General features: G+C 41.2%; 3 protein-coding genes and 1 pseudogene across 4 annotated transcripts; 1 reads left to right on the top strand and 3 right to left on the bottom strand.

Moving 5' to 3' along the window:
* Window positions 1-11189: 11189 nt before the first annotated feature.
* On the bottom strand, window positions 11190-65278 carry LOC311074584 (uncharacterized protein). Its single transcript, XM_084101290.1, is given in 31 exon segments — window positions 11190-12754; window positions 18958-19017; window positions 21092-21199; window positions 42184-42383; window positions 42480-42604; window positions 43935-44114; window positions 44264-44445; window positions 44678-44794; window positions 44981-45149; window positions 45277-45393; window positions 45583-45711; window positions 45824-45928; window positions 46038-46200; window positions 48885-48989; window positions 49168-49325; window positions 50859-50939; window positions 55711-55760; window positions 61111-61283; window positions 61354-61481; window positions 61713-61740; window positions 61742-61890; window positions 61986-62167; window positions 62436-62546; window positions 62624-62792; window positions 62980-63096; window positions 63182-63310; window positions 63414-63524; window positions 63603-63765; window positions 63851-63955; window positions 64134-64297; window positions 65131-65278. Coding segments are annotated over 31 exon segments (5406 nt in total). The 5' UTR covers window positions 65209-65278; the 3' UTR covers window positions 11190-11204.
* LOC311074442 (uncharacterized protein) lies at window positions 22902-23883 on the top strand. The gene is made up of 6 exons (XM_084101044.1): window positions 22902-23063; window positions 23133-23194; window positions 23274-23327; window positions 23412-23480; window positions 23607-23748; window positions 23855-23883. Exons 1-6 carry the CDS (start codon window positions 22910-22912, stop codon window positions 23860-23862), a joined length of 489 nt encoding a protein of 162 aa, XP_083957170.1. The 5' UTR covers window positions 22902-22909; the 3' UTR covers window positions 23863-23883.
* LOC311074443 (putative nuclease HARBI1) lies at window positions 23890-25304 on the bottom strand (the record flags this gene model as incomplete). Its single annotated transcript, XM_084101045.1, has 4 exons — window positions 23890-24285; window positions 24373-24484; window positions 24596-24711; window positions 24872-25304. The coding sequence occupies 4 exons, from the start codon at window positions 25302-25304 to the stop codon at window positions 23912-23914; spliced, it is 1035 nt and encodes a 344-aa protein (XP_083957171.1). The 3' UTR covers window positions 23890-23911.
* A 128-nt stretch (window positions 65279-65406) lies between the features above and the next one.
* LOC311074444 (inter-alpha-trypsin inhibitor heavy chain H3-like) lies at window positions 65407-107924 on the bottom strand (annotated as a pseudogene). The gene is made up of 18 exons (XR_014609548.1): window positions 107766-107924; window positions 104685-104842; window positions 104418-104522; window positions 103973-104135; window positions 103753-103863; window positions 103511-103639; window positions 103305-103421; window positions 102886-103067; window positions 102563-102742; window positions 86132-86256; window positions 85830-86035; window positions 69246-69323; window positions 68745-68771; window positions 68524-68622; window positions 68232-68403; window positions 66207-66352; window positions 65989-66073; window positions 65407-65908 (listed from the first exon to the last, which is right to left on the bottom strand). The product of XR_014609548.1 is annotated as an inter-alpha-trypsin inhibitor heavy chain H3-like (transcript).
* Window positions 107925-116199: the final 8275 nt, after the last annotated feature.

The raw sequence follows: 116199 nt of genomic DNA on the forward strand, positions 1-116199 counted from the left end.
CTGGACCCCGAATGTGTGAGACAGAGCGAGCACTGTGTAGGTGTGAGCACTGGGGCGTGGGCACGTGACCTACAACTAACACTCGAGCGGCCGTAGCGCGCTTTATGTGAGTGCACTCTGTGGGGTACACAGGGGAGATTGTGCTTGTGTGTAGCAATGAACACTGGGACGTGGGCATGTTTACTACACTCATAACACTGACGGCGTGAGCCGAATGACCAGATTTTACACCTCTTTATTTGATTTATCTGGGTCGCCGTAAAAACGGCGTTTGTGTGCAGGCGAGAGAGTTGAGAAACTGGCTCGTTGGCTGCGGTGGACACTACTGCAGTAGCCTTTATCAAGGGGACTGGCAGAGGGATACAAGTTAGCTTTGACGGCGTTCCGGCCGCGGCGGAACTCAACCGTCTTTTCCTCCCGACGAGTGCTAGGAGGACTTCAGCGAAACTCTAGGCCGGGGACCCCGCGGGGGTAGCGGCCTGTGCTGGCTGGTGGAGCGGGACCTGGGTCGGCCGCGCTGGCGCTGCTGCGAAGCTGGAGGTCGAGACGGGCGCTGCGTGGAGCTGCGTGCAGGAGGCTGAGTGTTAGAGCGGCCTGCAGCGGAGCTCGAGCGGCGGGGCAGAAAGAGGTTCATGGCCTGTGACGCCTTCTGTACTTCAGAGAAGCGGTCCACGAGGCCACTCACCGCAGGACCGAAGAGACCGGTGGGTGAGAGCGGGGCGTTGAGAAACACGGACCGCTCTTGTTCCCCCATGTCGGCTAGCGTTAGCCAGAGGTGGCGCTCTATGACGGTCAGCGAAGCCATGGAACGTCCGATAGCTTGGGCCACTGTCTTCGTCGTGCGAAGGGAGAGATCCGTTGCACTGCGCAGGTCGATCAAGGCAGACTTATCCAGTTCTCCCTCGTCGAGCTGGCGGAGGAGGTCGGCTTGGAGAACTTGAAGGACCGCCATTGTGTGCAGGGCTGAGGCGGACAAACGCCGGACAAACGCCGAAGTAGTCCTGCAGGCCTTAGACGGGAGGGCAGTCTTTGAGCGCCATCTCGAGGATGGGGGGCAAAGATGCGCTGCAACCGCCTGTTCGACCGGTGGGATCCGGTCATACCCCTTCTCCGTGGCTCCGTCCACGCGGGAAAGAGCTGATGAGGCCGGAGAGCGGAGTCTGGCCGAAACTGGAGCATTCCACGATTTAGCAAGCTCCTCGTGAAGCTCCGGTAGAAAAGGCGCTGGTCTGGACGCTGGAGCTTGTCGACTGGCGGGCAGGAAGCAACCGTCGAGCCTGTTGGGCGGTGGCACCGCTGGCGGAGACCATTCGAGGCCCAGGTGCTCGACTGCCAAAGTGAGGAGGCGGAGAAGCTCGGCGTCCACACTGGCGTGAGTCCTGCTGGACGCTCTGGTGGAGGAGGCGGAGCGGACAGAACCGGACCATCCCTCGCTGTCCGACGCCATTAATGAGCACGTGTCCAGTAGCGCGTTGTCATCCGCTTCATCCCCTGAGGCGACGGCATCGAGGGCGAGAGCCGTCGGCTGCGCGTCGGGAAGCGGGGGCGGAGAGGGAGAGAGCGAGGCTCGCGGGAGAGGCTCCGGCGAGGCCCTGGCTCGAGTCTCGGGCTCCGGTGGTCGTTGAGAGCGGCGTTTCTTCTTTCGCGGCCCAACGACGGTTGGAGCAGGCTCTGTGAAGAGGGCGAGTCGAGCCCGCAGGGTCGACATCAGCAGCTCTTCACAGAAGGTGCAGCCGCCCGTGGAAAGCGCGACGGCTGCGTGGTCCCGGCCCAGGCAGAGAGCGCAGATAAGATGGCGGTCTCTGTCGCTGAGCGTAGAGCGGCATGAGCCGCACGTGGTGCGAGGCATTTGCAACAACGCCTCCGCTCTTTTAGATAGTGCTGCGGAAGCAAAACACACAGAAAAGAGCTTTGCAAAGGATATGGCCAGATAGCTGAGCTGGCACGGCAGGCTGAAGGCGGCGAAGATTCGTCCGGCTTCCTCAGGCTGTCCTAAGCTGGCTCGTTAGCTGTTCCTTGCAGGACAACGGCGACGGCTTCCTCTCAGAGTTCAGCGATGCGAGTGCTTCGCTGAAAAGACAGAAATCAGAGAATATAGCCTACGAGCCTTCCTTATATACGCTCTGACGCCGCCCATTCTGGCGGGCTGTGACGCGCGAGGGCGCGCGCGCCCTCATTGGGCGTGACGTCACGCCAGGCTCACTGGTAGGCTTAAGCAGTTGCCGCGCGGCAGCCAATGAGCGTGCAGTATGCCACTCTAGCTTAGCTGCCCGCAGCTGCACTGCGTTGACAAAATATGAAATTAAGGATAATTTTTGGCTTCAGTATCTCGAGAAAAGAATACTTTTCCCGCAGCGTAAGCAAGCTTACGCAATACGAGAGAACCTCTCGTAAGAGAACTCAAGAGATCGTTTTATGCTGCCTTCACATGCTATCAGAATTACTGTAAATACGAGTTTCCCATTTTAAAAATTGGACATGAAAGCCCTCTCAAGTCATATTTACCAATGGGAAGCTCAGGATACCCAAGGTGCCGAGTTGGGCGTGCCATAAACTTTAAACATGACAGAGGGGAGAATGACTGCTGCAGTGACTGCTATTCTTCACACACTGGTATTCTTTTATTCTTTCCACAACAGCTACATCACCTTGTATTGTCATTTAAAGTAGTGCATTTATATGAATAATCATTTAAAGTGTACTGTATATTTTATACATGCAAGCTGACTATAGCGCAGTGAATGTTATATAGTTGCCAATGAATGGGACACTAAATATCAGTTTGGCTTTAATAAGATTTTCCCAATAAATAGGCAAGAATAAACCTGGTGTCCTCCATGATTCCTGTTCTTCCCGACAACATAGCACATGAATGCGACAAGCTCGTATAATCACAACTTCAGAAGTGGGAACTAGGAAATTTCTGATAGCACGTGAAGGCAGCATTATTAATATTCGAGTTCCCGAGTTAGACGGCAGGCCCGTCACCAAGGGGGCGCCCCTAATCATATGGTCATCGACGAACTTACTCTTGAGAGCAAATAACCTTAATTCTTTGGATTTGGCCATTCAGGTATTTCATAATGAACCGTCTTCAGCAGCATTTAGTTCACAGGTTTACGTGTATTTAGGGTGTTGTCCGGGGGGAGGGCTCAGAGCTCGGAATTTGGCCCGAACCCAGAGAACTCCCCCCGTGGTAGGAATAGTTCGAACTAAAAGTGTGGAGAAGGGGTAGTGGAGGGATGCTGATAAACTGTCTTATCGTCTTATTAAACCTCAAACTGAATGCTCTCCACTCGTGTTAATTATGTTTATTATCTGAACGTGCTCCTCCCGAAATTTGTTAATAAAACATCATTAAAAACGGCAGACGACAAAACTGCAGCGTGCTTATACAGAGTGTTCCAGTGCATGTGGTGTTGAAGCTAATATAGCAATCATTATAGTTATCGTTCTTGGTGTGACTGGGCCTTAACTGATGAATGCATTCTACTTCAATATCCCAAAAAACTATTAAAAGGAGCTATAGATAAATATTTTGTAACAACATTGTTAAATTCTGAACAACAAAAAAACATTTTAACACAATATACTTTAGTTTTTATATAGTTAAAAAATATATAAAATATTCTTGAAGATTTATTCAACAGAGTTTAAGCATTTACTGTTCATTCTTATGGTGGGTGTAGTCCTGATCCCATGAAAACTTCACAGTGTCCTGTCCATCAAAGTAGGTAATCTCACTAGTGCTGAGCAGCAGACGGTGATTAGTTTTGTAATGAACTGCAATCTGACTGAAGCCTTTCCCAGACTTAAGTTGGCCATTCATAGAAAACTCTGAAGAATATTGAAAAACATCACAGTGAGATTGTGCTTAAATAGAGATGAAAAATTAAAAGCAATGGAATAATAATGTTCATTTAACTAAACTGTACTAGATCATGTTGGACATCTGACCTGATATGTCATTTTGTAGGAGTCTGACTTTCTGAGGAGGAACATCATAACAAAGTGGCTTAGCATTACCAGAAGATTTCAAAATCCTAATGCGCTTCACTGAAGTATCAAAAGAGAAAGAAGAAATGAAAATGACGAAATATGATGTTAGATGAAAAGTAAATGCACTATACAAGATTAAAAAAAAAAAATTAAGACCTACGTACATGGAGGAGGGGATGCCACAGGTATTCTTTGGGCTCCTGTCAAAATGTGAGTAAAAACTTGCCATGGAAATTAGATCATAAAAGGAAATAAGGAAATATGATCATGAAAAAAAGAAGAAAAAAATATCACACTAGTATGCATACAAAATAGCAAAATATAAACATTTTCTAAACATCTTTTTCCAACATTATTCTCAAGATAAAAAAAATAGCCTGGAACCTAAAAATGGACTTGTATACTAAATAGAAATATTTAATATGAAAAACATTGTTTTGGTTAGTTATAGAGTCTTGTTTTCATTTTCTTATTAACATGTCATGGTGTCCTCTACATATCATAAAATATTAATGAATAAAATAGTTTTACTCAAGTAAAAGTACCACAATTTAATTAGAAAAAGTAGAAAAAATGAAAAATCTACTCAAGTACTGTAATTAAAGTATTTGTAATTAGTTACTTTCCTAATGGTAATAAAAAGGGAAGTTATACACAATACCTCCTTGCGCCCCCTTTCTATCGCCGACAGGACCGGCAGGACCGGCAGCACCGACAAGACCAACCCGGGCTGTAAGATTTTCAAATGTTTTTGAAAGAAGTATTTTATAATTATACTCACCAAAGCTGCATTTATTTGATCAAAAATACAGTAAAAAGAGCAATATTGTGAAATATCATTACAATTTAAAATAAAGTTACGTTTTAATATAGTTTTAAAATGTAATTTATTCCTGTGAAGGCAAAGCTGAATTTTCAGCATCATTACTCCAGTATTCAGTGTCACATGATCCTCAAGAAATCATAAAATGCTAATTTGCTGCTCAAGAAACATATTATCAATGTTGGAAACAGTTGTGCTGCTTAATATTTTAAAATTTTTATTTTTATTTTTTATTTTATTTTTAATTTTTTAATATTGTAAAACGCGTTGCGGCAGCACGCAGACATAGGCGAGACGGCTCGCGCGCCTATTGGCTGCCCTGCGGCAACTGCAGCAGCCTATAGATAAGGCCCTTCGTGCTTCGCGCCCAATACGTCACGTCCCGCCGAAACGGGCGTGGCCTTGGGCTATAAATATAGCTTTGAGAGGCTAGCTAACCGGTTTTTAATCGCCGGAGCGAACCAGAGCGTGTGCAGGCACGGCAAGATACGCAGTACTCGTTCCCTCTCTAGAGAGAACCGAGGTTACGTTAGTAACCGAGTACGTTCTCTTACGAGAGGTTCTCTCGTACTGCGTAATATCTTACGCTAGGGGAACACAGTGTAAAACGCCGTGCATGCTAAGATCCAGCACCAAAGTCCCAAGGGCAAGTGCCCGGGCTCATATAGTACATGATCATAAGGGACTCACAGAGAGTCCAGGAAAGAGTGGCTAGAATAACGTCATTCCTTAAACAATAACATCCTATAAGGAGCAGTTATATTAATTATGTTTCATACAGTCAGGGCGACATCCGGCCTGAACTGACGAATATAGTGGGTCTTACACACTGCCCATAGAGCTGCATGATCGATCAGCGAGCGTGGCTCAAGCAGTTTCAGTATTCTGGGCCGAAAGCATCGGAGCAGACAGTACCAATTTTAGACCGAAAACAGCTGTAACGGAAGGCAGATCACCAGGCCTGTGTGTTGACACCCAGCGAACTCAGCCTTGTGAACGGGGAATGACTTTACGCACACACACAAAACACAAAGACACTATCATACATGACCACGTGTGGTCAAAATTATCTTTTTAAATGTTTAAAATGTATTTCTTGTTATGTTTCATGGTCCCCATATACAAATTACTATAACTATAAGCTTTATGATATGTATTCAAATGTGAAAGGCTTATTATTATGAAGAATCATGTAACTCTGTGTTATTAACTGCCAGAACGACGATCCGTGGTATCGTCGTGTTCAGAAAAACCCAACGGTGTTGAATTTTTAACGCAGAGTATAAAATTATGCATTCTTTCATTAATACCAGTTTATAAATGTTTATGAACGAGTTTATTTCTTCAGTACATAGTCTGAAGAGGCGTGTACTTTTGCAAAATGAAAGGAGGTGGCCGCAACACGTCCTCCCAAATGATTGGGTCATGCACGTGAGGAGGCGTGGGTTTAGCTCCTTCAAAACACGGCGCCATCTCTCTCTTCCTTGCAGTTCGCCAGAGAGAGAGACACACCCCTTCCTCCACGGAACCTTCGTTTTGCTTTCTAATTTCGTTTTTATCTTAAGTCTTTTCTTTTCTTGATATTCTACCTCAGTTTGATATTTTCCTTGAAATACCAACGAAACCAACTTAAAACTAAATCATCTTTGGCAAAGTTTGCGCACGCTCTGAGTTACCATCGCAACAACTCCGCCTTGACGACGCATTCGACCACGTGGTTCCAGGCTCCTTTATCCACACAGACGCACACAAAGAGGGCTAATATCTCCAACGTAAAGTAAAGTACATCTTTAAATTTGCAATCTAGGAGGAACTGCTGTTTTAAGTTTGTCTAGCCATTACTAAAGCTTTTGGGGTCTCGTTGTGAAGTAACGGTTTAAACTGTGTTGCCTGAAAAGATCTATTCTTTTCTCTGCCTCTCTCTCACTCACTCCTCTCACCCACACTTACACTCTCTCACACACACCCACCCACGCTCTCACCCTTCTACACACACACACACACACACACACACACGCACGCGCTCCTGAACAAACACACGCACGTGCTCCCAAACCCACACATCCTCTTACACGCTACCATCTTACACACACACCAAAAACTCTCTCTCTCCCTCTCTCTCTCTCTCTCTCTCTCTCTCTCTCTTTTCATACTCTTTTTATTTTATTTCTTATTGCGATCGTTTATATTGTTTGTTTGTTATGCATATTTACTCCTGCGTGTTTGAAATAGTACATGTAATCGACTAGCTTGTTTTATTAAAATTCCATAATCTTTTGAATTGAATTTGTCTTTTTGTTTCATTACTGAAGTCCCTGAAAGTGCGATCTAAGTTACAGCTCTACTTTGATTTTACTATTAAAATATCTAAGTTGTCTAAAACACGCAAGTATCGCTCCTGGTGGCCACAGGAAGGTTATTTGTCGGTGTTAAAGACGATAGGTTTCTGTTCAGAAATTGTACATGCTGTCTGCCGGATGGACAGTTTGCATGATAAATGAACATTAACTTCTACCTAAATTTCCCCTAATTAAAATATAATTCTATCTACCTATATCAGTAGTTACTACGAGTAATTGTGTTAATTATTGATATAAGTTAAGGTTTGACCTATTCCCTATTTGGAATAATTTAATTTGTGTAAACGGCATATACATATTCATATCTTATGAATATTACCTCTCATTTGAGCTAATAAATTCCCTAAAATAGAGGCATTGTCGCTACACAGCTTAGCCTGCAAAGCGGGAACCTCTAGGTTATAAAACCTTATAAATGTAGACGGGGAGGCCCAGCCTGCCGCCGTACAGATATCTTGTAAGGCAATCCCACTAGACCAGGCCCACGATGAGGCCATGGCTCTCGTGGAGTGCGCTCTAACACCTAACAGGCACTGCAAGCCCTTAGAGGCGTAACACTATAGAGGCGTAGCGCTATAGCATCGACTATCCATCTGGATAGGCTCTGTTTTGACACGGCAAGTCCCTTAGAACGTCCGTAGAACGAAACAAAGAGCTGCACTGTCTGTCTGAAAACAGACGTGCGAGACACATAAGCCCTTAATGCCCTGACCAGGCAAAGGAAGCTGGCGTCCTTCTCCTCGTTAGAGACCGGCAGGGCTGACAGGGAAATCACCTGAGACCTGAACGGTGTGTTGAGGGACTTAGGAACATACCCGTGCCTCGGTTTGAGTATGACTTTCGAGTCATTTGGCCCAAACTCCATACATGTCGCGCTCACAGAGAGCGCTTGTAAGTCCCCTATATGCTTTACTGAAGCGAGAGCCAGAAGAAACGCTGTCTTGAAAGACAAGTGTTTGACATCTATCGATTGAATCGGCTCGAATGGGGCATCTTTCATGGCCTCCAAGACCGTAGAAAGGTCCCACATGGGAACTGAGGGAGGTCTGGGAGGATTTAACCTCTTAGCTCCTCTAAGGAAGCGAATGACCAGATCGTTCCTTCCCAGTGACTGGCCAAGCGTTGGTTTAGAAAACGCTGCTATAGCCGCCACGTAAACTTTGAGCGTGGATGGGGCTCTACCCTCATCCAGCAGCTCTTGTAGGAAGGAGAGAACCGCCGTCACTCCACAGTTCTGGGGCGAAAAGCCGCGTGCTGTGCACCAGCTAGAGAACACAGACCATTTTGAGGAATAGAGCCGTCTCGTAGAGGGGACTCTAGCCTGCGTGATCGTGTTTAACACTCCCTCTGGGAGATCAGTGGGTACCCGTTGATGGCCCACGCATGTAGGGACCAAAGCTCCGGGCGAGGATGCCAGATTGAGCCCTTGGCCTGAGAGAGGAGGTCCCTCCTCACTGGTATTGGCCATGGGGCAGTGCTCGTCAGCTGCATCAGGACTGGGAACCAAGCCTGGTTCTTCCAAAGCGGAGCCACTAGTAGCACTGAGCATCCGTTTTCCCTGATCCGCTCTAATACCTGAGGTAGGAGCGCGACGGGGGGGAAAGCATAGAGCGGGCAGCGGGGCCAGGCGTGGGCCAGCGAATCCCTGCTCTTGGAGAAAAACTCCGGGCAGTGAGCGTTTTCTTGAGACGCAAACAGGTCTATTTTTGCTCTGCCGAATGTCTCCCACAGCAGTTGGACTGTCTGCGGGTGTAGAGACCACTCGCCTGCCGGAACATTGTTCCTGGACAGTCTGTCTGGTCCCACGTTTAGGTGGCCAGGCACATGCGCTGCTCTGAGCGAGTGCAGATTGTGCTGATCCCATACCAGGAGGCGTTCTGTCAACCTGTAAAGGTTTCGGGACGTGATGCCTCCCTGGCGATTTATGGAGGCTATAACTGACATGTTGTCCGAGCGGACCAAGACGTGGTGTCCTGTTATCTGGGGATGAAAGCGCCTCAGCGCGTTGTCGACTGCCATCATTTCCAGGCAGTTTATGTGCAGAAGCTTTTCCCGTTCTGACCACTGGCCGAAGAACGGTCTGCCCTCGAGCAGCGCTCCCCATCCCGAGGTGGAGGCGTCCGTAGACACCACCTTCACACTTCACACATGGCCCCAGGAAGTCCCCTGGCTTACACCTGACTGGTACCAGTCGGTCGCTCTCCAAGGTTTCAGTGCTGAAATGCATTTCTGATCGACCTTGAGGCGAAAAAGACCAGAAGTCCACGCCCCTCGCGGTACTCGCGTTTTTAGCCAGAACTGCAGCGGGCGCATGCGAAGCAGACCCAGCTGAAGAACTGCTGATGCTGCGGCCATGAGACCCAGCATCCTTTGAAACTGTTTGAGCGGGACTATAGCGCCGCGGCGGAAGGTATCCGTCATGCGCTGAATATTCAGTCTGCGCTGTGGCGATAGTTGAGCTGTCATAAACAGCGAGTCCAGTTCTGTGCCCAGAAAAGATGTTCTCTGACTGGGAGACAGTGAACTTTTCGCCCAATTGACTTTGAGACCCAGATTCTCGAGATGCTCGAGTAAATTGGTCCTGTGTTCTATGAGCTCTGAGTGTGACTGAGCTAGAACCAGCCAATCGTCCAAGTAGTTCAAAACTCATATTCCCCGAAGTTTCAGGGGAGCGAGGGCTGCGTCCATGCACATCGTGAATGTACGGGGTGCTAGGGACAAGCCGAACGGTAGGACTGTGTATTGATACGCCTGGCCCTCGAAGGCGAATCTCAAAAATCGCCTGTGACGTGACGCTATTTGTATTTGGAAATACGCGTCCTTCAGATCTATTGACACAAACCAGTCCCCTTGGCGAATTTGCGAGAGGATTTTCTTGGTCGTGAGCATTCTGAACCGGCGTTTTGCAAGCGCTTTGTTCAGCTGTCTTAGATCTAGAATGGGTCTGAGACCCCCGTTTTTCTTCGGTACCAGAAAATATCTGCTGTATAGTCCCCCTTTGCTCTGAGCTTGAGATAAAGGCTCTATGGCCCCTTTGCTCAACAGTTTCGCAATTTCGGCACGAAGTAGATGTGCTACTTCTTTCTCTACCGTAGTTTCGATTCGCGCCGCGTAACGGCGGGGGCGTCGAGCGAACTGTAGCGAATAGCCTCTTTCTATAATGTTCAGCACCCATTCCGAAACCCCGGGAAGCTTTGCCCACGTATCTGCATGGATAGCTAGGGGTTGAATGAGATCTGGGCTCTGGCCGTGACATAGTGGCGGCAGGAGAGCTTCCGTATGCTGTAATATAGACACCGCACTTGCAGCGTTCGAGGCGGGGGGCGCGCTGATAACAGCGGGCAGTCTGCCCGCGCTCAACTCTCTCACGGTGGGTAGCCGAGAGACAGCGAGCGGGGGGGAACCCGTGGGATTCGTCATGTCTGTGAGTGAATGTGGGCGCGGGACAGTGAGCACATCTGCACTGTAAACACCGTCGGCCTGAGCTGACTGTGTGTGCGTTGGTTTCGTTTTTACAGAAACCAAGAGACATGCAGTGTGTAGTGTTTGTGGGCACTAGGTTGTGGGCACGTTCACTACATTTAGTGCGCAACCCACATGAGTCGGTTTTATGAGCGCGAGCCCTGTGGGGCGGGCTGTGTCTGTGTGTAGAAATGGGCACTGGGCAGTGGGCATTTTTACTACACTCATAACACCATCGGCCGTGGCCGGAACACCAGAAATTACACTCTTTATGGGATTTATCTGGGTCGCCGTAAAAACGGCGTTTGTGTGCAGGCAAGCGGGCAGTGTAACCGACTTGTTTACTGCAGAATACACTGGAACAATCGCATTTACTGGAACTGAACGAGCGAGAAGTTTCGGTGATAGTCTGGCCGCAGCGGGACTTGAACACTGTCGCTTTCCTAGGCGGGCTAGGAAGACTTTGAGGCCTCGGGCTTTATCTCAATCTTCGGCCGAGGCCCACGCGGAGGGGGGTGGCGGCCGGCAGAGCGAGAGATCGGTCTTGGGTCCCGGGCCTGTCAACGCTGTGAGGCGGCGGCGGGGGGCTGCGGCTGCGAGCTGCGAGCAGACGGCTGTTTAGAGCGGCCTGATGCGGAGCTAGAGCGCTTCGGCAGAAAATGCTTCATGGCCTGTGACGTCATTTGGACCTCGGCGAATCTGTCCACGAAATCCTTGACGGACGATCCAAAGAGGCCAGCGGGAGAGATGGGGGCGTCGAGGAACGCAGCGCGCTCCGAGTCTGGCATCTCAGAAAGCGTCAGCCATAGGTGTCTCTCGGCAATGGTGAGAGAGGCCATGTTCCGCCCTATGGCCTGTGCAGCGGACTTTGTAGCGCGGAGTGCGAGATCAGTAGCACTCCTCAGATCCGGCACACTGATAGCTTCCACGCCTTCCTCGTCCAGCTTTCGGAGAAGGTTGACTTGGAAGTTCTGGAGGGTGGCCATAGTGTGCAGTGCTGATGCAGCCTGTCCAGCGGCGGTATAAGCGCGACTGTGCAGGGCTGATGTCGAGCGGCAGGCTTTAGATGGCAGCGCCGTCTTAGCGCGCCGTCCAGCAGAGGGCGGGCAAAGATGGGCTGCTACTGCTTCTTCCACCAGAGGAAGAGAAAGGTATCCTCTGCCTTTAGCACCGTCCACCACGGAGAATGCTGCTGAGGCAGAAGTACGCAACCTGGCCGAGAAAGGGGCGCTCCAAGACTTTGCGAGTTCTTCGTGAAGCTCAGGAAGAAACGGGGCGGGTCTTGAAGGCGTCGAAACGCGGTCCCCCTGCAGGAAACAACCATCCAGCCGGTTGCGTGCAGGCTCGTCGGGCGCTGACCACTCGAGGCCGAGGCTCTCCATGGCCTGTGTGAGCAGACGCGTCAGCTCAGCCTCAATATTGGCCCTTTTTCCTGACGGCTCGCGGGCAGAAGAAGGGGCGAGATCCACAGAGCTCGACCAATCCTCACTGCCTGATGCCAGGATAGAGCAGCTGTCCTCCTCGATAACTGCCGCTTCTTCTTCGACGTCACCAGTGGAAGCGGCGGCAGACTGCGGCCACTGTCCGGGGCTGAGAGACTCAGGCGAAGCAGGCGGCGAAGCTGGCGGGCGAACCGGCAAGCTTTTCTCGGTGGGAGGAGGCTCAGGGACCCGCTGAGCACGGCGCTTCTTACGGCACGGCATCACAGCGGGGAGTGCAGTCTCGTGGAAGGATGCCAGGCGAGTCCTCAGAGTCACCATAGGCAGTAGCTCGCAGTGAGGGCATCCACGGTCGGCGAGCGCGAGAGCTGCATGTCCTTCACCCAGGCAGGAAACACAGATGACATGGCGGTCCCCGTCGCTGAGTGGGGCTCGGCACGAGCCACAGAAGGTACGAGACATCTTTAGAAAGACGCTCTGCTCTTTTAGAGAAGGAGTGTGAGTTGCAGCGGCGAACACACACTGAGTTTTTTTGAAAGGATATAACGCCGGATAGCGTAGCAGGAACGGCGGCTGAAGGCGGCGCGGCCAGCAACTCCAGATGCAAGGCTCGTCCCGCTGAAGGCTTTTTCTAACGGCGCGGCTTCGGATCCAGCGATGCGTATGCTCGGCTGAAGAGATAAAAAATCGGTTAGCTAGCCTCTCGAAGCTATATTTATAGCCCAAGGCCACGCCCGTTTCAGCGGGACGTGACTTATTGGGCGCGAAGCCCAATATAGCCCTATATATGTGTATATAGCCCTATATATGTGTATATAGCACATTTCATACACAGTCGCAATTCAAAGTGGTTTACATAGAAGAAATTAAACTAATAAAAAGAAATGAGAATAATTAAAACAGTTTAGAAAATAAAATAAAATACAGTACAGTATAAACAGTCGGACGAACAGCGGCACAGTGCTCATTCAGTAAATGCATAGCTAAACAGATGTGTTTTGAGTCTGGATTTGAATGTGACTACTGTAGGAGCACGTCTGATCTCCTCTGGAAGCTGGTTCCAGCTGCGGCTGGCATAATAGCTAAAAGCAGACTCACCATGCTTAGAGTGAACCCTTGATATTTCTAGCTGATATGATCCTAATGATCTGAGTGATCTGTTGGGTTTATATTCAGTGAGCATATCTGCAACGTATTGAAGTCCTAGGCCATTGAATGATTTATATACCAGTAATAATACTTTAAAATCAATCCTAAATCTAATTGGGAGCCAGTGTAAAGACCTGAGGACTGGTGTGATATGTTCATATTTTCTGGTTCTGCTCAGAATCCTGGCGGCAGCGTTCTGTATGAGCTGCAACTGTCTTATGGTCTTTTTGGGAAGGCCAGTGAGGAGTCCATTACAATAATCCACCCTGCTGGTGATGAAAGCATGTTTCTCTAAGTCTTGTCTGGAAACAAAGCATCTAATTCTTGCAATATTTTTCAGATGATAGTATGCTGATTTAGTTATTGCTTTGACATGACTACTGAAAGTAAGGTCTGACTCTAGTGTCACACCAAGATTCCTGACTTGATTTTTAGTTGTTTGACCCCTAGAGTGAAGGTATGCGTTCACCTGGAGAACTTCATATTTGTTTCCATCTTTGTTTTTCTTTGTTTAACTGAAGAAAGTTTTGGCACATCCAACTGTTGACTTCATCAATGCATTGGCACAGGGAGTCAATAGGGCTGTAATCGTGTTAGGCGATAGGGCTAAGTAGATCTGTGTGTCATCTCCATAGCTGTGGTAAGCAATTTGGTTCTTTCTCATTATTTGGCTCATTGGGAGCATATATAGGTTGAACAGGAGTGGCACAAGAATCGTGCCTTGAGGGACTCCGCATGTCATGGACGTCCACTCAGACTTATGGTCTCCTATACTCACATAATAACCTCTCCCATCTAAGTATGACCTGAACCATTTAAGGACTATCCCAGAAAGCCCCACCCAGTTTTCCAGCCTGTCAAGAAGTATGTTATGATCAACAGTGTCAAATGCAGCACTGAGGTCAAGTAGTACCAGCACTGATAATTTGCCTGAATCAGTTTTTAAGCGAATATCGTTTATTATCTTTATCAGCGCTGTCTCTGTGCTGTGATGTGGTCGGAAACCAGATTGAAAATCGTCAAAGTATCCATTCGAGCATAAGAATTTGTTCAGCTGATTTAAGACAACTTTTTCAATGATCTTGCCTATGAAAGGAAGATTTGAGATCGGTCTATAGTTGCTTAATATGGTCTTATCCAGATTGCTCTTTTTCAGGAGGGGCTTGACAACTGCAGTTTTCAGGGAGTTTGGAAAACTCCCAGAGAGAAGTGAGGCATTTACCACTTCTAGAAGATCTGCTTCTAAACTGTTTAACACACTTTTGAAAAAAGATGTGGGAAGTGTGTCAAGAGTGCAGGATGATGTTTTAAGGTGCTGTATGGTTTCTTCCAAAATTTTGCCATTAATTTCTTTGAAATCAGACATATTAACTACTCTCTCAGGTGGTTTGATCTGTCTGACCCCAGAGCAACTCAAGGATGTGCTGATCACCTTTTTGACATTATTGATTCTCCCAGAGAAGAAAGAAGCAAACTCACTGCATTTGTTGTCTGAGAGCATTTCACTGGGAATCTGGCTTGGGGGGTTTGTCAGTCTCTCTACAGTAGCAAAAAGAGTGTGTGTGTTGTTTAAATTACAGTTTATAATATTTGAGAAGAAAGTCTGTCTAGATTTGCCTAGTTCCATATTGAAAGCATGAAGGCTGTCTTTGTAGATGTTATAATGGACTACAAGTTTTGTCTTCCGCCACATGCGCTCTGCTTTTCTGCATTGTCTTTTCATATTTTGCACTGCTGTTGAGTTTCCCGAAGGTGCTTTTTGTCTGCCACTCTTCTTCCTGACTTTAACAGGAGTAATATAATCAATTACACTTTTAACCTTTGAGTTAAAAGAATCAAGGAGAAAATCAACAGAGTCAGCAGATATGCTTGGTGTTAAGGATATAGCCTTCATAAATAGTACACTAGTGTTCTCATTTAAGCATCTCTTCTTGACAGACACAGATCTAGCTTCAATGGCAGGAGAAATCAATATATCAAAGAAAATACAGAAATGATCAAACAGTGCTACATCCTTAATAACAATCGATGAAATGTTTAGACCCTTACTGATAAGTAAATCTAGAGTTGTCACATGCCTGTCCTGTCTTGTGCTGCACATAGGTGTTTTGTTATTTTGGGCCATGTGCTCGTGTCTATTGTCTAGCCCCTCCCATCTTGTTATCTGATTATTGGTTAATTTGTCCCACCCGTCTTTCTCGTTACCCTCCTTTGTTTGTTCCCCTATTTAGCCTCCTTGTGTTTGTAGTCTTGTGCTGGTTCGTTTGTCCGAGTTACCTGTTCCTGGTGTTTCCTTCCCGCTGGCTATCTGTGTCTTGAGTTTTGTACTTTGTCTGTTAGTGTCTAATAAATCTCCTCTGCATTTGAATCCTCGTCTCTCGTTCACTGTTCCGTGACAAGAGTGTGTCCACGATTGTGTGTGGATCCATGTACATGCTGAGTCAGATCAAAAGTTTTTAAAACAGTTTTGATTTCTTTTGCCATATTTGTTTCTGCATTATCTATGTGAATGTTAAAATCTCCAGCAATGGCAAAACAGTCAAACTTTGAGGTAATTGTTGATAACAGTTCTATTAATTCCTCAGCAAATGCTGGAGAGTATTTTGGAGGCCAGTAAATAATGATGAGTAAAATGCGTGGAGCACATTTTAACACAATACCCAGATATTCAAAAGACGGGTAATTCCCAAATGATATTTGCTTACATTGATAGCTATCTTTAAAAAGAGCAGCTAGACCCTCACCTCTCTTAACAGCTCTGCAGACACTCATAAAAGTAAAGTTAGGAGGGAATGTTTCATTTAGGATTGTTGCACTGCAGCTGTCTTCTAGCCAGGTTTCATTTAGAAGCATAAAATCCAGGTTGTTTGTGCTTATTACGTCGTTGACTAGAAGTGATTTATTTTTAAGTGAGCAGATGTTTAAAAGTGCTAACTTAACAGTCTTACTTTTTGTCTCCACAGCAATCTTAGTTTGACGTGTAATAGGCACCAGATTAGTTTGGTTTGCTGTACGGCTATTGAAGGCCTTAGACTTTCTAACTTATATAACGTAATAGAACAGCAATAGAGAAAGATACAGGAACACTGGGTTCCCGCTTGTTCTGTAAACATTTGAGAAAGTTACTGTTATCATAGCGGGGACCCGACACATATCACTGAGAGCTGGTATCAGTTGTTTTTGGTTCACCTCGAGCAGATGGAGGAGGGTGTGGGCCCTGGCGTTGTGGCAGAGGCCGAAGAGCTCTCACAGGAGATTCCTGCGTACTCCTGCTCAATTTTATTTCCCTTCAGTACTATGTCTGGGATTGTGGTGTATTCTTTGGTTTTCTCCGGCCAAATTTTTTGACGGCCCAATCAGCGAACAGAGGGAGTGGCTGAGAACGATTACGTTGATGTCGTGCGTTAGTTTGAATTTTAGGGTTACGTCACGACCAAAGGTTAGCGATTTGTTATGGCAGATCCAATAGTTTTGAACTTCAACAGAATACCCGCCTACAAGGAAGTTAACGCTTGTCAATGGAGAGAGGCCAGACTCTCTGTACAAATGAAATGTAGAACCAGGCTAGGTTGTTGTGGCTGAGTGGTGTTATCATTGTCCTTGTGTGATATGTCAACCGCATGTCCATTTTGCTGCTGAAGTGAAGTCCTGTGGTCATTCATACTGTGTCCAGGTGTGTGTGTGCCGTTCAGATTGAGTGGATTGGCACACACTGCAGAAGGATGATTGAGGGAGATGTAGATATTGTCCTTTAGCACTCTTGAACCAAGTTTGTTTGGGTGGTGGCCATCCTGATGAAACAGTTGTCTCTGACTCCAGAAAAGATTGAAGTTGTCAATAAAGTTCACTCCTTTTATATTGCAGGTTTTTTGCAGCCATGTATTAAGCCCAAGCAGCCGTGAAAACCTGTTTGTTCCTCTTGCTGGGAGTGGTCCACTGATGAATGTTTGAACTTTCAGTCTTTTAAGTGTTTCAAAAAGTTCATTGAAATCCTTCTTAAGGAGTTCTGACTGCTCTTTATGAATATCATTCTTAGCCACATGAATGATGAGTCGATTTGCAGTCTTATGTTTCATCAGAATGTTCTGAAGTTCCCTGTTTATATCAGAAGTTGTTGCTTGTGGAAGGCAGCACGTAGTTGTATCCCTGCTGCTAATGTTTCTGATTATGGAGTCCCCCACTATCAGAGTCCTGGGCTCGGCTGCGCTCTGAGCTGAGTGCCGCTGTCTGCTCAACCTTGATCGCCAGTTAGCATCAGTGTTAGCTACTGGCCCATTCAGTCTGTGTTCGATCACATTCATCATGTTTGGGGATTCCTCATTTACATTCATTAGTACTTCAAATCTGTTCTCAAGATGTATAGGCAGTGGTAGGAGACCAGTGTTTGCAATCCTTGTCAGAGCTGTATCTGGGGTAGAGGATGCTACTGCGGCAATATGTGATGCTCGTGACAATCTGATGTCTCGAGTGCCTTTGGGTCTCGCTCCCTGTTTGTGCCATCGATTTGTAAGACGATCGGCTTGTTTCTCTACCTGTCGAGGAGCACTAGTTTCATGGGACTCACCGGCTATATGCTGAGGGTGTCCATGACGAAGCTCTGTTGTGTGTTCCGTCTGGTTTGGTGGTCCCGTAAGTAACTTTGTTTCAAGAACTGCAATCCTTTGTAAAACTCTGTGGCAGTTAGAGCAGCAAGTAGATTCTTGAACCAGAAGAGGCATTTTCTCTCTTATCCTTATGAATGTAGACAGTTGTGTTTTCCTTTCCCCGGAATGTAAGCTGGTCGGGTAAAAGAATTCTGCGTTTTTGTAGTAATCCAAACTTTGTCGTTTGAGCACTGTGCTGTTTGCTGAAGTTAAAATTAGGTGATAAAAGGAGATAAAATATAAAAATATAGAAGATAAAATATAAAAGCGATAGAGCAAAACGCGGAGCAGTAAGCAAGAGCGTCCGAACAGTAGCTGACAGTAGCTATATAAAAAAATATTAAAAATATAAAAATAAATATTTGAAAATATGTTTATAATACATTTATAATACATTTTATAATACATTTATATTAACGTTACTTGTCTGTGCTGTGCCAGTCGTATTTTTCACACAAAGTGTAACAGCATGTCTTTTTCAGTGCAGCTACATTCAGTTTGACCAATCAGAGCCAAGCTTTTCAAGTCTAAGTTGGAGCAGATGCGAAGAGATGAAACTTCTGAGGGCAGAAGCTTCATCTCTTCGCATCTGCTCCAACTTAGACTTGAAAAGCTTGAAAAGCTTGGCTCTGATTGGTAAGTTTAAAACTGGTAAGTTTTATTTGCAGTTTACATAAATAAATAGCTCACTGTTTATTTTTTTCCTAGGTGGATGCTGCTATGTAATATGGCTAACACGTGGAATACTGACGTTAACCGCTGAAACATAATGCTGACACTAGCTAGATATCTTGCAACTTCACTAGGTAGGTAAACAGGTAACAGCACTAGGTATATAGTCAAAGTCTTCAAAGACTTTGATAAATCTGTTTAAAATCTATGTGGAAACATTTGTCTGTCTTAAGCAACTATAAAACATTGTCCATGTTTTGTGCATCAGCAGAAAACATAATTATTAGTCATTATAACATGTACAACATTACAATTATTAGTCATTATAACATGTACAACATACTGTAATCAAAGCATTTGTAATTAGTTACTTTCCTGATGGTAATAAAAAGGGAAGTTATATACAATACCTCCTTGCGCCCCCTTTCTATCGCCGACAGGACCGACAAGACCGGCAGCACCGACCCGGGCTGTAAGATTTTCAAATGTTTTTGAAAGAAGTATTTTATAGTTATACTCACCAAAGCTGCATTTATTTGATCAAAAATACAGCAAAAAGAGCAATATTGTGAAATATCATTACAATTTAAAATAAAGTTACTGTTTAATATAGTTTTAAAATGTAATTTATTCCTGTGAAGGCAAAGCTGAATTTTCAGCATCATTACTCCAGTATTCAGTGTCACATGATCCACATATGGATCATGTGACATGTTATAATACAAATATGTATTATAAACATATTTGAAAATATGTTTATAATACATTTATAATACATTTTATAATACATTTATATTAACGTTACTTGTCTGTGCTGTGCCAGTCATATTTTTCACACAAAGTGTAACAGCATGTCTTTTTCAGTGCAGCTACATTCAGTTTGACCAATCAGAGCCAAGCTTTTCAAGTCTAAGTTGAAGCAGATGCGAAGAGATGAAGCTTCTGCCCTCAGAAGTTCTGGTAAGTTTTATTTGCAGTTTACATAAATAAATAGCTCACTGTTTATTTTTTTCCTAGGTGGATGCTGCTATGTAATATGGCTAACACGTGGAATACTGACGTTAACCGCTGAAACATAATGCTGACACTAGCTAGATATCTAGCAACTTCACTAGGTAGGTGAACAGGTAACAGCACTAGGTATATAGTCAAAGTCTTCAAAGATAAATCTGTTTAAAATCTATGTGGAAACATTTGTCTGTCTTAAGCAACTATAAAACATTGTGCATCAGCAGAAAACATAATTATTAGTCATTATAACATGTACAACATTACATTAACATTCTTTTTATTTGCTAAATGAAGGTGTATTTATTTTTCATTTCCTGAACAATTTGGCTTCATTGTTATGATGTCAATGATCTTTGAAAAGTTGGAAAAAAACATGTTATGAACATAAAATTACTTTGTCTTGAGCTGACCAGCCAATTATGGTAGTGTGTGTTGATTTGTGTTTATATTTTTTCAAGCTTGACAACCTTATTGCCTTTTTTGTTTATTTTCTTATATATTATTACAGATGGGTAAAAAGAATAAATTAATGCTATAAATGAGTATTAATGCCTCAAATATCTGTTTGTGAAATATTACAAAAATTTGTTTATTTTTAGATCAGCTGCTATAGAAGAAAAACTGAAATCCGAGTGCAGAGACAAGCTAAGAAGAGAGTATTAAGTATGTTTTAATGTCGTATCACCTCTGTTATAGAGATTTTTGAATCAGCTTCAAATATATTTTAACTGTAGTTTAAGAAAACTAGATTATATGAAAGTATATTTTAAATGACCTGTAAAGAAACACTTAAATTGCACTAAATCTACTTATAGTGGTTCCATTTTAACACAATTGTAAATAACTTAAAATGTATCTTAAGTTTATCTTGAAATACACTTCATTTACTTAATGTTGTTTCTAAATAATACATTTTATATGCACTTAGTATAGTATAATTAAAATATATTAAGTATGAAATGAAGAAATGAAAATAACGAAATATGATGTTTGATGAAAAGTATATGCACTATACAAGATAAAAATAAAAAATAAAATAAAAAACAAGACCTGGAGGGGATGCCACAGGTATTCTTTGGGCTCCTGTCAAAATGCGAGTAAAAATTTACCATGGAAATTAGATCATAAAAGGAAATAAGGAAATATGATCATGAAAAAAAGAAGGAAAAAAATATCACACTAGTATGCATACAAAATAGCAAAATATAAACATTTTCTAAACATCTTTTTCCAACATTATTCTCAAGATAAAAAAAATAGCCTGGAACCTAAAAATGGACTTGTATACTAAATAGAAATATTTAGTATGAAAAACATTGTTTTGGTTAGTTACAGTCTTGTTTTCATTTTCTTATTAACATGTCATGGTGTCCTCTACATATCATAAAATATGAATGAATAAAATCGTTTTACTCAAGTAAAAGTACCACAATTTAAAAAGTGAAATGAAAAATCTACTCAAGTACTGTAATCAAAGTATTTGTAATTAGTTACTTTCCTAATGGTAATAAAAAGGGAAGTTATATACAATACCTCCTTGCGCCCCCTTTCTATCGCCGACAGGACCGACAAGACCGGTGTCGTGCCGAAAAGTGATGGTCCGCCGAAAATTGATTGCGCCCAGTCTCTTTACGTCTACAGCTGGATCAAACAGACATAACGTGCAAATAACCATCAGTTTATGTCCGTGGTAATAGCAAAGGTATGTCTGTGTGATACTTTAACGTTTCTTTTAACATAATAATAACAATTGTGGCCATATAAGTGTTTGCAGTTTATAGCTTAAAGCAACACTATGTAACTTTTCGACCTTCATAATATATTTCCAAAACCCTTGTGATGGTACATGGACTTACAATAGGTTGAATGACACGTCTGCCATAGCCTGACGGGGTCTGTATCGCTTTTACTGGCACTATGTAACTTCGGGGTTCGGGTAGTTACCCGAGCACAAAAAGAACTACAAAATTCGACTGCTTTACGGCATACGTCACTTCCCCCACCACTTCGTCAAATTTGGACGCGAGAGGCCAACCAGCGTTTGTTTTTCCGGCTTTCATGCATATGTTTTTGGGGGTGTTTACACCTGGCCACTTCATGCGTTTTCTCAATTCGGATAGCTATCCGATCTTGAAAAGACCAGGGGCCTGTACCATGAAGGTAGCTGAACAAACTCGGGGTTACAGGATTGGTTTTGAGTTGACAAAACCAAACCGATGCAATCAGGCTTTATTGGTACCATGACGCAGCTCATCAACTTTCTCTGTCAACTCAGGCTTTGATCCTTAAGCTATGATTAATCCACGCGCGCGTGCACATAAAAGAGTGACGTCGACACTGAACAACCAATCGCGTTCGAAATGGATAGAGCGAGAGCTACATACTTTTCAGAGGAGGAGCAAGAGATAATAATCCAGAAATATGAGGAATATAAAAGTATTTTTCAAGCACGCAGTAACACTGTATCTGCTGCCAAAGCAAGAGAACAATCTTGGAGGAAGATTGCTGATTGCGTTAATGCGTAAGTTAAACAATTAATGTACATTTATGTAGGCTAATCATATTAAAAATGTATTAAATGCTCAAATGAAAATGTATTCGTGTATATATATATATATATATAATATATATATATATATATATATATATATATATATATATATATATATATATATGTAGAGATATAATATATATATATATATATATAGAGAGAGAGAGAGAGAGAGATATAATATATATATATAGAGAGAGATATATAATATATATATAGAGATATAATATATATATATATATATATTATATCTCTATATATATATTATATCTCTCTCTATATATATATATTATATCTCTCTCTCTCTCTATATATATATATATATATTATATCTCTCTCTCTCTCTATATATATATATATATATATTATCTCTCTCTCTATATATATATATATATATATATTATATCTCTACATATATATATATATATATATATATATATATATATATATATATATATATTATCTATATATATATTATTTATATATATATATATATATATATATATATATATATATATATATATATATATATATATATATATATATATATCTCATACACACATGCATACGTGTGTGTAGATGTATGTAAAATGTGAATGTATAGGCTATTACATCCTAAGAAAGATTGATATTCATTGATTTTTAGATGCAACCCCAACTCCAAACGTTCTTGGCAGCAGATCAAGACAAAGTATAAAAATATAATTCAAAGTGGTGAGTATTTAACATAACCTTTTATTATTATTTTTTGAACATTTAATCACAAACACTTGTTTGCAGCAAACAGAAAAAAATGTGAAATGAAGAAAACTGGGGGAGGGCCACCTCCTCAAGATTACACTGTGGCGGAGGAGTTGGCTCTGAGCAACAATAAGGGGCGGCCGATTATGGATGGGATTGCATGTGCTGTTCAGTCTGACCCTGGTGCTGGCTCCTCTAAGCAAGTGACACTGGGTATGTGTGTACAATGCATTACTAATGTTTTTTTTTTAAAAGTTAAATATGGCTGACTCTGTTCTGCAGTAGAGGGAAATACAGTGTCCCTGTTGAAGCCAGCACACATTCACACAGTCTCCCACACAGAGGTCAGTATGCAGCAGACAGAACACCAAACATAACCTGCTTTATAACAGTTATGCTTTACATTGGCCTTTTATTTATTAGGGTGAACCAAACGATGAAGACACTCTGTCTGTGTGTTCTGAGACAGTTGCTGAGGTGAATGCACTGAGCTTTTTATTATGGCACACATTTGAATGTCATAATTAAGTGACTGGCCCTTACACATCTCTTTTATTGTAGGATTTTTCACAACCTGCCCCAGAACCTGAAGCCTCTACCTCAATGGGCTACAGAAGGAATGTGAACAAGGTAATGCTTTAAACCCTTGACATAATTTACAGTCAGTCCTGTGTTTGTAGAAAGTCATGCCACTTTTTGTGATTTGATCAACCTCCAGAAAACGTGTAATGATTGTTTGTGGTGGAATTGTTTCAGGTGGAAACAGACTCAGTCAGGGCCCTGTACAAAAGGAGCCTCGAACTAGACTGCACACTGAAGGAGCTGGACTGTGAGCTGAGGAGCCTCCAAATTAAAAAAATTAAATTGGAGATCAAACAGCTGGAAAAAACAGATCTCAGTATGTGAACTTTTTTTTAACCAAGTAACCCTTTAGTGTGAACACTATGAATGTTTATTAATGTAATTTTAATGTATTTTTTCTTTCTCTCTCTCTTCCTCCATAGCCACATGATGACCAATAAAACAGTTTGAGACATATCAGCAGTGTCAGTGTGCTTTTATTAAGTAAAATATTGTGTTGTGATTGCATTTCTCACAGCTGCACCAGCTGGGTGGTCAAGTGTGATGGGGTCAATTTCATCGGGGAGAAGCTGGTTCTGTGGTGGTACTCGCTCCTTTCTGATAGTGGCTATATTATGCAGAATTGCACATGCAGCCACTATCTGTGATGCCCGCTCTGGTGACACTCTTAAACGCCTAAGGCAGTTGAAACGTGCCTTTAGGATGCCAAAGGTCATCTCGATCTTGACCCTGGTTTTACTGAGGGCCACATTGAAGCGGTTTTGTGGCCCTCTCTGAGGGTCAGGATAGGGGGTCAGCAAAAACCTCTGGCATGCATAACCTCGATCTCCTACCAACAGGCCATCAAAAAGCCCTGTCATAGAACAGAAAAGGGGAAAATTGTGTAAGTTTTGCTATTAAAATTAAAACTTTAAAGTGTACTGTACCAAATTGAACTTGCCTTCCTCAAAGCGCTGACACAAAATAGACTCACGGAAAATTCGTGAGTCATGTACTGAGCCAGGCCATTTGGCATCCAAACTTGTTATCATGCATTCATGATCACAAGTCATCTGCAGATGAAATGTACAGTAAATAATTGTCCTGTTAGTTACTATTTATTTAAAGATTGATCTCAATGCAAATAAAAATCACTTCACATAGGCTATATAGTATAGCCCTACCTGAACATTAAGGCTGTGAAAGGACTTTCTGTTCACATAATCTGCCTCATGTTCTCCGAGAGCTGTGGAGATTGCAACATGTGTGCAGTCTATTGCTCCTATGACTCTAGGGAATCCTATCATAGGAATTAAAAATATATATTTAAAATCATTCTTAACAGGTAGCTACTGCAGACTACTGTATAATAGATTTCTAAGTGTGAAATATGCTTTTTTGAAAAAAAAAATGAGTGTAAAATGTTACATTTGTTCATGTGATGTATCAAGATATCTTACCGGCAATTTTATAAAAGCCCTCTTTTATGGACATGGTCGATAAATGTCCAGGGAACACAATGAAGCTATTCGTGTACCCCTGCAGAGCGAGGACCACCTTTCGAATGGTTCGACAGACTGTGTTTTTCCCTAGATTCTCTGCATCCCCGACCGCATACAAGTATGTACCACTTGCAAAAAATCGCAACGCAATACATACCATTTGTGGTACAGTAAGGGCATGGCTTCGACGAGTCACATTTTTTATGTGCGGCTCAAGAAGTTCACAAAGATAAGACATTCCTTCCGCGGAAAATCTGTATCTTTCATACAAGTAAGCATCAGGAAAGTCAAATGGATTTTGTCTGTCCCTAAAAACTCTTTCTCTACGAAGTGCTCGTCTAACAATTTGCGCAGAGATGTCCACAGGATTTGGGAGAAAAGGTGAAGCCATTGCAACAGAGAACAGACGCTGGGAATTAGTTACGTCACTTATATGTTTCTTTGCTCACAGCTGATTGGTCAAACTTCAGTCTGAGATCTTGAATCCAGAACATAACCTGCCCCGGAGCAGGTTAGCCGTGCAGCGTAAGATACCATGGCAACGAACACCGATTAAAGCCGAGCTACTTTCATAGTACCTAAAACCCAGGGTTGGCGGAAACTAAGCTGAAACATAGCTGGCTAGCCACCTAATCCGGCTTCATGGTACAGGCCCCAGGTGTAAATGCCCTCCGAAACGCATTCAAGACGGATTTGAAACCGATCGCTCAAAACCACTTCAGGAGGAGGTCTGAGACGCATTCCAGATGAAACTGGACAAGTGTAAAAATGCATCTGGTTGTTGAAACCACATATGTAAATTGTACTCCTCCCAAAAATGCTAAAAAAATAAATAAATACACGCGTTATAGGCTATATCTATATGTAATGTGATAGCCAGATATGACGACGCTACTGGAATCACCGCAGATGAGCAGCTGAGTAAGTTATGTATTCATCAAGCCAACGTGCAAACTATCGCAAATCAAAGTGAAAGTAAGTCGCAGACGCTTAACACACAATCATCATCATTAAAAGTAAATAAATGAAATGATCTTACCAGGGCTGTTGCTGCTCTCTCTTATTGCGGTCTCTGATTTTGAAAATTTAGCTGATGATCAATAAAATGCCGCTCGTATCTGTTGCTTTCAGTGACGTGCACTCCAATAAACATGCATATATATCACGGGAATTGAAGATCGGATTTAAATCCGTTTCGCAAAAACACATTTATGTGACCAGGTGTAAATGGAATCGTTTTGATATATCAGATAGCTATCCGATCTGAGAAAACGCATGAAGTGGCCAGGTGTAAACAGCCCCATGGCCAAAGCAGCAACGGACAAAAAAAAAAGTCAGAAGTAGGCTAACTAGCCTAATGACTGCAGGCTGACGTGAGCTACGCGATCTTTTGGCGCTTGAAAAAAATAAAACCCATGAAATTATATTCATATGACATGCTGAAATATGCCACTGTACCTGGGTTGAAGACATTTCACACGCAACGCAGGCTGTCTGCCCAAGACGTGAGAACTCCTTCTGGGGCCTGTACCATGAAGGTAGCTGAACAAACTCGGGGTTACAGGATTAGTTTTGAGTTGACAAAACCAAACCGATGCAATCAGGCTTTATTGGTACCATGATGCAGCTCATCAACTTTCTCTGTCAACTCAGGCTTTGATCCTTAAGCTATGATTACTCCACGCGCGCGTGCACATAAAAGAGTGACGTCGACACTGAACAACCAATCGCGGGTAAAGCTAGAGCAATATATTTTTCCGCGGAGGAGCAAGAGATAATCATTAATAATTACGATTAATTTAAATATGTATTTCAAGCTCGAAACAATACGGTCTCTGCTGCCAAAGCAAGAGAAGACTGTTGGAGAAAGATTGCTGATTGTTAATGTGTAAGTTAAACAAATACATTCTATATTTATGTAAAATTATGTATGTATATATGTATGTGTAGCCTATATGTGTAATATAGCCAATAGCCTATTTTTGTAATATATAAAAAATGTGCATGTATGTAGGCTACTAAGAAAGATTAACATTCATTGATTTTTAGATTTTTAGATGCAACCCCAACTCCAAATGTTCTTGGCAGCAGATAAAGACAAAATATAAAAATATAATTCAAAGTGGTTATTTCAAGGAGTTAATTCAAAGAGTATTTACCACAACCTTTTATTACTTTTGTGAACATTTTATCACACTTGTTTGCAGCAAACAGAAATAAAGAATTAAATTCAGAAAACCAGAATACACTGGCGGAGGAGTTGGCTCTGAGTAGGCAATAAGGGACGGCCGATTATGGATGGGATTACAGGTGCTGTACAATCTGACCCTGGTGCTGGCTCCTCTAAGCAAGTAACACTGGGTACGTGTGCAATACATTACTACTTTTTTTTTTTAAGTTTTAAATATGGCTGACTGTATGTTCTGCAGGGAAATACAGTGTCCCTGTTGAAGCTAGCACACATTCACACACACAGACACAGACACACAGACACAGTCTCCCACACAGAGGTCAGTATGCAGCAGACAGAACACCAAACATAACCTGCTTTACAACAGTTATGCTTTACAGTGGCCTACTTTTATTTATTAGGGTGAAGCAAATGATGAAGACACTCTGTCTGTGTGTTCTCAGACAGTTGCTGATGTGAATGCACTGGGCTTTTTATTATGGCAAACATTTGAATGTGTGGCATAAAAAAGGGACTGGCCCTTACACATCTCTTTTGTAGGATTTTTCACAACCTGACCCAGAAACTGTGGCCTCTACCTCAATGGGCTTCAGAAGAAATGTGTAAGGATTTTAAACCCTTGACATAAATTACAGTCAGTCCTGTGTTTGTAGGAAGTCAAGGAACTTTTTGTGATTTTGATGAGCCTCCAGAAAACTTGTAATGATCATGTTTGTGGTGGAATTATGTTTCAGGTGGAAACAGACTCAGTCAGGGCCCTGTACAAAAAGAGTCTCGAACTAGACTGCACACTAAAAGAGTCTCAAGCTAGACTGCACACTAAAGGAGCTGACTGTGAGCTGAGGAGGCTCCAAACAAAATCAAACAGCTGGATAAAACTGATCTATATATATATATAGATAACTATTTATATATATATATATATATATATATATATATATATATATATATATATATATATATATATATATATATATATATATATATATATAACTTATTTAACCAAGTAACACTTTAGTATGAATATTTATTAATGCAACTTTCTCTTGCTCTCTTTCTCTCTCCCATCCCACAAAACCAATAAAACAGTTTGAGACATATCTGCAGTTTCAATGTGCTTTTATTAAGTGTAATATTGTATGGTGATTGCATCTACATCTGCACCAGCTGGGTGGTCAAGTGTGATCGGGTCAGTTTCATCGGGGAGAAGCTGGTTTTGTGTTGTTTCTCGCTCTTTCTACTGGTGGCTATATTGTGCAGAATGGCACATACAGCCACTATCTGTGATGCCCGCTCTGGTGACTCTGAAGCGCCGAACACAGTTGAAATGTGCCTTTAGGATGCCAAAGGTCATCGCTATCTTCACTCTGGTTTTACTGAGGGCCACACTGAAGCGGTGCTGTGGCCCTATCTGAGGGTCATGATAGGGGGTCATTGTGTAGGTTTTTCTATCTCAGTTCAAATTAACAGTGTTTTGTACTGTACCAAATTTAACTTGCTTTCCTCAAAGTGCTGACACAACACAGACTCAAGGAAAATTTGTAAGACAAGCACTGGAGCCAGGCCATTTGGCATCCAAACTTGATCATATGTTCATGACCACAAGTCATCTGCAGATGAAATGTTTAGTAGGTCATTGTTATATCTGTTAAAGTTACTATTAATTTAAAGATTCATCTCACAGAAAATAATCATCTCACATATTCACATCATCTCTACCTGAACATTAAGGCTGTGATAGGACTTCCTATTAACATAATCTGCCTCATGTTCCCCTAGAGCAGTGGAGATTGGAGCAATAGACTGCATACATGTTGCAATGACTTGGGAATCCTATCATAAGATTATCAGAATAATAATAAAAAAGATTCAAAATAATTCTTAACATGTATTATATTGTGTAGTACATTTGTGAAATTTGCTTTTTGAGAAAAAAAAAAGTGTTCATGTGATGTCACCCTATCAATATATCTTACCGGCAATTTTATAAAAGCCCTCTTTTATGGACATGGTCGATAAATGTCCGGGGAACATTATTAATTAAACTTTTCATGTACTCCTGCAGAGCGAGGACCACCTTGCGAATGGTTCGACAAACATATGTTTTCCCCTATAGCTTCTGTGCGTCACCGTGCAAGAATGTACCACTTGCAACAAAAAAAAAAAAAAAAATGCAACGCAATACAATTTGCGGTACAGTAAGTGCATGAATTCGACGTGTTAAATTCTTTATGTGCGGCTCAAGAAATTCGCAAAGATAAGACATTCCTTCCGCGGAAAATCTGTATCTTTCATACAAGTAACTATCAGTTAAGGCAAGGGGATTTTGTCTGGCTAAAAACTATTTCTCTACGAAGTGCTCGTCAAACAATTTGCGCTGAGATGTCCACCGGATTTGGAAGAAAAGGTGAAGTCATTGCAACAGACACTTGGAATAAGTTACATCACCTATAATGTTTCTTTGCTCTCAGCTGATTGGTCAAACTTCGGTCTGAGATCTTGAATCCAGAACATAACCTGCCCCGGTGCAGGTTAGCCGTGCAGCGTAAGATACCATGGCAACGAACACCGATTAAAGCCGAGCTACTTTCATAGTACCTAAAACCCAGGGTTGGCGGAAACTAAGCTGAAACATAGCTGGCTAGCCACCTAATCCGGCTTCATGGTACAGGCCCCTGCAGAGTTTGGGTAACGGCTTGTCAACAAATGCACGCGTTAACCATGTAACCATGACAGATTTTACGACAGTAGTAGAAGACAATACTGTTTCCCAACTGTAGGGGGAGCCCGAGAGCAAAAGTTACTTAGTGTTGCTTTAATCAGGTATGACATTTACATGATTATAGGAAATAATAGAAGCCTGTTGTTGTTTGTATTTGGAAAACGGACTGTAGCCTATAATAACATAACTTACTGTTGAGCTATATATAAAATAAAGACATGATCTCTTTTGCAATTATCCTTATGACTGCATTATTTTACCTGCTGTGTACCAACCAATCCAGCCCTTTTTAGCTGTTAAAATACCTTTAAATGTCGAAAGCAACCCATAAAATGCAGTACTTACAACAAAATGATTGAAGCTTGTACTTATTGCAATAAATAATGCAATCACTTTTCGGCACGACTTTTGAACAGCACACCAAGTGATAAATTGTGTGGCAAATAAATGTAGCCTACATAAAGTCACAATTTTCACAGAATAAGTAATGGTCATATTGTTTTAGTAAGTCTTTATGCATTTTATGCTGTTTGTGTGTGTGTGTTTTTTAAAAGACTGTTTTTATGTCAGAACAGAAAGGGTATATCCCTGAAGATCTTCCATAACTGGACTAGGGGTGTCCCCGACTATGGATTTTCATAGTCGAATCAGAATCGTCATGTCTTGCCTATAGTCGACTAATAGTCGAATCATGTGTATGGGGGTGGGGCTGGGGGCGGGGCTTTAACATTTCAAAGCCGTGATGTACAGAAAATCACACAAAGATATAGAAGAAAATGTATAAAAACATTTTGGATCAATAAAACTAAGAAATAACATAAATAACTCCAGAAAGGCCACACTGCAGACAGGATTTGCATTTCACATGCAAATCAAATTAAATCGGCTAACTCTAAGTAGCCTACAGCACAACATGGAATGCACCGAAAAAATAAACAATTAATTTACTAAATTAAATTAGAACATAATATAGCCTACCTTTCTAATAAATAAAAATACAAAACGAAATAAATCAGAATCAAGTCACAAGATGAGCAAATGTGTGCAAAATGCCTAAAGTGCAGGGGAACATAGGCTATCAAAACACAAGCCACAAATTTAGATTAGATAACCCTGACAGATCAATAAATAAAAAAAATTAAAAAAGAAATTATTAAAATAACGATAGTAGCCAGAATTTTCAACTTTGTCTTTTTAACTACAGAAACAACAATAAATGCTAAACTGGAGTGGCAGTCTTTTTAGCTAAAAATGTTCACAGCATCCAAAAATCAAATTAGAACCGTCTGAAAAGTTTTGAAATCACTTCTACCCTACCTGATCGAGAGAAAAAAATCCAGTCTTTCACTCTGTCTGTGTCCGTTGGGGTCTTTTCAAAAACAATACATAAAATAGGCTACATAAAATAAAATATAAAATACATATAAAATACATTCTAACGTGAAACGTGTTAACGTTGGCCGGCAGAAGTGCGATCATGGTTTTCCTGATGCTAAATCCAGCCTTGGAGAATATCCTTTCTGATGGTGTACATCCACACTTTAGATTTTCTTATCCCAGACCTTAGCCCCGTTTACATGCACACTTTTTTGCTATTCTGATTGAGATCGTTCTGATTGACGGATTCCGGTTGACTGTTTACATAGGATGTGATCTAAACCGATCTGGTGTTTAAATGTGCTGACGCTTTCAATCGAAATCATTTTCTGACATGCGCACACAGCTTGTCTGCCGGATCTGGAAGCTCATTATTTGCACGTTTTTAATCCTGTCAAGATGGTGCATCACTTAATTGTCGCGTTAGTTGTATAGGCATCAGCCGCGTTTCCACTGTCGGGCCAGTGCGAGCCATAAACGGGCCGTTTTATTGTGTAGGCTATTGTTCTTTGTTTATTATTGTCTTGTTTTGTATTTGCATCAGTTTTTCACTCTCATACTCATATCACACTCATTATAGCATATAATTAAATATATATCATTATTGTAAAAAAAAAAGAAGAAAAAAAGGAAGTTTTATCAGAAAACTGATCAGAAAGAAATCACTGGAAACAGCGTGATCGCAAAACAAGAGCGACTGTTTGCTGGCATTTTTGTTGTTTAATTAAATATTTAAAACCCAAGAATAGATGTTTTACCACAGGTTTACAATAAAAAGCTATACATTAATCATAATGAATTAATTTGTGTCAAAATTGCACATTAGTCAAACAGAAAAAAGTGGTTTACCGTTTATGACGTTTGTGAACGTTCACAAAAGAAAGAGGACACACAACTTATTCGCGTCTGTTTCTGTTTATTTGGTAGCAACAGGACGTATTTACATCACATTTAGAAAGAATGTTAATTTCTACAAATATGCCACCAAAAATATGACCTGAGCTTTAGCACTCTCTCCCAGAAGGATACAGTTAGGCTATATTTTCAGTCAGAGAAAAAGAGGATAGTCTGAGACATAGGCTACTGACAGATAAAATAAAAACAGGATTATGATTTGTCTGATTTCTTCAAGCGTACATATTTACCATGTTTACTATGGTAATGGTTAGCGTGCATAGTTTTTTGCATCAGGTATAAATATTCTGACATCGATGAAGATTTTAAACCCGGAAGACGAAAATAGCGGGAAAATACGCGCACGCTCGCTCGCTGTTTATCCAGCACCTGTTTATTTTTTATCATCGTGTCCACGTCACAGGCTGTGACGTGGCAGAGCACTATAGTACTTTGATGACTCATCGGTGTCTCATAATTATTCATGTACTGAGTTTTCTTATCCAATGAGAAGACACCGTCTCTTAATTATTCATGACACCACGTGGAACTTTTCTAAAGACAGACATCATGTCAAACTGTGATATCGCGTAGTAGATGAGAGAGGCAATAATGGGACACGCGTTTGTTTTCGTGGAGCAAACGTTCCAGTGCATCTTCCCCGCGATTCTGCCAGGGCTAGACTCCGGCCATCAACCACGGACACATCTAAACTATGGGTGTGTAGCAACCATTCAACTGGAGAAAGGTGGACTTCGATCTTGTACGTACACCAATGCAGGTTTCGGTCTTGCGAGTGATGCGGTTCCGAGGACTTTTCCTATCGCTTCAGAGGTGTGTGTGTGTGTGTGTGTGTCTAAAATGTAACCCTGACCGTTTTACTTGCCTTTTGTTAAATAATCACTCGTTATTAAAATTTAGATATTTCGATAATACCTCAATTGTATGGAACGTATGCTTAGTTTGTGCAAATTTCTGTGCAAAACACTGTCCATCTTTATTATGTGGGTTTAGGAGGCGCGTAGATCTAGTAGGCCTATGTAGCCTACGGAACGTTTTTTTTTTTAAGCGGAAAATTTATTATTTCAAATATATGCATTTATAGTGTGAATATAAACAAATATATATTTTATAATGGCATAATTATACATATGCATGTACATTTATATGTTTTAAATATAATTATGATTACTGTAGTAGGCTATTATGTGTAGCAGGGCATTCAGTTACTTTTGAAAGGACACAAATAAGGTGTCAGTGTATTTCATTAGACTTTGCCAGCTATAAAAAATCTAGCATTTCCTTACGTTTTACCACTGATTTTTAGTGACAGTCGATGCATGGGCCACTTTGGGCTTTGACCACACCCACTCCCCTCCCTTCTTCTCACAGCCACCACGCCCATTTAAGTTGCATTTTTAAAAAAAGATTGTGAGCTAGACTTGAGCTGAAAGAGGGGGGTTTCATGACCCTTTAAGTGGTTTATTTTATTCCCGCCAAACTTTTTCAACATGATGAAAATACATTAAAGATGCTAAATTGGGAACGGATAATAAATATCTCAAACGGATTTGCTATGGCGAGGGATTAAAGTAATGTAAAAAAAAAAAAACACTAAAAGCCTCATATCTTCTAAAAATGTAATTATACACCATTTATTTCTATATAACATTTTACAAATATCAGAACTAAACCTATTGTATTATTTTGTTTTCAATTTAAGAATTATGTTTAAGTTTAAAAACAGCCAGAATGTTCTCTTACGAGAGTTCTCTCGTACTGCGTTGAAAACGCTACGGGAAAAGTCTCTTTTCACGAAACACTGAAGCAAAAATTATCCTTTAATTTTTCATATATGTAAAACGCGTTGCGGCAGCAGCAGACAGCTGAAGCAAGACGGCTTGTCTGCTCATTGGCTGCTCTGCGGCAACTGCATAAGCCTATCGAGCGCAGGCTGATGCAACATCAGACCAATGAGGGCGCTTCGCGCCCTCCTCGCCACTTCCCGCCGAGACGGGCGTGGCTTACCTCTATAAAAGGAGCTCGAGAAGGCTGATTCACTTGATTTTAATCTCTTCAGCGAAGCGCACGCATCGCTGGATCACGAGGAAGCACGCGTCGTCTGATGCAAGCACTTCAGCGGGACGAGCCCTTGAAGCCGCTGGCCAACGCCGCCTTCTACCGCCGTACCTGCTGCGCTTTCCGACGCCATATCCTTTACATTCTTGTTCTTGTGTTTGTGTGTGTGTGTTCGCTTTGCAACACACACCCCTAAAAGAGCTGCGTCTTTTTCAAGATGCCTTCTCATGCAGTGCTCGCGCTCGCTGACGGCGAACGCCTTCACTCCGAGCCAATTGCCTACGGTGACTCTGAGGACTCACCGGGCATCCTTCCGAGGCTGCCCTTCCTGGAAGCGGAGGGCGGGATTAGTTTTTCTTTACGTTACAAGAAAAGCTACCCTGCCTCTGCACGCGTCATTCACCGGCGAAGGAGAAAAGAGTGTTCTTAGTCCCACCGTTGGTCGGTCTGACCTCTTTTCTCTCACATTTCTCAGTTCCCTGTTCGGTGACTGGAAATATTATTGCAGCAAGTGAGTCTGTTACACGCTTGCCTGCCAGCAAACGCCGAAGAATACATCTTGACGCCGCCTTCAAAGCCTGTATCCCCCTGTGGCTCAGTGGTGGAATTATAGGTTCTCCATGCGGGAGACCGGGGTTCGGATCCCGGTCTAGCGGCATATATATTTATGCCGCCAATGCTTTGCTCTGTAAGTCCCCTGAAGGCGACTGAAGAGATGCATTTTGCAGCCAGCGAGCGCGTAGTACCCGCTTGCCTGCAACCGAACACCGTTTCTACGGTTCCCGCGCGTCACTGGCGAAAGGAGAATGGAGTGTTTTCAGCCCCGCTGAAACTGGGCGATTTCCACTCTTCTCACATTCTGGCATTTTGCAGGCGTCTGAAAATGCAAATCACTCTGTCTGTTCCCCGAGAGGCAACTGCAGACGTGTTTTTTGCTGCCCACGAGCACGTGGCACAGGCCTGCAAGCAAACGCCAGCGTGGATAATACTCGCGCTGCCTTTGTCTATGTATCTTCACTGTGGTCCAGTGGTAGATTCTTAGACTTGCGTGTGGGTGATCGGAGGTTCGAACCCCAGGCCGGTCGGCAGAAAATATTTATGCCGCCGAATGCAAATCACTCTGTTTGTTCCCCGAGAGGCAACTGCAGACGTGTTTTTTGCTGGCCACGAGCACGTGGTACATGCCTGACAAGCAAACGCCAGTGCGGATAATACTCACGCTGACTTGGTCAATGTATCTTCACTGTGGTCCAGTGGTAGATTCTTAGACTTGCGCGCGGGGGATCGGAGGTTCGAACCCCAGGCCGGCCGGCAGAAAATATTTATGCCGCCGAATGCAAATCACTCTGTTTGTTCCCCGAGAGGCAACTGCAGACGTGTTTTTTGCTGCCCACGAGCACGGCCAATGATGCTATATGTGTAGAGAAGATGCCCACTGCTAGTGCCCATCCCTACACACTAGCACAGCCCTTCACACAGGGCCCGCGCTCATATATTCGACTCGGGTCGATCACGCACGCAACATAGTGAACGTGCCCACTGCCTAGTGCCCACAAACACTATGTTCTGCATGCCTTGTGGTTTCTGTGAAGACGAAACCTGTGTGCATTCACTCTGCTCAGACAGACAGTGCACTCATTGCAGTAACTGTGCCCGCTCTCCCGCGCCCACACTTACTCACGGTATTTCTGGTGTCCCGGCCACGATGGTGCTATAAATGTAGTGTCGATGCCCACTTCTCAGTGCCCATCCCTACACACAAGCACAGCCCTGCACTTAGGGCTCGCGCAAATAAAATCGACTCAGGTCGATTGCGCTCCCCACATAGTAAAAGTGCCCACTACTCAGTGCCCACGAACACTATGTCTATCAGATCACAGGCTCTCTGTAAAAACGAGACCTGTGAGCGCGCGCGCTGCTTACACAAGCAGCGCGCCCCAAGCAGTAAATGTGCCCGCTCACAGCCCACATCTACTCGCACACATGAGTCCCACGGGACTCGCGCAGCCCCCCCTCACTCAGCCAAACACTGTTGTAAGGTCGAGGGCGAGCGCTCCGCCCGCTGTATTAAGCGCGCCCCCCGCCTCAAATGCCACAGGCATAACGCCTATGTTTGTGAGCCCCATAGCACCTCTGTCGCACGGCGAACAGAGCGCGCTCTGTATCCGGCCCTTAGCCAACCATGCAGATGCATGGGCAGCGCTTCCAGGGGTTTCGGACGGGGTCTTTAGGCATTATAAAGAGAGGCTTCTCGCTACAGTTTTGTCGACGCCCTCCGCGCTTCACAGCGCGCGTCGAAACTTCGGTTCCGCTGAATGTAGCACACCTACTTCGCGCCGAAATATCAAAACTGATAAGCAAAGGGGCGATAGAGCTTGTTCCCCGAGTTCAAAGCGAACAGGGGATATACAGCAGATACTTTCTAGTCCCCAAAAAGGACGGCGGTATCAGACCCATTCTGGATCTAAGACGACTGAACAGAGTATTAGTGAAACGCCGTTTCAAAATGCTCACAACCAGCAAAATTCTCACGCATGTTCGCCGAGAAGACTGGTTCATGTCGATAGATCTGAAGGACGCGTATTTTCAAATACAGATAGCGTCACATCACAGGCGATTCTTGAGATTCGCTTCGAGGGTCAGACATACCAGTATACAGTCCTGCCTTTCGGCTTGTCCCTGGCACCTCGTACATTTACGAAATGCATGGACGCAGCGCTCGCTCCTCTCAGACTCAGAGGCATGCGAGTGCTGAACTATTTGGACGACTGGTTGATCCTAGCCCAATCACGATCTCAGCTCATAGAGCACAGAGCCATTTTACTCGATCACCTCGAGAATCTTGGTATCACGGTCAATTGGGCGGAGAGTTCACTGAACCCCAGCCAAACGATTCCGTTTCTGGGTATAGTTCTGGACTCACAGTCTATGACAGCGCGGCTGTCGCCACAGCCCGTGCTGAACATTCAGCGCGCGGCGATGTCTTTCCGCCGCGGCGCTTTCACCCCGCTCAGAAAATTCCAAAGGATGCTGGGTCTCATGGCCTCAGCATCGTCAGTTCTCCGGCTGGGAAAGCGCGGGTTCCGCGCAGAGCGTGGGTGTCCGGTCATTACGCCTCAAGGTCGATCAGGACTGTGTCACAGCCCTGGTGCCTTGGATGGCGAACGACTGGTACCAATCAGGTGTAAGCCTGGGGACTTCCTCGAGGGTGAGGATGGTGTCTACGGACGCATCCACCTCGGGATGGGGAGCGCTGCTCGAGGGCAGACCGTCCTTCGGCCTATGGTCGGAACGGGAAAAGCTCCAACACATAAACTGCCTAGAAATGCTGGCAGTGCAAAACGCGCTGTTGCGTTTTTGTCCCCACATCAAGGACCAACACGTCATAGTCCGTTCGGACAACATGGCAGTGGTGTCCTACATAAATCGCCAGGGCGGTCTGAATTCCATACCCCTGTACAGGCTGGCGAAACGCCTCCTGCTATGGGCTCAGCACAACCTGCGCTCGCTGAGAGCAGTACATGTGCCCGGGCTGCTGAATGTGGGCCCGGACAGACTGTCCAGGAACAACGTTCCTACGGGCGAATGGTCTCTACACCCACAAACAGTCTGGCTGTTGTGGGAGAGATTCGGCAAAGCGGAGGTGGACCTATTCGCGTTCCGCGAAAACGCTCACTGCCCCGCATTCTTTTCAAAGACCGACAGCGCGCTGTCCCAAAAGTGGCCGCGCTGCCCGCTATATGCTTTTCCCCCCGTCTCCCTCCTGCCTCAGGTGTTGGAACGGGTCAGGAAAACGGAATGCCCAGTTCTGCTTGTAGCACCGTTCTGGAAGAACCAGGCATGGTTCCCAGTTCTGATGCAGTTAGCAGACATCGCTCCATGGCCAGTGCCGTTGAGGAGAGATCTCCTCTCGCAGGCCAGGGGCTCGATCTGGCACCCACACCCGGAACTATGGTCCCTTCATGTGTGGGCGCTCAACGGATACCCGTTGGTCTCGCAGAGGGAGTCATGAATACCATCACGGAGGCTAGAGCGCCGTCGACCAGGCGACTCTATGCTTCAAAGTGGTCGGTTTTCTCCGGCTGGTGTACAGCTCGGAGCCTTTCACCCCTCGAATGTGAGGTAACGGAGGTTCTCTCCTTCCTACAAGAGCTGTTGGATAAGGGCAGATCCCCTTCCACGCTCAAAGTGTATGTGGCGGCTATTTCAGCGTTCTCCGGTTCAACGCTGGGTCAGTCACTAGGAAGGAATGATTTAGTCATCCGCTTCCTCAGGGGAGCTAGGAGACTGAATCCACCCAGACCTCCGTCAGTCCCTATGTGGGACCTTTCTACGGTCCTGGCGGCCATGAAAGGTGCCCCTTTCGAGCCTATCCAGTCAATCAGCCTCAAACATTTGTCTTTCAAACAGTGTTTTTGATGGCTCTCGCTTCAGTGAAGCGCATAGGCGATCTGCACGCGCTCTCCGTGAGCCCGACATGCTTGGAGTTTGGTCCTAATGACTCTAAAGTCATACTCAAACCTAAGCACGGCTATGTGCCGAAATCCCTCAACACGCCTTTTCGGGCTCAGGTCATTTCCCTGGCTGCCCTGCCGGCGTCGAGTGAGGAAGGGGACTCGAGTTTTCTTTGCCCTGTTAGGGCTTTAAGAACTTATATGTCCCGCTCTGCTGCCTTTAGACAGACAGAGCAGCTCTTTGTCTCGTTCAGCGGACGTTCCAAAGGAACGGCTGTTTCGAAACAAAGTCTATCCAGATGGATAGTTGACGCCATAGCGCTGGCTTATACTGCCAAGGGCATTCAATGCCCGTTGGGAGTCAGAGCGCACTCTACGAGAGGCGTTGCCTCCTCGTGGGCTTGGTCCAGCGGGATTTCCTTACAGGATATATGTACGGCGGCAGGCTGGGCCTCTCCGTCTACATTTATCAGGTTTTATAACCTAGAGGTTCCCGCCTTACAGGCTAAGCTTTTGTCGGTGTAATCTAATTACAGGCGCAATGCGCTACCGACTATACTGGGCAAAACTGTGTAAGACCCACGTTTTCCCACATTAGTGCAGGCTCCCTACCCTGGCTATGTGATGTCATATTCGCGTCTGTGGACATGTCTATATAAGGACGGAGGAAACCCCTCCTGTCTTTAGACTCTCCCTGTGAGGTCATGTTAAGCCTGCGGACGCTACAATATAGGGAATTAAGGCTCCCCCCCTTTATTCCCTGACTCTGTGTGAGTCTATCTGGTGATTATGCACTGTATGCCTGAAATAGCTTCCGGTGATCAGTGTTCTTATCCCAGCACGCACGGCGTTTTGCAAGGGGTTCCCGTAGCGTTTTCAACGCAGTACGAGAGAACTCTCGTAAGAGAACGTACTCGGTTACTAACGTAACCTCGGTTCTCTCTAGAAGAGGGAACGAGTACTGCGTTCCCTTGCCGTGCGTTTGGTTCACTCTGGTTCGCTTCGGCGATCAAAATCAAGTGAATCAGCCTTCTCGAGCTCCTTTTATAGAGGTAAGCCACGCCCGTCTCGGCGGGAAGTGGCGAGGAGGGCGCGAAGCGCCCTCATTGGTCTGATGTTGCATCAGCCTGCGCTCGATAGGCTTATGCAGTTGCCGCAGAGCAGCCAATGAGCAGACAAGCCGTCTTGCTTCAGCTGTCTGCTGCTGCCGCAACGCGTTTTACATATATGAAAAATTAAAGGATAATTTTTGCTTCAGTGTTTCGTGAAAAGAGACTTTTCCCGTAGCGTTTTCAACGCAGTACTCGTTCCCTCTTCTAGAGAGAACCGAGGTTACGTTAGTAACCGAGTACGTTTTTTAGTCCAAAAAATAAATTAATCATGTCATTCATAGTGCTATACTGCCCTTTTGTGTTCAAAATCAGGTAGGCCTATAGTATTTATATATAAATATATTAGGGATGTGACTGTGGGAATATTTTCCCACCGGTTAATCGACGTGTGACAGCACTGAGGGCTTTTAAATCGCTAACTTAAATTGATTTGATTTGATTGACACTGATAATGGTGTGGAGTAGAGTGAGCATTTTCAATGAATTCCTATGGAAGTAAGAATAAACTAAAACATTTTATGTATGTTTTTATGTGTCCACTGTTCAATCGCGCCCACACACACACACACACACACACACACTCCAGCATTGCAATCTTGACATCGCCGCCTGTTCATTATAGCCTTAATAAAATATAATAATAAAATAGTCAACCTAACATAAAAAAATTACACTGCTCTGTTTAAATAGTCAGTAGTACAATTCTAACCATTCACAGTAAGCAATGCTCCACTGTGATGTTTCCAAGCTAATTTTTGCGCGTCTGAAGATGATTAATTTTTCTGTTGATATTGGAACGTGAGTGAAGTACAAAGCCTATAATAAAGAATATTTCAGCATCCAAATGCATCGCAAATGTTTAAATATTTTGATTCTAATGAGAGAGTTACGTGAGCCCAACACTGCTTACTTTCATTTTTATTTTTACATTAAATTTAAAGGATTTGTTATGGAATATTTTGAGTGTATCATAAAATCAGAATAATTCTCTCGGTTTAGTGATTCCCTAGTTATTTTTGTAAATTTGATTTTTTTCATTGTTCTAATCAGGTCAGGCGCAATCGAACAATGGAGACATAAAAACATACTCCATTGTGTTCATACAGGATATCATTCAAACTGCAAAGTGTTTACTTATATTTGTGCACACTCGCAATAAAACACAACATTGTGCTTTTGTCAAACTATATATATACAAACACACATACATACATATATACACATTTTAGCGATGACGGGCCCAAGACGGTGGCACCGCCACCCCAGTGCCTTTAGGACACCACTTGAAGATGAAGATCATCCACCTTACCATCCACTTGAAGATGAAGGTCTGACATTTAAACTCTTCTGTTTCTTTAGTTCAGCCATTTGCAGGCTTAAGTTATTCACTTCTGCACTTTGTTTTTCAGTAAAACATTTCTTTTTTCAGAAAATTGCATTGTAATGCTTATTTATTCAGTGATGTAACATTCATAGCTACTTTTCAGTAATACGGGTATAACTGAAATGTTATACAAAAAAATGTCACTGATATTTCATTTATTATAATGTATTTTGGTCAAGAGATTATATATGCTTCTGTACTATTCTGTACTCTAGGTATTTATTATGCAATGTCACAACAAGAGGGTATATTAAAGTTTTTTGATTTCAAAGTATATGTTTTAAAACTCATTTTAAAACTCTTTTCACACGTACTACACAAAAACAGATGTGTGTGTCTATTTATGGAGTTAAACTGTGGAACACCTTGGACTATGAACTGAAGTGTTGCAAAAGTGTTTGTAAATTTAAGAAATTGTATAAGGAAAAAATACAGGAATGTTACAAGAAAAATGATGACTAACATGCTTAAAATGATGATGATTAAGTGTAAAGATAGGTATTATTGAAAATGTTTGGTGTTTGGGGTGAGGATTGGGGTTGATCCATTCATAAAGCAGCTGTTTTTTATTTTATTTTTTATTTTATATGTGCACAAATAGAAATAAGCGACATGTACCACAAGATTTTCTTCTTCCTGTTCCTTTTTTTTCGTTCATGCATGTTATGAATGAATGAATAAACATTTATGTATGACTGGTGCAATAAATAAATAAATGTAAGTCTACTCTTAACATTAATATTTAATTATTTTTGCACTTTTAAAATAATATTTTGAATACTGAAAAAAAACAGCTTTATAATAAACTAGTAGTGTAATGCTAATACATTTAAATGTTCTTGAAGCACATTAAAATAAAGCTTCAAATATATTCTAACTGTAGTTTAAGAAATATGAAAGTATATTTTAAATGACTTCATTTAAGATGATTAAATGACTTCACTTCATTTACTTAATGTTGTTTCTAAATAATACATTTATACACACTTAGTTTAGTATAATTTAAAAATATTAAGTATGTCCAAAAAGGCATAATTTAAACATATTTTCTTTTCACCTGGTTTTCGTGTTGGTTCCATTCGTCCCGGACTTGTATTTGGTTTCTCTCCCTCTTTGGGTTTGTGGGCAATCTGGATTTTCTCGCACTGGGGCTTGGTGACCACCATTGATGTAAGCGGTGTGACAAATTTGTACTTCAGAGAAAGTTCAAGGGCTTCTTTCTTTGCGTTTTCTTTTTCCAGGCCTTTTAGAAGCACTCTGACATACAGAAAAATCCACAAATGAAGATTCAGAAATACTATGATTCATACATATAGGCCTACAGTAGAATCAGTGAGAAGTATGTATATTTACTCTTTCTCCAGTAGCTGCTTTACTGTAAGGAAGGCCCATAATCTTTCAATAATGTTCTCTTCAGGTCTGTCACTGTTTAGTTTCTCCATAGGTACACAAATATGATATATCACTTTAGTTCTTTTCTGGAACATAGAAGATAAAGGTCAGAAGTTTAAATGTTGATGGTCTAGTGCAGGGTTCCCAAAATCCGGTTCTTGAGGGACCCTGTCATAGAGTTTAGTTCCAACCCTAATCAAACACACCTGAACAAGATAATCAAGGTCTTCAGAGATACTAGAAAATTGCAGATAGGCGAGTTTGATCAGGGTCTGAACTAAACTCTGCAGGACAGTGGCCCTCCAGGGCTGGATTTGAAGAACCCTGATCTAGTGTGTTGAACACTTCTAGAAGTTTAAAGTTAATAAGGTTTACACAAAAATGACAATGTGTGTCATTATTTACTCACATTCCAAACCTGTATTCTGATGTTTTTTCCATTGAACACAAAAGGAGATTTTTTCAAGAATATTCTCATGATTATAAGTGAATAACAATATTCAATTTTATCATTATATTATAATAGCTAACGAGTTGAAAAGACATGAGCATGAGTAAATAATTACAGAATTTGTGGACAAACTATTCCTTTAAAATGCTTGTCTGTAAGTTAGATTTGCGTTCAAAGTGACAATAATTAATATCAGGTGGCCATGATTATTTGCCAACATGGACAAGATAACAGCTGTCATGGATGTTTTGCAGCACGAAAAAAGATACAGCAAAATAAAAGTAATTTCCATTTGTTATTTTGTCTGCAGCTCGTTAGATCTAGAATTCTAAAGTGAAATAAAGTAGCGCTGTAAGATTTAAGTTTTTGTAATGAATTAATGAGACCCATAGAGAGAGAGAGAGAGAGAGAGAGAGAGAGAGTAGCCTATAGTGAAGCTTTTTCATCTGCTTCATAATACAACATTAAAAAGCAATCTTTGTAGGAAAACGTGTTGCCCTCGCCTTGTGGTGGTTTGGAATTCAAAGAGGAATCGGATATACGCGTTTAGACGTAGGTCGGATGTCCAGATATCGGATATCTATCTCATTTATAAGCAAATTTGGAAGTGGCTCAGATTGTATGCAAAAAAAAATCAGATCTTGTGCAGATTTTTGTGTTTACATATGTGCAGCAAATTCCGATCAGTGTCAGAAGCGAGTAAACACAGCCTTAGTAATCCTGAAAACATTGATTAGCTTGTTCATGTGTGTTTGATTAGTGTTGGAGATGAACTCTGCAGGACAGAGGTACTCCAGGAACGACGTTGCTCATCCCTGCTGTAAAGGGTAATAATAATAATAATGATGCATTTTATCTACAGCGCCTTTCATTACACCCAAGGTCACCTTACATGCATAGATAACAGTAATATAAAAGAGAATAAAAAAACTAAAACAATAAAGAATCCAATCCGGTTATCTTACCGATAATGCAGTGACCTCAGTGGTGAAACTTTCCGAACAGTTATCAATGATATGACCTGCCACCACAATCTCAGAACCGTTGTAGTACTGCTTGAAAGTTGTTTGGGTTAATTTGTCCACCCCTTGGTAGTTAAGGTTGACATCAGTCAAGAGTGGAGTGGCCACTTCCTTGTAGAAACCCTACCAGAATAAAATTGTTTCTGTATATATCCTTGTATTTATACAATTTAAGTTAAGTGTATGTTTAGTACTGGCAACAGCAAATGGCACATTGAGAAATGACCCAAGCTGGACTCAAATCCAAGTAGAGTTTTTTGTTTATATCTGACCTGCAGTTGTAGATCGGCATCAGAATAATTAATGATCCGGCGAGCAACACCGTTATTTTCCAATGACAACTTCTTCAGAAACTCAAAGTTGACATCAAACCCAAAACCCAAACTGTATAAAGGAAATTTTCCACCAATGGCCTTTTTCACATTTTGCTGAATCTTCACTGGGTCGGTCTCACCTTTTCACAAAAAAAGGAACAAGGTTTTAGGCATGATGATGAAGAAAAGCTGACTAAATGCAAACTCCAGGAACCTTTAGTGTACTGGATCATAGTATGCATACAAAAAAAAAAAATTCTGGCGACTTCATATGCAATAGCCTACAGTATGTAGAGTATTTGGAGTATTTAACCCCAACCTAACCTATCAATATACAAGTGTGCATGAATGAGTGAATCAGTTATTTTGTGCCTGTAATGGGATTTCCATCAGTCAGCAGGATCAGGATGGATGTGGATCCCTCTTGTGGGTCTCTGAGGCTGTTGATCATGTCCACAGCTTTTAGCACTGCAGCATTTATGTCTGTGGCTGAAAGGAAAGAAATGTATTTTAGATAGATTTTAGTCACTTTATACTCAAAAATTTGCCCATGTGACTACTGAAACCATGGAGATCAAATGTTTTCTGAATGGTGTCATTTGGGCCATCATTTTCTTTTGAATTTTTTTTTCTCTAAAATGCATTTGTTCTGTTGGCTGATGGTGAACACTTTACCTCCTCCAGTTGTAATCCCCTTCACGAACGTCTTCGCTTCTTCCACATTTCCTTCAGTAGCTTTGAGAAGTTCAGGTTTCCAGGTTTGAATGCGACTGCTGAACGTGATCAATCCAAAGAGGTCATCCTCTGCCAGGTCACTCAAAATCCTCAACATTGCCAAACAAGTCTAAAACATAATGCTTCCAATTTATGTAGCCATACATGAAAAATAATCATTTCCTCTGTATTATTCTTGGATTCAACAATTCAGTAAGTAAAAAACAAAAGGACAAATGACTGAAAAAGAAATTCACCTGCTCTATTTTTTTGCCCCCCATAGAGCTACTCTGGTCAATGATAAACACCACATTTTTGGGAATGCTCTGAATATTTGTAGGAGCAAAGTAGTGGACAAAGTAGCCATTTGATGCCTGAAAAAGAGGATAGGGGACAAGTGGGAGTGACACTTACCAGTATGTGAGTTTTCTTACTAAAAATGAATGTTTCAGGTCGTTATGTTACTACTGTAAATTGCTGTCAGTGTGAACACTTTCCGGTTGTCATCATGAACGTCTCTTGAACACGTGATTTAATATTTAAATGCCTAAGTATAAACATACCTTCAGATCTCCACATTGTTTTAGTCTCTCAACATCATACATAATGATCAGGCTGCCATTCAGACCATTTTTACTAGAGTCATCACACTTTGTTTGCTGGTCACGAGTGGGGTAGAACTTCACCCATGCCTAAGATTGCAAAACAACAGAAGTTTTCACATTTTATTTAATCATTTTAACATTTTCAAGCAAGAAGGTGCGTTTTTTATCATTTATTTTCTTTTCCATTTTTATTTCTTACATCTTTGTCTGCTCTTGTGACAGCATTGGTCAGCCCTTTAGTGTTCAGACCACCCTTGACCTCCATGAAGGAAATTCTTTGATTCTCTTGGATGTGTACATCAATCTAACCAAAATAAAACTTTACATTTCAATTTCTTTTTCATTATGATGAATAAAAATCCCTTCATTTACAAATCTTCATTATAACAATCTTGATTTGTTTCTTCTCCTACCTTGAAGTCCGCCACCGGCCGCATTGGTTGGGCACTGATGAGTAGCTCATATTTGCCAAGGCGACGCTTTAGCAGTTCTTCGTAAGTCAACTCAAAAGTCACTTTACTAAAAGCAGCCACCGTCACTGAAGTTTTAAAGTCTTCAAAAATCCTTCCAACTGCACTGAAATAGAAATAGACAGTGTTGGGCAAACTACTTGGAAAATGTAGTGAGCTAAGCTAGCAGTTACTCTACATTAAATTAAATTACTCTACACCAATACTACGGCAAATGTAGAAAGAAAGAAAGAAAGAAAACATCTAGTTGAACATCAGATTAAGTGATGGTGTTTGATACCAGCCAATCAGAAAGATTATAGAGATGCACCGATTACAATTTTCTAGTCCGATTCCGATTTGTCATTGAGTTTGACCTGCCGATACAGATTTTAGCTGATTCCGATTACATTATTTTAACCACTTTACAGCACACTCAAATATTTATTTTATATATATTAAAAAAAACACGTTTAAATGGGTACGTACATTTGCTATAAATATTTTTGAGTCTTTCTGATTTCTGACATAGCCTACTCCAGTTCTTGTTAAAACACACTATACATGCAAATTATGTGCATTTTAGGTACTTTTAGTGTGAAGTCATATTTATTTTGTCCATCAAAAGTGTGCTTTCACTATAATTGAGCGTGGTGAATGAAAAATAGACTCGGCGCCGAAACCCTCCGCTTCACTAGCCTACTGCTCGCGCGACACTCCAGCTTGACCCTCACACGATGCTCCTTCTCGCGGTGTGAATGCCCTTGTATGAGGTGTGATTTGTGCTCTTTTTGGCGATCGCTAAGCAAACTGAGAGGTGAATTAATGTGTATACGCTCGCCAGTCGTCTTGCCAAAATCCCATAGCAGGGGTTTTCAAATTGGGTGAATGTGAGCCTCCCTTTCAAATTTGTTGAATGTGAGCCAGCCGAGCCCCCCTTTCCCCAAAATCCCGTCCGCCTGCACGCCTCTGCAGTGAATGCCATCTTTTGTGTGTTCCAGGCAATGATGAGTTTCAATAACAACTGATAAAATGTAAATGTTATTTTATTTCCACAACTTTCTTAAAAGTGCATTCATAAACGAATCTTTGCAACAGCAAATAATTTCCAACTTCATGCAGGCCTTAATGAGGCTACTTTAAAAATCACTGAACATATAGGCCTAACCACAAGTCAGTGCACACTTTTTGCATTTCTCTCAGTTACTCAGAGACTATTTGGACTAGACTAACCAAATTTGTATATATTAAACTTGCATCTGTCTGCTAATTACCCATACCATTTAAATATGATTATACATGATATATCGTTCACAGTATTTATTTGAATGGAAGAAGCGAAATGTTGCAACTGACCCCGGCCCAGGGGACAGTTGCAACACAACCCAGGGACGGTTGCAACATGTTAAAAATACCTTAAATTTCATTAATTAACTTAAGCTTTTTGTCTCAATGAGCATAGAATTCTGAAAATATTGTTCTGAAAAACTGTTTTAGGCCTACTATAATATTATAGTATTATTTATTTCAATAATATTATTGTAGCCTATTATTTATTTACTTAGTCATATTTATCAAATAACAGTTATTGAGTTTTGTTAGTTTATGTGTAGAACATAGGCCTACATAGATTCAGTGTGCAGGTGTTACAGATGCTATTCAATCTCTCCATATTTCAGTGTCAGACAAGAAGAATTGAACAATTTGCAATGCAACAAACTTTTATTAAACATGCAATTTATAACTTGTTGCAACCGTCCCCGACCCTATCAGCCATGACAGAACATCATACGCCTGCTAAACACACTGACTTTGACACATGCTAACCATGTCACTTAGAAGTCAACAAAACAATAATTCAAACTAAGTAAGTTTTGATTAATTCATACAAAATGTCAGGACAGTATGACAAAAATATATCTCATGAAAAATTTTACTTTCATACATCCAAAACAAGTTTTGTTCAATAAATGCAGCAGCATATTTTGAATATGTCTACTGTCTTCTTGGTGGGGGGAGGGTCATCACTCTAGCTTGTTTCTGAATGGAGAAAAATTACATGTTGCAACTATCCCCATGTTGCAACTGTCCCCGGTCTCCCCTACTTATCCAGGCGTTTATCCACACGCACGACATCATACGTCATTGGTCACGGCAAGGCACTCGACGATTGACACGATGATTGCTTAGTTTGCAAAGTAAATGCACAAATCACACATCATAGCCTACACTTGAACATACACGCCGAAAACAATTCGCTCTGCTCGCGGTCTGAAACGGCCGTAATTCACAAGGTTTACTACATGTGATGCTGATGTTGCGCGATGTTAATCATGCGGCGCCCGAGTTGAGATGTGCTTCAGAAAATATAGCTTCAGCTTGTGTGGACGCTACTGCACTACTTGATCAACAAAAGAGATTCGCTACTGAAAAGCTATTTGATTCAGAAAACAGCGACGCTACCACCACGCTATTGAGAAATGTAGTTTAGCTAGTAAAGTCACTAGGCCTACTTGTAGCGACGCTACTGCCCAACACTGAAATAGAATATTTAATAATCCTAAAATAAATACATTTTATTGATCTAAATTGAATCTTATTTAATGCTAAAGAAATTAATGAAATAATTTATATTTTCCATATGCATTTGGCAGATGCTCTTATCCAAAGTAACTTACATTGCAATGAAGGTAGGTCTATGTTGTTTTAATCAGTCCATGCATTCCTTGGGAATCATGACCTTGACATTGCTAGTGCCATGCTCTACCATTTGAGCTACAGCAATAATTTTCTTTTTAAAATACCAAGTACCTGTTCAGTCCAGCACTTTTTCCTCGAGATGCTGCTCCACTGTACTCCCTCTGAGCTTCCTCTTTATCCATCACAACTCCATCATATGTCTTCCCCTCTATGGTGCTAATGCGAAAAGGACAGTAATCAGCAATGAAAATCAGGAACTTAGACAAAAGGTAATAACTAAGATAAATGCACTAAATTTTTAATGGTTTAATTTACATTAGGTAAGTCTGGCTATTCATTTGTGAATGTGTTAGAGAAAGTTTTACTATAGCTTGAATATTGTGTATTTACTTACATTCTAAACCGGCTGATGAATGCATTCTTGGGTATCTTGACCTCAAAATTGACTTCTTGAGACTCTTTCAACAGGTTTTTCACACGGCTTGTGATGACCGTGGTAGCATAGCGGCTGGTGATCGTAGAGCTAATGTGGAAGCTGTAAATATCTATTTTCTGTATTAAAGTGAACAAGTATCAGTGCTCTTGTGCCAGGTTTATTGGACAGATTGATAAGTTTGTTAATACAGCAAAAACACTCTCTTTAACTAAATAAAAAAGGGGTATTGGCATTAGCCATCCTTAGAAGGGTCATTCCAGGGATTCGGTAATATTTAATAGTCCCCCAGACTTTTTAAAGTGTTGGTTCTCCAAAATGAAATATTAAAAGCTATTCACAATACTTTGCTACGTCCATTATAATTAATAATAAAAAAATAAAAAAAATTATCATAAAATATCTTATTTCTATTGCACATGTCCCTGAGGTACTTCACTGAATTTTTACTTAGAAAATATTTAATAAAATGTGCAGCTGTCACGCCAACTATTCTCTGCCCATAAAATGACATCATTCAGGTCTTTTTAACAGTGTTGCATAAGATAGTAAGTAGTATCATACTTTTTAAGATTTTTGAGGCCCAGTATAGTCAAGGGATATGGAAGGCATTTTCTGCCAAATTTAAATAAATAAATTAAATGATTAAAATTAAAACCAGATTAACGATTTCATTACAGAAAACAGTACGCAAAATATGTGACAAAATTGAGAATGAAATTAAATGATTTCATTTTCACAGCATTATCCCTGTCAAATTGAAAAATAAAATGCAATTGGTGATTTCACATTTCATTTTCACTACAGTCTCGAGGCAAGACTGCCAATACTAAAATGAAAAGCCAAACGTGAAAAATAAACTACAAATACAGTTTTTACAATGCTCTTTAGTAATGCTCACGCAATAATAGTGACACAATTCAAATACAAATGTAAATTTTCGTTTTCATTTTAATTCCTCTTTTATTTCACAGTTTTCATTTTCGTTTTCATTTTCAAAGACAACCTGCATGCAAATTCTATGTTAATGAGTGGGTGTGGCTTATTCTAGTAACAGCGCTGAGACACGCCTTCTGTAAGCGAAGTCGTCGACGTCCCGTGTGCATGAGTTGAATGTGTGAAACGAAATTATTTTAATGTGATTATATTGTAATCCAGACGACGAGATATGGCGAAATCTGTTAGTGAGCTTTTGTGGGAAGCTGCCGCAGCATTAGAACATGGAAACAACCAGCCTGACCATGTTAGTTATGATGCCTAATACATGAATGAACCTCATTGTCGATTATGGTCTGGTCTAGTAGGATTATGGTCTATCATCCTAGATGTTCGGATGGCGATTTATTAACCCCTCATTTACCCCTCATTTACACCAGTGTAAATGAGGGGTAAATGAGGGGTTAATAAATCGCCATCCAAATCGAATGCACAATCACTGAGGTGTAATATACATTTATTTTTTACAGACGTCCAAATGAGAAACAAATACCGTCTGAATAGAGCTCAAGGGTGTACTTATTTAGTTTTGTTCCATTTTTTGCATACCTCTCTCTCAATTAACTATTTTGAGAATAACAGCTTGTAAAGTCAAGAAAACTGAGAAATAATGAAGGCTATTTCCCCCAAATGCACTTTGTAACCTGTTGTTTTACCTTGTTTGTAGCAGCCAAGTTGACACAAGTAAACAGAAGGCCGAACAAAGTTAGTCTCAGTGCAGCTTTGTCCATGGTGAACTGAGAAGAAATGCAAAAAGAACTCCAAACAGAAAACTGTATAAGCCACTATTGGTTATCATTGGCAGGGCACAGACACTGCCCCTTTAACCCTTTAACTGTCACCCTCCCGTATACGGGGCACTTAAAGGGATACTTCACCTCTGGAAAGATGAATGTGTATTTAAAATAGGTCATTTATGTAGAAGAAATGTGAAGAAATTTTTTAATTTGGAGCTTTCTAGACTGAGAAAATATGGCGGGCCGGAAGGTTCAAAAATAGGACTAATGATTTGTAGTGGGAAGTCACTTTACTATAGCCACTAGCTACTGACTTTCCCACTGATAGGCCAGCGGTGGATCTGTATACGTACCCTCCTCACACAGCGAGCGACTCACTTTCCTCACACAGCGGGCGACTCACTTTCCTCACACAGCGGGCGATTCACCTCACACAGCGAGCGACTCACTTTCCTCACACAGCGAGCGACTCACTCTCCTCACACAGCGAGCGACTCACTTATGCCAAATAAGCCCCCCCGACCCCAAATACTAATCTGCCCATGTTAATATAGTGAAATGTAGCATTTTACACACAGTATTGCTGGTGTAGGTGTGTCTAACCCATTTTAGGAACCATTTGTGTATTTAGAGAGAAGAAATAGGGGGGTATAATCCAGGCAGATGGGTTGAGACGGCCCTGCCCAAATTGTACCCCCCGACCCCAAATACTAAATCTGCCCATGTTAATAGAGTGAAATGTAGCATTTTACACACAGTATTACTGGTGTAGGTGTGTCTAACCCATTTTAGGAACCATTTGTGTATTTAGAGAGAAGAAATAGGGGGGTATAATCCAGGCAGATGGGTTGAAACGGGCCTGCCCAAATAAGACCCCCCCCCCCCCCCATACTAAATCTGCCCATGTTAATATAGTGAAATGTAGCATTTTACACACAGTATTGCTGGTGTAGGTGTGTCGAACCCATTTTAGGAACCATTTGTGTATTTAGAGAGAAGAAATAGGGGGGTATAATCCAGGCAGATGGGTTGAGACGGGCCTGCCCAAATTGTACCCCCCGACCCCAAATACTAAATCTGCCCATGTTAATATAGTGAAATGTAGCATTTTACACACAGTATTGCTGGTGTAGGTGTGTTTAACCCATTTTAGGAACCATTTGTGTATTTAGAGTGAAGAAATAGGGGGGGTATAATCCAGGCAGGTGGGTAAAAACGGGCCTGCCCAAATAAGACCCCCCCCCCCCCCCCCCCCATACTAAATCTGCCCATGTTAGTATAGTGAAATATAGCATTTTGCACACAGTATTGGTGGTGTAGGTGTGTCAGACCCATTTTAGGAACCATTTGAGTATTTAGAGAGAAGAAATCGGGGGGTATAATCCAGGCAGGTGGGTTGAAACGGGCCTGCCCAAATAAGACCCCCCCCCCCCCATACTAAATCTGCCCATGTTAGTATAGTGAAATATAGCATTTTGCACACAGTATTGGTGGTGTAGGTGTGTCAGACCCATTTTAGGAACCATTTGAGTATTTAGAGAGAAGAAATCGGGGGGTATAATCCAGGCAGGTGGGTTTAAACGGGCCTGACCAAATAATACCCCCTAAATCTAACGCAACATGATCATTTTCAGAACACCTAGGCACAGGAACAGTGTTTTCCCACCGGCCATTTCCGTTTTGAACAGTTAAATGCCTCCCAAGGCATATGCCTGTAAGTGCAATACTCTGTTTAGAGCAATATCTTTCTAAACTCAGTTGACATTTATATGATTTATAATACTGTTATTATTTATAATACATATAATATAATATATATAACATGTAATAATATAAATACATTATTTATAATGTTCATTATGACTAAAACTAATTGTGTCTTTATAATTTTATATTTTATTCTAATCTAATCATTGTAGTACTGTGTTTCTTGTTGTATTTGTATATGTGCACTGGAAGCTTCAGTACCAAGAAAATCGCCTTGTGTGTGCAAGCACACTTGGCAATAAAGCTAATTCTGATTCATGCAATATTTTTTATTATTATTTTAGTTCATAAATTTATTGGAATATTATACACATTTCGGTTTAAGTGGCATTACCCATTATTGGGTTCTACTTTGGAACATAAAGTTATATTACTGTGATATGTGCTAATATTAATTTCCACTAACATTGCAAGAAAGACAGTCTACTTCATGTACAGTTTTAACAGATGTGAGATCTAAGAAAATATGTTGTACATTTTAACATCATTACAAGAGTAGGCCTATGTGTACACGTTTTATTATAACAAAAGAAGGTTCGTATTGATAAACTGAATTTATTTTGTAAGGCATAACACTTTATTGCAAAAATCAGCTAATACACAGGCCTACTGGGTTTGCATCTAAGCAGAAAAGAAAAAAGAAGAAGAAGAAAAAAAATGGAAAAAGACGCCATCGACGCGTTATCAAAAGAGATTTGCAACGGACATACCAGTCTCGTTTACGATTATAGGGTTGAAAAGTAATTAAATACGTTTCTGAGCTAGCACTGCCATCTACAGGAAAATGCATAGATTTTGGAGTTGGAATCAGTGAAGCATTTGACCGGACTTTTTGTGTTTCAACTGCCATCTACTGGAAACACAGCGGTACTGTCCGCGTGCACGCGACAGGGGGTAGTCTCGTGCCGGGGGGTCGGAATTAGGCACAACACCGGATCAGGGCCAGCTCATTTTGTTGACAGTACACAAACACACTCGCTCGCTCTACATATCTAGAATTTCATGAATCTTCTCATTTACATGATCTTATATCTTATGCCACTGATATTTTTTCTGTTTTTAACACAAAATGCTTAGGCAATAAAAAGTTGAATTACTGTACTTTTTTACACTAAAATACCACCTGATAATCTATTGTTAGCACTAACTCACAGCCACTACTTCACAGTAAACATGCATTCAAAGAAAAAATATTTGGACAGTAAATTTGACATATTCAAGGGCTTTACTTTTGATCCATTTTTTATTTATTAAGCATATTAAAACAAATTCACAAAAGAAACAATGCAAAACAGTGCCACTGTGCATCTTTTCTTTTTATTTTGATCATTTTTGCACAAGTACTCAAAGTTTATATAAAACACTTAAGTCTCTACTTGCCGTTAACGGGATAGTTCACACAAAAATGTAAATTCTGTCATTAATTACTCACTTTCATGTCATTCCAAACCAGTAAGACTTTTATTCATCTTCTGAACACAAATTAATTGAGATCTTTTTAATGAAATCTGAGATTTCTTTCCCTCCATTGACAGCTACGCAACTTAAACAGTAAAGATTTTTAGCTGAAAATGTGGTCCTTGATGATTCATATAATGCAAGTCAATTGTTACAGTCGGTTTGAGTCAAAAAAACATATTACAGGCAAAACAAAATTAATACCTGTGGCTCCTGACGATTCATTGAGGTCGTATGAAGCAAAACAATTGGTCTGTCAAAGAAACTGAACATTATACATTATTACCTGTAATCCACAGCCTCTGCAAACAGTCCTGTGTCACGGCGGTCTTGTTTTGCATGTAGCTAATTTGTTTGTTTTTTTACCATTGTTTAATGTTAAATCTTCTACTTTTCTTTCATTTTGTGGTAAAACTATTCTTATTTTTTCATCATTTATCAGGAGCTCACCGAAACAAGAGATGGCTTCCCAGCCAAAAGAATTAGTTAGTTTTCAGGCCATCGCAGTTAATGTCAACATTGAAAGGTCAGTATGTTCAAGCTTTTTGTCCTTCTTTTGCTCAAACACAATGTTGTCGATGTGTCCTAGAAGTTCCTCAACATGTGCTGACAAGGCTGGATGAAAGCTCTTAGGTTTTGTCATTTTCCCAGTCTTTATTTGCCACCATTTGTTCCACATGGGTTTCAGTGAGCCTTTCACAATTCCTTGAAACAACTCCTGAAAAAAATATTTAGTATAGCAAACAATATCTAGCCATTTTACATTTTGTAAAGTCTTATATGTACCAGAATTTCAGTATCACTGACAAGAGAACAAATTCCTTTTTTTCCCACCTCCTCGACTGTCCTATATTTTAAAAATCATCGATCTACTTGAATTATTAAACTTTTAAATTGATTTATATGAATGAGGACAAACATTTTACACATACCTTTTATACTTCATATGCTGAACAGCATATGCTGCCATTGATGATGCGTGATATCTTCTCAGATGCCACAGATCTTCTCCCTGTATCACTTCGTTTTTTCATAGAGGTCCATTTGTCCCTCACCTCCATTTCTGCCATCTAATGCAATAAACATATTACATAAACAATAAAAGATGTTAAAGTAATGTAGATAAAAATTAAATAAAATAAATAAATTTATTTAACTTACTGTACAAACCAAAACCCCACAGCCTCCACTGTTCTGGGTACTCAACAGTCCATTTTCCCAAGTCCCAAGTATTTTCAGAAATTGACTTGTAGTTGCCAGTGGGGTCGTAAACTCGAAAACGATTCAGCAAACCATCCAAGACCTTTACAAAATAAACAGAAATCGCTTTAACCAGAGTAACAACTGTTGAGTAAAAATTTATTTTTTTATCCACACATACCCACAAAATGAAGTGGTTTCCCTTTTCAGGGCTCTGTGCACCAACAATTCTTGGAATAAGGACCGTGTCACTTTGTCTAGACGTTGTTTAATGTTAAATCTTCTACTTTTCTTTCATTTTGTGGTAAAATTATTCTTATTTTTTCATCATTTATCAGGAACTTACCTCCTTTAGAAACACCACCTCCTTTAGAAAGACCGGGACCACTGGCAGCCCTGCGGCAAAGGTGGAGGAACATAAAGGTAAAACAAGGGAGTTCAGCACTCATACCATGCACTCATTTATTTTAAATGTGTTTTATAATAGATATTAAGGCTTTAGAGATGATTGGAAGTTTTGTTCTTCATGCAGCTGTAATGTACCCTGGAAATCCAGAGTTCTTTTTTTTTTTTTTTTTTTTATTATACATAAGGTGAACACACACTGTAAAAAAAAATTTGCCAGTTCAACAAAAAAAATCTTAGTACCAATTTCCTTTGGCTTTTTCTTGTTTACTCAACTTTTGTAAATAACAGTTGTACTGACTGAAATTAAGTTGTAAGTCATACAAAAAATATTTAATTGGGTTAACTTAAGATTGTTAGTTTTCTGGAGAGATGCAACTATTTTTTAACAAACCTTTTTAAGTTGTGTCAATTCAACATTTTTTGTCTGTAGAACTCAATGTCCGAAGTTGAGTAAACAAAAAAATCCTATTGGAAATTGGTACCAAGTAATAATATGTTACCACTGGAAACTACAATCATTTTGCTGAAGTCAGAAACTGAAAACTGAGTCAATGTTAACAAAACATTTATTCATAAGCATGTTGAAGACAAATACAAATGTCATTTAAATCAGCTGTCATCATGGCAATAATATTTTTTTCAAAGGAATATTTTACCCTAAAATCACATTTATTTACTTTTTTCAGTCTCAAACTTATAGGACTTAATTTCTAATGTGCAAGACACATGCAGCTTTAATTTGTATTTTAAGAAGTAAAACAGTTTTGGGAGAAACAGTAAACAAACTACAAATTCTTTGTTCTAGAGAAGAATGGAAGTCACAAAAAGACTATGCACTAAATTAGAGTACAAACTGGAATAAATAAATGCTCAATCTTACAATTATGGATTGCAGCTACTTGAACAATATTTTTTTGATAGACGGGACTATTGCTGAGCACTTTAGGTCAAGACCAATAAACAATTATTAATTTAGTCAAAAGTGTATTTTAATAATTTAGGATAGTTCACATTGAGGGCATAAATCAAGCCAAATAGGAGAGTAACCTGTGGCAAAGTTCTTGCACATTATCCAGCCTAATCTGATCATATAGTACTACAAAGAGGCACCTTATATTTGGGTTTGAGTGGACAGTGACAACACCATCTTCAACAATAGTTAAGATCCTCTCTTCTCCCCTTGTGAATGTCTTCTGGCTCTGTGTCCTGCAGTAGAAAATAAATCAGCATAAAATTAGGGTCAATTTTATTTTATTTTTTATTAAGTTAGACCACAGAGTGACCATAAACATGTGCTCATGTACTTCACTTGAAAAGTGTTTTTAAGTTTGTTCAAATTCAGCCATAGAACTAAAACTGATTAACGGAATACATCTCCCAATTTCCTGCACCTGTGCTGTTAGATGCCATGATATCAGTATTATGGGAAAGTTTACCCAAAGATGAAAATTAGCCCATGATGATTTACTCACCCTCAAGTCTGCCACTATATCACTGCCATTATAAAGTTTGGAAGAGTTATATATATATATATATATATATATATATATATATATATATATATATATATATATATATATATAACTCCTAATGTATTCGTCTGAAAGAAGAATTTAATATACACATAGGATGACTTCAGGGTGAGTAAATCATTGGCTAATTTTCATATTGGGGTGAACTATTACTTTAACGTGGTTATGTGTGGCACAACGCCGTCCACGGCCATTCTGATTGTTGTATAATATCAAGAAAATGCAATTACCTGCCTCCTTGTTTATTATAAATGCCTTTATTGTTACACATATTTAGCCAATGTATTGGATATAATGCATTGCATTCAATGTTGTTATTTATTTTGTTTGTAAAAGATGGGTTATATTGTTTTGGCATAGATGTACAGTAATTGGTTATGTGACTGTGCCAACCCATGTTAAGAGGAGCAGAAAAGTGCGATTATGTGTGTGCGCTAGACTCCTAGAGTTGTAAATGAACTCAGCCATCTTAGTTGAGTTTACTGGAGTTCAAGGACATGAAGAGCTGGACCGCTTGCACCTGCCTGGAGAAGGATCTGGGAAACTTTGGAGGAGTGTCAACCAAATGCCTGTTGTAAACAAGGAGTATAAAAGACTGATGAACTGACTGCCTCTTGGGATACTGATACGCCAGAGCCCCCGACGCCTAGAAGCCCAGAGCTGGGGACAAGAAACCCCAAGCAGAAGATAAGAAGCCCAGAGCTTACTACACCTTTGATTCAAAACGTGATTATTGTATTGTATACTTAAACGATGAAGTTGTATTCGCCTTTATATTTTTGTTTATTATAAAAAGAAAAGTAACCAATTAAAAGAAATTTAATTGATTACAAAATCTGTCTACTGAGATTTATGATGCTGGAAGACTTTTAATGAGAACATAACCACAGAGGAGTCTTCTGACCAAATTGTAAGTACCTTTTGAATGCTTACGGTTTAGGTCAGATTTGACTTTCTTTACCTTACCTGAGAATAATAAATAAATAGGTAAAAGGTGTTAAGAGTAAAGTACACACCGTAAAACAAACCCCATAACACTTTCCTGAGATGTTGTCTTCATATGTTGGTTAATGAAATACAATTTCAAAAGTAGTCTGATTTAAATTATAATTACAATTTATTATCATATTTCCTACATTTGATCACTAAATTAATGTCAGACATTTTTAAAGACCAAAGAGAAGTTATTTTCATGGTGAAACCTCCAAACATTTGGTCTCTCTGAAAAGTCCTGAATGTGCTCTTTACAGGACATGTGACATGTATGATGTCAAAGAAATTCACTAAAATATAATGTCCACTACAGTGGACAAAAGTCTATTCCTGGGTCCCAGGAGGATTATTGTTATTATTAATTATAGTAGCTAGCCTATATTATAGTATTATATTAATTAGATAAGATTATTTGGATTGCTTTGGATTTTTTGATCCTCTTCAACAACAGTAAGTAGTATGTCTTTGTTGTGTGAATGTTCACATTAGTGATTAGTACTGTGAATCATTGTTAATGGATTTTCTTTTTCTTTGTACCTTTAGGTGACCTTTGGCATCTGCTGGATAGCACGGTTGATCACAATAGGAGGAGCTCAGTACAACAGCAGATGCTACTGTAGAAGTGGACCGATATTTATCAGAAGTGAATCTCACAAGATCTGAGGATCCACTAGTATATTGGGCTCAACATAAGCACCAGTATCCTCATTTATATCAGCTAGCACTGGTGTTTTTATGTTCCCCTGCATCCTCTGTTCCATGCGAAAGGATTTTTTCCAAGGCTGGAGAGGTTTTGTCCAAGAAGAGAAATCGTCTAAACCCCAACACACTTGAAAAAAATTCTGTTCCTTAATAAAAATAATTTGTAATCCTTTCTTCACCCATCCTCTATATCCCCAGTCGCATAAGCACAACACTGCACTAAAACTAGTAACAGTTCAATGCACTAAACAACCCACAAACAATTCTTAACCTTTCCCACCCCACACAAAAGCCACTGTTGCCTTGGCTTGCTTAGTTGGGGACATTTAATATTCAACGATATTATTGATCTGCCTAATTAGGGTGGACAATGATGCAATTTTCTTCTAGAAACAAACTTTGTTGTATTTTTTTCATTTTATCAATGTGAAGCTGCTTTGATACAATCTGTATTGTAAAAAGCGCTATATAAATAAAGGTGACTTGACTTGACTTGACTTTTCTGTTGCAGTTTACTTTACCCACCACAAGCACTGCACTCAACACAGTCTCACTTTTGTTGTTCATACTGTCACTATCCAAACAATTTATGAATAATTAATGAACTGTGTGTGACAGTTGTCTTTGCACAAGTAAATTCAGACTGAGAAAGATACATATTTTATTTGATACCCAGGCAATGGACAAATGTCTGCTCAGGTCTTTTTATTAATGCAAATGAAAGATTTCATTAATTCGGGGCACTGGTTCAGAATAAATTAATTTGTCTGCTATGTCTTTGCACAGTAGCTAGGTGTCACTAGTGAGCAATGTTGAATGAAGCTTCGAGTAATGAACCTTTGGCTGAAGCAATGGGCTGCGAGGTCTCAGTGGTTCAGGAAGCCTCATTTTGCCATCACTACTTATTTGTGCATATTAAAGATATTGGAGTAATATTTACCAAGAAAGAAGATCGTATAACACAGTAAATCCGATCAATGCACGAACAACCACATGGAGCTCTCCTGAACAGTGAAAATGGCTTCTCTGGTCGCGCGCACGCATCCAGCACAAGTATATCCTTTGTTGTTCCATGTTCAGTTTAAAGAGTAACATTTCTCTAATTTCTGTTAATGCAAGGGGTTTAAGAGACATGACAAAAAGGAAAAGTATTTTTTTATTTTGTAAAGGGAAGAAGTCAAATATAATTTTTTTGCAGGAAACCCATTCTAAGGTTGATGATGTTATATTTTGGTCTAAACAATGGGGAGATGAAGTTTACTTTAGCCACGGTACTTCAAGGTCAGCAGGTGTCGCCATCCTCCTAAATAATTTCAAAGGTCATATTGTGTCCTGCTGTTAATTTCCTACACGGCATTTGATTGGCTTCGAATTAAAAAAAAATTCCACTCTTTCCAATTGACCTTTCGCCGGCCCCTCCCCCAAAACGGCCATTGTCCAATCACACATCATAGCAACCGTTACTATGTGAGCAGGTCCGACAAACATTCTCCAAGCAAGATGAAGCGGTGCGCCCACAGCGTTTGTAAATATGTGGAATAAGGGCTGCCTCCGACAAAAAAAACAAAACATTTTCTAGTCGACTATAGTTTCATTTAAGCCATTTGTGGACAAATCGCCCCTTTATATTAATTGAATTACTTAAATAGGCTATATAGCCTACAGGATAATGATAGTTTACGTAATATAGCTGCACTCAAGCGCACGACCGCATGCATAAAGTTTGCCACAAAGAACCGGTAAAAGTAATTTGGGGTCAGTAAGATTTTTTTAAGAAATTAAGAAAAGTAATAGGCAAGGATGCATTCAATTGATCAAAAGTGACAGTATAACGTTAGACATTTATAACGTTAGAAAAGCTTTCCATTTCAGAAAACTCTGAAACTTTCTATTCAAAGAATCCTGAAAAAAAAAACTTTTTAGTCAAATGTCCCGTCACATATCGCAACTCGCTCGCCATCTCCTCCTCTGGAGTCAGAAGCATCTGAGGTCGCTTCAAGCCATTCACATCTCAGGCGAGCTCAATCGTGCAGCCGACGAGCTATCATGACAGCCCACACTACCGGGAGAATGAAGACGCCCCCCTAATACTAAAACTTCTCAGTTCTCACCTGGAGGTCTGGGTTCCTCTCCTCCCTCTTTGGGTTTGTCGGCAACTTCTACTTCATCTTCCTGTGGCTTCGTGACGACCATAGAGGTGAGGGACGTGACAAACTGGTATTTCAGGGACAGTTTGAGAGCTTCTTTCTTTTCATCCTTTTTCTCCTGTCCTTTAAGAAGCACTCTGTGACAGAAAGATGTCCTCAATGTCCAACAAAAAAAAAACAGAATGTCATATCACTCAATAAACTTACTGCCTTTCCAGAATTTGCTTCACTGTAAGGTAGGCCCACAGTCTCGGCATGAAATCCTCATCCTCAGGTGGGACATCACTGGGGTCTTTTGCCGTAACAGTTTCATGATACGTCACATTACTGCCTTTCTGCTCAGAAATAAAAATACTAGTGAACATTTTCATCAGGAATGCAGTCATTACCACTTTCATCAATAACTTTCTCGGAAAACAAAGTGACCATTATTCCAAACTCTTAAACAATTGATCATCAATTATCCAAATATCCAATATAATGACCTCGGTTGAGACTGTCGATAAAAAACAGCCCACTCAATCCCTACCAATTTGATATATTGTAAAGCACCATGATGATCTTACTGATACTGCAATGACTTCAGTGATGAAACTCCACACTGTTGTCTGTGATTTGTCCCGATACCACAATCTCAGAGCCGTTGAAGTACAGGCTAAAGCTGGTCTTGGTAAGGTTTGTCCCTCCTGTGTATTTAAGTTGAATATCAGTGAGGAGAGGGACGGCAACTTCGTCATAGAAGCCCTACAGTACAAACCGAAATAAAGGGTTTAAATGCATTGAAACACAGAACAGAAAAGCACTGAGGATGAATTCACAGCTGATTCTCTGTCGTTCACCTGCAGCTGTAGATCAGCGTCCGAATCTTCATAAATCCTGCGAGCAACTCCACCATTTTCCAGTGACATCTTTGTCAGGAAGTCAAAGTTAACATCATATCCAAAACCAAGACAATAGAGGGGAAAATCTAGACCAATTGCCTCTTTCACATTGGCCATTATCCTCTCTTTATTAGTTTCACCTGTTAGAGAGGAAAAATAAGTCAGACTACCAACAATACATGCTTGAAAATCATGACATTTTTTGAGTGATCACAAAGCAATGAATGTAATGGCCAATTTCATATTTCTTATTCTTTTCTCTTACTGAAAAAGACAATAACTAAACTGATCACTGGTCCTACATGTATTTTAATTAGATCTAAAACCTTTTATTAACACATCTTTAATTACACTGAGTGAACTGTTAGGATAAAACATATTAGCTTGTGTTTGTCAGTGAATCTGTGCCTGAAGTGGGATCTCCATCAGTCAGCAGTATCAGGATGGAGGCGGTTCCTTCTCGTGGATGTCGATTGATCATGTCCACTCCTGCTAGAACTGCAGCGTTAATGTCTGTGGCTAAAGGAAGAACAAACATAGTTGTGTCACATTGAGGTACAACTTTCTAACTCCCCATTTAGAGTAAAGGAACTCACCTCCTCTATCACTGATCTCCTTCACAAAAGATTTTGCAGTCTCCAGGTTTCCCTTGGTAGCTTTCAGGAGTTCATTCTTCCATGTTTTAATTTCACTGTCGAAGGTGATCAATCCAAAGTGGTCATCCTCATCAAGATCACTTAAAATCTTTAGCAGTGCCAAACGAGTCTAAAGAAACACACTTTCTTTAAGTTATTCTCCACAATGATTTCAATAAATAAATCCTTGTTATTTTAACATAAATGCACAATGCTGCAAGATCCTTCAAAAATGTCCTTCAAGGGTTTTGCCATAAAAATGCATTGCTTGTTATTTCCTTTTAATTGATTTGGCTGAACTTAACGTTGACATTTACCTGATGTATTTTTCTGCCGCTCATAGAACCGCTCCGGTCAATGATAAAAAACACATTTTTGGGAATACGTGGAACATCAGAGGGTGCAAAGTAGTGGACAAAATAGCCATTTGATACCTGAGAGAAAACAAAAGTACATTCTGAATATGTAGTACACTCAAATTTATTTTAATGTCGTAAAGTGTGTTATTGAAAAATGTACCATGACTTCTCCTTGATGATTTGGTCTCTCGACATCATATGTTATAAGCAGGTCACCATTCAGTCCATTTTCTCCACAGCTTTTACACTTGGTCTGTTGATCTCGAGTGGGGTAGAAGGTCACCCATGCCTGAAATGATCAGTTTGGTCATCTGGTAACTTTGCTTGAAGTGTAGTATCATAATGAGAACATTTAAGCTGAGTGTTTTACCCCTCATTTTAAGCTCTTTTACTTCTTTGTCTGCTCTGGTGGTTTTGATGGCATTGGCCAGATCATCGGAGCTCAAATCTCCTTTCACCTCCAAGAAGGAAATTCCTGGTTTCTCTTGTATGTGAACATCCATCTAAAGTGAGTAAAAGAAATATGATCTTTATATCCAGCTTAATTGATGATCTATTTCCCTCTTTGTTTCTTCTCATACCTTGAAGTCCGCCACCGGCTGCATTGGTTGGGCATTGATGAGTAGCTCATATTTGCCAAGGCGACGCTTTAGCAGTTCTTCGTAAGTCAACTCAAAAGTCACTTTACTAAAAGCAGCCACCGTCACTGAAGTTTTAAAGTCTTCTAAAGTCCTTCCAACAGATCTGAAATACAAATTAATTCCAGCATATTAGTAAACATGCTATAAAAACACATTTCATGGATCTATTTATTTTGAATGTCCAGTACTTGATCAGTCCAGCACTTTCTCCTCGAGATACTGCTCGACTGTACTGTTGCTGAGCTTCCTGCTTTTCCTTCACAACTCCATCATATATCTTCCCCTCTGTGGTCCTATGGAGAAAATGACAAAGACATCCTCTTAATATGTGTATTTCAGACTTGTTGCATAAAATTATTTATAAATCTTTATTTTGTTGCTGTTTAGCTGCATTAGCAGACATGACCTGAGAACATATGGCTTCTTTACCACTCTATCTCTACTTATATAACACAACTCATGTTTCCCTACATTCTGAATTTGCTGATGAAGGCATTCTTGGGTATCTTGACCTCAAACTGGATCTCTTGAGATTCATTCACTGTGTTCGCCACACGGCTTGTGATGACGGTTGTGGCGTAGCGACTGGTGACCGTGGAGTTAATGTAGAAGCTGTATATATCCACATTTTGTTTCTGTTGAGACATCAAACCGTACAGTCATATTAAATTACATGTTCATATGACAGAGGGTTTTTGGATGGTGCATTTACTCCTATTTGCGTGGGATTGTTCAAATATTTACTGCTCGAAAATGGCATGGAGAAAAGGCCTTTGGACTAAAAAACAAATACATTTTGATGACTACATCGGTTTACACTGAGAAATCAATAGTTCTATTTACTCAATTAAAATAATACACTGCTGTTCAAAAGTCAGTACGAATTTTAACAATTTTTGAAATAAGTATTTTATGCTCACCAAGGCTGCATTTATTTGATCTAAAATACATTAAAATCAGTAATTTTGTGATTTTTTTTTATATTTGAAATAGGTTTTCTATCATATTACATTTTAAAATGAAATTTATTCCTGTGATCAAAGCTGAAATTTCAGCATCATTACTCCAGTCTTCATTGTCACATGATCCTTCAGAAATCATTCTAATATGCAGATTTTCTGCTTAAGAAATATTTGTTATTAGTGTTAAAAACTAAATTATTTTTGTGGAAAACATGCTAAAAATGTTAAAGGATTTTTTGATGATAAAGTTTAAAACAGCCGTTTTTATTTAAAATAGAAATATTTTGTAGCATTATAAATCTCAAGAATGTCTTTTGATCATTTTAATTATAAGTTTTAATTTCTTTAAAAAACTTACTGACCTCAAACTTTTGAACATTGTATATTCAACATGTTTGAAGTAAATCTAATTTGTCTGGACCTTCATCTCAAATACAAATAATTAATCTCTTTTTTAGAATTTTAACTCGCATCATTTTCATCTTAAACTGAGCGTTAACCCTCACCTTCTTTACAGGTTGTGAACTGGCTGAGATGAGAAAGACGCCCAAGAGAATCAGTCCGAGAGCTGCTCGATCCATCATGACCTGCTCAGAAAACAGACCTCGAAACACACACTGCCTTTAAACTCCTGTCCACATCATGCGATTGGCTATTATTGACAGGATTCAGGAACCACCCCCTTTATTTGTAATCAGTCTCTTGAACCCCTCAAAAGTCAATATTGAGACATGCTTTTAAGAAAATAGATTATCTAATTTGTAAATAATTTACACTCTGTATTTTGCTTCTTTGTTTTTATTTTATTATCAGACATAACCTTAAAAAATACATATTTTAGGCCGACAGAAATAATGACAATCAATACTTAGAAAGGCACCAATACGTACAGTTTCTGGTGTGCAATTTTAACTGCTATTTCATCGCATGGTTTGCCAGCTGAAGCACAATTGCATATGTGTGGGCAAAGAAAATCATATTGATAAACATTCAAAGACATAGCGCAACAAATAGCGAAATAGTGTAAAGTGGTGAGTAATTCCAGCACCCTAAAGCAGAGGGAAATGATGGTAAAGATGGTAATTACATAGCTTTTTATTCAACCATTTCCATATTGAGGTCAGCATGATAAAACATAATATAAATTCTTAAGTACATTTTGCTGAACTCTACAACTGAGTGACAGTGAAGTCAGAGAGCTCCCGCTGCGCAACAACCTGGAATGGTACGAGCCAACATCCAACAACAGGAGCAGAAGGAAGTCTGTAGTCCTTCACCATCACCCTGAAATTAACAAGATACACTTAAAATTTTAATATGTTAAAATTTAAATACACTTAAAACTTAAAATGTTTTTTGATTACCAAGATGTCATCACTTCGTTGTCCTTTAACTTTAAAGTTGGTGTTTCTGATCCTGGGATCTCCTCATATTTAATATCAGCTTCTCCTTTAAATATTATCCACAGACATTTTATTATTTCCTTGTGTTGGTTTAATAACCACCATATCATCATTTACAGACCATCTTTGCTATAAGTAGAGATTAAGTGTCGATTCATAACGTATAAGGACACTCTTACCTAAAATTCCTGTCCAACTGACATCTTTTGGCTGCTGCCAAATGGCAGGCCACAGAAAAACTTCATCTTTTTTATGAAGAAGAATGACAAAGCGCATGTTTCCCATGGTAACGTCCATTTCATTACTTCGTAGAATCAGAGACACGCTGTTGACAGAGTAAAGAATGATTACTATAATGTTAACGATAATGGTAAAGTTTTAATAATCATTCTAATTCTATGAGAATAGGGAAGTCCACAAATATAATGATTCCGACACAGAGGAATGATAAAATTGCAATCAATTTCAGAGCGTTTTATTCCAAGATGATGTACAATATAAACATTGCCAGCTAATCAGAATCTAACCTGCTTTAAAGACCTCGAGCATTTATGCTGCCTTCACGTGCTATCCGAATTATTGTAAATACGAGTTTCTTAGTCGGAAGTTGGACATGAACGACCTCTCAAATCATCTACTGGAAAACGATAATATAATTTTATGCTGCCTTCACATGCTTTCGGAATTATTGTAAATACGAGTTTCTTATTTTAAAATTGGACATGAAAGTTCGGGTTACCCAAGGACCCGAGTTGGGCGTGCCATAAACTTTAAACATGGTGGAGGGGAGAACGATTGCTGCTGTGACTGGTATTCTTTACCCACTGGTTTTCTTTTATTCTTTCCACAACAGCTACATCACCTTGTATTGTCATTAAAGTAGGGCATTTTAACATACAGTATATGAATAATCATTTAAAGCGTACTGTACTGTATATTTTATACACGCAAGCTGACTATAGCACAGTATATGCTTATATAGTTGTCAATGAATGGGATGCTAAATATCAGTTTGGGTTGATGGAAGATTGGGAAGATTTTCCCAATAAATAGGCAAGAATAAACCTGGTTTCCTCCATGATTCATGTTCTTCCCGACAACATAGCACATGAATGCGACGAGCTCGTATAATCACAACTTCAGAAGTGGGAACTAGGAAATTTCTGATAGCACGTGAAGGCAGCATTATTAATATTCGAGTTCCCAAGCTGGACGGCAGGGGGGGCAATAGGGGACAGTGCCCCCCCAGATGAAATAATGTGCCCACCTAATCATATGGTCATCGACAAACTTACTATTGAGAGCAAATAACCTTAATTCTTTGGATTTGGCCATTCACGTATTCCATAATGAACCGTCTTCAGCAACATTTAGTTCACAGGTTTATGTGTATTTGGGGTGTTGTCCGGGGGGAGGGCTCCGAGCTCGGAATTTGGCCCGAACCCAGAGAACTCCCCTGTGGTACACTGTCAGAAATAGGGGTACAGTAAGAGTCCATTTCTGTCCCACAAGGTACAATCTACACTAACGTACCCCACAGGGCTAACTGTTGGACCTCAAGGTACATACAGTATACAGTACCAAGGGTCAAAAAGCATTAAAAGGTACATACATATATGTACCGTTTCTTTTAAAGGTTTAGGTACAATATTGTACCCTTGAGGGTACAGCCCCAGTGACAAGCCATTGTACCCCTAAAGGTACAATTATGTACTTTATTTTCTAAAAGTGTAGGAATAGTTAGAACTAAAAGTGTGGAGAAGGGGTGGTGGAGGGATGCTGATAAACTGTCTTATCGTATTATTAAACCTCAAACTGAATGCTCTCCACTCGTGTTAATTATGTTTATTATCTGAACGTGCTCCTCCCGAAATTTGTTAATAAAACATCATTAAAAACGGCAGATGACAAAACTGCAGCGTGCTTATACAGAGTGTTCCAGTGCATTGGTGTTGAAGCTAATATAGCAATCATTATAGTTATTGTTCTTGGTGTGACTGGGCTTAACTGATGAATGCATTCTACTTCAATATCCCAAAAAACTGTGTTAAAAGGAGCTATAAATAAATATTTTGTAACAACATTGTTAAATTCTAAAAAAAAAAAAAAAAAAAAAACATTTTAACACAATATACGTTTTTTTATAGTGAAAAAATATATAAAATATTCTTGAAGATTTATTCAACACAGTTTAAGCATATTACTGTTCATTCTCATGGTGGGTATAGTCTTGATCCCATGAAAACTTCACAGTGTCCTGTCCATCAAAGTAGGTAATCTCACTAGTGCTGAGCAGCAGACGGTGATTAGTTTTGTAATGAACTGCAATCTGACTAAAGCCTTTCCCAGACTCAAGTTGGCCATTCATAGAAAACTCTGAAGAATATAGAAAAACATCACAGTGAGATTGTGCTTAAATAGAGATGAAAAATGAAAAGCAATGGAATAATAATGTTCATTTAACTAAACTGTACTAGATCATGTTGGACATCTGACCTGATATGTCGTTTTGTAGGAGTCTGACTTTCTGAGGAGGAACATCATAACAAAGTGGCTTAGCATTACCAGAAGATTTCAAAATCCTAATGCTCTTCACTGAAGTACCAAAAGAGAAAGAAGAAATGAAAATAACGAAATATGATGTCAGATGAAAAGTATATGCACTATACAAGATAAAAAAAAATAATAAAAAAATAAAATAAATAAGACCTATGTACATGGAGGAGAGGATGCCCCAGGTTTTCCTGTCAAAATGCGAGTAAAAATTTGCCATGGAAATTTCAATGATCATGAAAGGAAATAAGGAAATATGATCATGAAAAAAAGAAGAAAAAAATATCACACTATATGCATACAAAATAGCAAAATATAAACATTTTCTAAACATCTTTTTCCAACATTATTCTCAAGATAAAAAAAATAGCCTGGAACCTAAAAATGGACTTGTATACTAAATAGAAATATTTAATATGAAAAACATTGTTTTGGTTAGTTATAGAGTCTTGTTTTCATTTTCGTATTAACATGTCATGGGTCCTCTACATATCATAAAATATTAATGAATAAAATAGTTTTACTCAAGTAAAAGTACCACAATTTAATGAATTGTTTAATTAATTAATTTAATTAATTAATTTAATTACTCAAGTACTGTAATCAAAATATTTGTTATTAGTTACTTTCCTAATGGTAATAAAAAGGGAAGTTATATACAATACCTCCTTGCGCATCCTTTCCATCACCGACAGGACCGGCAACACCGAAACGACCGGCAACACCGAAACGACCGGCCAGGCCTGAAAGATTTTCAAATGTTTTTGAAAGAAGTATTTTATAGTTATACTCGCCAAAGTTGGATTTATTTGATCAAAAATACAGTAAACAGAGCAATATTGTGAAATATCATTACAATTTAAAATAAAGTTACTGTTTAATATAGTTTTAAAATGTAATTTATTCCTGTGCAAAGCTGAATTTTCAGCATCATTACTCCGGTATTCAGTGTCACATGATCCTCAAGAAATCATACTAATATGCTGATTTGCTTCTCAAGAAACATATTATCAATGTTGGAAACAGTGTGCTGCTTAAAGGGACACTTTACCTCTGGAAAGATGAATGTGTATTTAAAATAGGTCATTTATGTAGAAGAAATGTGAAGAAATTTTTGAATTTGGAGCTTTCTAGACTGAGAAAAGCCAGAAAATGTATTTTTGGCTTATGTGGATGAAAGACAACAACTCCCAGAATGCACTTGCTTCGCTGCCCTAGGAGGCCACTCCCAAGCCACGCCTACCGGTAAAAGAGGGCAGTTGACAACAACAAAGCTAGGCTACTAGTGAGTCTCCGTGATGAGTTTGCCAGGGATTTCGAGATCGCCCAAAATGTCCGGGATTCGGCTTTTGCGTTCTACAGTCGCCATTCATCATGTTTACTGTGGCGAGCAGGACGAGGCGGAGGGCTGTGGGAGAACGGCGCGAGGCCGGTAGCATCATTACTGAGACGCGCCGGTCTCGCATCTCTCACGGAGGAGCGGGAATTTTCTTTGCAATGTTAAAACGCACATTATAACCGATCACTTGTTTAGCGTTCATGTAAACACTACATTCAGATTCTCCAATCGGAATGAATTCAGTTAGATTGAAACAAAAGGTGTGCATGTAAACAATGAATGGCGACTGTAGAAAGCAAAAGCCAAATCCCGGACATTTTGGACGATCTCGACGGCTGGATATGTCTGGGAAAAAGAGGATGGCATTGGAAATCAAACGCACTGGCACTGATCTGTGATAGGTCTGTTAGCGCATTAGGTCCAACCCCCTATGGGCGGGTTTGAAAGAGTGGGAACTAGTGCTTGTAGTCTCAACAGAAATCCCCCCCTCTTACACTTCCTCCGACAATGATGCAAAATGACGATTTTTGCGTCATTGTGAGAGGAAGTGTTAAGAGGTAAATACAGATTTCTCCCGTCTCAGGGGAAAATTAGAGAGTGTTGCACGACCATTCAATAGTATGTGTGATAGAGTGGGACACTCTGAAGGGGGTAATACTGGTCTGACAGTTTCCTTTGACAGGGCTCCGGTCAGAGAGAAGGGCACAGAGAAATTATTCCAGCAAACTTTATTATTGAAGTTTGGGTACAAGCATTGGTGCAAATAGGTATATGTGTGTGTGTGGTTTTCGCTTAGGTTACGCACACGAGAGCCACCATCCCACAGAATGCGGAGTCGGGAATGAGGATGTGATGCGCTCGGAAAGGAAATGACATCACTACAGTTTCAAAATAAAACGACAGAAAATAAAAGACTTTCCGACATAGCCGCCCCCAAATTTAGCAATAAATTTGAATCCCAAAGGAAAGTCTACTTAGTTTGCGTCGTCTTCATCCTCCCAAGCTGGCAGCCGCACAAGGCGTACGACTGGCCGTAGGTAGGTCTGTCCCTTGATCTTAACTTCAGCTGCCCTGACTCGTCCATCCGAACCGGAACAGGTCTTCACCACTCTCCCGATGGGCCACTGAGCTCTGGGTAGCTGCGAATCAACCACCATCACCACCTGGCCAGCAGTCAGATTGTCTGTGTCCTTGTGCCACTTCGACCGCTTCTGAAGGTCCGGGAGGTGGCGACGGATGAAGTTGGACCAGAAATGGTCCGCCAGGATCTGGCTGTGGCGCCATCTTCTTCTGCTGAGAAGGTCACTAGATGCGTAGACAGCCTGTGGGAGTGATGCGTCGCGGCGTCGGGGATCCGGATCCGCGGCATCGGAGGAGATGTACCCAAGCGGTTTAGCATTGAGTATTCCCTCCACTTCAATTAGCACAGTTTGCAGCACAGGTTCGGCGACGGTGTGGTCCCGAAGGATGACTTGGAGAGCTGACTTAATCGACTTGATCTCTTGTTCCCACGTTCCCCCAAAGTGTGGAGACCCAGGGGGGTTGAAACGGAACTCGATTTGCTGTCTGGCCAGCTGTTCTTGAAGAGGAACTTCTAAAGTGGCAAAACTGGCTTGCAGCTCCGCAGCTCCACCTCGGAAGTTGGTTCCTCTGTCAGCCAGGATCTCAAATGGCTTGCCGCGGCGGGCGATGAAGCGGCAGAGAGCCATCAGGAAAGCATCAGTGTCTATGCTCTCCAGTAGGTCAAGATGCACACATTTCGTCGTCATGCACTTGAAAATCAGACCCCACCGCTTCTCTGTGCGCCGGCCCACCTTGATGTTGTAGGGACCGAAACAATCGACTCCAGTCGACCAGAAAGGTGGCTTGTATAAGCGGAGTCTGGCAGGGGGTAGGTCTGCCATCCGAGGGACCACTGGAGTAGCGCGCCATTTCTGACATTCAACACAGCCGTGCTGATGACGCTTGATGGACTCTCTTCCCCGGAGGATCCAATATCTTCTCCTCATCTCGGCGAAAACCCGCTCGGGACCAGGATGTAGCAGTTCACTGTCATATTTCTTAATGAGCAGCTTCGTAACATGAGATTTGGGATCGAGGATGATAGGATGCATCGCATCTGGGTCAAGATCTTCTGCTCTGCGTAGTCTACCTCCCACTCTCACCAGGCCAACAGCTTCATCATACTCTGGAGCAAGCATGAGCAGGTGACTCAGTCTCGAGATGGACTTACCAGCAGCAAGAGTTTCCACCTCTTCAGGGAAGGACTCACTCTGGGCTTGTCTGAGGACATGTAGCTCTGCTGTTTGGACGTCAGCTGCTGTCATGGTAGGGCTGCTCTGGTCATCAGCCGCCCCGTGAAGACTCTCATGGGTAGCCTTGAGAAGACTGTCCCAGTTGTCTATATCAGACCCGAGTGTCGTGGTCGGAGAGCAGGTGGTGGCTCCACAGAACAATGTCTTCCGAAGTTCATCCTCGTCAGCTTCTTGGGCTTCTATTAACTGAAGCACTGGCCAGGAGTCTGGATGTTGTCGGAGGAATGGTGGACCTTGGCTCCACCGGTTCGGCTGGCTGAGCTCGAGCAAGGGTTTGCCGCGAGTAAGGTCATCGGCTGGATTGTCAGTGGTGCTGACATACTGCCAGGTCGAGCTTTCAGTGAGCTCTTGAATTTCTGCGACTCTAGTTCCTACAAAGACCTTGTAGCGACACGAGTCGGAATTGAGCCACGTTAAAACTGTCATCGCGTCAGTCCAGAGATTGACTTGCTGGGAAGGGAGTGACAGTTCTGTCATAATGACTTTAGCCAGCTGGGCTCCGGCTAAAGCAGCACACAGTTCGAGGCGTGGCATGGATAGTTGTTTGCGAGGGCTCACTCGTGACCGAGCCATCACAAATGCAATATGGACTTCACCTTGATTGTCTTGGGTGCGGAGGTAAGCGACGGCCCCGTAGGCTCTTTCAGAGGCATCGCAGAAGATGTGTGCCTCTCGTCTGGGTGGCCCAGTGTCTGATACTGATGGAACATAGCATCGGGGGATTTCCACTTGTGGAAGATGGACTAGTTCACTCTCCCATTGTGTCCAGATATCCAGCAGAGCCTCTGGTCTGATCGGTTCATCCCAGCCAACTCCCACTCTCCACAGGTCTTGAATCAGGATCTTCGCTCGTGTGGTGAATGGAATTAGGTATCCGAGGGGATCATATTGTGTTGCCATCACCTTATAGACGTTCCTCAGAGTTGGCTGTGAATACTCTACTGGTCTGTGGCGGTAACCAAGGCGATCGGTAAGGCAGTTCCAGCGAAGTCAAGGCTGGCTCTTCGGGATCTTGTCGAGGCTGAGAGAGCCACAACTCGGTGCTTGCTGCTTTCGCTTCCAATGGAAGATGCTCAACAACTGTGGGGGTGTTACTGGCCCACTGCCTGATGTCAAAGCCTCCAGCTGAGAGCAGTTTACGCATCCGGTTGATAATGGTCTTGGCTTCATCAGCGTTCGTGACACTGGTCAAACAGTTGTCGACGTAGAAGGCAGTCTCCACAAGGTGTAGGATGTCCTCATGACCGCTGCTGTTATCCTTCACATGCCGCTGAAGGGCGTATGTGGCACAGCAGGGACTGCATGTCGTCCCGAATGGCAAAACCTGCCACTCATACACCGTTGGTTCCTCCTCCCTCTTCATACCTCTCCAGAGAAAACGGAGAAGGGGCTTGTCTTCTGGTAGCAGGCGAACTTGATGAAACATCGCTTTGATGTCACCACTGATAGCCACACTGTGTTCTCGGAACCGAAGAAGTACACCGAGGAGAGTAGGACCTAAGGTCGGACCGGGCAACAGTTGGCTGTTGAGACTTTGACCGTTGTGCTGGTAGGAACAGTTGTAGACAATCCTCGCCTTACCGTTGTGGTGGACAACGTGGTGCGGCAGATACCAGGACTCTGTGGAGCTGTCTACTGTGTCAGGAGGTAGAGGTTTGGCGTAGCCCAACTGTTCCAGCTTCTGTATTTCTTGACAGTAGGTGTATGCTTTGGCTAGACGGCGTTCTGTGCTCCGTAGCTGTGGGAGTAATGTGTGCTTTGGAGCCCAGAGTGTGAGGCTAGCTTTGCGCCTCAGTAGTGGAGTAGCATACCTTATTACTCCATCCACTTCTACCTTGACTGTGCGTTGTTCCAGCAGTTCTAGGGCCTGCTGATCTTCTTTGGAGCGGATCACAGTCTTGGCGTTGGCATACGGGGTTATGTCAACTTCCCACAGTCGTTCAACGTGCCGCTGCAGCTCTGAGTTAGGAGACATGGTGAAGTAGCAGTGAGAGTGCTCACCAGTGAGGTTGAGGTTGGTTGGGCCTTGCAATGTCCAACCAAGAGCAGTACACACAGCTACAGGACTCCCAGGAGGACCTGCTCGGACCGGTTGTTTGGGAAGCAGCAGATGTGGAAAGTCAGAGCCTATTAGCAGAAGCGGCTGGACCTTGTCAACCTTCGGCAGAGGAAGACCTTGCAGGTGGGGGTATCTGCGCATGAGTGACTTGACAGGATAGCTATGCTCAGACAGGCTCAGCTCACCAGCAGTGAAGGCATGAAAGATGTGGTACCTTTGTTTGGGAGAATGAGCTGGGGAGATGTCGAACGAGACAGTGGCTCCTTGTAGATGGATCACCTCATGGCGGACAGTACGCAAAGGCAAGCTTTCAGGCTCTTTGGCTAAATGGAGATGCCGGACTGCTGAGGGAAGGATGAGGGTTCTCTCTGATCCGTCGTCCAAAATAGCGAAACCTTCCAGAGAGTGCTCGGCATTGTACAGGCACACCTTAACTAGCTTCAACATGACTCTCTGCGGACGACTAGGACGGTCAACGTATATGGTGTTGGGAGCAGCACTGACCATTAACACTTTCTTAGCCTCTTGGGAACACACTTCGTGGAGCACGGTCAGGTGTTGCTGTTTGCACACTTGGCAAGGCTTCTTGAGAGTACATGCCTCAGGTTTATGGTTCCTGCCACACCTCCAACAGTCTCTGTCTTTAATCCAGGTGGAAATCTCTGATGGAGTGAGCGTTTTGAATTTGGGACATAAGCTCACGGGCGTCGCAGTACGGGCAGTAAGGCTTTACACTGGGTTTACCTTTGGGTGACTTTGTGCTGCGAGCAGGATCTGGAGGGTTTACCTTAGCTTGGCTCTCAGTGTTGTAAAACACGTTGGATGAAGGACCCTGTGATTTCCTTTGGCCCTTGACTGGCTTAGGCTGGTCTTGGAACATCAGAGCTGCTCGAGATGAAATGCGCTTTGCTTGTGACTTTAACTGAAGCCAAACAGAGAAGTCTTCAAGCGTGTAGGTCTGATCAGTGCCGGTCCTCAGGATGCCTCAGTTTATGCTGTACTCCACAAACGCGTCTCGATAGTTAGTAGGCAGTTTGCTGAGCAGCCTGTCGACGTGGGAGCCGCATCGCAGTTCGTAGCCATTCTCACCCTCGAGGGAGCGGAGCATGCCAACTAGACCTTGTACTGATAGGGCAAAGTTGTCAAATGCCTCTGGATCTCCAGATCTTACGTGAGGTGAGTTTAAGATGGCACCCAGCTCGCTCTGCACGAGCTGACGCGGTTGCCCATATTTATCTTGGAGAGCCTGGAGGGCTGAGGTGTACGGCTTTGGATGGTACATGTAGGCTTGGGCTAGCTTGTAGGCGCTTGGGAGTTTCAAGTGATCGAGGAGGACTTGATATTTGAGCTGCTCTGTGAGGTGAGCATGTGTATTGAGCAGATTGTCCAAAGCCATCTTGAGCAGGCCAAAGTCTGACTCTTTACCTGAGGTGAAGTGAGGTAGAGTAGGTCTAGGAAGGCCATAAGATGTGGCAACTAGGAGCTCCATGAGGTCTGTACCTGGTGCTGCCCTGTCATCTAGAGGCGCTGTGCCCTGTCGTGGCAAAGGTGGCATGGCGGGGTAAGGATAGGACAGCGTGTTAGCAGCTGATAGCACTGGCTGTAGAGGTGTAACAGGTGGAGGCACATATTGGACCTGGGCTTGGCTATAGACCATCTGTGGCTGGCGAAGTGGGGCCATATACTGTTCTACTGACAGTGGCGGAGCACGTGAGGTAACGGCACTCACGGCTGGTCTGGGAGCCGACTGCGACGCTGGGTTGATGACTGCAGGAGGAGGAATCATGGTAATATGCGTAGGCTACGGCTGGGTGAGTATACTAGTAGTAGTATAAGCACTCACTTGTGGAGCGGGCTGGACTGATGGAAGACTGGTCGAGACAGGTGGACTAATGACTTCACTGGAGACTGGTGGCAGAACATGAATCGATGGAGTAGAATGGAGCAGTCCATGTCCACCTTGTGAGTGGAGTAGGAGAGGCTGAGCTTCTGATGAGGACCTTAGGTTGTACTCACATTCACTGAGGGGCCTGGAGGAACTGGGACTCTTAATTCCTTCTTCCTTCAGGAAAGACGTGATAAGAGCTGCTTGCGCCAATTCCATCTCTTTCTCTTTCAGTCGCCGTCGCAACATCTGATGCCTGGTGATAGCCTCTTTACTCTTGTATGCCATCTCTGCTTTCTCCTCCAGTCGACGTCTCTGCCGTTCTTGTTCTCTGAGAAGTTCCTCCTTCTCATCGAGGGCGTCTCTAGCTTCTTTGTCTAGAAGAGTACACTGCTCGTCCACTAGCGTCTGCTCCATAATCTGCCGCTGTACTTCTGCTAATTCCATCCGCTTGACCTGTTCCTCCAACATGGCACTCTGTAGCTCGGATAGCCCGTCTGCAACGGACCTCTTGGTTGATGAGGCAGCACTGGCTCGAGATCTCGGTCTGCTACGATGAGAAGATACCAAGGATCGACATGACTCTGCTCTCACAAATGGCAGTGAAAGTGGATCAGGGATTGGGATGTCGTGAGCTGGGGCTGCTGCTCCGAGTTCCTCAGCTTCGGTGGAAGGAAGTACTGTGACTCTCGGTGTGTACCCAACTTCAAAGTTTGCAAGGGATGCTGGTAACTGTATCTCCCGCTGGGGTCGAGAACGCACTGCTGGATCTGCAGATGGTTGTCCTGGCTCCATATTGTCTCCAGAAAGCTGTCAGCTCCGGCTCGAAGGACCATGTGATAGAGTGGGACACTCTGAAGGGGGTAATACTGGTCTGACAGTTTCCTTTGACAGGGCTCCGGTCAGAGAGAAGGGCACGGAGAAATTATTCCAGCAAACTTTATTATTGAAGTTTGGGTACAAGCATTGGTGCAAATAGGTATATGTGTGTGTGGTTTTCGCTTAGGTTACGCACACGAGAGCCACCATCCCACAGAATGCGGAGTCGGGAATGAGGATGTGATGCGCTCGGAAAGGAAATGACATCACTACAGTTTCAAAATAAAACGACAGAAAATAAAAGACTTTCCGACAGTATGACTGGGTTTCTAACAATGCAAAGCTTAATGCAAATGGGTGGAGTGTTCCTTTAATATTTTTGTGGAAACAAAATGATAAAAGTGTTTTTTAGGATTTTATTATGAATTTAATAAAGTTTTAAGTGTGCTCAATTTCACACATCCCAAGCATTAAAATAAAATCATATTGACCCCAAACTTCTGAACAGCACAGCAAGTGATAAATTGTGTGGCAAATGTATATTACCTAAAGTCACAATTTTCACAGAATAAGTAATGGTCATATTGTTTTAGTAGGTCTTTATGCATTTTATGCTGTTTGTGTGTGTGTGTTTTTTTAAAAGACTGTTTTTATGTCTGGACTGGACTTTAGACTTTCGTTTTGCTGCTATGGAGAAACAATGCTCAGCAAGATATCATGGTGTGAAGATTATTCTGATAAAACAAATACATATCTAACAGCACTTTTTCTTTATTTTATCTTACTAATTGAAAAAGATGTAGTATTAAATGTATTAAAAAATATATTTGAAATTCAAGTAGTATGTTTATAATAGATTTATATTAAAGGTAAACACTCAGTTTCAGTCAATCTCATGTTAATCTTGAGTACCTATAGAGTAGTATTGCATCCTTCATATCTCCAAAAAGTCTTTAGTTTTATTATATTTATAAAAATTGGCCATTCGGCTGTGCCGAGTCTTTCCGGAAAAAAACGAGCGGCTGGAGGCGTGCCGTGTGGGCGGAGCTAAAGAATCACGAGCATACATACAGAACGCATTGTTGCTTAGAAAAACGTGAGATGGGCAGTGAAATGGGGGAAAACACAAGGTCTCGAGAATTTTTTAAAAGTAGAAATGGTTTTAACTTGAGCACAGTGTTTTTAGAACACCATGTCATGCGCAAGTTTTACAACATTTGTGTGTGTTTACTCGTGGTTTATGAGGACATGAATTGGATTATGGATTATTGTATGTGATTTAGAAGTAGCAAGCGGAACAGTTTTGCATCAGACTAGTATTTTCATAGAAAAACAATGGAATAGTAGCGCATTTCAATGAAGAATCATGCTTTGTGTGAACGGCCCCTAGGCTTATTATGAAATAATTCATTTATTTCAACATATTTTCATACTCTTTGTGTATTGTTGTTTGGAGTGGTTTTACAATAAACAAACAGACACCTACAGTGGCCAGCTAAACAAATGTATTTAAACACACACACACACACACACACACCATACATCGCATACTCCATAGATACATACTTGCTGTGCTTACGCGCCAATAGCTAACAACACACAGACATTTGAAGCAGTTTTTACTCACCGCCTGCGGTTCCAACGCACGACCGTGAACCTTTATCGTTGGGATGGTCCATCCTTAAGCACTAGACGATCTGCAAATCCGGCAAATACTTCCCTAAAGCCGAGCACAGCGCTTTGATGGGCGTACTGCTTTCGCTTTCTCGCTCTGGTCTACGGATGCGCCCGCGCCCTTCCGGGAGAAGTGCCCTTAGGACCCTTATAAGGAAATTCCGCCCCATCTGACGTCACACATGCCCATACTCGAAAAAAAACTTTCCGAAACTTGTAACCAACCGGAAGGAGTATTTTTGGAACAGAAATACTCCATCAAACGTACAACTTAATTTTTGAAACTTTGTCCATGTTTAGCATGGGAATCCAACTCTTTAACAGTGTAAAAAACTCAGTATGCATGAAATAGCATTTCACCCCCCCTTTAACGTTACTTGTCTGTGCTGTGCCAGTTGTATTTGACACAAAGTGTAACAGCATGTCTTTTTCAGTGCAGCTACATTCAATTTGACCAATCAGAGCCAAGCTTTTCAAGTCTAAGTTGAAGCAGATGCGAAGAGATGAAGCTATACTGGCCTCAGAAGTTCTGGTAAGTTATATTTGCAGTTTGCATAAATAAATAGCTCACTGTTTAATTTTTTCCTAGGTGGATAGGGCTGCTATGTACTGTAATATGGCTAACACGTGGAATACTGATGTTAACCGCTGTAACATGATGCTGACAGGTGAACGGGTAACAGCACTAGGTATATAGTCAAAGTCTAAAGACTTTGATAAATCTGTTTAAAATCTATGTGGAAACATTTGTCTGTCTTAAGCAACTATAAAACATTGTCCATGTTTTGTGCATCAGCAGAAAACATAATTATTAGTCATTATAACATGTACAACATTACATTAACATTCTTTTTATTTGCTAAATGAAGCGGTGTATTTATTTTTCATTTCCTGAACAATTTGGCTTCATTGTTATGATGTCAATGATCTTTGAAAAGTTGGGGAAAAAAACATGTTATGAACATTTGAAGTTACAATTACAAATTACTTTGTCTTGAGCTGACCAGCCAATTATGGTAGTGTATGTTGATTGGTGTTTATATTTGTTCAAGCTTGACAACCTTATTGCCTTTTTGTTTATTTTCTTATATTATTACAGATGGGTAAAAAGAATAAATTAATGCTATAAATGACTATTAATGCCTCAAATATCTGTTTGTGAAATATTAACATTTTTAGTTTTTCAGATCAGCTGCTATAGAAGAAAAACTGAAATCTGAGTGCAGAGACAAGCGAAGAAGAGAGTATTATTGTAAGTATGTTTTAATGTCATATCACCTCTGTTATAGAGATTTTTCAATCAGGCCTAAAGGAAAGGTGATGTCTTGGTAGGAAAATGTTAGCAACGTGTCCTGTGCAGGTGGCTAATTTGTGCTTTCTTTGAGTCATTCATGTAAAAATCTGTTTGTTATTTGTTTTTTGGTAAAGCTGCAAGTCACTTGTCCTAGTCCTGGCATACAATATTTTGCACAACCTCCAATTTCCTTAAATCTTTGCAACAGAGGTGAAGAGAGTGCATGTTAGCATGACCACAATAGACACATTTTTGGGAAATACCATAGGTTAAAATAAACGTCTCGGTTACGTATGTAACCCTCGTTCCCTGAGTAGGGAACGGAGACGTTACGTCGGATGACGACGAATGGGGTTTCGCTTAGAAAGCCTATCACCTTCGAGTATATAAAACGAGCCAATGGCAATGAAATGCCATGGGTCTGCGGAATTTGCATAGCGTATCTCCGCCCCACGCCGGGGGTATATAAGGAAGTACGCCGGCAATATGCAGATATGTCTTCGCTGAGGAGCCGAGACTGAACTCAGGCGTTCCCAGCGGTACAGCGGAAGTGGCAGGGAGACGTAACGTCTCCGTTCCCTACTCAGGGAATGAGGGTTACATACGTAACCAAGACGTTCCCTTTCGTGGTCACTCCGAGTTACGTCGGATGACGACGAATGGGGTCCCCAGTCTAATCACGCCACCTCGGCTGTCTTCCAGTGCCCTGCGTAAGTCTGAGCTCCCTGTCGTGAGACTAGCACGGACAAAGGAGTCCTACTTAACACAGGAATACCAAGGTACACTGGGAAGCATATCTCAGAGGAAATATGCCATTATGCCCAGCCCGAAGGTGGGGACTTGGAATACACATATGACCCAGAGGGGCTACATATGGAGTATCACTGGGGTGTCCAGCCGCAGGTGGAATATTTCAACCCCAGGGGTGGCAAGGTGGCTTGCCAAGGGAAAGACACATGCTCAGAGAGGCTTACAGTGGAATACACATGTGGGGGTCGCCCAGAGGGGGAACCATGCACATGGAGGCACCTAGTCAAGCGCGAAAGCTGCCGGTGGCATAACTCTGGCGTTGACGTCGACAGTGCTGGAGGAACTCAGGGCTTATTAAGCTCACCTGAGGAAATATCGCACGTATCCCATCCGTGGAGAGGAATGGCGAGCAAGCGAAGACACCTGAGCAGAATCTAGTACCGGCTAGTTGAAGCGAGTACATGAGAAGAAACTGGCTCCACTCTGAGATTATAGAATCTCGCGAAAGTGTTGGGTGTCGCCCAGCCTGCAGCTCTACAAATGTCTGTTAGCGAGGCGCCATGCGCTAGAGCCCAAGAGGATGCCACACTCCGAGTGGAGTGGGCCGTCACACCAAGGGGACATGGTCGACCTTGCTGCTGGTATGCCAAAGCAATGGCGTCCACTATCCAGTGGGACAACCTTTGCTTGGAGAGAGCCTTTCCCTTCAGCTTCCCACCATAACAGACAAAGAGCTGGTCTGAGGTCCTGAAACACCGCGTTCTGTCTACGTAAGCACGGAGGGCGCGTACTGGACAGAGCAGTGCCAAGGCTGGGTCTGCCTCCTCCAAGGGCAGCGCTTGCAGGTTCACTACCTGATCTCGAAAGGGGGTGGTAGGAACCTTGGGCACATATCCATGCTGGGGTCTCAGGATCACGTGAGAGTTAGCCAGCCCGAATTCCAGGCACGCTTCGTCAACCGAAAAAGCCTGCAGGTCCCCTACCCTCTTGATGGAGGCCAATGCAGCCAGGAGCGCTGTCTTAATTGACAGAAACTTAAGCTCCACTGATTGCAGAGGCTCAAAGGGAGCACTCTGCAGGGCAGTTAGAACCACTGAGAGGTCCCAAGAGGGTACGAGGGGAGGGAGAGGAGGATTCAGTCTCCTCGCTCCCCTCAGGAACCTGATGATCAGGTCGTGCTTTCCCAGAGACTTACCATCGACTGCGTCGTGATGTGCGGCAATGGCGGCAACATACACTTTCAGGGTGGAGGGAGACAGCCTTCGCTCCAACCCTTCTTGCATGAAGGAAAGCACAACACTGATCGGGCATTTTGTGGGTTCTTGATGTTTAGAAGAACACCAGTTGACGAAGAGGTTCCACTTCAACGCATAAGCATGTCTCGTGGACGATGCTTTAGCGGAAGTGATGGTAGCCACCACCGCTGGTGGTAGGGTACTCAAACCTGCCTCGTCCCGTCCAGCAGCCACACGTGGAGGTTCCAAAGATCGGGACGAGGGTGCCAAAGGGTGCCCCGTCCCTGAGAAAGCAGGTCCTTCCTCAGGGGAATTGGCCAGGGAGGTGCTGTCGCGAGGAGTATCAGTTCTGAAAACCAGGTCCGGTTGTGCCAATACGGGGCAACCAAAATGACCTGCTCCTCGTCCTACCTGATCTTGCGCAAAGTCTGCGCAAGGAGGCTCACTGGGGGAAACGCATGCTTGCGTAGGCCCCGCGGCCAGCTGTGCGCCAGTGCATCCGTGCCGAGCGTGCCCTCGGTCAGGGAATAATACAGGTCGCAGTGGGACGAGTCGTGGGAGGCAAACAGGTCTACCTGTGCATTATCTGGCAGGGGTCTGGCGACAGAGGGGGATGAGAGGAGCGTGGCCCGTGGGCGGCGCGTGCTGTCTTCCGAGAACTCTGTGACAGAGGGGGACGGTAGTGGCGGGACCCGTGGGCGGCACGCACTATGGTCCGAGAACTCTGTGGGCTCAGGATTAAGGGAATCAGTTCTTTCTTTAACCACATTAGGGTGCTGCCCGTCGTTGGACGAGCAGCGGGGAGTGGAGAACAAAAGATTCTCCCCCGGCCCTCCACCGGGGGAAGGAGTGGCCCTGCTACCATCTCCTGTAAAGAACTGGTTGCCAATCCTGAGCAGCCCGTCTCAGGGGCGCCGCTTAGCCTGGCGTTTAGCGGGGCGCGGGGCCGGAGAGGGCTGTGGCGCCTTCCTGCGGCTTCCTCCACGACGCGGCCCGGGTGGAGGCTGCTGCTGGGGCCGTGCGGGAGGGGCGGGAGCCGCGGGAGGGCGCCCTCGGCGGCGAGCAGGCTGAGGATTCTGTGCCGACGGCTGGGTGGAGGCAGCAGCGGGCCGTCGGGGCAGAATATGCTTGATCGCCTCAGTATGCTTCTGAGCGGTCGAGAACTGTTGGGCGAAGTCCTCGACCGCACCGCCGAAGAGGCCGGCCTGGGATATGGGGGTGTCGAGCAGACGAGTCCGCTCGGCCTCCCGCATATCAGCCAGGTTCAGCCAGAGATGTCTCTCCTGGACCACAGCCGTGGAGCGTGCGGTCACCTTCGTCGCTCGGAGAGCAAGGTCGGTGGCGGCACGCAGCTCATCGAAGAGCCCTGGGTCAGTCCTACCCTCGTGCATGTCCCTGAGCATCTGGGCCTGGTAGACCTACAAGATGGCCATGGCATACAAAGAGGCAGCTGCCTGTCCCGCCGCTCTGTAAGACTTCGCCACCAGGGTAGACGAAAATCTACAGGCTTTGAATGGGTGCTTTGGGTCGCCACGCGATGAAGTGCTTGCCGGACACAGCTGCATCGCGACAGAACGCTCCACCGGGGGAACCCCAGTGTACCCACAAGCATCAGCCTTATCGAGGGGAGGAAAGGCGGAGAAGGCCGACGAACGATCACGGGAGGACAATGGTGTCTTCCAGGACCGCGTGACCTCCTCATGCACATCCGGGAAGAAAGGTATTGGGGTTGGACGCCGACGAGGGTCAGCGGCCGCACCCAAAAACCAATCGTCCAGCCGCGAGCGCACTGGGTCGGGTGGAGGGGACCACTCGAGCCCAATGGCCGCGGCTGCCCGGGAAAGCATGGCCGTCATCTCGGGATCAGACTCGGACAATGCTGGCGCGCCCGAAGGTGGCAGCACAGCCGAATCCTCACTACCCGAGGACTCATGCCCACCTTGTGATGCAGCAATCGACATTGCATCTTCTTCTGGAGCGCCAAACGAGATTCGCGGGGCCTCCGTGGAGGGACCAGCGATCTCAGTCTGGACACTCGCGGGTACCAGCGCTGGAGAGGGGGGTGTGGACCGTGGACGAGTCGGCGGTTTGTTCCACACCGTAACCCTCAGGTCACCCCGGCCACCAGCCGAAGTACTACCTCTCGGGGAGGCAGTAGATCGGGGTGTGGGTGGGGGGACTCTCACTAGGAGATCATTGAGTCTCGACCTCAGCGCGGAGATGGTCATGTTCCCGCAGTGGGAACATGAATCATCCACAAGCGCTGCTTTAGCGTGATCAATGCCCAAACACAAAAAGCAGCGATTGTGCCCATCAGAATTGGATACATTGCGACCGCAACCAGAAGTGCACGGGCGAGGCATCTTTAAAAAGACGTGCCGCGTGCAATGCTCTTTTGTGAGAGGAAAAACTCTGCGATGCTGAAGCGACCAGGGAGAAACACACTATCTGTCAGATCACTGAGCAGATCAGCAGGGTAATGTGCACTCGCTGGGAATCGCCGTCACACCAACACCGGAGAGTTCGCTCGTCTCGAAGATGAAGAGTGTAGACTCAGGAATCAGGCTTCTAATTTTTATTTTTTATTTTTATTTTACCTTTATTTTACCAGGAAGTCTCATTGAGATCAAAAATCTCTTTTACAAGAGAGACCTGGCCAAGGTAGCAGCCCCACATAAACAACATATACAAGTGCTACATACAAGGTAGCAGCCATACATAAACACAACATTTATGTGGAGTGACCACGAAAGGGAACCACAATTATCAATATACAACATACCCTCTAATACTCACAGGTTGCTTTATTGCTGCAAATAACAATATCAGTGACTTTTTGATTGAACTCTGTTCACTGTAATTTGTGGTGTTGGAGGCAGACAAGACAAGAAGATAAACAATGAGGATATAGCCAAAGCTTTTAAAGGATAAACTGAGAAGTCATCGGAATTCTAATGCATTTCTATGCAAATTATAATACATGTATTTAAACATGGATACAAAAAAATTTGTTAATCATTGGTTCATTTTATTTAAAGTATTCTTCCCTTTCACAGATCCTGTAATAAAGCAGTCTTCAAATACTACAGTGTCTGAAACTGAAGCCCTCCTTTGCAGAAAATTAATCATACTCAAAGTGACCGTCCACTTGAAGATGAAGATCTGACATTTAAACTCTTCTGTTTCTTTAGTTCAGCCATTTGCAGGCTTAAGTTATTCACTTCTGCACTTTGTTTTTCAGTCAAAATTATTTATTTTTTCAGAAAATTGCATTGTAATGCTTATTTATTCAGTGATGTAACATTCATAGCTACTTTTCAGTAATACAGGAATAACTGAAATGTTCTACAAAAAAATTCACTGATATTTCATTTATTATAATGTATTTTGGTCAAGAGATTATATGCTTCTGTACTTTTTCAATGTACTCTCTTTATTTTGCAATGTACACAACAAGAGGGTATAATAAAGTTTTTTGATTTCAAAGTGTATGTCTACTCTTAACATTCATATTTAATTATTTTTGCACTTTTAAAATACCATTTTGAATACTGAAAAAAACGGCTTTCTAATAAACTAGTAGTGTAATGCTAATACATTTAAATGTTCTTGAAGTACATTAAAATGAATCTTCAAATATATTCTAACTGTAGTTTAAGAAATATGAAAGTATATTAAGAAATACAATTAAATAAGTACATTTAAGTGTATTTCTTAATATTGGTACCATTTTAATATTAAAATTGTAAATAGCTTAAAAATGTATCTTAAGTACATCTTGAAATACACTTAATATACTTAATGTTGTTTCAAAATAATATAATTTAAATATATTAAGTATGTCCAAAAAAGCATAATTTAAATAAACTTTCTTTTCACCTGGTTTTCCTGCTGGTGCTGGTGCTGGTGTGGGTGGGACCAGGCATGTATTTGATTTCTCTCTCTCTTTGGGTTTGTGGGCAACCTGCATTTCCTCACCCTTGGTGACCACCATTGATGTAAGCGGTGTGACAAAGTTGTACCTCAGAGAAAGTTCAAGGGCTTCTTTCTTTACATTGTCTTTTTCCAGGCCATTTAGAAGCACTCTGACATACAGAAAAAAACACAAATGAAGATTCAGAAATACTATGATTCATACATATAGGCCTACAGTAGAATCAGTGAGAAGTATGTATATTTACTCTTTCTCCAGAAGCTGCTTTACTCTAAGGAAGGCCCATAATCTTTCAATAATGTTCTCTTCAGGTCTGTCACTGTTTAGTTTCTCCACAGGTTGATTAATACGATATGTCACTTTAGTTCTTTTCTGGAAAATAGAAAATAAAGGTCAGAAGTTTACATTTTTATGGTCTAATGCAGGGTTCCTAAAATCCGGTCCTTGAGGGACCCTGTCGTATAGAGTTTAGTTCCAACCCTAATCAAACACACCTGAACAAGATAATCAAGGTCTTCAGAGATACTATTAAATTGCAGATAGGTGAGTTTGATCAGGGTCTGAACTAAACTCTGCAGGACAGTGGCCCTCCAGGGCTGGATTTGAAGAACCCTGATCTAGTGTGTTGAACACTTCTAGAGGTTTAAAAGGAATAACACACACACAAAAATGACAATGCAAGTCATTATTTACTCACACTTACTGTAAGTCATTCCAAACCTGTATTTTGATGTTTTTTTCCATTGAACACAAAAGGAGATTTTTTCAAGAATATTCACATGATTATAAGTGAATAACAATATTCTATTTTAGTATTATTATATTATAATAGCTAACAAGTTGGAAAGACATGAGCATGAGTAAATAATTATAGAATTTGTGGACAAACTATTCCTTTAAAATGTTGGTCTTTAAGTTAGACTTGCGTTTACAGTGATCTGATCCGCACAGATTAATTCATATCCGGTGGCCATGAATATTTGCCAACATGGACAAGATAACAGCTGTCATGGATATTTTGCAGCACAAAATCTGACTGAACGGATACAGGAAAATAAAAGCTGTAAGATTTAATCTTTTGTAATGAGAGAGAGAGAGAGAGAGAGAGAGAGAGAGAGAGAGAAAGAGAAGCTTAATAGTGAAGCCTTTTCATCTGCTTCATAAATAATACAACATTAAAAAGCTATCTCTGTAGGAAAACGTGTTGCCTTCACCTTGTGGTGGTTTGGAATTCAAGGGGGAATCGGATATACGTGTTTAGACGTAGGTCGGATGTCCAGATATCGGATATCTATCTCATATAAGCAAATTTGGAAGTGGCGCAGATTGTAAACGAAAAAAACCAATCTCGTGCTGATTTTTGAATTTACATGTGCAACAAATTCCGATCAGTGTCAGAAGCGAGTAAAAAATCAGATGTTTTGTGCCAGTGTAAACGCAGCCTTAGTAATCCTGAAAACACTGATTAGCTTGTTCATGTGTGTTTGATTAGGGTTGGAGCTAAACTCTGCAGGACAGAGGTACTCCAGGACCGACGTTGCTCATCCCTGTTGTAAGGGATAATAATAATAATAATAATAATAATAATAATAAATATAGCTGCAAGAAGCAATTATCGGGGCCAAGCAGAATAAGATGACAAGACATGGCTGAAAGTGTCAGACCAACTGCAACAATGAGCAACTAAAGACATTTAAAGAGGATTTTAGACGAAATGGCTGAAAAATCCTTTAAACAGTAATAAAAAATATGATTTAATGGATTGTCACTTTTGACCAATAGGTGGCGCAGTTACAAAACTGATGTGATGTGGTCAGAATGAAGTGACAATGACACACACAAAATTTGGTGTCAATATGTCAAGGCATTGCTGAGATAAAGCCTGAATAGTGCTAATAGCATCATGCCTCAACTTTGCTGCTGTGCTATACGAAAACGGTTTTGTCAATCGACACAAAATCCATAACTTTTGGTCAGCACAGTCTGGAGATGATATGATTCGATTTTGGTGAAAATCGGAAAAACGGTCTAGGAGGAGTTCGAAAAAAAGTAGGTTTTGAATGAAAATCAAGATGGCGGACAGGAAGTTCAGCCAAATAAGGAAAGCTTGGTATCTATGTTCTCGGCATGACCCAAGGAATCTATTAAGACCAGTGGCATTTCAATAGCTTTTTTGGAAATGTTGTTATAACTTTTGACCACTAAGTGGCGCTCGTTCGAAACTTCTAACGCTCATTCAGGGCATCGTGCTGATGACCCATACCAAGTTTCGTAACAATCCGTTCATGCGTTCTTAAAATCAACATTTTATCACAAAATTCAAAATGGCCGATAGCCAAAATGGACGATATGGTAAAATTGTGTATCAGTCAACTCGGCATGTTGCCTTGAATCTAACAAGACCAATTTTATGATTTTTGGACAAACTGTTCAGAAGTTATAAGCAAAAAAAGCAACGTTTCAAATCTCCGGACCAGTAGGTGGCGCTGCGCCGAAACGCAGCATGTAGCCTCAGGTCATGCTTGTGATCATTGATATATCATATAATAAAGGCTAGATGTCTCATACGCGCTGCTGGCCAATGGAGGTCGACGTCCGCACACGGCGGCCATCTTACCACAGGGTGCTCGCTCACTCAGAGATGTAGTTATGACACTGCATACATATGAATAATTATAACATAACAATGGACTTCCAGAATTATAGCCACGTTAATAACGTTTGTAATAAAACCAAACCGTTTGTAAATCCGTCAAGATTTCAGCGAGATTTGTGTGCATGCTGATCACTCACCTTAATTCACAGCTTCCCTGTGGTAAGATGGCCGCCGGTGATGCCAGAAGTGACTCCGCCGTAAGACATCTAGCCTTTATTATATGATATTCTTGTGATGACGTACCAAGTTTGATCTGAATCCGATAAAGCGTTACGGAGATAAAGCCTTATGTCTGTTTTTGTAAGCGCTACATAAAATTAATTTGCGTGGTATTCGAGAACGGTTTGGTAACGCAGTGTTAGCTGCTGCACTTGCTTTCTGCAGTGTTTTGTGCTTTTTTTTGGGATTATTTCATACAATTTAATACACCCAATTTAATATACCCATTAAGTTACTTCGCCCACGGCTTAGGATTCCGTTGTTGTCGTCGAGTATCGTTCGAGAGAACAACCAGCGCTGCATTTCAGTTTTCCTCTGTGAACATGCACTAATGGATGTCTGACAATTTCGTTGCTTTTTGGAGTTTTCAGATTTAAAAACGTCAATAAAGGCTCGTTCATTCTGCTCTCACGGAACAGATAGATTATAATATGCTTATGTACCGTCAGATGAAATCATGCAGGCGTCTGCGCTTTCTCCGTTCATGCAATAAATGCACATCCACGAATGAGCGCGGATTTTCTAGCGCATTTACTTGAACTTCATAGGCAATAACGTTATATCAGGGGCGGTTCTAAGGTCAGTGGATATTCGGGGCTTTGGCCCAAACTAAAATTTGGTATTTTTATATAAAGGAATTAATTAATTATTTATAAAAGCGATTTATGGGAATAAAGACAAATAAAGGCTTATTGTATTCAGGGTTTTTCCTGGCTCAAAATGAGACGGAGGTGGTAAAATCCTAATAATGTATTTTAATAATAAGGTAATTAAATGTTATTTTTCATAGATCATCATATAGCCTAATGTGTTTTTGACATTATTTTTGTGGGTGGAGCTTGGTATCTCTAGGGGGGTCCGGGCATAGATATCATATATAAACGCTAGATGTCTTATGGCGCAGTCACTTCCGGCATCACCGTTCGGCCATCTTACCGCAGTGAAGCTGTGCATTAGGTGAGTGATCAGCACGCACACAAATCCTCATATCTCGATGAAATATTGACGGATTTACAAACAGTTTGGTTTCTTACAAACGTTATTAACGTGGCTATAATTCCGAATGCTTGAACATGTATGTTATAATTATTCATATGTATGCAGTGTATGTATGTAGTGTCATAACTACATCTCTGAAGTTTATAACAAACCAAACCGTTTGAAAATCGGTAGAAAATTGAGGAAGTCATGGTTATTTAAAAGTATATGCACCATTAAACAAGTGAGCGAGCACACTGTGGCAAGATGGCTGCCACGTGCGGACGTCGACCTTCATTGGCCAGCAGCGCGCACGAGACATCTAGCCTTTATATATGATATCTATGGGTCCGGGGGCATGCCCCCCCCCGGAAGAAATTTTGGTACATTTTAAAGATAAATTCATTAATCTGGTGCACTTTGAGTCACCCAAATCCACGGTTAAAAATAAATAATCCACCCGCAAACCGCCCATATTCTTTGATTTAGACATCTGCACCTGATCACATTACAATTATTCAAATTCTCAGTGTTAAGCATAAGATGGTAACATATCACACTGAAGTTGGCTAATTAAAAATGAACATTTGTTTAAAATAAAAGTTCTTCTTTTGGCAAAATTACATTTCCTTAATAGCCTTAACAGAGGCTTTACTCCATTCAAACTTAAATTGTCAATGTTTCATTACATCACTGTTTGAAAACACTCAGAATAATTTTTTGTACCTTATAAGGTTTTATTTTATTAAATGTTTGCTCCATCTTTCATTTCAAATTCTTAAATTTGATCAATATATTCAATTAAAATAATAAGACATCAGGCTGTTACCAATCAAATTAAATAATTTACATTGAAAAATTATAACTGTATTAAATTAGATTATTTTAAATATTTTTGAATATACAAATAAGGAATTAATAAGGCCAATAAGGCCAATAAGCAAATAAGGCCAGTAGGAGGCGGCAGGCGACCGTCTTAATGAGCGAGTCATTGAGTCATTCATTCAAACGATTCGTTCAAACGGCTGATTTATTCAGAATGAGGCAGTTTATAAACCAAGCGGGAAGGAAGTCGACCGGAAGTTGAAGCCGGCCGCGTGCCACCATCTTGTAGCAGAACTTCACCTGCTGTTAGCATCCCATTGACTCCCATTCATTTTGGCATCACTTTGACAGCGAATAACTTTACATCTGAGGCGTTTGAAGACTCCATTTGTCCATTATTTATTTCTAAAGAAACACGACAATGTATAAAATGCTCCATTACCTTGTATCTTACGTTACAGTTTTTGTAAAAGTAGGCTAACGTTTGCGTCATAACCACGCGACTCTCTGTCGCACAGTAGAGAGATTACCGTATGGACAGGAGGAGAAGCTCGCGCGCAATCGGGGAGACATGGAGGCAAAATGACAAAATAATTAATCAGAATACATAGCAAAAGTTTCTCCTGCTCCTAGCTCATGGACACCTCCTACTCACACTCTCCGTCTCTGCAAGTTTTGGAAAGGAATGATTCCGATTTCTCTTGCCACAGCCACTAGAAGACAGACGGGTTGCTCACGTCACATCTACGTCGTCAAGCTCTGTTTGAGTCTGCGCGTCAGGAACGGAAGTCCTAAAAAAATCGCTAAAAATGGGCTTCACTTGTCTCAATTGAGTTCCAATGAGATGGCTCTGTCCACTTCTTATACTGTCTATGTTTATAAATGGTTAATTGAATCTTAGACTCAATAGATTCGTTCAAAACGCTGAATTATTCATTAATGAAACACGGCTGAGTGTTGCTGTGAGATGCGCGATGGTTCTGCTGTGATCTTTGTTTGGGACTATTTTCGCTGCTGAAACAGAACAAAAACAGTTATTGCGTCTCAAATGTAAGTGACTTAAGTTTAACTATTTGTTTATTGAACTGTTACGAAATCAGTCTCGGTTTCAATCTTGATGGCATTCAGGAAAACAGCTCTCTGGGGCCTGTTTCAAAAAGGAGGTTCAACCAACTCTGAGTTAAAACTTGAACTCTGAGTTGACTTACCATGAGATGGGAAACTCTGAGTTTTTGGTTTCAGAACAGCAGAAATTAGTTAGTTCAATCAACTCTGAGTTGACTGACTCTGAGTTAAGCGCGTGCACCACAACTATAAAAAGCCATTATCAATTGAGCACAGATATTATGAGTCACCATGGCAACAGCGCCAGACAAAAAGAGGTCTTCATATTTCTTCACATTTTAATTACTGTTATACAGTGATGGGTGTAATTAATTACCAAGTAATCTAAATACTGTAATTTAATTAAAGGGATTACTCTTAATTCTTCTGTAATAAAATCTGATGTAATTGTATTAGACTATAGAACAATTTTGTATAGGCTATTTAACATACATTTTTAAAAGTTATATTTTTAATGTAACCTTCTCCCTCTACACACTTTGGTCAATTCAAGAATAATTCATGCAATTGTATATCATTTGAAAGCATTAAAAGTGCAGTTTCTTGTCTCTCCTTGTATTGTTCAAGTGTTTAAGGTTGACATAGGATTTAGTAATTAGTAATAAGTAGACCAATAATTTCTAAAGATAGTCATTACATTAATCTAATTACACTGTTGAAGATGTCATTTGTAGTTAGTAATACAAGTACTTGCCCAACTGTTATAATATCAGAGGTGAAACTGGAGGAACAGTATGTTATTCAACCTAATTTTAATGTTCATGTTGTAGGTGCAATCCTGCAGGCATTAAAAGAACATGGCAGCAGCTGAAATTTAAATATAAAAACATAATTTAGTCAAGTAAGGCTTGAGCATATCATGGGTGTAGGCTACCTGACTTTACAAACATGTGACATATTAAATAACTTAAGCATCCAGTGTCTAGCAGTGCAGCAGCATTTTTGGCTGAGGGAATTCCTGGAGGGACTTCAGAGCCAGTCCCAAAGATCCAAGGGCCTTCATAAAATGTAAGAGGTTTACATGTGTTATTTTTTATATAGGCTATTTTTGATATTTCCATTTATTTTACTTTGGGTTAGGATTTTTGTTGGTCCCAATAGATTCTGATGGTAATATCTGTCTTTTGGAGCCTCCTGTCCAACAGAACCCCAGGCAGTTGTAAGTCGCCTACTCAATACACCAGAAATTATGACAAATAGTGTTATAAAGTGTACTCAACCAAATGCTCATCACATGGGGATAAAGAGTTTCTGCTGCCACAGAGAGGCCTTCAGAGTGTTAAGATTATGTGTCTACACATCAAACAATCTACACATTCAGATTTTTTCACATTTTTATGTGAAATAGAATATAGAATCTAGGTTTAAATCTAAGTATAACAGGTATTTTTATCTCTCTAGAAGAGGGAACGAGTACTGCGTAAGTAGCTTACGCTAGGGGAAAACCTCTTTTCCACGAGATATTGAAGCCAAAAAATTGGTTACCGAGGTTACGTTAGTAACCGAGTACGTTCTCTTACGAGAGGTCTCTAGTACTGCGTAAGTAGTTTACGCTAGGGGACCCAATGCAAAACGCCGTGCGTGCTGGGATCTAACACCAATAAACCTGAAGGCGAAACCCAGTATTTACAGTGCATAATCTCCAGGGGAACTCAGAGAGAGTCCTGGAAAGAGGAGGAGGAACCACTCTATCCATATACAGCGGCGTTCATAGACGCAAGTATTTATTGTAACATCACACAGACAGGGCGGGATCCGGCCTGAACTGATGTGGGAAGATGCAGGTCTTACGCAATTTTGCCCATAGCATATACAGTCGGCAGCGTGCAGCGCCCAGCGACCTCAGTGTCCTGAATCAGCGAAACAGACAGCACTGATTCGCCTACACCGACAACAGCTTGGCCTGTAAGGCGGGAACCTCCAGGTTATAAAACCTTAAAAATGTAGACGTGAGGCCCAGCCCGCCACCATACATATGTCTTGCAAGGAAATCCCGCTAGACCAAGCCCACGAAGAGGCCACGCCTCTCGTGGAGTGCGCTTTGACACCCAACGGGCACTGTAAGCCCTTGGCAGTGTAAGCCAGCGCTATGGCGTCAACTATCCATCTGGATAGGCTCTGTTTCGAAGCAGCCAGTCCCTTGGAACGTCCGCTGAACGAAACAAACAGCTGCTCTGTCTGTCTAAAAGCAGGCGAGCGAGACACATAAGCTCTTAGCGCCCTAACTGGACAAAGAAAGCCTGCGTCCCCTTCCTCGTCAGAGACCGGTAGGGCGGACAGGGAAATGACCTGAGCCCGAAACGGTGTGTTGAGGGATTTTGGAATGTAACCATGCCTAGGTTTGAGTATGACTCTTGAGTCATTCGGCCCAAATTCTAAGCACGCCGCGCTCACCGAGAGCGCGTGTAGGTCACCTATGCGCTTCACTGAAGCGAGAGCCAGTAAGAACACTGTTTTGAAAGACAAGTGTTTGAAGTTAATCGTTTGGATAGGCTCGAATGGGTCACCTTTCACGGCTTCCAACACCGTAGAAAGGTCCCACACAGGGACTGAGGGAGGTCTGGGAGGATTCAGCCTCCTAGCTCCCCTGAGGAAGCGGATGACTAAATCGTTCCTTCCTATTGACTGACCGAGCGTTAATTTAGAAAACGCTGCTATGGCCGCCACATAGACTTTGAGTGTGGAGGGGGCCCTGCCCTTATCCAGCAGCTCTTGTAGGAAGGAGAGAACCTCCGTCACCCCACAGTTTAAGGGTGAAAAGCCCCGAGCTGTGCACCAGCCGGAGAATACCGACCACTTTGAGAAATAGAGCCGTCTGGTAGACGGAGCTCTAGCCTGAGTGATAGTATTTAGCACTCCCTCTGGGAGGTCAGCGGGTACCCGTTGAGCGCCCATACATGAAGGGACCACAGCTCCGGGTGAGGATGCCAAATCGAACCCCTGGCCTGAGAGAGGAGGTCCCTCCTCAGTGGCACTGGCCATGGGGCAGTGTCCCCTAGCTGCATTAGAACTGGGAACCACGGTTGGTTCTTCCAGAGCGGCGCTACGAGCAGCACTGAGCATCTCACTTCCCTGATCTGTTCTATCACCTGAGGCAGGAGAGAGACGGGGGGAAAAGCATAGAGCGGGCAGCGCGGCCACGTTTGGGCCAGCGCGCTCTTGCTCTTGGAGAAAAATTCCGGGCAGTGAGCGTTTTCGTGAGACGCGAACAGGTCCACTTTCGCTCTGCCGAATCTCTCCCACAACAGTTCGACTGTATGTGGGTGTAGAGACCATTCGCTCGCCGGAAGGTTGTTCCTGGACAGTCTGTCTGGCCCCAAATTCTGTAGCCCAGGCACGTGCACTGCTCTCAGCGAGCGCAGGTTGCGCTGAGCCCATAACAGGAGGCGTTCCGCCAGCCTGTATAAGTTTCTGGATCTGAGACAGCCCTGGCGATTTATGTAGGACACCACCGACATGTTGTCCGAGCGGACTAAGACGTGGTGGCCCTTTATCTGAGGACAGAAGCGCGTCAGCGCGTTGTCCACTGCTAGCATTTCTAGGCAGTTGATATGTTGAAGCTTTTCCCGTTCTGACCACTGGCCAAAGAACGGCCTGCCCTCGAGCAGCGCTCCCCATCCCGAGGTGGAGGCATCCGTCGACACCACTTTCACCCTCGAGGAAGTCCCCAGGCTTACACCTGATTGGTACCAGTCGTTCGCTTTCCAAGGTTTCAGAGCTAAAACGCAAGTCTGATCGACCTTGAGACGAAGCTGACCGGATGCCCACGCTCTGCGCGGTACCCACGCTTTTAACCAGAACTGCAGGGGGCACATGCGGAGCAAGCCCAGCTGAAGAACTGATGATGCTGAGGTCATGAGACCCAGCATCCTCTGAAATTTTCTGAGCGGGACGGTCGCGCCACAGCGGAAAAAGCTCGCTGCGCGCTGAATGTCTAGTGCGCGCTGTGATGACAGCCGTGCTATCAAAGACTGCGAGTCCAGCTCTGTGCCCTGAAAAGATATCATCTGACTGGGGATCAGAGAACTCTTCGCCCAATTGACTCTTAGACCTAGGTTCTCGAGGTGAGCGAGGGCTGGGCGAGTCCCGTAGGACTTGTAATTTCTGTGAGTAAGTGTGGGCGCGGGGGAGCGGGCACATTTACTGCTTTGAACGCGCTGTCTGCCTGAGCAGAGTGAACGCGCACAGGTTTCGTTTTTACAGAAACCGTGAGACATGCAGAACATAGTGTTTGTGGGCACTGGGCAGTGGGCACGTTTACTATGTTGGGTGCGCGATCGACCTGAGTCGATTTTATGAGCGCGGGCCCTGTGTGAAGGGCTGTGCTTGTGTGTAGGGATGGGCACTGGGCAGTGGGCATCTTCTCTACATTTATAGCACCATCGGCCGTGGCCGAGACACCAGAAAATACACTCTTTATGGGATTTATCTGGGTAGCCGTAAAAACGGCTTTTGTGTGCAGGCAAGCGGCCAGCTGTTCCGGCTTGTACACTGCAGAATACGCTGGAACAGTCACATTTCCTGGAACTGAACGAGCGACGCGCTTCGGTGAAAGTCCGGCCACGGCGGGGCTCGAACACCGACGCTTTCCTAGGCGTGCTAGGATGGCTTCGGGGCTTCAGGCTTCACCGCAATTCTTGGCCGTGGCCACGGGGAGCGGGGCGGCGGCTAGTCGAGCGAGAGCGAGGCCTCGAGCTGCGGTCTTGTCGGCGCTGCGATGAAGCGGCAGAGGGCGGAGGCTGTGGCTGTGAGCTCCGAGCAGGTGGTTTCGCACGGCCCGCTGCGGAACTGGAGCGCTTCGGGAGGAAGTGCTTAAAAGCCTGTGCCCCTTTCTGCACCTCGGCGAATCTCTCTACGAAGTCGTTGACAGAGGTTCCGAAGAGGCCAGCAGAAGAAAGCGGGGCGTCGAGGAACGCGGTGCGCTCGGACTCAGACATCTCCGAGAGCGTCAGCCATAGATGTCTCTCAGCCACGGTGATAGAAGCCATGTTCCGTCCTATGGCCTGTGCAGCGGACTTAGTAGCGCGGAGAGCGAGGTCCGAAGCACTTCTTAAGTCTGCCACGCAGATCGCATCTGGTCCCATCTGGTCCAGTTTTCGGAGGAGATCGGCCTGGAGAGTGGCCATCGTGTGCAGCGCTGACGCAGCCTGCCCAGCGGCGGAGAAAGCGCGACCGAGCAGTGTTGACGTCATGCGGCAGGCTTTAGAGGGCAGAGCCGGTTTTGCACGCCGTCCAGCAGAGGGCGGGCAAAGGTGGGCTGCTATCGCCTCTTCGACCGGCGGAAGTGAATGGTATCCCCTGCTCTTAGCACTGTCAACAGTGGCGAATGCCGGAGAAACAGACGAGCGCATTCGAGCTGAGAAAGGACCGTTCCAAGCTTTGGCAACTTCTTCGTGTAACTCAGGAAGAAAAGGTGCCGGTTTGGACTCAGGCGAAACACGCTCCCCAGAAAGGAAGAAACCATCCAGCCGGTTGTGAGAGGGAAGCTCAGGCGTAGACCACTCGAGGCCGAGGCTCGCCGCGGCCAGCGCGAGTACACGCATCAGTTCCATCTCGATGCTAGCTCTCTTACTAGGTTTATGAGCAGAAGGCGCGAGATCCACAGAGCTCGCCCAATCCTCGCTGCCCGATGCCAGCAGAGAGCAGGTGTCATCTTCTCCAGACGCGGCTTTCAAGTCAGCATCCTCGATAGAAGGATTTTGCATCAGGAAGTGACTCGACTGAAACCGGCGAAGCAAGCGGGCGAACCGGCGAGCTTTGGCGGGACCCGCTGAGCGCGACGCTTTTTACGGCACGGCAGCACAGCGGGAGGTGCAGGCTCGGAGAAAACTGCCAGACGAGTCCTCAGAGTCGCCATAGGCAGTAGCTCGCAGTGAGGGCAGCCGCCGTCGGCGAGCGCTGTGTGATCTTCACCCAGGCAGGAAACGCAGATAACATGGCGGTCCCCGTCGCTGAGTGGGGCTCCGCAGGAAGGCATCTTGAGAAAGACGCGAGCTCTTTTAGAGTGTGTGTCGCGCCAGCGAACACACACACACAGAACAGAGAGTAAAAGGATATAGGCGCCGGATAGCACAGCGGGAGCGGCAGTAGAAGGCGGCGTGGCCAGCGGCTTCAGGTGATGGCTCGTCCCGCTGAAAGGCTTCTTCAGACGGCGCGGCTTCTCTCTCGGGATCCAACGATGCGTGAGCTTCGCTGAAGAGATGAAAAATCAGGAATCAGCTGCCCCGAGCCTCCTTTTATAGGCCTAAGCCATGCCCGTTTCGGCGGGACATGACGCAGTGGGCGCGAAGCGCCCTCATTGGTCTGAGGTCACTATAGGTCTTGCTCGGTAGGCTGATGCAGTAGCCGCAGAGCAGCCAATGGGCGCGCGAGCTGTCTCGCCCATGTCTGCATGCTGCTGCAACGCGTTTTACAATAATACAAAATTATAGGATAATTTATTGGCTTCAATATCTCGTGGAAAAGAGGTTTTCCCCTAGCGTAAGCTACTTACGCAGTACGAGAGACCTCTCGTAAGAGAACTCAGAGTTTCCCTCATTTCAGGGTTAACATACTCAGAGTTTTCACTTAACCTCCTTTCTGAAACAGGACCCTGGTCGTGTTTAGCCTAGGCTATATATTGTTTACAGACAGGATCCATCTTGGAAAACGGTCTCGACTAGTCGAGCCACAAACGCCGTGTTACGTTAGATTTCACAAACGTAATTCCTATCGACCGGCTCACTTAGCACGGCGTTTGTGACTAGATTAGTCGAGACTGTTTTCCAAGATGGATCCTCTCTGTAAACGCGTAATGTACTGTCTTTATAAAGTATCTTCTTATTAAACTGTCTGTACACTTACAAAGTTCTCAATGCTTCGGTTTGCATGTAGGGACCCTCATTATGCTACCGTGTTAGTGTGAGGCTATTTTGAGCTTTGTTAGTGGTATTAACTAGCGATTTACTTTTCCTTACTCTGTGCCCCATATACTAGCGTTATAAGCTAATCTGTTTTTAAAGATAAAACTCTTTACGTTCGATTATCATGAAAACGCATTCCAGGGAACGATCGACTCGGTAACCATATGTTAATTACCCCTAGGTTCATTTTTCACCGGAGTTGTCCTTTAATTACATTATTACCTAAACCCAATAAGGATTGCTTGCTTCTTGACAACTGGAGGCCTATAACCTTAATTAATAATGATGCAAAATTAATTGGCTCATATTTTTGCGCAAAGAATATAGTTGTGCTTAGCAATAATAGATGACAGTCAGTCTGGTTTTATGCAAGGACGGCATATTAGTAACAATATTAGATTTGTAGATTTAATTGACTATAAGGATTACATAACCAATAATAGTTAATTATATTCTATTTATAGATATACAGTGCAATGCATAAGTGAATACACCCATGCTAAAGTTGACTAAAAAGAGGAATAAAAAATCATATTTTGGAAATTGAACTTAATGCCTTAATTAAAAAAATTAGGAAAAATCCAACCTTTAAGGACACCAATTTTCTTTGTGAATGAATAATGTATCGTAAATAAATAAATGTTCTTCCTTAAAATACATGGTGCATAAGTGAGTACACCCCTATGTTAAATTCCCATAGAGGTAGGCAGATTTTTATTTTTAAGTATTTTTTTTTAATTTTTTTTTAGGATACTATGCATCCTGATAAAGTTCCCTTGGCCTTTGGAATTAAAATAGCCCCACATCATCACATAGCCTTCACCATACCTAGAGATTGGCATGATTTTATTTCAGTTAGCCTAAAAGCTAGTTTGATTTGCATTGAGAGATGATCTTATGGAAAGTACCCCATGCCAATCTCTAGGTATGGTGAAGGCTATGTGATGATGTGGGGCTATTTTAATTCCAAAGGCCAAGGGAACTTTATCAGGATGCATAGTATCCTAAATTTTTTTTTAAAAAAATACTTAAAAATAAAAATCTGCCTGCCTCTATGGGAATTTAACATAGGGGTGTACTCACTTATGCACCATGTATTTTAAGGAAGAACATTTATTTATTTACGATACATTATTCATTCACAAAGAAAATTGGTGTCCTTAAAGGTTGGATTTTTCCTAATTTTTTAAATTAAGGCATTAAGTTCAAATTCCAAAATATGATTTTTTATTCCTCTTTTTAGTCAACTTTAGCATGGGTGTATTCACTTATGCATTGCACTGTATACAAAGCATTTGATACTGTGACACATGATTTTTTATTTGACGTATTAGATTTTTTTGGTTTTGGTCAATACTTTAAAAGGGCAATACAAACTTTATATAGTGACTGCAATAGTTCAGTTAAACTTCCATGGGGAACTACTCGTAGATTTAGCATCTCCCGGGGCATAAAACAAGGAGATCCGTCAGCTCCATTCTTATTTCTTCTGGTCATGCAAACCATGGCTCTATGCATACATAATGATTCGTTTCAAGGCATAAAAATTATGGAAAAATAAATTAAATGTTGTCAGCTAGCTGATGATACAGCTATTTTTTTTAAAGACATATCACAGGTTAAAAAAGTTATAGATTGTCTCAATGTATTTTCTAAAGCTTCAGGTTTATCTTTAAATGTTAAGAATGTACTCTTTTTCCACTTAAAAACAATGATATTCCCTTAACTGAATTTGAAGGTAATCCAGTTAGGGAGGAAGTTACGTACCTTGGTATCAATATCTGTAAAAATCAATCAGACAGAGTGCAATCTAATTTCCAACACCTTATGGTGAAAACGAAAAAGAGATTTGATATGTGGCTCATGAGGGATTTATCACTCAAAGGTAGAGTTCTTTTGTCCAAAACTGAGGGGCTGTCTCGTTTAGTCTATCCTGCAAAAGTGTTAGATGTGCCAAAATCTTTTATTAAAAAAATTGATTCAACCTTATTCAACTTTATATGGAAAAACAAATCACACTATTTAAATAAAAATATATTATGTAATTCTTATAATCAAGGAGGTTTAAATGTGCTTGATTTTGGTACTTCTAATACAATTTTCAAGTTGAACTGGATTAAACATTATATAAGCATACTGATAAACTATGGTAAATTATTCCAAATCTTATTTTTGAAAAAGTGGGTGGTATAGAGTTCCTTTTAAAATGTGACTTTGAGGTTAACAAGCTCCCCATTCAGCTATCCAATTTTCATAGACAGGCTCTTCTATGTTGGCTTCTTATATACAAACATAACTTCTCCCCCCACAAGCAGTTAATCTGTAATAATAAAATGGTTAAATATAAGAATAAATCGATCTTCTACGACAATTGGATTAAAAATTATATTCTAATGGTCTCACAACTGATTAATAACGAGGGTTACTTACTTACATATACAGAGTTTTTAAACATATTTGGGATTCCAATAACTCCACGAGAATATATATGTTTTTGATGCAATTCCAGTAGGTTTTTTGAGACTCTTGAGAGGTAGTAGTGAACCTCATAAGCAATCAATGGGTATTGATATAAAAGATAGTAAATGTAATAATAAATTCTTCAGATGTTTGATTCACTGCCCTGCTACACCTTGAAATAAATAGGCTACTTTTGGAATGAACACTTTGGAAATATTAATTGGAGATTGATTTGGACCTATACTAATAAATACTGTATTAATAATAAAGTTTATGAAATATACTTTAAAATTATACATAAAATTTACCCAACAAATGAGTTCCTAAAAAGATATAAAAATGACCTTTCTGAATCCTGTACATTTTGTAAAAAGGATACTGAAACTGTCTTACATCTTTTCTTTGAATGCATGTATGTGAAGTTTTTTGGATTGATGTGGAATATTTATTTAATAAGTTGAGTGGAATTAAAATTTGCATAGAGAAAAGGGATGTTTTTTTTAATATGACAAAAAAGATATGGACAAGAGTCACGATTTTATGTTAAATCTTATCTTATTACTTGGCAAGTTTTACATACATAAATGTAAATGGTCTGAATTGAAAGGATACCCAACATCTTCCATTTTAAGGCTGACATGAAGATTTACTTTGAAACACTGAAAGGACTTTCAAACCGCAAAGCAACCAGAACTATGGACATCTTCAAAGAATTAAATTCCTCTTCATTTTAATTATACACGTATAACCCCTTTCTGTTATGTTATATATATATATATTTTTTTTTTTCCATTAATGTGTGAATCAATGTTCTTTAAATTCATTGATATGAATGCTACCTTTAATGTTCCTAATATATTATGATGCTTTGGAAACATTTAGAATAGTATATGTGAAATATTTGTATCTATTGTATTACTTTGTGTATAACTTTGGAAATAATAATAATAAAAAAAAAAACCTTGAAAAAAAAAAGGAAAATTCAACTGCAGTAGCCACCGTTCAATCTGAAGAGGGCAGCACTCAGATGTTTTTACACCATATATTGTAAAATTAAAACACTTTATAACCAAATGTCAAAAAAGTTACTTGAATCAATGAACAGCACTAATAAAGCCCCATTCTTACAGATCATTAACTAAAAAAAGTTGGTTTAGGGTTTAGTTACCCTTTAATAACGATTGGGCATAGTCTGAAGATGATCTGATTAAATTTTTGTGAAAATCGGAGCAATGTCAGAGAAGGAGTTAGAAAAAGTAGGTTTTTCTGAGAATTTAAAATGGTGGAAAAATTTTCATAACGGAAAATGACGTCATAGGGTGCAATCGAATCGGTTTTAACAGTAATATAAAAGAGAATAAAAAAACAATAAAGAATACACTTAGCATCGCATACCACAACAACATAACGGCACACATGCATCTTATATACAGTAGAATACATTACAGACTAATAAAAGTAGTAAATAACAATAAAAAAGCCTGGGTCTTAAGACGGATAGTGGTTATCTTACCGATGATGCAGTGACCTCATTGGTGAAAACGTCCAAACTGTTATCAATGATTTGACCAGCCACCACAATCTCAGAACCGTTGTAGTAATGCTTGAAAGTGGATTGGGTTATTTTGTCCCCCCCTTGGTAGCAAAGTTGGACATCAGTCAAGAGTGGAATGGCCACATCCTTGTAGAAACCCTACCAGAATAAAATTGTTTCTGTATTGTATTTAAACAATTTAAGTTAAGTGTATGTTTAGCACTGGGCAACAGCAAATGACACATTAATAAATGACCCAAGCTGGACTTAAACCCAAGTAGAGTTTTTTGTTTATATCTGACCTGCAGTTGTTGATCGAGATCAGGATCCTCATAGATCCGGTGAGCAGTACCGTTATTTTCCAATGACAACTTCTTCAGAAACTCAAAGTTGACATCAAACCCAAAACACAAACTGTATAAAGAAAATTTTCCACCAATGGCCTTTTTCACATTTTGCTGAATCTTCACTGGGTCGGTCTCACCTTTTCACAAAAAAAGGAAGAAGGTTTTAGGCATGATGATGAAGAATAGTTGACATCCGCTAAATGCAAACTTCAGGATCCTTTAGTGTACTGAAAGATAGAATGCATGCAAAAAAAAATCTGGCAACTTCATATGCAATACAGTATACACTGTATGTAGAGTATCTATTTGCAGTATTTAACCAAAATCTATCAATATACAAGTGTGCATGAATGAGTGAATCAGTTATTTTGTGCCTGTAACGGGATTTCCATCAGTCAGCAGGATCAGGATGGATGCGGATTTCTCTTGTGGGTCTCTGAGGCTGTTGATCATGGCCACAGCTTTAAGCACTGCAGCATTTATGTCTGTGGCTGAAAGGAAAGACATGTATTTTAATAAGGTATTTATATTTAAATGCCTATAGTATATACTGTAATTTAACTTGTAAGTATAAACATACCTTCAGATCTCCACTTTGTGTTGGTCTCTCAACATCATACATAATGATCAGGCTGCCATTCAGACCATTTATACTACAGTCATCACACTTTGTTTGCTGGTGACGAGTGGGGTAGAACTTCACCAATGCCTAAGATTGCAAAACAACAGAAGTTTTCACATTTTATTTCATCATTTTAACATTTTCAAGCAAGAAGTTGTGTTTTTTAATCATTTATTTTCTTTTCCATTTTTATTTCTTACATCTTTCTCTGCTTTGCTGTGTGTGACAGCATTGGCCATATCTTTAGTGTTCAGACCACCCTTGACCTCCATGAAGGAAATTCTTTGATCCTCTTTGATGTGTACGTCAATCTAACCAAAATAAAACTTGATATTTCACTTTCTTTTTCATTATGATGAATAAAAATTCCTTCATTTACAAATCTTCATTATAACAATCTTGATTTGTTTGTTCTCCTACCTTGAAGTCTGCCACCGGCTGCATTGGTTGGGCATTGATGAGTAGCTCATATTTGCCAAGGCGACGCTTTAGCAGTTCTTCGTAAGTCAACTCAAAAGACACTTTACTGAGAGCAGCCACCGTCACTGAAGTTTTAAAGTCTTCAAAAGTCCTTCCAACAGATCTGAAATAGAAACAGAATATGTAATAATCCTGAAATAAATACATTTTATTGATCTAAATGGAATCTTATTTAATGCTAAAGAAATTAACTATATAATTTATATTTTACATATGCATTTGGCAGATGCTCTTATCCAAAGTAACTTACATTGCAATGAAGGTAGGTCTATTTGTTATTTTAATCAGTCCATGCATTCCTTGGGAATCATGACCTTGACATTGCTAGTGCCATGCTCTACCATTTGAGCTACAGCAATAATCTTCTTTTTAAAATACCAAGTACCTGGTCAGTCCAGCACTTTCTCCTCGAGATACTGCTTCACAGTACTCCTGCTGAGCTTCCTCTTTATCCTTTACGACTCCATCATATGTCTTCCCCTCTATGGTCCTAATGCGAAAAGGACAGTAATCAGCAATGAAAATCAGGAACTTAGACAAAAGGTAAACGGTTAATGGTTTAATTTACATTAAGTCTGGCTGTTCATATGTGAATGGTATATAAGTGTTAGAGAAAGTTTTACTATAGCTTGAATATTGTGTATTTACTTACATTCTAAACTGGCTGATGAATGCATTCTTGGGTATCTTGACCTCAAAATTGACTTCTTGAGAGTCATTCAACAGGTTTTTCACACGGCTTGTGATGACCGTGGTAGCATAGCGGCTGGTGACCGTAGAGCTAATGTGGAAGCTGTAAATATCTATTTTCTGTATTAAAGTGAAGAAGTATCAGTGCAACTATTGTGCCAGGTTTATAGGACAGATTGATAATTTTGTTAATACAAAAACACTCTCTTTAACTAAATAAAAAAGGGTATTGACATCAACCATCCTTAGAAGGGTCATTCCAGGGATTTGGTAATATTTAATAGTCCCCAAGACTTTTTAAAGTGTTGGTTCTCCAAAATGAAATATTAAAAGCTATTCACAATACTTATGTCCAATAGGTATGTCCATTATAATTAATAATAAAAAAATATATATTTTTTTTTTATCAAAAAATAATATCTTATTTCTATTGCACATGTCCCTGAGGTACTTCACTGAATTTTTACTTAAATATTTAATAAAATGTGCAGTTGTCACACCAACTATTCTCTGCCCATAAAATGACATCATTCAGGTCTTTTTAACAATGTTGCATAAGATAGTAAGTAGTATCATACTTTATATACTTTTTAAGATTTTTGAGGCCCATTATAGTCAAGGGAGGGTACTGTCAAGCTTAACTCAACCCCATCACATACAAATTAAGATGGAATTTATTTTTTATTTTATACATCACACTCAACCCTGTCACATCTGTATATTTCTCATTGTTTCAGGGTTAAAAACTTGTGACAGAGTTGAGTTTTTCACATAATTTATGGATATTTTTAATTAAAAAAAATGGAATATGGTCATGACAACTCATAATTTTGTTATAAATAAAATATATTGATGTAATATGTCCACTTAAACACTGACAGGCATTCTTATCTCAGGAATGCAGCCACGTCAGCAGCAGAAAGACTGTGTTGTGCATGCAGATGTTGTCCCAGAAAGAAGGGCACAATATGAGAAAGAGAAAACATTTGAAAATATAAAATTGAAAGCAATGCCTCCCTTCAAACCGATTCCAGTCTTCAACCCCGTCATCTCAACCTTGCGACATTAATATTTTTGGCAAAAAATAGGGAAGGCAATTAAAAATTAAAGCATTTCTTGCTGATTACCATCTGATATGTTAAATTGAAAATATTTTTTACAAAAATAAAGAGACCACAGACACACATTTTTGTCTATTTTTAACTTCAGTCCCATAAAAATAAATGTTACATTTGTAGTTATTCAATTGTTATGAGGGACACATGAGCAGAATATATGTTTGTTTTATAGGAAGTTTTGTGTAAAATTCTAAATAAATTCTATTTTGTCCGCTATAGGGGTGGAGAACAAAAGGTGTTTAAATCTGATAAAATAATAAGGAAATAATAAGGTATTTAATGTCTGAGGTGGGAAAATATGATTTCTGGAGGTTTGATATCATACCCCATAATAATGAATTTGCTTATGTAAGGCCTAATAAAAAATTTAAAAAAACGACCCAATTGAAATATTACCGAATCCCAGCAATGACCCAGAAAACTAAACAACCCCTAACATACTCAATGTGGACTTTCTCCACAAACATGATCAATTATTTACACAGTATTTTGGACCTAACCTTGAGAAAGCGGATCAATTTCAATTTAATACTGATATTTTGAATTTAGAATCAAATTATGGACAAATTAGCTCCAAACTTTTACACAGATTTGTTAGCTCTATTCGGCCGCCAATTGTTTCTCACGGTATTCTCATTGTAAGGTAGGCTATTTCCAACTTTTACAGGGGCTAGTTGCCTGTGATTTTATTGCCGTCTGAATCCACAATGTCATAGTTTTTCTCTCCTACCACCAATAAGATCAATTACAAAAATAATTGTTTAAATCCTTTTTGACCACTGCTGAGCACTGTAGGCTATAACTGATGCATTTTAAAGATCTAGCTTACACTTTTCTTAGGCTACTGAAATGCTGGAAGAACAATATAATTTCATCACCGCTCTAAGGAGAAATAGAAGAAAAGTACATAAACAAAATGTGCTGTTATTATGACAGAAATTATTAAAATATTAAAGCTGCAAGCAGCCTCAAAGGGGCCAAGCCCTCCAATGGTTCCCTGGGTTCAAAAAGTAGCTAAAAATACTTTGCTTTCAAAACTTTATAAGAAACTTTAATAACCAAAGTATTCTTACTATAGCAGTGCAGAGCCGCAAGAACAAAAACAGCACAAATTGAATATACATGTAAATGTACATCAAGCACAATAGCAGTGCAGAGCCAGAAGGAATTTAAATGACAACTTTATACACAATTTTAAAGTTGTCCCACACAGGATTCGAACCCACAACCGGAATGGTTCTAGACTCGTGACATATGGTGTAGCAACTTGCGCCACTCAGAGGACGTGAACTACATAGCTGCTGAGGAGAGCCTATGAATGAGCACACAAAATCATTTTAACAAGATTAGCATGCTAAGCTAGCTTAATGCTAATGTAGCTTATGGTTATCCTGATAGCTGAAGAGCCACATTAGAAAGAATGGCATCTAGTTAGCATGCTAACCAATTATTATGCTAAGCTAACTAGCATAAGGCAACAAACACAGGCTTAGGTCAACTTTGGAGACGAATATCTCGGGAACGGTAGATATTTTAAAAAAAGATTTAAATAATAAAATAATAAATTAAATTATTTTTGTATTATTAAATATGAATGTATGCTTATTATTCAAACCATGTGAAATTTTATTTGCAGCAGACAATCATGCAACTGACCACGTGAGCAGCATGTTCCCGGGTTTGTATTACAAACCTCGCTCCTCCACCGTTAATAAATCGCCATCCGAATCGAATGCACAATCACTGAGGTGTAATATACATTTATTTTTTACAGACGTCCAAATGAGAAACAATTACTGTCTGAATAGAGCTCAAGGGTGTACTTGTAAATTAATTAACTATTTTGAGAATAAAAGCTTGTAAAGTCAAGAAAACTGAGAAATAATGTATTTCCCCCAAATGCACTTTGTAACCTGTTGGTTTACCTTGTTTGTAGCAGCCAAGTTGACGCAAGTTAACAGAAGGCCGAACAAAGTTAGTCTCAGTACAGCTTTGTCCATGGTGAACTGAGAAGAAATGCAAAAAGAACTCCAAACAGATAACTGTAATGAAGCCACTATTGGTTATCATTGGCAGGGCACAGACACTGCCCCTTTAAAAAATGCCCTTATTTGGTAGAATCGGATACATACATGCAAGACATACTAAGAAGCAGCCAACTTTGAAAGCAGTCAAGTTGACACAAGTGAACCAAAGGCCAAACAAAGTTAATATATAAGTGCATCTTTGTCCATGGTCATCTGTGAAAATGAAAATAATTGAAGGAAATTTTGTTGAACAAATTAAGCCAACTAATGATTTATATTATTTTGGTTTCTCTACCCAATACATATACAAATTACTAATGCAATGTAAATGCAGGTATCGGTACTTGGTATCAGCGAGTACCAAAAATTAAAGTATTGGTAGTGGACTTCAGACTCGTTCTGGAAAAAGTCGGTGCATCCCTAGAAACCACTTTTGGTTATCATTGGCAGGGCACAGACACTGCCCCTTTAAAAAATGCCCTTATTTGGTAGAATCGGATACATACATGCAAGACATACTAAGAAGCAGCCAACTTTGAAAGCAGCCAAGTTGACACAAGTGAACCAAAGGCCAAACAAAGTTAATATATCAGTGGATTTTTGTCCATGGTCATCTGTGAAAATGAAAATAATTGAAGGAAATTTTGTTGAACAAATTAAGCCAACTAATGATTTATATTATTTTGGTTTCTCTACCCAATACATATACAAATTACTAATGCAATGTAAATGCAGGTATCGGTACTTGGTATCAGCGAGTACCAAAAATTAAAGTATTGGTAGTGGACTTCAGACTCGTTCTGGAAAAAGTCGGTGCATCCCTAGAAACCACTTTTGGTTATCATTGGCAGGGCACAGACACTGCCCCTTTAAAAAATGCCCTTATTTGGTAGAATCCGATACATACATGCAAGACATACTAAGAAGCAGCCAACTTTGAAAGCAGCCAAGTTGACACAAGTGAACCAAAGGCCAAACAAAGTTAATATATCAGTGGATTTTTGTCCATGGTCATCTGTGAAAATGAAAATAATTGAAGGAAATTTTGTTGAACAATTTAAGCCAACTACCCAAGTTTCTCTACCCAATACAAATTACTAATGCAGTGAAATTGCAGGTATCGGTACTTGGTATCAGCGAGTACCAAAAATTTAAGTATTGGTATCGGACTTAGGACTCGTTCTGGAAAAAGTGGTATCGGTGCATCCCTAGAAGCCACTATTGGTTATCCATGGCAGGGAACAGATACTGCCCCTGTTAAAAAATGATCTTATATGGGAAACCTTTACTGCAGGGACGTGCACAGGGGGGTTGCTCAGGTTGCCCGGGCAACTGCCCATATGCCCTTCTCGACTCACGTTGCCCTTCCGAGGGGGAAAAAAATAAATAAATAAAAAGTACAATGGATGCAGAATTTCATGTAGGCCTATAGATAAAAATAAAAAAATCGCAAAGCCTCATTCACTTCCATTTGGGCACTGAGTGAAAGTCTGTAGGGGAAGGGCAAACGCTGTTTACGTGGCTGCAGCGCTGCACATGATTGACACCTGAACTAATGACTCCTTTGAACCGATTCATTTTAATGAATGGTTAAAACAACTGATCTTTCCAACAGTGAACTCAGGAGACGTCTGAATCGGTGTATAACTAATCAGTAACACTTTACAATAAGGTTCTATTTATTACATAAATTACATAAAAAGTACAGTTTGCTTACTCAAGCTTAAGCTTTAAGATAAATAAAAACACTTGTTTTTTTGAAAAGCATATGACTACATTTTTCCACACAGTGCTATCAAGAAGAATCAGATCGATAATCAGAATCATCATTGGCATTATTATTGATAAAATATTGGGGTGCAGGTCAGAGCAACTGCCCCTCAAAATTCCTGTGCACGTCCCTGCTTTACTGGTTTAAACACTACAAGAGAAAGGTATAAACAGAGAATCACAATATATGTTGGGCGTGATCCTTATGTTATGAAGAGAAGTGATTGAAATACTTGCTTTGCATTGAGGCGATAGATATAAGCAACTACCTTGTCTTCCAGATATAGTTCTACTCTAGAAAACAAATGAAAGCATACAAAAGTATGGAGGCATACAACTTTTCTATGCCCGGTGCATGGCACTTCTCTTTTTGTCCTGTGGATTAACCTAGCAAACAAAACACTGCTGCCCCAGACAGCATGGTAACATTGATTCAAAATTGAGTTTTGATCCAAACCATCATTTTGGTTGACATCAAAATTTCAATGTTTAAAGTGTGTTGGATCAGCATTGAAATGTTGATGAAAGGGAACAGCACACATGGGTGAAGACAGTGACATTGAACTAACAGTGAGTCTTAGTTTATGAGCACAATATCTTGCAGGCATGTATCTGTGCAAAACACTACTGGGTGTTTCCCAATCAGTGGGGCGTTTCAGTTCATGATGGGCACTTTCAATGGTGTTACCTCATTTGCTCTAATACACTGGGGGTTTGGTTTAGGGGTGGGCCCTCATGATTTTAGCAAGTCTTTTGAATTGTAGTTTGAAAATTGGCACTAATTGGTATACGCCCATTTTGGTTTTGCATGTGGGCTTCTCAGTAGTTAATTGATGCTTCCTTATTAGAGAGAAAACACAAGGTGCATCCTATACGGAAGTCTTGTGTGTTTGACATGCATGAACTCTCCGAGTTGCAAACAATAGTGCATATAATGTATTTCTGTTTTTAGCATGCTTTTTACTTGCATTTTATTTATTGTTACTAAATCTACTAACATACATTAATTTTCAAAGTAAGTAAAGTGTTGAAATAAATCGCAAAGATAGCATGGGAACATTAATACAATGTTGAGTTTTGATCCAAACCATAATTTTGGTTGAGATTGACATTTCAGTGTTTAAAGTGTGTTGGATCAGCATTGAAATTTTAATGAAAGCCAACAGCACACATGGGTGGAGACAGTGACATTGAACTAACAGTGATTTGTAGTTGATGAGCACAAGATCATTCAGGCATGTATCTCTGCAGAACACTAGTGGGTGTTTCTCTATCAGTGGGCCGTTTTCAAACCACAATGGGCATTTTCAACCGCTTTACCTGATTTGCTCTAATCCATTGGGGGCTTGGTTTAGGGGTGGGGTGGTTTAGCAAGTCTGTTGAAAAATGGTTGAAAAACATTTATTGTAGTTTGAAATTGGCCACTTATTGGTAAACGCCCATTTTGGTTTTGCATACGCACTTCTCAGTAGTGTAACGCTTCCTCATTAGAGAGAAAACATAGGTGCATCCTATACAGAAGTCTTGTTTGTTGAAGCACCTGACATACTTACATGACTTCTCTAGCACAGTTTCAAACAATGGTGCATCTACATACTTAAAAAATGCACATTGCTTTAGTAAAGTTTATTACGAATTTCCTGAATAAAGTTCTAATGTCATTTAACACATTTCTTGAAGTGCAGGAGACATGAACATAAGCAAGAAAGTTACACTGCAAACATAGCCCATGTCTTGCATCCATCAGTGCTTGCATGCAGAGCACGTTGCTCCTTTAGTAGGAATGAAGGCCGACGAAGATGGACAATAAAAATAAAAAAGCACCCCCCTCCTGATCATGCTGACATTGATTATACACCGAGTTGTTGTCGACAGCATAATCACCAGGGGCCTCATTTATAAACGTTGCGTACGCACAAAAGAAGGCGTACGCCGCTCTCTACGCAATAATTGGTATTTATAAAAAGCAAACTTGACGGGAAAATGTGCGGTCCTTCACGCAAGCTCTGACCCAGGCGTACGCACAAAAACGGGTGAAATGAGAAATGGCGACACCGTCGGCAGATGTAAGAAACACGTGAAAGTGTGTGAAACTGTAGATCTTGTGTAAAAGAAATGGCAATACTGCCTCTCATAAATAACATGAAGACTTCACAAAGCAAGTCTTACAATTAACAGCCTACACGAACACCCGTTTGATCGATCTGCAGTGTAAAACAAACAAAATCAAATGAAGATGAAAATCAAAACAGAAATGCAAATTAACACATATTTGCAAAAAGATATAAATATGTTCTGCAATAATATTAGCATGTTATGCAATTCATCCTCATAACACATCTGTAGCTTGTCAGATGCAATCAAATGGATGGTAATAAAATGCCATGATCACAATGCGTAATGACGCACAATGGCTGATCATGCGCTTCACGCTTGCACGTGAGTGAAGTTACGTTTCTTGGTTTTCCTCTGTGTTTGCCATGATTTCGCAATCTATGAATATTAACTTGTGGGCGTTTCACGGTCTATTTATGGGCAACTATCGTGACATGAAGCCGCAAAAGCTGCGCTACATTTAGAATTGATTGTGATTTATTAAGGGGAAACTGCGTAGGATGTGCGTGCGCACGGTTTTATAAATCCGAATATTTCTGTGCGTACGCACGTCCTATGTTTCATCCGTACGCCACTTCTGATGCAAATCCTACGCAAAGTTTTATAAATGAGGCCCCAGGTCAGGGGTCTCATTTATAAACGTGGCGTACGCACAAAACGGGGCTGAAAATGTGCGTACGCCGCTTCCGACGCATAAGCTGTGATTTATAAAAACAAACTTGACGGGAAAATTTGCGCACCTGCACGTAATCGACACCGATGGTGAGCTGGAGATTAGTGTATTTTTGGTCACTTTTAGACAGAAAATCTAAAGAAAATTAAACATCTACAGAAAGATAATACAAATATAATTTCACTCACCAAGCCTGTCACTTGAAGCAAATATCCATCCCTTCTTAAATGTCCGCGCCAGCGAGCGCGTTGGGCCGTTTAGTGAAACTGACGCAGTTTAAATGATATAAACATTTAGATTAAATATGCCATTCAAATATTTAAACACTTAAACATGAAATCATACTGAGAAGTTACAACATTTTTTATATTCAATCAATAGAAATATTTGTTGTGGATGCGATGCTTTTGAACACTTTTCCAGTGGCGTGCTGTGTTTTAATGTTTTAACCACAGAGATAATTGCTTATCATGATAATACCAGATTGTCTGAGAAAATAGTTTAGTGCAAATAATGCACAAGGTCTATCCGTTTCCATTAAAAATAGAAATCAATTAAAAATATAATTCGGCCAGTGGAAAAGATTGAGAAAAACATTTCTCTGAAATGTAGTTTACACTATTTGATTTATGTATTCAAAAACAAGGCAAGGATAGGCAACTACTTGATTTTTATTAATGTAATGTGTCTTGTACCGTTAAACGTTATCACGTGGATGAATAATTATATGCAAATTATATGCAGATGAGGATATGCATAGTAAAACTAGGCGTTGTAAGCTCCATATATGGTTATTTCGGGGAGGAGACGCATGTGCGCACAATCTTCCGCTGACTGGGATTTATAAAGTGAATTCTGCGCAGGTTCTGGCGTACGAACCGTTTTATAAGTCTGAATATTTTTTTGCGTACGCCATTTTTGGCTTTCGGGCGCACGTACACTTTTAGTAAGGATCCTACGCACAGTTTTATAAATGAGGCCCCTGGGGCCTCATTTATAAAGCTTGCGTACGCACAAAACTGGGCTGAAAACATGCGTACGCCAGTTCCTGCGCAAAAGGTGGGATTTATAAAGAAAAACTTGACGTGAAAATATGCGCACCTACCTAGAAATATTCTACCTAGAAATATTTTGTGCGTACGTACACTTTTAGTAAGGTTCCTACGCACAGTTTTATAAATGAGGCCCCAGGGACTTGATGATATCCTGTGCCTCATCACTGCTTAATCAGGTAATCATTCATATTCCTTAATCTGTATTAAATTTGAGAAATGCAACTGATTTCCAGTCAGTTTAGCTTGTTTCCACTGAAACACAATAACAAAAAACATCTTGTGTTTATTAAGTGACTGACATGGCTATTTTGTGATATTTAAAGAGATTAAGGTCTACATAAGGTGAATCTGCAGCTTTAAAGGGATAGTTCAGCCCGAAATGAAAATTCTGTCATTATTTACTCATACTCAAGTTGTTCAAAACCTGTATGAGTTTTTTTCTTCTGCTGCACACAAAAGAAGATAGAGTGAAGAATGTTGGCATCCAGACAGTTGATGGTAGCCATTGACTTCCATGGTATTTATTTTCTATGGAAATCAATGGCCACCGTCAACTTTCTGGTTACCAACATTCTTTAAAATATCTTCTTTTGTGTTCAACAGAAGAAAGAAACTCATACAGGTTTGGAACAACTTGAGGGTGAGTAAATGATGACAGAATTTTCATTTCGGGCTGAACCATCCCTTTAAAGAAATTTTCATTGAAAAAACCTAAGTTCTTTTATTCTACAAGATAAACTTGTTACTTGAATGCTATGTAGTTTCACAGAAAATGAACTGAGATATTGTTAATGGCTATAGCTCATAGGTGGTTGTTCCTCTTCAGGAAGTCATGAGTTTAGCTCCAACACCTGCCTGGAAGTTTCCATTGATCCTAATGACCTTGATTAGCTGCTTCAGGTGTGTTTAATTAGGGCTGGAGATAAAATCGGACACCCCTGCCATAGTGATTTTTTTTATATTGAAGCATTAATAGATTTTAGAAAAATAAATGAAATAATCAGAATTTAACGATACTTTAATCATAGTTAGAATATTTTGTGTTCAGCAACTTTTTTTAAAAAAGCGAATCGTATTGTGTTTAGTACGTTCTTGAATGTGGCAACTGAATTGACTTGTTCTCGAGTAACATCATGCTTTCTTTTTCAGATTTCAGAGAACCCAGAGGAAAAGAGGCAGTAGTCTGATGTATGACAGATTTTTAAAAACCTGAACCGTTGGACCACCTGTAGTTATGACATCAGACTTCTGAACAAAATAAAGAAGTGTGAAGTCCGCACACTGAAAATTACTGCTCCAAAAGAGTTTATTCAAGCAACGTTTCGATGACCAGGTCTTCATCAGGCTCAATCAGACTTCTGAAGGCAATTTTATTTTTAAAGGTTGAAATGCTTTTGTCCTATTTCTCCCCCTTTCTTTTTTAAAGAATGATCTTTTAATATATTATTGTCATTGATTGATTGATTGAATAAAATAAATGAACTCAACTGCTGGAAATGTGTCATTTATATTTTAAAAGGTTTTTGCCAAATTTTTGGTCAGGAATTTGTTGACGCATCATTGAATTGTAGTTGAAATATTAATGTTGTTTCAACATTAACTTAGTACATCAGATGGCAACATTGGTTGACATTCCTTTTCAGTTGTATTTTCAGTGTTTCAACAAAATGTATTTAGAATCAACATCACATTGTAACATTGATCAAACCATATTACCAAAGATTATTTCTGTTAATTTCAGTGTTGATTCAACAGCAGTGATGTAGATTCAACATCATAGTGTAACGTTGATTCAACAATATTACCATCGATTTATTTTAGTTAATTTCAGTGTTGATTCAATAGCAGTGATGTAGATTCAACATCTTAGTGTAACGTTGATTCAATATTACCATTGATTATTTGTGTTAATTTCAGTATTGATTCAGCATCGGTGATGTAGAATCAATCATAGTGTAATGTTGATTCAGTAGCATTACTATTGATTTTTTTGTTCAACAGTTTCAACATTAACTGAGGGTGCAAAAGTGATGTTGATAAAAAATCACTTTGTAATGTTGAATCAATACTATTACCGTTGATTTTTGGTTGAAATCTGAACATTATTTCAATATTAACCGAGGGTGCAAAAGTGACAATGAAACAACATCACTTTGTAATGTTGAAGCAATATTAATACCATTGATTTGTGATTGAAATCTGAACATTATTTCAATATTAACCGAGGGTGCAAAAGTTGTTGAAACAACATCACTTTTTAATGTTGAAGCAATATTAACACTATTGATTTGTGGTTGAAATCTGAACATTATTTCAATATTAACTGAGGGTGCAAGAGTGATGGTAAAACAACATCACTTTCTAACGTCATTTCAATGTAATCAGCGTTGACGCATCAACACTGACTCAACATTGTTTCAATGGTTACATGCTATCTGGGGCGCCTCTCGATATTAGCTTTACGGTTGTTTACTTTGAGGAAACTTATAAAGACTGATACATTAGAGCACCATTTACCATGACAAAAACAATGACCTGCCTACACCTCTGCTTAGCTCAAGATGAGACCTAATGTCACTTAAGTCTTCCAAATATATAACACCATTTAAAAAAACAACAACCTGTTTTAATAATTTGTTGTACAAGTATAGAAAGTGTATATGAGCAGATTTTGCCAGGTTTCAGTACTTCATCATGGGACTTTCTACAGAACATTTGT

The sequence above is a fragment of the Abramis brama genome (assembly GCF_963993115.1).
Source record: "Abramis brama genome assembly, chromosome: 23".
In the NCBI taxonomy this organism is placed as follows: Eukaryota; Metazoa; Chordata; class Actinopteri; order Cypriniformes; family Leuciscidae; genus Abramis; species Abramis brama.

Bases quoted from the DNA above. Each gene is read 5' to 3' on its own strand.
- LOC311074442 (XM_084101044.1), top strand. From the start codon at position 22,910: ATGAAGAAAACTGGGGGAGGGCCACCTCCTCAAGATTACACTGTGGCG. The intron at 23,195-23,273 runs GTCAGTATGCAG...TTTATTTATTAG, and splicing joins ACACAGTCTCCCACACAGAG to GGTGAACCAAACGATGAAGA. The intron at 23,481-23,606 runs GTAATGCTTTAA...GAATTGTTTCAG, and splicing joins ACAGAAGGAATGTGAACAAG to GTGGAAACAGACTCAGTCAG.